Source organism: Schistocerca americana, chromosome 4 (genome assembly GCF_021461395.2).
Source record: "Schistocerca americana isolate TAMUIC-IGC-003095 chromosome 4, iqSchAmer2.1, whole genome shotgun sequence".
In the NCBI taxonomy this organism is placed as follows: Eukaryota; Metazoa; Arthropoda; class Insecta; order Orthoptera; family Acrididae; genus Schistocerca; species Schistocerca americana.
The window spans coordinates 78,544,323-78,688,501 of NC_060122.1; positions in this window are offsets into that span (position 1 = coordinate 78,544,323).

Below are 144,179 nucleotides of genomic sequence, written 5' to 3' on the forward strand. Positions count from 1 at the left end.
AGTCTTCAAGAAGGGTCGTCGAGCAGATCTACTGTAGAATTTTAGAACTAGTTTTTGCTCGCGTATCATGTCGTTTCTTGAAACCCAGAATCTACTCAGTAGGAATCAACATGGATTCCGGAAACAGCGATCGTGTGAGACCCGACTCGCTTTATTTGTTCATGAGAACCATAAAATATTAGATACAGGCTCCCAGGTAGATGCCCTTTTCCTTGACTTCCGGAAGGCGTTCGATACAGTTCCGCACTGTCGCCTGATAAACAAAGTAAGAGCCTACAGAATATCAGACCAGCTGTGTGGCTGAATTGAAGAATTTTTAGCAAACAGAACGCAGCATGTTGTTCTCAATGGAGGGACGTCTACAGGCGTTAAAGTTACCTCTGGCGTGCCACAGGTGAGTGTTATGGGACCATTGATTTTCACAATTATATATATATATATATATATATATATATATATATATATATATATATATATGACCTAGTAGATAGTGTCGGAAATTCTATGCGTCTTTTCGCGGATGATGCTGTAGAATACAGAGAAGTTGCAGCATTAGAAAATTGCAGCGAAATGCACGAAGATCTGCAGCGGATAGGCACTTTGTGCAGGGAGTGGCAACTGACCCTTAACATAGACAAATGTAATCTATTGCGAATTCATAGAAAGAAGGATCCTTTATTGTGTGATTATATGATAGCGGAACAAACACTGGTAGCAGTTACTTCTGTAAAATATCTGGCAGTGTGCATGCGGAACGATGTGAAGTGGAATGATCATATAAAATTAATTGTTGGTACGGCGGGTACCAGGTTGAGATTCATTGGGAGAGTCCTTAGAAAATGTAGTCCATCAACAATGGAAGTGGTTTACAAAACACTGGTTCGACCTATACTTGAGTATTGCTCATCAGTGTGGGATCCGTACCAGGTCGGGTTGACGGAGGAGATAGAGAAGATCCAAAGAAGAGCGGCGCGTTTCGTCACAGGGTAATTTGGTAAGCGTGATAACGTTACGGAGATGTTTCGCAAACTCAAGTGCAGACTCTGCAAGAGAGGCGCTCTGCATCGCGGTGTAGCTTGCTGTCCAGGTTTCGAGAGGGTGCGTTTCTGAATGAGGTATCGAATATATTCCTTCCCACTACTTATACCTACCGTGGAGATCACGGATATAAATTTAGAGAGATTCGAGCGCGACGGAGGCATTCCGGCAGTCGTTCTTTCCACGAACTATACACCACTGGAACAGGAATGGGAGGTAATGATAGTGGCACATAAAGTGCCCTCCGCCACACACCATTGGGTGGCTTGCGGAGTATAATAGTAGATGTAGATGTAACGCCAAATTTCGCCACACTCTCCTATAGGATACGTTTGATGTACATTCCACATTGAGTATGCGGTTATTTTACGCAGTTTTGATTGTCTGAAAGCAATGAAAACCCTACGCAAACGCCGCTGTTCTCTGTCGTTACGTGAAGGCCGGCAGCCATTGAGTTGTCTGTGGTTAGAGGTAATGCCTGAAATCTGGTGTTACCGGCTCACTTTGTACACTGTGGATCTCGTAATACTCCATTTCCCGAAGATTTCTGAAACAGAACGTACTCCAACTACTAGCCCTGTTTGAAGTCTGCTAATTTCCATCGTGAGGTCATAATAACGTCGGATGCCTTTTCACATTAATCACCTGAGTACGTATGACAACTCTGCCAATGCACTGCCCTTTTATTTCTTATTTACTGCAGCTATTTGTGTATCGCTCTCCCATAACTTTTGTCACCTCATCGCACATTTACACACAGGAAACAACTAATTCTTCATGTTTTATCTCTGCAGTTTTACTAACATTCAGCTTAAAATTAAACTTGTAATTTAAACCTAAGTCTGAATGATCCAGATCTTTCTCCAGCTAGTAATTTTCCCAATACGAATTTCATCACATATATATCTTCGTATAAACTTTGTCATTTGTTACTATAAGAATTACTTTTGCTCCTTCTTGAATTTCTTCTCGCCTAGAGCACTCATTGATGTTAATTCTTACTTCTTGCGTTAGACTACTTACAAAACATTCCACATATTCCATTGTGTTTGGTGACAATTTATCTTTTTTCACATTCTTGGGGAATTTCAGTATAAATCCTTAACTTTACAACATTTGCAAGTGAGAGCCCAGAAAATATACTTACTCCATAAGTCTTAGATTACACAAACGATTGTTCTGTTGCTAGGTGCATCACACCCTGTCCATCACATTTAGACACAATGCAACCATCCTTTTCACGCAGTCCTGAAGATGATTCATGTTTTATAACCACATTAAACGTACTCAAATCCATTATTTTCGACTAGTACTCCAATGTACAGACATTTACAATTGGTACTGATAGTGAATGTTGATATTTTATATTCCTCACTTATATCCAGATTCTTCCATACATTGCGTTCAATTGAAAATGCAGACTTTGCCTATAGAGCTGCAGTGGCTTCTTCGCTTTTCAATAACAGTACACATTCCTCCATTACGGCAGTTATTGTCACTACATACTCCAGACATCTTCCAGTTCAAATTTTCATTTTAATCTACGTGAATAACAATAGAGTAATTTCTTTAATAGGGTGTTATTTAAATCTGTTTGATACATTGTTCCCTTTTTTAAGACGTGTGAAATAATATTCATGGGAATCAGTCCTCTTTCACCAGTGTCTATATTTGATGGTAATGCCGGGAACGATACTCTAGACTAAGAAAAACATGCTTCTGCCCCTTAGAAATAACCCTTATGTATGAGACATATATCGCCCTTTTTGGCGTCTGTGTTAACAACCACCACACAATTTACAGCTAGATAACTAAAGCTGAAGACAGACGTAATGTAGTTTATGTTAACAGTTACGACTTCCTTGAACAACAGTCCACATTTTTATATTTTTACTGGCCCAGTAGAAAAACTAAAAAACGCTGTAGCACACCACACAGCTAATGTTCTGTAAGCTATTCATTAGCAGACGCCACTTGGAAGTCTCTCGCGCAAAATATAATAATACAGTTTTTTGGTGTTTAGTGCCTGCAGACAAGCTTCCACAGGGTGGAACACACAGTCCATTCTGTAGCTTCCTATCATGGCCTCGAGTCTGGTTATTCGATGTTCTGTAACCAAGAAAGATGTCATAGTTTCTCGTTAAAATATATTAGAGCACTGCAGAAAAGTCAATACAGTGGTTGCCAATAACTTTGTAGACATTGGGGCTTGTGATTTTACGTAAAACTTTACTTGTGCAGATTTTCTCTACAAGTGGATCCAATCCACGGTAAACAGCCAATCCCACCTGCCTTATCGTTGTTCACAATCAAATCGCTGTTTTACTGGTAGTTACCTTGCAGACAGAAGTCATGGTTTGATCTTAAGTAGTCGCATATCTTCAATTAGTGAAAAATCTTACATTGTATCTAAATCCATAAGATAACAGTCATGTCACTGACGGGATTGTAACATCCCAGGCAGCTCTTATTTTAGTACTACCATTTCAACACCAGCAACTTATAATTGACGAGGAATGTTCAATAAGTTGCGTAACACATTTTTTCTTGGCCAATTTCGGTTATAAAACTGCGGAATTTGTTGTTGGACATCGTGGAATATTACCACTTAAGCCGCTATAGTTTCAAAAAGCTTCGTTATGTGGCGGCGCTGTATGTGGCCTTCAAAATGGTATCTTTGACGAAGGTATGTCCAAGCAGAGAGCTGCCATTTAGTTTCTTTCGCTGGAAAGCAAATGCAAGCAAGCAAGCTTGGTGAAGGGAGACCTAGCACTGAACAAAAGCGCGGTGAGTCTTTGGGCGACGTGTCTGTCATCATCGCAACACGGTACCGCAAACTTAACCGACCTCGCGCGTGCCGACAGGCCGCACACAGCTGTGACTGCATCAGTACTGAAACTTGGTGACACTCTCATTTAAGGAGATGCAAACGAAGTTCTCCTTCCCCACGAAAATTCCAAGCCTCATACAAGTATGCGTACCAGAGAGAAGCTCACAAAACTTCATTGCACTGTTCGTATTTACCCTATGGCCAGGATCTCGCACCTTCCAATTTCCATCTTTGTGGCTCAATGAAGGAAGCTTACTGTGGGATGCAGTACGTGGATGATTGGAAGGTTACTGATGCTCAAGACTTGTGCCCCGACGTCTACCAATAGACTGGTACCTTGTGGACCTACAGACCCTCCCCATAAGGTATGGGAAGTTCGTCGCATGTTGAAAAATAAAGTTTTGTAGCCAAAAGAGGGGTAATAATAATATTGTGTACAGGAATCCTGCGTGGAACCAACCTGTTTCAAGAAAAAAATATATATTGCATTACTTATTAAACTCCCCTCGTGTATGGTGTTCCCATGGGATTTTATGTTTTCACGAAATATTTCCCAGCGATTCATTTGGATTTTTTCCAATATGCCTTTTGCTATCACATCCTCGTTTCCATGTAATTCCATGTAAGAGGAATAGTAGCGTCGCTTTGTCGCCATGTTTCACCGAGGTGAGCTAGAAGAATTAACTGTGTAGGTAATTGTTAAATGACCAACTGAGCTACTTTTTCTTTTCTTTTTTTTTTCTTTAACATTACTGTAAGTTTTCCAGCTCTTCTCGACAGTCTACTTGATCACAGCTTTTAACCACAACGTGGTCACAAAACGGCTATTTATAAGAGGTAAGTGCATTTAATTTTTTTTGTAACTAGCGTATTATTTTTGAAGTTATTTATGTCTTCAACATTAGTAACGAAATTATACAGGTTCTGTACTGATAACGACGAAACAAAGCGTTCGTCAGTTGGCTTTTTGCTCCTCACTAACAGCCGAGGAATGTTTAGAACGTCAGAAGAAATCATGTTGACACTTTCTGCTACACAGACGACTTAAAATTACTGGTATGAAACCTATTCATATAGTCTGAAGATGTTAGATGATGGCACTACCTGTCATGTGATTGTGTCCTAATTTCCGGACAGAGCTTCTAAATTTAATAGTACTTACTATCCAGCAGTAAATTCCTTTCCCAATTATACATTTATATACAGTGAGCAGTAGTGGCGCACTACTCCCTCATTGCAATCACTTGTTAGTATATGATACAGAACTATGGCTGCACAAACTTTTCCACAGAGTGCTAACATAGTCTGTATGACAAATCAGATGCCGCTGTGTGAAACATGGTGAAAAGTACTTGCATCATTTACCTCTGATACATGATTGTCAATACATCCCTTTCCTCAGCATTTCAAATATGGGAGGGTCTCGGTTTTCGATCCCACGTCAGTCTGTCATAGATTATGTACCTATCACGTCTTTCAACTATAAAATTGTTTCTTTGTGCATAGGAGAAAACACTGAAGTTATAAACCGTATATTAATGTGATATTCTTTTGTAGTCAAGACACTTTATAAAATACCGCAAGTTGGCTACCAAATCGTAAAACAATCCAAAGTCTTCCACAGATGTAGCACAGCTGGATCCGACATTGAACTCTATCACTTACCTGTCCAGCACCCAGGAAGCCCACTGCGGCAAGCCACACATTCACAAAATGGGGCAGTTGGATTAGTAGTTTACAACTGGATAGCGTCAATTGCTGGAAAATTACATCCATCTTCTACATACACCTTCGGTGTTTAGAGTGTATATGGAGCTCTGCAGCTACAGTTCATCTGTATTCTTTGTTAACATACTGTGTTGTGAGAATGGTTGTCACCTTTGTTAGGTGGTCATGGAGCGCGAATTTTATGAAATATGAAAGTAAGCACAGCCAACGATACTTCGTGGTCCAAAAATCTCGTACCAACAAGTGGAAGGCGGCTGAGGCCGGTTGATCGCCATCAGGCTGGTGCCCCTACCAGCCGCCGTCACACTTGTGAACGATCTACCTGCTAGTGACTCCTGTTTGACTTGCAACGAAGAATGTAACCTGGCTTACAACCAACAAATCTTGCCCGCTACTCACGACGCCTAATGAGGGTACCTCTGAACAATACCAATATGGAGCCGTAGATTCAGCGGTATGTGAAGCACTTACTCTGACCCATAGTCGGGATCTCTGAGCTCAGTTGTAACAGCATTGCTATTGGTTGATACATCCCTTCGCTGCAACAATTAACTCCTAATAATTCTGACAAAAATGAACAGATTCCATTCAACCAACGCTAACACATTTTTATGTATAACCCTGCTCGTGTGATGCTCTCTCATGTTAGTTTGAATATGAGCAACGAATTATACTCGAAAACAAAATAAAGGCTGTCCTCAAAAGAAATATTGCGATGAGATGGAAATCGGTAGATGGCGTGTGGATGTATGCACCAAAAACTCATTACCGTTTCATAAAATTGAAAAATATATCCAAGAGAAACATCTTCACATTGTGAGCAAGTCAGTAACGCTTCGGTCCACCTGTAGTCTTTATGCAAGCAGTTATTCGCCTTGGCATTTATTGATCGGATTGTTGGATGTCCTCCTGAGGGATCGGGACAAATTCTGTGCAGTTGGTGCGTTAGATAGTCAAACATCGAGATGATTGGTAGTCCTCTCCCATAATGCTCTAAAAGTTCTCAACTGGGGAGAAATCCGGCGTCCATACTGGCGAAGATAGAGTTTGACAAGCACGAAGACAAGAAGTAGAAATTTTCTACATGTGGAGGCGGTCATTATCTTGCTAAAATGAAGGCCCATGATGGCTTGCCATGAAGGGCTACAAAAAGAGGAGTAGAATAACGTCAACGTACCACTTTGCTGCTTCTAGAGACACGCCTTCGGCCTTGAGGCTCTTTCATTGGAGTAGGATTGGCTTCAGTCGAGCCTCGAAATGAGGTAGGTGATCAGCGAAGACATGCCTGGTGACGTCCCTGTGAGCAGTGGGATATCACCCTCACTGTCGACAGCCACATGGCCCAAAGGCCAGATGGTCTGAGGTGCCATTTTGTTTCACAGTAGGCTCACTTTGGTTGTCATCCAAGGCACACTTACAGCAAAACGTTACGCCGAGGATATTGTAGGCCACATTTTGTTGACCTTCATGGAAAGGCATCCTGGGCCCGTCCGCACATGGCGAGAGTTTCGACTGCTTACGTTCTTGCTTGCCAAACTGTACCATAGCCAGCAAGGACTCCGAATGTCTTCCCATCTGAGAACGTTTCAGATATTATGGGGAGGGCTGCCAATCAGCTCAGGGTTATAACGATGTAACGCGTTAATCGGAGAAAATTTGACATGACATCCTCCAAGGCAGCATACAACAACGCTGTCAATCAATGCCAGGCCGAATCACTGCTTCCATATGGCCCTGGGCTGGACCAACGCATTACTTCTTTTTTTTTTTTTTTTTTTTTTTTTTTTTTTTTTTTTTTTTTTTTTTTTTACTGACTGGTTTGATGCAGCCCGCCACGAATTCCTTTCCTGTGCTAACCTCTTCATCTCAGAGTAGCACTTGCTACTTACGTCCTCAATTATTTGCTTGACGTATTCCCATCTCTGTCTTCCTCTACAGTTCTTGTCCTCTACAGCTTCCTCTAATACCATGGAGGTCATTCCCTCATGTCTTAGCAGATGTCCTATCATCCTGTCCCTTCTCCTTATCAGTGTTTTCCACATATTCCTTTCCTCTCCGATTCTGCGTAGAACCTCCTCATTACTTACCTTATCAGTCCACCTAATTTTCAACATTTGTCTGTAGCACCACATCTCAAAAGCTTCGATCCTCTTCTGTTCCGGTTTTCGCACAGTCAATGTTTCACTACCATGCAATGCTGTACTCCAGACGTACATCCTCAGAAATTTCTTCCTCAAATTATGGCCGATATTTGATATTAGTAGACTTCTCTTGGCCAGGAATGCCTTTTTTGCCATAGCCAGTCTGCTTTTGATGTCCTCCTTGCTCCGTCCGTCATTGGTTATTTTACTGCCTAGGTAGCAGAATTCCTTAACTTCATTGACTTCGTAACCATCAATCCTGATGTCAAGTGTCTCCCTGTTCTCATTTCTACTACTTCTCATTACCTTCGTCTTTCTCCGATTTACTCTCAAACCATACTGTGTACTCATTTGACTGTTCATTCCGTTCAGCAGATCATTTAATTCTTCTTCACTTTCACTCAGGATAGCCATGTCATCAGCGAATCGTATCATTGTATCCTTTCACCTTGTATTTTAATTCCACTCCTGAACCTTTCTTTTATTTCCATCATTGCTTCCTCGATTTACAGATTGAAGAGTAGGGGCGAAAGGCTACAGCCTTGTCTTACACCCTTCATAATACGTTGATCGTCCACTCTTATTATTCCCTCTTGGTTGTTGTACATATTGTATATGACCCGTCTCTGCCTATAGCTTACCATACTTTTTTCAGAATCTCGAACAGCTTGCACCATTTTATATTGTCGAACTCGTTTTCCAGGTCGACAAATCCTATGAAAGTGTCTTGATTTTTCTTTAGCCTTGCTTACATTATTAGCCGTAACGTCAGAATTGCCTCTCTCGTCCCTTTGCTTTTCCTAAACCCAAACTGATCGTCACCTAGCGCATTCTCAACTTTCTTTTCCATTCTTCTGTATATTATTCTTGTAAGCAGCTTCGATGCATGAGCTGTTAAGCAGATTGTGCGATAATTCTCGCACTTATCTGCTCTTGCCGTCTTCGGAATTGTGTGGATGATGCTTTTCCGAAAGTCAGATGGTTTATCGCCAGGCTCATATATTCTACACACCAACGTGAATAGTCGTTTTGTTGCCACTTCCCCCAATGATTTTAGAAATTCTGATGGAATGTTATCTATCCCTTCTGCCTTATTTGACCGTAAGTCCTCCAAAGCTGTTTTAAATTCCGATTCTAATACTGGATACCCTATCTCTTCTAAATCGACTCCTGTTTCTTCTTCTATCACATCAGACAAATCTTCGCCCCCATAGAGGCTTTCAATGCATTCTTTTCACCTATCTGCTCTCTCCTCTGCATTTAACAATGGAATTCCCGTTGCACTCTTAATGTTACCACCGTTGCTTTTAATGTCACCTAAGGTTGTTTTGACTTTCCTGTATGCTGAGTCTGTCCTTCCGACAAACATATCTTTTTCGATGTCTTCACATTTTTCCTGCAGCCATTTCGTCTTAGCTTCCCTGCACTTCCTATTTATTCCATTCCTCAGCGGCTTGTATTTCTGTATTCCTGATTTTCCCGGAACATGTTTGTACTTCCTCCTTTCATCAATCAACTGAAGTATTTCTTCTGTTACCCATGGTTTCTTCGCAGCTACCTTCTTTGTACCTATGCTTTCCTTCCCAACTTCTGTGATGGCCCTTTTTAGAGATGTCCATTCCTCTTCAACTGTACTGCCTACTGCGCTATTCCTTATTGCTGTATCTATAGCGTTAGAGAACTTCAAACGTATCTCGTCATTCCTTAGTACTTCCGTATCCCACTTCTTTGCGTATTGATTCTTCCTGACTAATGCCTTGAACTTCAGCCTACTCTTCATCACTACTATATTGTGGTCTAAGTCTGTATCTGCTCCTGGGTACGACTTACAATCCAGTATCTGATTTCGGAATCTCTGTCTGACCATGATGTAATCTAATTGAAATCTTCCCGTATCTCCCGGCTTTTTCCAAATATATCTCCTCCTCTTGTGATTCTTGAACAGGGTATTCGCTATTACTAGCTGAAACTTGTTACAGAACTCAATTAGTCTTTCTCCTCTTTCATTTCTTGTCCCAAGCCCATATTCTCCTGTAACCTTTCCTTCTACTCCTTCCCCTACAACTGCATTCCAGTTGCCCATGATTATTAGATTTTCGTCCCCATTTACATACTGCATCACCCTTTCAATATCCTCATACACTTTCTCTATCTGTTCATCTTCAGCTTGCGACGTCGGCATGTATACCTGAACTATCGTTGTCGGTCTGCTGTCGATTCTGATTAGAACAACCCGGTCACTGAACTGTTCACAGTAACACACCCTCTGCCCTACCTTCCTATTCATAACGAGTCCTACACCTGTTATACCATTTTCTTCTGCTGTTGATATTACCCGATACTCATCTGACCAGAAATCCTTGTCTTCCTTTCACTTCACTTGACTGACCCCAACTACATCTAGATTGAGCCTTTGCATTTCCCCTTTCAGATATTCTAGTTTCCCTACCACGTTCAAGCTTCTGACATTCCACGCCCAGACTCGTAGAACGTTATCCTTTCGTTGATTATTCAATCTTTTTCTCATGGTAACGTCCCCCTTGGCAGTCCCTTCCCGGAGATCCGAATGGGGGACTATTCCGGAATCTTTTGTCAATGGAGAGATCATCATGACACTTCTTCAGTTACAGGCCACATGTCCTGTGGATACACGTTACGTGTCTTCAATACAGTGGTTTCCATTGCCTTCTCCATCCTCATGTCGTTGATCATTGCTGATTCTTCCGCCTTTAGGGGCAATTTCCCACCCCTAGGACAAGAGAGTGCCCTGAACCTCTATCCGCCCTCTTTGACAAGGCTGTTGGCAGAATGAGGGTGACTTCTTATGCCTGAAGTATTCGGCCGCCAATGCCTATTATTTATCAAAATTTAGACGGTGGTGGGGATCGAACCCGGGACGGAAGACGTTTTAATAATGAATCAAAGACGCTACCCCAAGAACACGGGTACGCATTACTTACATGTCCAATTTGTGAAGCTTTTCCTTCTCAATGAATCATCCAAGTTTTAAAAAAATTGGAATAATTTCTTTGTCTAGTCATGTGCATCACATCTACCGGTTTCCATCACATTCGGATAATTCCATTGTGGTGCGAATCTTTGTTTCCTTTGTTTAGAGTTTATGTACATAACTTCAATAAATGTGTATAACATTTAAAATATGTATGTTGAAGAGATATAATACGGTATTTAAACATACAAAATTGAAGTACCCAAATTTCCGGTTTGGGTAACGAAGTCATACCACAGTTTCTCAGGTTGTGGCAATCATGTAAAAGAACTTTGACCTTTACTTTCTTGTCAGGGATCCTCTTGTTCGTAGTTTCCTTCGGCACGATTAGACTGATAATTGTACTAAACTCAAGGCGATTTAAGACGCAAAATACAGTTCCTCCACAATATAGTGATGTCTCGTGGGATTGTTGAAATTCAGTTACGTAAAATGTAGTTATAATGAAAAACACGCTATAGTAACGAACTGTATTACTTTCAGTCCTTCAGAATAAAAAAGAAATCTATTGTAAAGAGCCAAAAACTAGATAAGTACTTCGCATCCAATAAAAAGATGGCGCTGCGCGGGATTAGCTTAGCGGTCTATGGCGCAGCAGTCACGTACTGTGTGGCTGGTCTCGGTGGAGATTCGAGTCCTCCCTCGGGCGTGAGTATGTGTGTTTGTCCTTAGGATAATTTAGGTTAAGTAGTGTGTAAGCTTAGGGACTGATGACCTTAGCAGTTAAGTCCAATAAGATTTCACACACATTGGAACATTTTGGAAAAAGATGGCTTCAGTAGGGCATGTGATAAGATCCGTAGAAATTCTTAAATACGTTACATACGTTTTAGGAATCTTGCTGGCTACGTGAAATGAAAGGAGACAAGCGCAATTTTCTAGATATCTCGCAGCTTGCCAGCGATGTTTCTCTCCAAATGTTGTGCGTGGGCAGAATAACTCAGGAAACTGGCTCTAAGATATTAAACAGGAAGATCACAACAGAGGCATTATCCGAATGAGACTGAACTCGCTAGATGTGATGTGCATGTACAAAGAAACAAATAATAACAATTTTGCTGAAATTGTACCTTTTATCAAGGGAAAGACCTTCACAAACACATAGGTTCCCCTCTGGATCTTGTGCAAGCAGTTATTCGGCTTGAAATTGATTGATAGATTTGTTGGAAGGAGCTGGTTGGACGGCTCTAAACGTAATGCTCCAGACGTCCTCAGTTGGGAAGAGATCAGGCGACGTTGCTGGCGAAGGTAGGGTTTGACAAGCACGAAGATAGGCAGTAGAAACTCTCGCCATGTGCGGCCGCGCTCAGGATGCCTTTCCATGAAGGCCAACAAAATGGGGCCTAGAATGACGTCGACGTACCGCGTACCTCAGACCATAATTTCTGGTTCGTCGGCCACATGGCTGTCGAAAGTCAGGCTAGTATCCTACCACCCCCCCCCCCCCCCCCCCCTAGGCATGTCTTCGCTGGTCACCACGGCTCTGTTTGCACCAGTGAAACAGGACAGATGGTGGACTATGGCAGAACTAACATCAGAATTTAGTGATGGACAGAGTACAAGTATGTCTGAACATACCGTGCGCCGAACGCTCCTAAAGATGTGCGTCCGCTGCCGGTGACCCATGCGTGTGTCAATGTTGACACAGTGACATCGGCAACTACGACTGAAATGGGCTCGTGACCATCGGTACTGGACATTGGCACAGTGGCGGAACGCTGCATGGCCTAATGAATCTCGATACTTTCCTCATCATGTCGATGCGAGCACGTGAATCCATCTTCTTCCAGAGGAATAGCACCTTGACACCTATGCTCTGGGACAGGAGAGCTCGTGGCGGCTCCATTATACTCTGGAGAACATTCATATGGATATACAACGGTCCACTGCAGATCATGCAAGGCACCATGAAAACCAAGGAGTATCATACACTGGTTGCAGACCATGCACACCCGTTCAAGACGATCATGTTTCCGAATGGCAGTGGCATTTTTCAACAAGATAATTCGCCATGTCACATGGCCAGGAGTGTGATGGAGTTGTTCGAGGAAGACATTGGCGAGTTCCAATTGATTTGCTGCCCCCCCCTCCCCTCACCAGATCTGAACCCGATCAAACACATCTAGGATGTGCCTGAACGTGCTGTCATAGCTCATCTCCCCATAATTTACGAGAATCAGGTGACTTGTGTGCGCCGAGTGGTGCCCACTTCCTCCAGCAACCTACCAAGGCCGCATTGTCACCATACCACGAGGCATCACCACTGTTACCTGTGACAGAGGTGAATGTACCATCTGTCAGCCAGGTGGTCATGATGTTATGGCTGAACAGTTCAGGTATCGCCGAATCACGACAGGTGCCTACAAACAATATTATCCTGCAGGTCCTAAGAAGAAGAGTATATGTAAACTTTAAACACCAGAATATGGCGAAATCTAACTGCGAATGGGGTTTGGAAATCCGCATTACTAAGCAGTATTTATATCGCTTGCGTTATATTATTATTATATGAAACAGTAGGATTACTAAAGAGCTATGTGGGCAGATTGGATGTATTTTGCGTAGAACGACAAGTATTTAAATCGCTTGCGTTATATTATTATTATATGAAACAGTAGGATTACTAAAGAGCTATGTGGGCAGATTGGATGTATTTTGCGTAGAACGACATGGTTTGAGAGCACTATGTCAGCAGTGTCGGTTTGTTGTTGATCACTAATTTCATTATCTTTTGGCTTTCGGGATTTGTCCATCCAGCCAGCTAATCACAGGAAATGTCATATTACAATTTTTTTTTGACAACTCAAGAGGTCGACTGTATTTAGGTCGTATCCCAGTATGATGTAAGATAGAATTTACAAAGGACGGGTTCCATATAAGAGCTCCATCTTCCTGCCGCATATGAGAACTGGACGATAGACGACAATTTGCTACCACTCAATTATAGAAGGTTCCACCGATTATATTCGAGCACACCACCGAGTAATGTCGCTTCTACACTTGTATGCTGTGACTCTGTTAGTTCTACCAGCATTTGGTGAATAGTTCCTACGCTGTTTGTCTACTTGTGCGTTGTTAGACCTTTAACTACTATATTCTACCTTCATACAGCTGCAATAAGCTACTCTAACTGCAAAAGAAAAACTGTATTAAAACGCGGGAAGCGTTTTTCTCTACCATATCGTCAGCAGAACAGTGTGTCTGTAGATATTTGGTAGTCTTCATCCTATATTTTGCCAAAGTGCAGTGGGGGTTGGCAAAGCCCTCCCTCCTGGACCTTCGCAAGCGGCAGGATCTCGTGATTCCTGGAATGTCCTTGTAAACAGGGAAGTGCTGTTGCTTACATCAGCACAATATGACATTCACGGTTGTATCAGATATAATATGAAACCACTGATAAAAAAGTGCTGAGAAATAATGAATCAGTATTTTCCACCCTGCCTGCTACTACCAGCGGCATATTCCGATGAGGCAGGGATGACTGACACCACCGAAAAATTCTGAACCATTATCCCTCAAACGAAACACTGTTATCTCAGAGCAGATTTCGCTACCGTGGTGGACGTACATTCTGGACGACCAGGCATCAAAGTTACGTATAGCAGTAGACTTTGTCTGCCTTTGTTTTTCGGTGGAAAGTAATCATATCAGTTGGTTCAAAAATGGTTCAAATGGCTCTTAGAACTATGGGACTCAACATCTATGGTCATCAGTCCCCTAGAACTTAGAACTACTTAAACCTAACTAACCTAAGGACATCACACAACACCCAGTCATCACGAGGCAGAGAAAATCCCTGACCCGTGGGGAATCGAACCCGGGAACCCGGGCGTGGGAAGCGAGAAATCTACCACACGACCACGAGCTGCCATTTCAGTTGCAAGAATTCTGTGTCTACATATGAAATACTGAAGTACTTCTACATAGAACAAAGCTACACTCCGCCGTGTCATCCTCTGCCCACTGGAGCCACTGGATGCGGATATGGAGGGGCGTGTGGTCAGCACACCGCTCTCCCGGCCGTATGTTAATTTACAAGACCGGAGCCGCTTCTTCTCAATCAAGAAGCTCCTCAGTTATCTTCACAATGATTGAGTGCACCCCCATTGCCAACAGGGCTTGGCAGACGGAATGGTGATCTACCTACGTGCTAGCCCACGCCGACAGCCCTTAACTTCGGAGATCTGAAGGTAATCGGTCTTACCACTGCGGCAAGGCCGTTAGCGCACCTTCGTTAAAGACTTCAATAATGCTGATAATAAGTAATGCACTGTAGCAGCAAGAATTTACCTGCGGATCGGGCCAATTTGCTAGTTTTCCGAAAGAACGGATCTTGACAATTGTTCATGCAATAGAACGACAAATTTAGTGGAAGAAAGGTATTTATTACAACGACGTTATGCGAGTAATGTAGAATATTTATTATCACTAACAATGATCTTCATTAAGATAAGTCTAAAGCGGTTATGTGAACAGTAACTCTAAGCTCAAAGGCTGTAAGCAATAAAGCTTCTGTAAAGTAGATTTATTTGCGTCTAATGTACAAGCAATTCACAACCGTTGTGAAAACGTATGATATCAAACTGAAATGTCCACCTGACTGCAGTACAGTATTTCTCTCGATATTTCCTGTACCCATTAATCGCTGCGCTACGGCTTTGGCTAGTAGGTCACTAGGTGAAACGAAATACGTCGCTGTTGCGAGCCAACTTGGAGCGAGTAATTGCGTGTTAATCGAGCGAGCCTCTAATTACATTAGATGGGACGTCACAGCGCTGACATGGCACTGACGTTAGCTATATCGGGTTCCATTAATTTAGACCTCATCTGCTCGCAGACAGCCTGACGCGTATAAAAAATAGCGGAGCCTATCACTCATCGTAAAGTCTTATCATCGCTGGAACATTTTTAAAGATCATGAAGTGTGTTGCATCATATAGTAATTAAATGGTAGTAATAACAAGATTGATTGAGACGGGAGTAGCTCTATCAATCGACAACGTTCCGGTGTGAGTTCAGTACTATTGCTTGCAGCTGTCCCTTTACTTTACACTGAATTTGAGACGCATAACGTTTCAATGTATGATCCTTTCCTCTCCTCCTGGATTAAATATAAACTGCTTGATTTGTGACGGCATACACTGGTACTCAGTTCCTATGTCTCGACCACAAAAAAAGTCATCGGTGCTGATGGGACGATAGAACTTTTCTTGCGGTTGATGCAAAGTAACACCTTACCTATTTAGTGCGATAGTAGGCTACACTTAGATAATTAATTTAGAGAGCACCACTTCAGACAGACTATTGTTTCTTCAGAGCACGACCGGTTTCCTTGTGACTGACGTTTCTACCGTGCTGATGACCGCCAGTGGACACTTTTCATACAGCTGAAGATGAGATTTAAAAATTCCGAAACCTGTCACGGCTTCAATAAATATTATTACAACTCAAGTGGATGTCTCTAAATCATTTATCATGCCCACCGAGCGAGGTGATGCAGTGGTTAGCACACTGGACTCGCATTCAGGAGGATGACGGTTCAATCCCGCGTCCAGCCATCCTGATTTAGGTTTTCCGTGATTTCCCTAAATCGCTCCAGGCAAATGCCGGGATGGTTCCTTTGAAAGGGCACGGGCGACTTCCTTCCCCGTCCTCCCTAATCCTATGAGACCGATGACCTAGCTGTTTGGTCTCTTCCCTCAAAACAGTTCAATCCAATCTAATCATGGCACTTATCTGCGGATGACCTACCTACCAAACCTTGTACTTTATCTGGAAGTACACAGTGGCGAGCAGTGTGACGTGGCTGAGGCCAGGTGACCCATCTTCGGGGACATGTTTCTGACAGTTGTGAGAACTTGGGTGGTAACTGTGAAAACAATTTGCTTGCGTTATAAACTACCATCATGAGAATGCCATTGTCATCTAGGGAACGTGACAGTGGGTTTTCCCAACTAAATTTGGCCGCTGCTGACCGTGGAGATCCTCTGTATCAAAAACTATCTCTTCAGCAGTTTTATGAAGCTGAATGGCCGGCAAATAAATCGTTTTAACCTTTCGAAGTACATGCAATATTGGTTGCTTCGTGGACGGCAATCTCCCACAGATACCAATAGCAAAGAGAGGCAGAGATGGGAGGGACGTACAACGAAAAGCTTTCAAAGTTTTGGATGGTTTAAAAAACTGTAATTTAAAACACTTAAGTTTCATTCCATTTTTCAGTACCTTACAGAGAGACGTACGTGCGTTCTCCTTATTGCGATTTTTTTTTGTAACAAACCGTAAAGTAAGAAATAAAATCTACCTTAATTAATAACATAAGTAATCAAACATGGTTGCTGCACAAGAGAGTTTAATTTTTTACTGGTAAAAATGTTGTATTTATGCATTTAAAATGCAAAGGAAAGTGTAGAAATAACTCTTAAGAGGAGCCCCTTTTTACGCAAATCAAGCTATGTATACAGGGTGGTTCATTGATAGAGACCGGGCCCAATACCTCACGAAATAAGCATCAAACGAAAAAACTACAAAGAACGAAACTCGTCTTGCTTGAAGGGAAAAACCAGATGGCGCTATGGTGGACCCGTTAGATGGCACTGCCATATGTCAAATGGATATAAACTGCCTTTTTAAAATAGGAACCCCCGTTTTTTATTACATATTCGTGTAGTACGTAAAGAAATATGAATGTTTTTGTTTGAGCACTTTTTTCACTTTGTGATAGATGGCGCTGTAACAGTCACAAACGCATAAGTACGTGGTATTACGTAACATTGCGCCAGTCCGGACGATATTTGCTTCGTGATACGTGTTAAAATGGACCGTTTATCAATAGCGGTAAAGGTCGATATCGTGTTGATGTACGGCTATTGTGATCAAAATACCCAACGGGTATGTGCTATGTATGCTGCTCGGTATCCTGGACGACATCATCGAAGTGTCCGGACCGTTCGCCGGATAGTTACGTTATACAGGAATTGTTGAGCCACATGTGAAGCGTCAACCACGACCTGCAACGTACGTGCCCAAGTAGGTGTTTTAGCTGCTGTCACGGCTAATCCGCGCATCAGTAACAGACAAACTGCGCGAGAATCGGGAAGCTCAGAAACGTCGGTGTTGAGAATGCTACATCAACATCGATTGCAACCGTACCATATTTCTACGCACCAGGAATTGCATGGCGACGATTTTGAACGTCGTGTACAGTTCTACCACTGAGCACAAGAGAAATTATGGGACGATGACAGATTTTTTGCACGCGATCTATTTAGCGACGAAGCGTCATTTACCAACAGCGGCAACGTAAACCGGCATAATATGCACTATTGGGCAACGGAAAATCCACGAGGACTGCGACAAGTGGAACATCAGCGACCTTGCCGGGTTAATGTATCGTGCGGCATTATGGGAGGTAGGATAATTGGGCCTCATTTTATCGATGGAAATCTAAATGGTGCAATATATGCTGATTTCTTACGTAATGTTACTACAAGATGTTTCACTGCACGGCAGAATGGCGAAGTACTTCCAACATGATGGATGTCCGGCACATAGCTCGCGTGCGGTTGAAGCAGTATTGAAAAGCATATTTCATGTCAGGTGGATTGGTCGTCGAAGCATCATACCATGGCCCGCACGTTCACCGGATCTGACGTCCCGGATTTCTTTCTGTGAACAAAGTTGAAGGATATTTGCTATCGTGATCCACTGACAACACCTGACAACATGCGGAAGCGCATTGTCAAAGCATGTGCGAACGTTTCGGATGGCGAATTACTCGCTGTTGAGAGGAATGTCATTACACGTGTTGCCAAATGCATTGAGGTTGACGGATATCATTTTCAGCATTTATTGCATTAATGTGGTATTTACAGGTTATCACGCTGTAACAGTATGGTTTCTCAGAAATGATAAGTTCACAAAGGTACATGTATCACATTGGAACACCCGAAATTAAATGTTGAAACGTACCTACATTATGTATTTTGTTTTAAAATCCTACTTGTTACCAAATGTTCATCTGAAATTGTGAGGCATATGTTTGTGACTATTACAGCGCCATCTATCACAAAGCGATAAAAGTAGTTCAACTAAAACGTCATGTTTCCTTACGTACTACACGAATATGTAATAAAAATGGGAGTTCCTATTTTTAAAATACGCACTTGATATAAGTTTGACCTATGGCAGCGCCATCTAGTGGGCTAACTATAGCGCCTTCTGGTTTCCCCCTTCACGCTAGACAAGTTTCGTTCTTTGTAGTTTTTTCGTTTGACCCTTATTTCGTGAGATATTTGGCCCGGTCAAGATCAATAGACCACCCTGTATATAAGATAGATAGCTAGATAGATAGGGAGAGAGAGAGAGAGAGAGAGAGACAGAGAGACAGAGAGAGAAACAATATCATATATCATAACACCAAGAAAGAGTTGTGTGGCATAAATGAAAGTTGGTAATCTAATTTAAACGTCCGAAAGATGACATCTATTCAAATTTCGTACCAGTCGCATAAGACAGGAGTGGCCCTGGTAGCGTTACTAAGAGAATGCCTGTTAGGTTTGCTTTAAATACATGCTGTAACGGTAGTGAGCTTTAATTACCTTTGAGATTGTTGAGATTGGATATGGTAAGTTGATAACAGTCAAGAACACCTTTAAAGCTATAAAGGCGCCCTTATCAGCACCTCACTGAGTTTGAACGAGGTCGTGTAATAGGGCTTCAAGAAACTGGCGTAATTGGCCACTACAATTGACGGTCGCAAGATGACCGGGCACTCGACTGACGTGTGGCATTACCAAGAGGGAAGACCATCGTGTTCGGCGTATGGCCCTGGCTCATCGTACTGCATTTGCAGCAGCAATTTGAGCAGCAAGGACGCAACGAACAGTTACAAATCGGATACTTTGAGGACAGCTCACAGTCAGACTCCCTATAGTGTGCATTCCGCTGACCCCAAACCATCGCCATTTGCGACTTCAGAGATGTCAAGCGAGAGCTCATTTTAGGCACGGTGGAGGTCTGATCATAGAATGAAGGCTTTCACGGTAGGTGTTGTCACCACTTAACACTTCCGGGCTGAAATGCCGTTGTCCATACATAAGAATCTCTCCTGACGTTTCGCCTTCGACTGCGGAAGATATCCTCCGAGGACAATCGGCTAATTGCCACGAGAGCACTAGTGAGCGCCGTATATATAAGCCATCCAGAGGGCGCCGCTGTCAGTCACGTGGCGTTGGGTGTGCTATAATTTCTGATATAGCCAACTTTCTCAATTGAAATTAATCGGTCGTCACGTTGTTGCTGAAATGTTGAACTCGATATCTTATACAACTTAATGCCTTCATCTTTTCTATTAAAATTGTTGCAGTGTTTCGCAATCTCAATGGCCTCTCTGTACATCCGCACATGATAAAGCGACGTCTTTGCAATGACGGTCGTCTCACTAAACTTTGTTTCGTGATCACCTTCCTGAAACACATGTTCCGCTACATCCGATTTATCATGTCCGAGGCGGCAGTCCCTCTTATGTTCACCCACACGGGAGTCTACGCTTCTTTTTTTGTGCCTATATACACCTTTCCACAACTGCACGCAATTTTATAGACGCCTGGTGTAGCTACAGGATGTAGTTTATCCTTTGCGCACCTTAAACATTCTTTTATTTTCGTGGTGGGTCTGAAAACAGATCCACATCGTACTTGCTACGAAAATTTCCAATGCGATTATGACCTTACTGATGAATAGTAAGAACACCTTCCCCTTGGGTTGGTGTCGATCTCCGTCCGTCCTTGTTGTCAGTCTAGGGTGTACTGCACGATCTATCTCTCTGTTGCAATACCCATTCTCCTCGAAGGTCGCTCGAAGATGTTCATCTAAGTGAGCTGGTTCACATATTTTATGCGCCTTTCTATTAATGTTTTAATCACCCCCCTTTTATGTCTTGGGTGGTGGCTAGAATCTTTCTGCAGATAACGATCAGTATGTGTGTGTGTGTGTGTGTGTGTGTGTGTGTGTGTGTGTGTGTCTTTTGTGAAAACGTTATGACCCAATATCCGTCGTCTAGTTTGATTACAGTCACGTCTAAGAAGTTCAGGTGATCATTGATTTTCTTTTCCATAGTCAATTGAATTCTTAGATTATTGCTATTGAGATGTAAGATAAAGGCATCCATTTCCTTTTCCCCATGGGTCCATATAACAAATGTATCGTCTACAAAGCGATACCATCTGGCTGGTCTTTTTGTAGCTGTTTGCAGCTCCCGTTGTTCAAAGTTCTCCATGAACAAGTTAGCCACAGCTGGACTAAGAGGACTACCCAAAGCCACCCCTTCACTCTGTTCATAAGAAACATTATTATATTGAAAATAAGTTGTTGTAAGGCAATGTCTGAGTAATGCCAAAATATCACTAGGAACAATGTCCGCTATACATGTGATCGCATCATTCACCGGAATCATGGTAAAGAACGACACCACACAAAATTGATCAGGAGATCATTAGGGCCCACACTAATTTCCATAATAATATCGATGAAGTGATATGAATTTTTAACATGACTGTCAGTTCCACCAGTATGATGTTTCAGCAGCGAGGCAAGGTGTCCAGCGAATTCATGGGTGGGAGACCCTATTGCCAACCCCAGGGGAAAGTGTTCTTACGATTCATCAGTAATGTCACTGATCGGACTGGAAAAAATTTAAGCAAGTACGATGTGGAAACTGTTTTCAGACCCTCCACGAAAATAAAAGAATATTTAAGATCCGCAAAAGATAAACGACATCCTCTAGCTACACCAGGTGTCTATAAAATTCCGTGCAGTTGTGGAAAGGTCCATATAGGCACAACAAACAGAAGCGTCGACAGCCGTCTGGGTGAACATAAAAGGAACTGCCGCCTCGGACATATTGATAACTTGTAGCAGAACATGTGTTTCAGGAAGGTGATCACGAAATAAAGTTTAGTGAGACGACCGTCATAGCTAAGACATCGCATTATTATGCGCGAATGTACAGAGAGGCCACTGAGATTGCCAAACACTGCAATAATTTTAGTAGAAAAGATGAAGGCATTAAGCTCAATAAGATATGGCCGACCGCTGGTGCCCGAGCGGTTCTAGGCTCTTCAGTCTGGAACCGCACGACCGCTACGGTCGCAGGTTCGAATTCTGCATCGGGCATGGATGTGTGTGATGTCCTTAGGTTAGTTAGGTATAAGTAGTTCTAAGTTATAGGGTACTGATGACCTGAGATGTTAAGTCCCACTGTGCTCAGAGCCATTTGAGCAATTTTTTTCGATAAGATATGGATGCCAGCATTGCAGTAACAGCTTGACAGTCGACTAATTTCAATTCAGCAAGTTCACAATATCAGAGACCATAGCACAGCCGTCGTCACGTGATTGACGGCGGCGCCCTCTGGATGGCCTATGTATACAGCGCTCACTCGTGCTCTCGTTGCAGTTCGCCGATTGTCCTCGGAGGATGCCTTCCGCAGTTGCAGGCGAAACGTCAGGGGAGAGTCTTGTGTATGGACCATTGCATCTCTACCCGGAAGTGTTAAGTGATGAGGGTGGAGGTCTGTTGTATTTTCTGATGAAAGTTGATTCTGACACAGTGCAGTTGACAGCCGTGTATTGATTAGAACGAGGCCAGTTGATGGCCTGCAACCTATCTCTCTGCGTGCTAGACACATTGGACCTACACCTGGATTTAGAGTCAGGGTGCTATTTCGCATGACAGCAGGAGCTCTCCCGCGGTTTTCCCACTCAGCCTGACCGCAAATTTGTACGTCATTCTGATGATTCCACCTGCTGTGTTGCCATTCATAAACAACATACCAGTGGGTCTCTTCCAACAGGATAACACTTGCCAACGTACTGCTGTTGTACCCCAACATGCCCTACGAAGTGCCTTGGCCTGCTCGATTACTACATCTCTCCCCAATCGAGCCCATACGGGACATCATTGGACGATAACTCCAGCGTCATCCACATACAGCGTTAACCCTTACTGTATTGACCTAACAAGTGCAGTAGGCATGGAATTCTGTCCCATAAAATAACATCCGGCACCTGTACAACACGATGCATCCACGTTTGCATCCTTGCATTCAGCATTCTGGCCGTTACATTGGGTCCTAATGTACTAACATTTCACATTTAGAATGGTTCATCTCGTACTTCTATTAACTTGTGATACTGCAATGTTAATCAGTTAAATAAGTTACCTAGGCAAATGTATTTCCGAAATTTCAGTACTGCACATAATTTAATTTTTGTGTTGCGATATATTCACTACTGGCTATTAAAATTGCTACACCAGGAAGAAATGGAGATGATAAACGGGTATTCATTGGACAAATATATTATAGTAGAACTGACGTGTGAATACATTTTTACGCAATTTGCGTGTATAGATCCTGAGATATCAGTACCCAGAACAACCACCTCTAGCCGTAATAACGGCGTTAATACGCCTGAGCATTGAGTCAAACACAGCTTGGATGGCGTGTACAGGTACAGCTGCCCATTCAGCTTCAACACGATACCACAGTTCATCAAGAGTAGTTACTGGCGTATAGTGCGAGCCAGTTGCTCGGCCACCATTGACCAGACATTTTCAATTGGTGAGAGATCTGGAGAATGTGCTGGCCAGGGCAGGAGTCGAACATTTTCTCTATCCAGAAAGGCCCGTACAGGACCTGCAACATGCGGTCGTGCATTATCCTGCTGAAGTGTAGGGTTTCGCTGGAATCGAATGAAGGGTAGAGCCACGGGTCGTAACAGATCTTAAATGTAACGTCCACTGTTCAAAGTGCGGTCAATGTGAACGAGAAGTGAGCGAGATGTGTAACCAATGGCACCCCATACCATCACGCCAGGTAATACGCCAGTATGGCGATGACGAATACACGCTTCCAATGGGGGTTGACCGCGATGTCGCCAAACAAGGATGCGACCATCATGATGCTGTAAACAGAACCTGGATTCATCCGAAAAAATGACGGTTTGCCATTCGTGCACCCAGGTTCGTCGTTGAGAATACCATCGCAGGCGCTCCTGTCTTTGACGCAGCGTCAAGGGTAACCGCAGCCACGGTCTCCGAGCTGATAGTCCATGCTGCTGCAAACGTCGTCGAACTGTTCGTGCAGGTGGTTGTTGTCTTGCAAACGTCCCCATCTGTTGACTCAGGGATCAAGACGTGGCTGCACGATCCGTTACAGCCATGTGGATAAGATGCCTGTCATCTCGACTGCTAGTGATATGAGGCCGTTGCGATCCAGCACTTCGTTGCGTATTACCCACCTGAACCCAGCGATTCCATATTCTGCTAACCGCCATTGGATCTCGAACAACGCGAGCAGCAATGTCGCGATACGATAAACCGCAATCGCGACTGGCTGCAATCCGACCTTTATCAAAGTCGGAAACGTGATGGTACGCATTTCTCCTCCTTACACGACGCATCACAACAACGTTTCATCAGGCAATGCCGGTCAAGTGCTGTTTGTGTATGAGAAGTCGGCTCGAAACATTCCTCATGTGAACACGTTGTAGGTGAATGCTCTGAAAAGCTAATCATTTGCATATCACAGTATCTTCTTCCTGTCGATGAAATTACGTGTCTGTAGCACGACATCTTCGTGGTGTAGCAATTTTAATGGCCAGTAGTGTAAATAACCCTGGTGCTAAAACGAAAATTTAATGAAACTTCTACACTTCTGACTGTGACAGTTTTCACTCATGTCCTCCTTCCAGAGTGAACTACATTTTACTGTAATATTCCCTTGTGGTCCACTAACTGATTCATAATGAACTCGATGAACTGATTCGTGTCGTCTATGATTCGCCTTGTTTGTGTTCACTGGATTAGAATCCATGTACTAGGCAGTTGCAAGCAAGACAGATATCGCAGTGTGGGACCTAATACACACCAGGATGATTGCAGCAGAAGGGCGTTTCTCCATTAACAAAAACATTAGCACAGTTGTGAAACGCAATTATATTAATCAGGATTTGTCCTGGAATGAATGTTCTGCAATAAGGAGCAGGAACTAATGTATTTTTCATCACCTGTTTCTCTTACTTTTCTCCTTACTGCATACTTTACGCAAAGCCAGAATGTGTTCTTTTAATTGCTCTACTTAATAGTTGCATACTTGTACAGTGAGTTTTGCTGCTACTATGAGAAGAAAGAACTGAAGTCTGCGTTTTTATCTGCAGTCAGTAACCTGTACCAAAAATATGAGACAGAGTGCACAAGTTCAACATCTACATCGACGCACACACATGTTGAAACCACTTGTAGAGCTTCATAGGGGTTGCGTAGCGTTGGACTACATGTTACGGTCTCTTACCATATCAACAGCGTATGAATATGAGATGAATGGTAGTTTAATTGTCTTAAGCGTGCTGTAATTAGATCAGTTTTGTCCTCATGTCCCCGTGTATGCCATTATTGTGAAGCTAATGTACATTTCTGCAACAGTTCTTGTGTATCTCAAACGCCTGCTAGATCACATTATTTGGCATTTCCATGGCCACAGAAGAATGGGAAACAAAACTGAGAAAGTGTTACATGACGATCAGTTTGGCTTTAGAAAAGGTAAAGGCAGCACAGGAGCAATTCCGACGTTGCGGTTGATAATGGAAGCAAGACTAAAGAAAAATATGACACGTTAATAGGATTTGCGACCTGGGAAGAGCGTTCGAGAATGTAAAATGGTGCAAGATGTTCGAAATATTGAGAAAAATAGGGATAAGCTATATGGAGCAAGAGCCAAGAGGGAATAATAAGAGTGGACAACCAATAACGAATTGCTCGGATTGAAAAGGATGTAACACAGGGATGTATTCTTTCGCCTCTACTGTTCAATCTGTATATCGAAGACGCAGTGTCTGAAGTGGAATTAAAATTCAAGGTGAATGAATCTCAGTGATATGATTTGCTGATGACATTGCTAGCCTGAGTGAAAGTGCATAAGAATTAGATCATCTTCAGATTGGAATGAACAGTCTAATGGGAGCGCAGAATTAGGCTTGAGAGCAAATCGAAGAAAGAAGAAATTAATGAGAGGTAGCAGAAATGAGAACAGCGAGAAACTTAACATCAGGACTGATAGTCAAAGGGTAGATGAATTTAAGGAATTCTACTGGCTAGGCAGCAAAATATCCGGTGATGGACGGAGCAAGAAGGATATCAGAAGCAGAGCAGCACTAGCGAAAAAGGCATTCCTGGTCGAGAGACGCCTACTAATGCCTTAGTTTGAGGATGAAATTTCTGAGGATGTACTTACATAAATAGCTTATATGCCGGAAAACACATTCTTTACCTTTCCCTCGTCACCGCATCTCCTACCAATATGCCTGTCTCCATAACTGTGGCTTCAGTTTCTGTTGTGAAACATTCGTTTCCATTTACTCATACTAGATGTGAGTGTTTATTCCTACTAGTCCTAGGGACTATTTTACTATGCCCTAAACCAGAGTAGTGTCATATGTGTATAAAGTCCCTCTGGCAAACGTGTAGCGGTGATAGATCACGTCATATTCCCGACAATGTCCATTGCTCCTTCGTTAGGCGTCGTTTTATTAGATTTGCTGGTCGTGGAACGACGAAATTTCCCTGAACCAGCAGGGTTTATTAACCAGGTGTGTTACAGAGACGCTACGGTCGCAGGTTCGAATCCTGCCTCGGGCATGGATGTTTGTGACGTCCTTAGGTTAGTTAGGTTTAACTAGTTCTAAATTCTAGGGGACTAAAGACCTCAGCAGTTGAGTCCCATAGTGCTCAGAGCCATTTTTTTGTTACAGAGAGATGCTAAGCCACGTTTAGACATAGTCGCATCTCCACACAGCTGTATTTCAGAATAATAAGAATACAACTATACAAGGAGATGATGTGACTTGTGGTGCTAGAAGTGTGGTGTAGTGTCTAGCATCGTTGGGTGGTGGGCTGCGGGTCTCCCATTTAAACCTGGCCACCATCACTTCTTTGTTACTAGCCTATTCCCTGAAGCTTCTTTCGCATATACATTCGACACATATATTGCAAACGCCTCCTCCTTCTCCCTCTCTGTTTTCACCTGTTTCTCTTTCCCAACTATCTGCCCACCTCATTCTGACAACTCCTTTGTCCCTCTCTGTGCCTCCATTTCCTCCCCTTTCTCTGTCCATCTCCTTTCCCGCTCTCTCTCCATCTCCTTCCCTCCCATCTCTCTGTCCAGCTCATTCTCTCCCTCTTCCACTATCCAACTCCTTCCTCGTCTCTCAGTTCAGCCATGCCCATCAACAGGTGTAGTCCCTGCTAGGCATGTTGATACACCCACAAAGTCTGGCTCCTCCCCCCCCCCCCCCCTTCAAACCTTCTGTCCATCTCACTCTAATCGTCTCTTTCCATTCCCTCAGCCCAATTTATCTCCACTTACTCTTTTCTCTGTCAACTTAATGGTACCCCTCACTCACTATCCATCTCCTTCCCATCTCTCTGCTCATCTGCACAAATAGCCCCTGTGAAGGACGTCGATAAAGCAGGCCAGTACTACTACCACACAAAATGCCACTCATGCAGCTCCGACTACACACTGGGGGCTGGAGAGCCCTTTCTTGTCCTTGACATGTAGGCTGCACAGCAAAGCCGAGTGGTAAGACAGGCTGATACTAACCTCACACAATCCAACTGTAGTGTAAAGCAGTCTATACTTCACTACAGCATGGACTGGAAGGCACACATTTTCCTTGTGTCTCCACTCCTATTGAAGCTAGGTGGGTATGAAACCGACAACGCTGATACTCAGGATGTCCACTATTTCCGTGCCAAATTTCGTTGTATTGGTCCAGGGGTGTGGGAGGACATCCCAGACATACAAACATAAACACATTCTGCTTTATGTTTGTATATATTTAGTATTTCACACTTCTGGAAGGTTTGTGGAATTCTGAGATACCTTACGTTTATGTAGTCGATGTTTGTATACATAGCTACAACCAGGATGTCAGTTTTGTTCTGGCTGCACGGTCGTGTCTGTTATAAACGTCCCAAATGTTAGTTCTTTATTAATGACCCTACCTTCAGATTTGTACTTGATTCGGGCCTCGACGTGACACACTTGTCAGTTATAGTAATTACATATTGTAATACCCCTTTGTCTTCATGAATCTGCCCTGTCACCTTTGACATTCAAGCGCTTGCTCCTGTTGGCTTCTAACTGTACAGTAACAGAAGTGTTGGTTTTTGTAGCAACACACTCAAAAGCGAGGTCTGGACGTGGATCGCAAGGGAGACTTCTAAATCGCACGAAGTACATCTATTCCAGGACGCTACTTGTTTGACAGTAACTATGCAAAAGTCTATACATTGCAAAACTTATGCACTTTTGCGTTGGGTGTACAGACAAAAAATTCTTATCAGTCATCGAACTAACATCATCAGTACACTCAGTCTGTGAACATGTTTACTCTCCTTCGAATGAGTATTCCGTGTATGGGAAGGTGAATATCTGTTCTACGGCGTTGGTCGACAGTAAAGACATGCTAATACAATTTACCCAATATCCAAATATCTTTAATATTTTGCTTTAACGTGCATTACAAATTATAAGATTTAAAGTCGGCAACAAATAAAAATCGTATACCGACAGATTGTTCCGCTTTTCCTGTTTCTTTTCTGTTCGTGGATGATATACCAATGTGTCACGTTCCGGTGATACAAAGCCCATTTAATAGATACAGCGTGTCCAATAAATACAGTCCATGACTGTACGACATTTTAACTAGGGACGGAATAGGGCACTAAATCAACGAAATCGGAGTATAACCTCTCCCTGTGCTTTACATCTGACTGGTCTCGGAGTTGATGGGCGGTACAGAAAATTTATAGTCTATTTGTATGCGTTCGTTGATGGTACTTGTTAGAACGTGACGTTAACATAGTGTTGAGTATTTATGGAATGTATACCGACATCACGGAGTGTTTCATTACGGACAGTGCGTTGCAGCATCAGAAAACAGTACTCCTGATTGACAGAGAATCATCAATGGTTCGTGAGAAAAACCTGGAAATACAGCCGTGGCATAAATCGAACTGTTCAGTCGTTAAGGCGTAATTAGCCAGGTATGTTGATTCATTAAAGGATATTGTGGGTCATCCTAAACGTCAGTGTTCATTTGTCCTTGAAGCAAACAATAGAAGAAAATACTAATTCACCTGTAACAGAGGATGGGCAAATAAAAGTGGCCTGTAGAACAGAGTTCCAGGGTACAAAGAAACACAGCAGACGAAAGGAAATACAGTATTAAACTTACTGTAGAGAAAGTGACCACCATTCATCTGTTACCACTTTTGGATCCAGGTTGGTAAGTTTCTGAAGGCGGATTAAATCTGGACTGTTGTAATTGCTGCAGTCTCATCCGAAATGTTCTGTTGCATTTCTTGAAGACTTTGGGGGTGTAGCGATATTGCACTACACCTTAGCACTACACCTTAGACTTGATGACTCCCCACACAAAGTAATCGCACGCAAAGTAATCAGGTGGCCTGGGTGGACAGCTGGGTCGTGATCAGACCCACCTCTGCTAACAACTCTTTCAGCCGCGAAGATCGTATAAATGTGATCCAATGTTCATCCGGCTGTATCAGCAGTTGCTCCATCCTGTTGAAAGTAACTTTAGGTCTTTTCTTCCTTCGTCAATGGTGCCACAAATTTACGTACAATTATATCCGCTCGTCTAGGCCACTTTTATTTGCACCACACTGTACATTAAATGCATCTGACAACGCTCGGATGGAGATCAACAAAAACAAAAATTGGTAGAAGTTATAGGCGCAAAGTAAACATGGACCGTCAGGAAAAGATAAGTGGAAACTGTGGTGAATTCTCGTGTTGCCACTGACTTCATACCACCGGCAACAGGGACCTAATGCTGTGTGGTCGCAGTGAGCCGGGAGACTGACTGACACTCCGTTGTGTTCAAAGATGAGCCACGATTCTGTTAGTGGCAGTCAAAACTACAGTTCTTGGACCATGATGTTTTTGTGTGGATCAATTGGATATTACAACAAGACAAATTTGGTAGTTACTGAAGGGAGGTTGAGCACTATCCAGTATAGGGCGGGAACGGTAAATCTTTTCGTGACAGTTGTCACTACCAGGATACCTAAATAGTATTTCAGCAGCCTAATGGAAGATCCGATAAGTAGTTTAAGAATATTTGTCTGGGCTGCCTGATCCCTTAGTCTTATCATCCGTAGAACAATGTCTGGGATGCGAGTGGAAGACGCCTGAAACCTTGAACTGACACGTATGTTTCTGGCATGGCAAGACAGTTCTCAAGACGATATTCCATGTCATCAGTAATACAGCAGAATATTCGTGGTTATGGCGGTCACACCTGGTAAGATGTACATATAATTAAATATATATGGTGAGAAATGTCAGTTTGTGTGGCATACGTGACAGTTTATTTGGAATGTTTACCATTTTTAATATCATGACATGCTGATAACATGAATGATACATATTCCTTGGCTATCAGAGGTTCTGTTATTATTGAGTAGGTTTCGAGCAGTTGTCTGCCAGAGAGAGAGAGAGAGAGAGAGAGAGAGATAGTGTTTTGCAATGGCAGAGTGAGGACCTTGAGGTGCCAGATATACCGCATAGTGATTTCCATTTGAGATGGTGTATGGTGCGTAACTGAAGACTTAGGATGATTTGATATAACTGTTTAGAGACATAGGCTCGTCAGGAAAAACGAAATTGTATCAGTTTATTTTACTGCAAGGGCTCCACGAGTAATTACTGTAATGTAAGAGATTATTGTGTCTTATAACATCTACGAGTTATCCAGGACGAATCATCAGTCACGTGTTCAGTATTCTAATTACCTTTCCTGCACCAAGATCAGTTAAAAGGTACACTCAAGAGCCAAAGAAACTGGTACACCTGCCTATTATCGCGTAGGGACCCAGAGAGGACGCAGAACTGCCGCAACATGACGTGTCATGGACTCGACCAATGACTGAAGTACTGCTGGAGGGAACTAACACCTTGAACTCTGCAGGGTTGTCCATAATTCCGTAAGAGAACGAGGGGGTGGAGATCTCTTCTGAACAACACATTGGAATGCATCGTAGATATGCTCAATAATGTTCATGTCAGATAGGCTGGTGGCCAGCGGAAGTGTTTGAACTCAAAAGAGTGTCTGGAGCCACTCTGTAGCAATTGTGGACGTATGGGGCGCCGCATTTCCCTGCTGGAATCGCCAAAGTCCGTAGTGATGCACAATGGGCATGAATGGATACAGGTGATAAGACAGGATGTTTACTTACGTATCACCTGTCAGAGTCAAATCTAGACGTATCGGGGTCCCATATCACTCAAACTCCACAGGCTCCACACCATTACAGAGCCTCAACAAACAGTCTCCTGCTGACATGCAGGGTCCACGGATTCATGAGGTCGTCTCTGTACCCGTACACTTCCATCCGCTCCATACAACTTGAAAAGAGACTCTTCCGACCAGGCAACATGTTTCCAGTCATCAACCACCCAGTGTGAGTCTTGAAGGGCCCAGGAGAGGAGTAAAGCTTTATGTCGTGCTGTCACCAAGGGTAAAAGAGTGGTCCTTCGGCTCCGAAAGATCTTATCGATGATGTTTCCTTGAATGGTTCGCACGCTGACAGTTGTTGTTGGCCCAACATTGATATCCGGAGCAATTTGCGGAAGGATTGAATCATTCTCTTTTGTCGTCGTTGGTCCCGTTCTTGAAGAATTTTTTTCCGGCCGAAGCGCTATCGGAGATTCGATGAATTACTGGTTTCCCGATGTTCACGGTACGCTCGTGAAATGGTCGTACGGGAAAATCCCCACATCATCTCTACCTCGAAGATGCTGTGTCCCGTCGGCCGTGCACCGGCTATAACACCACTTTCAAACTCACTTAAATCTAGATAATCTGCCATCGTTGCAGCAGTAAGCGATCTAACAACTGCACAAGACACTTGTTGTCTTACAAACGCATTACCGACCATGCCGCGGTATGTATTTGAATACGTATTCCTGTACCACTTCCTTTGGAGCTTCAATGTATTTCATTAGGAACGTAGAGAGAAAATCTTACGTAGTGTAAATGTCGTGCTGAATTAAAATTTGTGTGACAATGTTGATAAGGACAATGCCGAGAAAGAATAGTTATTCATGTTAGTTCGAATTTTCTTTGTGTCATTTAAAGGATTGAATACCACTTCAGAATACTTTCCTAATTTTTCAGAAATATTTCACTGAAGTTCATCCTCACTGGTAAATGAAAAACGTGTTTGGTAACAAGTTGCGTTCTCATCTCTTGCACCACTGCGTGAACAGTGATTAGTATTTTTGAAGGAGGACAAAAGTGCTATTTCCTACTGAAGGTCAATTAATAAGGTAAGAATGCAAACTGTTGCTCAATGATTTCCTTCAAATCATCAGTCTTGCAGTGCAGACACAGCAGAGCCAAGCTGCAAGGTAAGAATATTAGAAACAGTTTTGAGTGCCAAAATTTCATGTAAATTGAAGGGATGTGTTTTCTTATAAGGGCACAGTTTTTGCTATTCAGCAGATAGCCACTGTGTGTAACTGTTTCATAAGAGAGTCATTCTGAGTGTTACTGATAAACATTCTTTAATTCATTTACATACATGCAGAAGAAATCGAGATTAATTAGTACTACATACATCCACAGTAATTTGCACAGTCATATTCGTTTCCAAAAGTAGAGTAGCAAGCGTGAATCTAGATAACACACTGTAATCGGAATTTAAAAGTAGAGTAAACTCTCGATTATCCACTGTCATTAGAGACTTGATAACCGCGAATAACCGAATTCCGTGAATAATCCGTAGTTAATCAACACAACAACCTTGTAGGGTAGTTGAAAAACAAAACATTAATGACATCGTCATAATAAAAATCACTTAAGTAATGTTTATACTTCACTCATCATGGGATATCTGAAAACCGGTATTTAACAAAGAGTACAGTACAACCTAAATACACGTTACCTAACATAACACTACAAAATGGCTCTGAGCACTATGGGACTCAACTGATGAGGTCATTAGTCCCCTAGAACTTAGAACTAGTTAAACCTAACTAACCTAAGGACATGACAAACATCCATGCCCGAGGCAGGATTCGAACCTGCGACCGTAGCGGTCTTGCGGTTCCAGACTGCAGCGCCTTTAACCGCACAGCCACTTCGGCCGGCTAACACTACACTGAAGCAAAATACAGTTCAGCGCTTTGAAAGTTTGTGAAGCACATTGCTTAGCACTCTTATGGTTTATTGTGAGATTATTGTTCAACCGCGACCATTCTCGGATCAAAGAAAAATTTTCTGCACCACAAAGAACTGGAATAAAAAAGCTGCGGATAATCAGCATAGAGGATAATCGGCAGTTCACAGTACTTGCTTTCACATTTCAAACATAGAGATGTTTGGGCACACTTGCACTTTCCAACTAAAAGTGAAAGCGTTTTAATTTCACTATCATACTGATGTTGATGATGGACATCAATTCGGAATGAATGAAAATATAATCATTTAATACTCGCTAGGTTATGAGCACCTTCAAAGATTTTCATACGTGTTGGGCAAGTGCTTCCAGTCTACTCTGTAATGTTTGTTAAACTCGTTTGCGGTGGTTCAGTCCATTTATTTCAATACACGTTTCGTTGCCAGTACCACGTATTACCATGTCCCTTTCCCAACTCTCCGCTTTCACGATATTATCTTCATAGTAGCATGTTAATTATCTTGTAAGAAGCAGCCTGGCGCGAAACATCAACATCTACATCTACATCTACATGTACCTGTGGCGTGCACATGGAGGTTTTTTAGAATAGGCAGTAGTGCGAGGTGTCCTGATGAACACTCACCAGTCGACGTGCAGGCAGGGAAATCAGGACGTCCTCAATGTAAGGACTCTTCAGCTATGAAGATATTTTCTTAGTGTTTGGAATAAGGTTCCTGAATTTACTGCCCTCCAGGAAGCATGTAGCGTGCAAATTATTTTCGGGACTAAGACCTGGCTGAAACCTGAGATAGGAAGTTCTGAAATATTTAGTGAGGGTAGCAACGTGTATCAGAAAGACAGATTAGACACCAAAGGAGGTGGTGTCTTCATTGCAGTTGACAAAAGTATTGTGGCTACTGAGGTCAAAGTAGAGTGTGATTGTGAAGTTATCTGGACACGGCTAGGGGAAATAAAGTTAATTGTGGGTTGTTATTACTGGCCACCAGGTTCCACCGTAACAGTTGTAGAATCATTCAAAGCGAGTCTTCATTCTATATCGCAGAAGTACCCGCATCATGCTATATTAGTCGGAGGCGACTTCAACCTACCTAGTATAGACTGGGATGTCCATGGATAGATTACAGGTCGTACAGACAAGCCTTTGTGTGAATTACTTTTGAACACATCATCCGAAAACTGTCTTGAGCAGCTAAATCGAAAGCCAACGCGTAATGGAAATATTGTAGATCTGGTAGCCACGAACAGACCAGACCTCGTCGACGGTGTCAGTGTTGAGACAGGGATTACTGATCATGATGTTCTCAGTACTACCATGGTTACGAAAGTTAAAAAGTCGGCCAAGAAGGCTAGGAGAGTATTCTTACTAGAAAGAGCAGATAAGCAGTTGTTAGCATCCCACTTAGTAAATGAATCGACGTCATTTACTTCCGGTACGACGGAGAATTATGGGCAAAATTTAAGCACATTGTAAATCACGCATTGGACAAGTATGTGCCGAAAAAATGGGTTACGGACGGAATAGACCCACCCTGGTTTAACAGCGCAATTGGGAGAATGCTCAGGAAGCAAAGGCAGTTGCACTCGCGGTACAAGAAAGATCGGGAGAATGTGGACAGGCAAAAGTTAGTAGAGATTCGTGCTGCTGTAAAAAGAGCGATGCACGAAGCATTCAACCACTACCATACCTCAGCAAAAAAACTTGCAGAAAACCCAAGGAAATTCTGGTCTTACGTAAAATCGGTAAGCGGGTCGTAAGCTTCCATCCAGTCACTCACTGATCAGTCCGGCCTGGCAACGGAAGACAGCAAAATGAAAGCTGAAATTTTAAATTTAGCATTTGAGAAATCTTTCACGCAGGAGGATCGTACAAACATACCGCCGTTTGAGTCTCGTACAGATTCCCGTATGGAGGACATAGTGATAGACATCCCAGGGGTTGTGAAGCAGCTGAATAGTTTGAAAATAAATAAATCGCCAGGCCCTGATGGGATTCCAGTTCGGTTTTACAGAGAGTAGTCTACTGCATTGGCTCCTTACTTAGCTTGCATTTATCGCGAATCTCTTGCCCAACCTAAAGTCCCGAGCCACTGGAAAAAAGCGCAAGTGACACCTGTATATAAGAAGCGTAGAAGGAGGGATCCTCAAAATTACAGAGCAATATCCTTAACATCGGTTTGTTGCAGGATTCTCGAACATATTCTCAGTTCGAAAATAAGGAATTTCCTTGAGACAGAGATATTGCTGTCCATGCATCAGCACGACTTTAGAAAGCATCGCTCCTGCGAAACGCCACTCGCCCTTTTTTCACATTATATCTTGCGAACCATGGATGAAGGATATCAGACGGATGCCATATTCCTTGACTTCGGGAAAGCGTTTGACTCGGTGCCCCACTGCAGACTCCTAACTAAGGTACGAGCATATGAGATTGGTTCCGAAGTATGTGAGTGGCTCGAAGACTTCTTAAGTAATAGAACCCAGTACGTTGTACTCGAAGTTGAGTGTTCATCGGAGGTGAGGGTATCATCTGGAGTGCCCCAGGGAAGTGTGGTAGGTCCGCTGTGGTTTTCTATGTATATAAATGATCTTTTGGATAGGGTGGATAGCAACGTGCGGCTGTTCGCTGATGATGCTGTGGTGTACGGGAAGTTGTCGTCGTTGAGTGACTGTAAGAGGATACAAGATGACTTGGACAGGATTTGTGAATGGTGTAAAGAATGGCAGCTAACTCTAAATATAGATAAATGTAAATTAAGGCAGATGAATAGGAAAAAGAATCCTGCAATGTTTGAATACTGCATTAGTAGTGTGGCGCTTGACACAGTCACGTCGATTAAATATTTGGGCGTAACATAGCAGAGCGATATGAAGTGGGACAAGCATGTAATGGCAGTTGTGGGGAAGGTGTATAGTCGTCTTCGGTTCATTGGTAGAATTTTGGGCAGATGTGGTTCATCTGTAAAGGACACCACTTATAAAACACTAATACGACCTATTCTTGAGTACTGCTCGAGCGTTTGGGATCCCTATCAGGTCGGACTGAGTGAGGACATAGAAGCAATTCAGAGGCGGGCTGCTAAATTTGTTATTGGTAGGTTTGATCATCACGCGAGTGTTACGGAAATGCTTCAGGAGCTCGGGTGGGAGTCTCTGGAGGAAAGGAGGCGTTCTTTTCGTGAATCGCTGCTGAGGAAATTTAGAGAACCAGCATTTGAGGCTGACTGCAGTACAATTTCACTGCCGCCAACTTATATTTCGCGGGAAGACCACAAAGATAAGAGAGATTAGGGCTCGTACAGAGGCACATAGGCAGTCATTTTTCCCTCGTTCTGTTTGGGAGTGGAACAGGGAGAGAAGATGCTAGTTCTGGTACGAGGTACCCTCCGCCACGCACCGTATGGTGGATTGCGGAGTATGTATGTAGATGTAGATGTAGAATTTCATTTCCCGATTAAATGTACCTGTGTCCAGGAAACAGCAACAGTGTTGAAACAAGCTGTACCTTAGCGCAGCCTCTTAAAGGATGGTGAAGTGCATGGTGAACGCTTTCACGAAGACATTGTTACCATGGAACACCGTTACCAAGGCCACTGTAACCCTACGATGATGCCTGACTACTGCTGGGGTCTTGTTAGGGAGAGCGATAAAACGGCGAACAAAAGAAGAGCACTGTCATCGCATTTTTCAAATCCCAGAGACGGTTAAGGGTGAAAATATCTTCTGAACTAATATGGACTTTTTATTGACATCATGCCCATACATACATACAGAATAGTATTGAATTGAGACTTTCTGAATGTGTAATTTTGTTTGACATAATTGTGGCAATTTTCTCTCTTACCATTTCCTATTCTGCTGTGTATTTAGGGAATGTGACGTCATAGAGAAAAAATGATTTTACCAGTGCATTCAGCACCCCAAAATTAGGTAAATCCACCCATTTAAAAACCAGACGCAGAAAAAAGATTAAATTCGTTAACAAGTGCAAGTGTCATAGAGCTGTCATTTCACCGTACGCTTCGTCTGTTTTCAGTATATCGCCATGTCGCTTTCTTCAGTTATTTGGAGCCCACAAGCTTGTGCGCCTTACCGGGCCATATCCTATTCCACTTAATTTGGTGGGTTATGCTTCAAAACCTAGCTCTTTCCTGACACCTACTTTATCCGTCATGCCGTGATTTGAAGCTGAATCATGGTTCGCAGCTGAACTTCTTTACCATCAGGTGTAAGTGGCACTGGTTGTCTTGTCCAGTTACCTTATTGTTTTTAGCGACTTTTCACGAATGTTTTGTCTGGGCCGTCGGCATGTAGTCTGACGACATAAGTTTTTTTTCATTATACTTAAAAATTTCGTCTGTTCATCAGGCTATCGTTGTATGTTTGTGCCTTGGGGCGTGCTCCTACTGGTTACTTAGGAAATTGGGTAGTGTGGTGGGCACCGTATCGGGCCTGCCCCGTGTGATGTTGGGTCCGTTCGCTTTAATTGTTTTCGTTTCCTTTTAATGAACTCTCTTAGGTAAACCTGATTTATCCGTTGTATTTTAAACACAGTCTAATGGTCGTTGTGTCGTGGCTATTTTGAACACTATTTCTTAGGATCTTTGAAAAGACAGTAATGTAGCTTCAATTGGTTAAATGTTGTCTTGCTTCTCTCTTTGAAACTGGCTGTGGATGTTTAACAGTAGTAGCATGTGGCACACAAAATTCGTACAGTTTTGGAAACAGGATCACTTTTGTTGTAAATTTAAACTTTCGTACCTCTTGTTCCTATGAATGACTGTTGGAGAGTTGAGGGCAAGTATTAGAATCAAAAGTTTAACTTTTGGTTAACTGATCTCACCGAAATATTTGATAACGTTGCTGATCGATTATTGGTAATTGTCCTTAAATTGTTCTAAAGTGGTTCTTCCTAGGGATGTTAACAAGAATCTTGGTGGGAGAGATGCTCGATCCTTCTTCTGCCAGGTCCTTCCACTCCCAGGCAACCTCACGCCAACAGTGTGTTATTATGTATATTTTGTGACCCTCAAAAGTAGCAAAATATTTAAGTGATCCAGCCAGTGGCAAATCGTTGAAGTCAATTGAGACAGGTGAACAGACCGTCCCGCGAACCGCAATGAGACTCCCATGTGCATATGCACGTCAGAGCGTGGTCGCCATGGAAACAAATACCGTGGGGGGACGCTCTCTGCAACCATAGCCCTGAATTCTTAATAAGACGTATTCTGTGTAAGATGTGCACGTCGTTTTGCTTTTTGTATATTACGGATCTTCACGTCACACACACACACACACACACACACAGAGAGAGAGCGAGAGAGAGAGAGAGAGAGAGAGAGAGATAGAGAGATAGCACGTTACTGTTAAACAGTCTTTGGTCTTGTCGTGCACAGTCTTCACCTCTGCATAGTCTATTACATGTTTCGCTTGGATTAGATTAGATCAGATTTACTTTCATTCCAATTGTTCCGCAGTGAGGAGGTCTTCCAGGATGTAGAACATGTCAGAAAAACAACAATACACGACAAATATTTACAACTCAAACAAATAAGCTAATGTCCCAAGGGGAATGATCGTCATTTTTTAATGAACACTATATGAAAGAATCAATTTACAAATACTAATGCACTGAATATAAAATAACAAACGTTTTCTTCATTTATTTATAATGTAATAAACGTGTAATACAACTACTAAAATATTTACAGTGAATATATTACTGCACTGAAATGGTGCAGAAACTAAATTGCACTTACACACACACACACACACACACATATACACACTTATTTACGATGAACATATTACTGCACTGAAATTGTGCAGAAGTTATTTTGTACTTTTATATATATATATATATATTGCTGCTGGCAAGTTATTGAAAATGTGTGTTCCTGAATAATGCACACCTTTTTCTACAAGACTAAGTGACTTTAAATCCTTGGGAAGATTATTCTTATTTCTAGTATTGATTCCATGAATTGAGCTGTTGGTTTGAAAGAGTGATATTTTTTAATGACAAATTTCATTTAAGAATAAATATATTGAGAAGCAGTAGTTAGTATCCCTAGTTCCCTAATCAGGCTTCTGCAGGATGTTCTTGAGTTCACATCACATATAACTCTTGCTACACGTTTTTATGCCCAGAAAAATTTAGCTTGGCTTGATGAATTACCCAAAAAAAAAAAATCCCGTATGACACTATGGAATGAAAGTAAGCATAATGTGGTAGCTTTCTCATTCTTATATCCTGTATGTCAGACACAATTCGCATTGCAAATAGAGATTTGTTAAGACACTTCAGCAGTTCTGTGGAGTGCTTTTCCCAGTTGAATTTATTGTCAAGCTGTATTCAAAAAATTTAACACTTTACACTTCTTCTATCTGCTTGTCATCATATGTTAGGCATATACACGTAGGACACCCCTTACAAAGTCTGACCTGCATGTTGTGTGGTTTTTCTAAGTTTAGTGACAAGGAATTGGCTGGGAAGCAGTGATTAATGTCCACAAATATTTTATTAGCTGATCTTTCTAAGACTACACTTGATTTGCTATTTATTGCAATGTTTGCATAATTGGAAAACAAAACGAACGTGGCATATGGTAATGTTACTGATGAAAGGTCATTGACATACACAAGAAAAAGTAAGGTCCCTAAAATGGAACTTTGTGGGACCTGACATGTAATTAGTTCCTAGTTGGATAATGCCTGATAGCTTAATACATGTCTCCTTCCTAAAAATAGCCTTTGTTTCCTGCCAGAGATTTAAGATTTGAACCAATTTGCAGCATTTCCTGTTACACTATAATATTCTAATTTACTTAAAAGTATATTGTGATTTACGCAGTCAAATGCCTTTGACAGATCACAAAATATACCAGTTGCCTGCAATTTTTTATCTAATGAATTAAGCACATTTTTACTGTAAGTGTAGATAGCCTTCTCAATATCGGAACCCTTTACAAATCCGAACTGTGACGTTGACAGTATGTTATTTGAGGTAAGATGGTTATAAAGCCGATTGTACATTACCTCTTCTAAAATATTTGAGAATGCAGTCAAAAGCGAAATTGGATGGAAATTTGATGCTACTTCTTTATCTCCCTTCATAAACATTGGCTTAACTTCAGGATATTTTAATTATTCAGGAAATATTCCGCTGATAAACGACTGATTACACAGATAGCTTAATATGTTACTTAACTCAGAAACACATTCTTTAATTAGCTTTTTTGATATTTCATTATACCCACTAGATGTTTTTGATTTTAATGATTTTATTATGGACATTATTTCTGCTGGGGTAGTGAGGGTCAAATTCATACTATGGAATTTACTTGAAATGTCTGGTCTGAGGTATTCCATAGCAGCATCTGCAGAACCTGACAACTCCATCTTTTCAGTAACAGTTATGAAATGTTTGTTAAAAAGTTCTCCAACACTAGACACATCTGTCACCAATGTATGATTTACTCTTAATGCTATTTGTCCCTCTTCATGTTTGGTTCTACCGGTATCCTCCTTCACTATGTCCCATATTGCCTTTATTTTGTTATCTGAAATGACTATCTTTTCCTTGTAATATATTTGCTTTGATGTCCGTATTACACTCTTTAATATTTTGCAGTATTTCTTGTAATGTGCTATAGTATTAGCATCAGAACTGTTTCGGATTGACAGATAGTTTTCTTTTTGTTTTACTAGATACCCCTATTCCTTGAGTAATCCATGGCTGCTTTTAGACTTAGCTCTAACCTTGGTAAGCTTTTGGGGAAAACAGTGTTCGAATAAGGTAAGCACTTTCTTAGCAGACGTTTTATATTTTTCATTCATACCCTGAGCACTGTAAACATCAGTCCAGTGGATGTCTCTGAGGAATGTCCTAAAATAATCAATTTTTCGGTTACTGATTACCCTCTTGAGCTCAGATGTAACAGATTTTATACCCTGTTCAGTGTTAACATTTAACAGAAGGAACTGCATGTCAAGATCTGAGAGGCCATTGACTATTGGTTTTATAATATAATTTTGTTCATTGGATATTTCTATAAAGGTATTATCAATCGATGTTAGTGAGCAATTGGCTACCCTAGTGGGAAACTTCACAGTGGGAATTAAGTTGAATGATAGTGTTACCTAACTAATATAAGTTCATGTAGGGAGAGTCTCTATGGAAATCTACATTGAAATCACCAGCAACCACTATTTCTTTGTTTCTGGTTCTTAAATGGGCTAGTACATCTTCTAGGTGGTTTACGAAGAGATTAAAGTTACCTGCAGGTGCTCGATATACACTTAATGATATGAAGGAAGTGTGCTAGTTGGTGGACGTATCCATTAATGCTGTGTTGACTAGTATACATACCTGTTAGGTGAAGAAAGATGGATTGTAAAGGACACCAACGATGGATACGATGTATGTATTAAAGGCGAAATATATTTTGAATAGTGTTAATTTCTTAAGAAAAGAAGATTGAGGTAAGACTGCAGCACTGCGCAGCTTGTTTGTCGCAAAGTTTATTGTCAGACAGTTAGCTTTCTCGCAGCCCTGAGCAAGTGAACAAAGCTCAGACATGCATTAATGTATCAGCTATTTGGTTATTATAGAAAATCTCTACTAACGTTATATGCTTTTTAAATAATTCTACACTTTGTTAAGTATAATATGGTTCTGACCAATCTTGTGTGAAGACCACGCGAAGTTTTACTATACCTTTTTGAATACATATGAGACGCCCTCTAAACCCGCTGGGCAGAACAGATAATAGGATTGTAGAAAGGGCCAAAGGTTGAGGTCAGTTTCTTCTTCTAATTGTCATTTATTGTAATTTAATAACCATTACAATCAAAGCAGTACATAGCCGGATCTGTACTGAACGCAATTTTTTCACGGCTGAAGGCCTCCAAACAAGATACCTTAACAATCAACAAGATAAAAATCCAATTAAGATAGAAAAAAATAATTTAAAAAAAGCGAACATATGCAAGGTGCAGTATAAATGCCTGAATGTTTAACAACCGGAAATCTTAAAACTCAACACGATGAAAATGCGATTAAACAAGCAAATCAAATAAATTAAAAAAAGTATCACTGCTATGTGGTAAGCCTTACGGCTAAGCAGATAGAACATACATATGCAAGGTGCAACACTGATGGCTGAAAGCCCCAATTAAGTTTAAAAAATGTAAATTTATCGCCTTATTTTTTTAATGGCAGAAGGCCGCAATGTTTAAGCTTGAAAGAAAAATTTAAAAATTAATTTTGCAGAATTTTTAAGAAAATCAAAAGAAATAACCGTAAGCCTTATATTTCCAGTAGCTGACAACAGATAATTAAACACCGGTGTCACTCAGAAGCCTCTAGGGAGGTCGATCTACCCTCATTCTCTTAGGTGAGACAGGTGGTGAGGCCAACTGTACTTGATCCGTCGGAACCCAACCAGGCGACAGCCACGGGCCTACCGACACAACGACTTGCTTCCCGTTGATCAGTATATGAGAACTCAAACTGGAAATGTTACAAACGGGATAATCCACAACAGAGTATGTATTAGCTGTCAGAATTACACACCATGTTGGACAGCGACAACAGGTGAGGAAAGGAGGCTGCCTGAAATTACGTTAGTGGCCAGGGCAGGTAACCGGAACACTAACTGCCACTAGGCAGAAAATTCCGCTGGTACACTTGAATTTGAAACACGGTAATGAAGTTAACTTCACTCAAAAGAACACTGCCTGAATTTGCGTCAGTTCCCAGGGCAGGGAACCAGAACACTAAGAGCCACAAGACAGAAAATTACACTGGTACACTCAAATGTAGTCGACCAAAATAGTTAATTGCACCTCATGGCGGCTAAATTTCAACAGTAGAAACAACCGGTGTTGCTCACAGGAAAACATCCCCACCAGCAAACCACCGAAATGAACCACCACAAGATGAATGGACGTGGCTTGGGTAGTTGAAACCACTACACAACTTTGACGTCCTGGGTCGGTGACCCACGAAGCTCGTAGCGATCGGACAGCTCCACACACGCTCCGACACTACGCAGGGGCTGCCAGCGGACCCCGATGACTGCACCGCGCGGAGATAACTTCACTCGTCCGCAACAACCGACCGACTCCTCTCAGAATGCCGGCAACTTCAAGAAATAGTCGTCGAACTACACACAAAACCTGACACACACTTGCACGAATGCCTGAACGATACCCAGCGGTAACTAAAGCACACACGAAGACAAATGGGGAATCGATGCACACACATACACACACTCACACACACACACACACACATACACACACACACACACACACACTCACACACACACAGACGACTCATAAACGATCGGCGAGCTAAAACGCGTCGTCCAGTAGGATGACCGATCGGCGATGCACCAAGACCGCGGGCCGGCTCAAGTGATGCGTGGCGGGAATGGTGGGGCGATCCACGTCGACGCAGGCCTCGCTGCTGCTCCAACCCGACTACGCTAGTACCACATTGCAACTCCCCGACTGGCAGGTCTGGACTACGCTCAGGACGCGTTCCCACTGACTGGCAGACCCGAACTCGCAACTCGAACTGCGACCAGCTATCTTTTAACAGACAAGGAGCGGAAAGTAATAGCAGTCGAGCAAAGATACTAGGAGAGCGGATATATTGATACGCGCTGCTAACGCCGCTCACGGTCAGGCAAAGCAGCAACTCACTGACAGTGCCGGCCGCTGGTGGCCGTGCGGTTCTAGGCGCTTCAGTCCGGAACCGCGCGACTGTTACGGCCGCAGGTTCGAATCCTGCCTCCGGCATTGATGTATGTGATGCCCGTAGGTTAGTTAGTTCTAAGTTCTAGGGGACTGATGACCTCAGATGTTAAGTCCCATAGTGCTCAGAGCCATTTTCAGTGACAGTAGTAATTTAAATTAATGTAGTGACATGGAAATACGTTAAAAACAGGGTGTATAATACGTGACGGCGGGATCACGGGCCACGCACAGCTCAATATATTTGATTCTAAAATCGTTGTCTTGGAATATCATTTCATAGGAATATTTACTCTCTCCATCCCACTGTTTAAAGAAGGTTTATCACTACGCATTACGACATGGCACCGAACGGCATGCAAAAGTTTCAATATTATTCGAAATCTAGCTCAGCCGCTGCTTGTTTGCTATTGTGCTTTCGACAAATATGCTAAATGTTGTCATGACGCCAGGTAAGTGAAAATTTTGATAAGTGTTTTAATTCAGTTGTGCATTGAATGTAAAGACGTGTTGTATTCGGAACAGCTACACTTACATCCAAATTAGGTTGCGTTTACTCAAAAGTTAGCATACAAGTTTTTTGGATAACAGTTTCTGGGTATATAGTTTGGTAATACGCAGACCTTTTGTTAGAGTGGGGGGGTGGGGGGAATTTGGGCTAAATTTCATACAAAAACACACAGTAGGGAACTCACATCTGTATACTAAGAAAATCCTCCAGTATTATGTTTAATTTATGTAATAATAATTTGGCCCATTTCATACTTTATGCTTTGGTTTTATGAATTTTTATTTTGTACTATCGTTTTACTAATTTTATTTCCCGACAGTTTCATTATACCTTTGTATTATTTTTCTTCCTTGACAGCTGCTCTATACATTGCATGTCTTGCTTTCATACTTTGTTCTGTATTAGCTAATGCCATGCCTAAGAGAGGTGGTTTTAGCGCTATTGGTAGCGGGTGGCTTTGGGAGGATATGCAGTGGTGTGGTCGTGTTGTTAGATAAGATTTCTTTATTGGCCCTTCCGCCCTCGGTATTATATCCATTGGTGGCTACTTTCTGTCGTCTGTTTACCCAGGAGTCTCACTGCGGTTCGCGTGACAGTCTGTTGAGCTATTTTGCTGGCGGGCTGGTCACTGATATGGAAAGCAGCTCTTGAGTTTCATCAAAGTTTACATTCTGATGGTTTCATGTCTTCATTTTAATTAAGCCCATGTCATATGTCTTGCTAATTCGCTTTTACATTTCTTGTTTTTTCGGTTAGGCCGTATGTACCCTATGTGGTGTTGGTTTACTCAAAGAACATTTTGAGCCTCGCCCGCAAGGGATCTCGCACGCTACTTGATAAATTTAATGAATTTCGTACGCAGCCAACGTATAACCTAATGTTCGCATCCCTATGTGCACTTGTAATGTTAATTAATTTAAAGAAGTTTCGCTCTTACAGTTCCACCTAGTACCATGGAAATTATTTCCTGATGTCCTAACAGTTGTGCTGTCATCTTGTCCCTGTTTTCCACATATTCTTCTCCTCGCCTATTCTCTGCAGAACCTCTTCACTCCTTTCCTTATTGTGTGTTTATTCTGGGACCTAGAAACGACGGAGAGGCTTCGTCCCGATGTAGCCCTCAATGGTTCACAACCCCACAACAGGCCACAGCAGTCTACCCACTGCAAGGCCACCCCACACGGAAGCCAGGGTTATTGTGCGGTTCGGCCCCCAGTCACTTCTCCCACCACCCCCTCCCCCTTCCAGGAACGTCTCATATCAGAAGAGTGTAGTCCCATATGTTTGCGTGCTCGAGTAATTATGGCGTACACGTTCGTGGAGATAGTGTTTTCACTGAATCACCGACATAGTATAACTGAGGCGGAATAAGGGGAACCAGCCAGCAGTCGCCAACGTAGAAGGAAAGCCGCCTTAAGAACCATCCACAGGCTGCCTAGCACACCGGACATCGACGAGCGGATTCGTGGCAGGGACGGGCACACCTTCCCGCTCGGGAAGCAGCGCGTTAGACCGTGCGCCTAACTGGGCGGGCCTTGCCTTATTAGTCCACCTAATTTTCAACATACTTCTGTAGCACCACATTTAAAATGCTTATATTCTCTCTGTTTCGGTCTTCACAAAGTCCACGTGTCATTGTCATACAATGCTGTACTCCAAACGTACTTTCTCAGAAATTAAGACCTATGTTTGACACTGTGAGAGTTGTCTTGCACAGGAATGACCTTTTTGACATTGCTAGTCTGATGTCCTTCTTGTTCCGTTCATCATGGGTTATTTTGCAGCCTACGTAGCAGCATTCCTTCACCTCATCCACTTCATTACCCTCAATCCTGATGTTAAGTGTCTCGCTGTTCTCATTTGTGCTACTTCTTATTAGTTATGTCTTTCTTTGATTCACTCTCACTCATTAGACTGTTCATTTCATTCTACATGTCCTGTAATCCTTTTCGCTTTCACTGAGCACAGCACTGTCATCAACGAATGTTAACATTGATATGCCCTCACACTGAATTTTAATCCCACTCTTGAACATTTCTTCTATATCGTTCTTTGCTTCTTTGACCTTTAGGTTGAACAACAGGGGCGACAGACTATATCTGTCTTATACAGATTAAAAATCAGCTTAAAAACGGATTAAAAGGGGAGTAAATTTATACACCATGAAAAATTCTTAAATACACAATTTTAATTCCAAAGCTATTCAATCTGTAAATTTCGCTATAAATGTAAATGTGTATACTACGAATGTTGTTATTTAAGCCTATATCTTTCGTTAAATTAAACGCGTCGACTTTCGTAACCATCAGAGTTTCGCTTTACATCGCTTTCAGTAGACGTTGTACTATGTGAAATAGGCCGCAGTCAGTATTATTGATAGTGGCTTGACAATTACAAAGGAAATGATGTACACTGTATTCCATTTTTACAGGACTAATATGTTAACATTTGCAGATTATTGTCCATAGTTTCTAAATGCGGTAACGATTGACAGCATAAGTACAGTCTCTAATTTTACTGCTACAATTAACAGTCGTCATCTTATACTACCTTATGGAGCAAATTACGTCACAGTCACCTAGTTTATTATTTCTAACGTATAATAACAGATCTCATTGCACCGGGCTATTTTAGGACGTGTAGCAACCCTAAAGCAGTACTTCGACTAGGATTACATAAGCGTAAAAAATTATGATCAACAAATTAATATTGCCTCTTCCGCATCGAACGATATTTTTAACATGTTTGTTCTTAAATAAACGTGTAATACACGCAGTAAAGCAATGTACTGTCACGAGAAATGCGGCAGACTTAATTCTGATAGTCAGCACGCAACCTCACCCTTTTGACAGAATGTACTAACACATCAGCTGAAGCTTTTGTAAAAAGTTGTAAAATACTATAGCACATTTCACCGAAATTTTTTTAGTACAGGCAGACAATACGGCGGAAAGAAAATTAGACTGTCTAAATCAGGACTGTCAGTTTCATACTGGCAACTGCGTAAGTAGTGCGAGTGGAAAGGATGCGCTGTCAGTAACATTTGTGTTGCGCCGAAGAACGGAGATAGCGGAACACCCTCTGCTCTATTGTCCACACAGCGAACGAAGAGAGGTTGTCAGATATTTTTTAGCAGCGGATGTACCTGCGGAGGGCACACGGTTTGTCGGTGATGCGCTGACACGCTTCATTAGATATGAATTGCACTGTACTGTAGGCGACCAGGAGCAGGGACCCGATAAACTCCCACCTGATGTTAGCTTGAGTGCTCGTTTAATAAACATTAAGTCTACACACATTAACTCTGGAAAGCATGAGAAGTTCTATTCGTCTGCCAATGTATGTAAATATGCAGTGATAGTCCAGAAAGTAACGCCCCAAATGTTTGCTTCGACAACTATTGATTCCATGAAACAGAAACTAAATGGTGGTTTATCTGTACACGCAATTTTTTCGTGTGATCTCCTTCTGGTTCGATGATATTTCTCCTAGAAATGCTAGGGCGCGTTTGCCCTGTCGATAAGAGCCCTTGTTCTGGTCAGGAAGCCGTTTCTTTATGGCCAGAATCGCCACCTCGTCGTCCACGAATGGTTCAAATGGCTCTGAGCACTATGCGACTGAACTTCTGAGGTCATCAGTCGCCTAGAACTAAGAACTAATTAAACCTAACTAACCTAAGGACATCACACACATCCATTCCCGAGGCATGATTCGAACCTGCGACCGTAGAGGTCGCCCATCTCCAGTCTGCAGCGCCTAGAACCGCACGGCCACTCCGGCCGGCCGTCGTCCACAGAAATGTCCACGAATGTCATCGTTTAATGGCCCAAACAACTGAAAGTCTGTGGGAGGTAAGTCAGGACTGTTTGGTGGATGGAGCAACACTGTGCAACGCTGTTTCGTGATACATTCAGAAGTCCTCAAAGTTGTGTGAGGCCGGGCGTTGTCGTTTTGAATCAAAACAATGTCTGTGTCGTTTGGCGCCAAAGCCGCTGCTCACGCTAAATGAGTGGTTAATGTGTTCACGTATGCTTCGGACTTAATGGTAGAGGAAATTGCCCTGAACTGACCCCGCCCCCCCTCCATATTCAAACCCCTGGTCTCTTGTCTCTGGGTTCCGCTAGTGGGACCAAGTTTAAATTGTTAGTTTCTGCTTCTACTTCCCTGTAGCGAGCAAGTCGCCTATTTCACCAATTGCTTATCATTTCATAATTACGTACAAACAATTGTGAGAGTGTGCTACATTTGCCATAATTTATCGTAAAAATTGGCAGGTAAGCCTTTAAACCTACATGTGTTTTCGGAAAGTAGGTTTATTGTTAGTGTTTACGATTAGACGGTTTCATTTACACGTTTGGTTTAAAATTTATTGGGATGAAGTAAGGTAGACTATAGTTGCGTAAATTGGGCTCCCTTCGGTACCTTAAAAAGGACCAGTTATTTTATATTTCAGGTCTGAATGTACTATTGCACACTCTTTTTCTCTTGCATATTCCAAGAGGACAATGGGGAACGTCGAATTCACAGATAACGAAATGTTCCAGGCTATTATGTCGTGGTCGAATGGATTTCGTCTTAAAACCCTACGTTTGGTTCCCTTCTTCGGAGGACATTTTCAAGGGCGATCACTGCTTTTTTGAATTTCCGATTCACACCATGGCCTGCTATGACTACTGAGTTTCATATATGGCACAAACCAGACTGTAGTCAGTAGCGAGCTAGGGTGTGAATCAGACATTCAAAAAGCTGCGATCCCCCGTGAGAATGTGCTCAAGAGTTGGGGACGGAACGTGGGGTTTTAAGGTGAAATCCATTGGACCACGACATAACAGCTTGGAACATTTTATTAATTGTGACATTTTCGGCTGTGAAACTTTACATGTTACATAGTCGAAGATTACATGTTACACAGACGAATTCGTCTAAAATGTGTAAAGGCATTGGAGTTCAAAAAAAGGTGTTGGCAGAAGGCCAATAAAGAGTTTAATCTTCTGAACACCTATGAGGTTGTCTACATGAAGTATGATACATCTGAGGAAGCAGCACAAACATGAAGTGGCAAACACAATTTTGGACAAAAAGTTGAAGAACAGCTGATTTAGTATTGTCTTGCTATGGAATGTTCTTTCTCTGGGCTTACTCGTAATGACTTGACTATTGGTCAAGGAACTGACAGAGATAAATAACTTTGGACTCTTACTAAAGAGGAAATTCCTGGGAAAAGTGTACTTTTTTCCTTAAATGGCCCCAACCAGACTGTCAGAAGAGCGACAACATGCTACGGCAAAGCTATAGGATCCAACAAAGAAAACACAGGCAAAATCTATAACTGTGGTATACACCACTTCTAACAAACACCGAACAACGCGCTCCAGTACGCGGCCGCCAAATTCATCGCTGGCCGCACTTCTCTGGGCGGCCCGCTGCTTCCATCGCTGGCCGTCTTCACACGCACGCTCCCTTACGTGGCCGAGAAATACATCGCTGGCCGCACTTCTCCGGGCGGCTCGCGGCTACCATCGCTGGCCGCGTTGTCAGCACACAGCAATTGGCTACGCCAGGAAACATTGCGACTGGTTTTCCCTGGAAAACAGCGACCCCAGCCGACGGCTCCATTAACTAGCAAGCCTTATATAAACCCGGTCGCCGCCGCAACCGACAGTTCTCATCGGGAAGAGCAGTACGCCCTGTTCCAGCTGCTTGTGGATGACTCGCCGCACCACTCGAGGTTACCTGGCTGCTCGGCGGAAAATCTAGCGACTTCACTTGGAGGGACTGAACTTCACTGGACTTGGGAATAATTACGGAACGTGCACCCCACCATGCACATTCGGACATTGGTATAACCAAATTTTAATTCTGCATTACTTCTGAGTGCGAGCTTGGGTAGACGCTTGGATAACATAATTGTTTAAAATTGATTTGTGATTTAATAAACCAGACTGAAGAGGTTATTGTGTTATTCCTGGTTATAACAATAACCTTCTGGAAAGTGTTACATTTCGCCCACTTTGCCAACTGCCTTGCCGAGTGGTTACCCCGGTTCGCGTCTGATCACCGGAGTTAGAGCACTGCCAGCTATCACTGACACTTTGATGGGTGACCGTCCAGGTCTGCCGAGTGCTGTTGGCAAGCGGGGTGCACACAGTCCTTATGAGGCCCATTGAGCATCTACTTGACTCAGAAGTAGCACCTTCGTTCACGAAAACTGACAATGGGTGGGAGAGCGTTGAGCTGATCACATGCCCTGATATCTGCATCCAGTGACGCCAGTCGAAAGACGTTGTCACGGCAGTCAGTCGGAACGATTGCGCTTCGAGGCCTTTTCGGACGGAGTACGCACACTTTGACTCTATATTATTTTTTCTATGATGCAACACCTTCTTCTGATTTTCTTTTGTGTTTTCTGTTTATTTTTACGAAGGGTCGAATATGGGAACGGAAATTTCGTGCAGGTACGCAGAAAACTTCAGTTAGTTCATACGTAACGTTGGCTTTTCGCTGTATTGTTGTCGACTGAGAGAAGGGAATGAGAGAAATAATTTTTTGGGTGACCCTAGTACATTTAGAAGTACATCTATGGCCATATTCTGCAAACCACTGTTAAGTGCATATCAGAGTGTACGTACCATTAGGGTCTTTTCCCACTCGTGGAAGATGTGCAGAAAAAAACCGATGCTTAAATATCACAGTGTTCACATTATGTAATTCAGTCTTGTTATCGCAATCCTTAGGGAAGCAATACGTAGTGCGGCGACAATACACTCTTTAATTTATCACCTAGCTTTTGAAATTTTCTGACTAGGCTCATTTGATGTCTCACACATTTCACCGGTATTTTAAGAGATATTGCACGAGTGTTTAATAGGCAGGCTCGTTTCTGTACTAGTTAAATTTACCTAGTGTCCTGTCAGCTAATCCAAGCCAACTTCAGCTACGGCTGGCCTAGGTGTTCGTTCCATTTCGTATCCCCACAAACAGTTACACAAACGTTTCACTGTGTTATGGCGTAAAGTCTAGCGGCGCCACGCCAGTCGGAAACAACAGGGAAAAGAAGGCTGTGAGAAGAAGTCAGCCAATTGCACGCTGACCAGACCTCCCTCCAAGACGACAACACGACAGAAGCGGCCCCTGTGTGAAGAGGACTAAACCTCTGCAATGGACTGATGACGCCCGGTTCTATAGCAGCTTCAAGATTAGCCACGTCGATTGCATCGTCAACGTTAGACTCTTCGCTTCTACTCTGTACGTAGCACAGATTTGGGATTGTCTATACAGAAGGAGATTGATTATTTTGTAGGTCGCCCTTTGCTTGCGACACATCTGTGTAAATGCCATTGTTAAGAATTGTAACTGTTCTTATTGTAATAAATCACATTAATACGACTTGTTTGATTGCTTGTCTAGCGAACCGTGTATTCAGGCTGAATCCATTTGTAACTAAGCAACTCTGCAGTCATAGGATTTTATGTCCTTTCGTTTTATGAGACAGACACCTACACACATCTCAACATTGAAAGCAAGTTCCCACACTTGGCACCGCGTTCAAATCTTATAAAGAACTCACTAAATATTTGTGTAGCTTTTTGAGACAGTCCGATATTACAGACAAATGCATAATCTAAAAAAAGTCTGCGTTTTCTATTATAATGTATTCCAGTTCACGAGTATGAAACATGAGTAACAAGAATTCTATCATACTTTCCTGGGCACACGTCAACTTACTTCTACACCAGTGTAAGATTTTCCACCCAAGACATGCTATTTCTTTCCTGCCAAAAAGCATTCAGTTCAGCCACAAATTTCGCTTCAAGCTTACTATACGATAAGTGTAGCTGTATTATTGAGTCAAAAAGGTTTTTGGAGGTCAAGATTTAGAACACTACCTTATCGATTAACTTGATTCATGGCTATTCAGGGTGTCATTCAACAATAGTAGAAGTCTATTTTACCGTTGTTTCCTGAATGCATGCTGGCTGGCATGGAGGAAGTCATACATTAGAGCAATGTTTGAGCTTAGAATTGGTTCTTCGATTCTACAATACATGGATTCCGAGAACGTGTGTGGTAGTTTTGTTGAGTACGTCTGTTACCCTTCTTGTAGAACAGTGTGGCCGCTATTTCCTCCAACTCCTGGCCACAGTTTTTTGCTCGAAAGATCTACGGTATGTTACGGTGAAGACAGTGGCTAACAAAGCGGCGAATTCCGTGACGAATCCGTTACATATTCCACCTGGTCTTGGAGCGTTGACCAATCACAGCAATTTAACCAACTTCTCAACCCACTGAGACCAACATGAAATATTTGAAAACCCTTTTCAGTGTTTCTCATTTGTTTCATCAGCCCCAGTTTCAGTTCCTGTGTCATCCGTCTGAGTCTTTACACTGATTATGGTATTAACAAGCCTTAGATACGACCAGAATCACTACTAGGTAATTATTATTCCAGTGAATAGTGAACCACACTTTTAGGATTGGCCGGCCGGAGAGATCGTGCGGTTTTAGGCGCTACAGTCTGGAGTCGAGCGACCGCTACGGTCGCAGGTTCGAATCCTGCCTTGGGCATGGATGTGTGTGATGTCCTTTGGTTAGTTAGGTTTAATTTGTTCTAAGTTCTAGGCGACTGATGACCTCATAAGTTAAGTCGCATAGTGCTCAGAGCCATTTGAACCATTTTTTTTCGGCTTGGGTGACACTTCTCCTCAATGCTCCTGTTAGCAGCTAAGTGCTTCATGTTCCTCACTGAGACATGACACTACAGCCTTTTTGATCTAGATCACTGAGTATGTAAGTCTATTTACGCGGTTCAGTTTCCGTTTACATTTTAGCGGTCACTATTGTAAAAATGTGACCATTCCATTTCGTATCCTCATAAAATTTTACATGAAGGTATTTACATACACCGATTCCAGCTGTGTGATTCATTAAAACGATAATCGCAGGTCATACGTTATTGCGATTTCTAAGTGCACTATTCTATATTTGTGAGTCTTTTAGAGCAAGTTGCCAATCTATGGATGGCGCTGAAATCTTACGAATATCTCATTGGATATGTGTCCAGCTTTTTCCTGATAGCACTGCATTTCAGATAACCCCTACATCTGCATTTTATCTGAAATTACCAACGGTATTACCTTCCAGGACATTAAGACCCATAATAAGGAGTGATAGTCCCAAAAAACTTCTCTGGGGCACTCCTGAAGTTAAGTAAAAGCCTTGTATTCACATGCTGTGACCTCCCAACCAATAAAGCGTACTACCAGTCACAAAATTGGTATGCTACCCCATCTGATTACATTTTCTTTAGTAAGCGTTGATAAACTACTGTGTCAAGTACAATTCATATATCAAGGAAAACTGTATCCAAGGGTTACACTGTTATATGAAAAGAGCGATAGTTGGGTTTCGCATTGCCGATGCTTTCAGTAATCATGCTGGTTGGCGTATAGGTCATATTATCGAATATCTCATAACATTTCAGGTGGGAATCTGTTTGAAAATTCTACAGCAGATGAATGTGAATTACTGTGGACGGAAGTTTTTGGACTGACGACTTCTGTTCATCTCTGGAGTAAGCTGAGATTTATTGAAATCACTGAGCATACGTATTTGCTCAATGGACATACAATATGTTTCGGTTATGGTGTAAGGGAACTCCTCAACTGGAAATTCTATGTAGTATATGACAGGAATTTCATCGGGCCCTTTATAAATTTTAGCCATTTCTTCCGTTGTTTAATGCCACTTACAGACACTTTCACTACTTGCAATTAAATGTAATTAATATGATGAAATGACTCCTCCTGAAATTGGTTATGACATACACGAAGGCAGGGAAACGCGTGGTTATTTTGTGTTTATTTACTTTTCCTTACCATGTGGGTCGTTGTAGAACTCTGGTTTCTGTCTTCAACCTGTATCTGCTGCATATAGAGATGTTAAGGCCATTTATTGCTGTATGTATGTGTGTGTGTGTGTGTGTGTGTACGTGTGTGTGTGTGTGTGTGTGTGTGTGTAAGGGGGGAGGGTGATGGTGGGTGTGTATTTTCTGGTGAAACCTTGCACAATTCACCGTACCACATTTTAAATAATGTTGAACAGCTATTATCTCAGTAGATAAATACGAAAACATGGACACCAAGCTTATATGCACCATTCTATAAACTAGTATCAGCACAGGTCGGTTGATGTACCTACAGCTCTGAAATAACGGAAGCTATGGCAAAACACCAGATTGCTCACAATGGACATGTCTCTTTGGACAATGTATGGCACAATTACGCAAGTTATAACGTAACAATATAACATTTATAAATTGTTGTGCGTCGTACGATACAGTTGAACTAACTCAATGAACCCAGTATTTTTAGTATGTAATAACAAAAACCTCAACCTAACATTATTCTACGAATTACAGGTAGCGATGCTGTTTGTTATTTATGTCATATGCTCCAGTTAAAATATTTTTCCAGAGTTTCATAGGGTATTTCAGCGTTGATATTTTCTTTTCATTTGCTCTCTGTAACGTTCCTTACCTTTGTTTCTAATTAACTGCCGACTCAATTGACTATAATGAAGGAAAACCGACACATTTATTTTAACATGTCTCATTAAACTTCGGCGGTGATAGAAGTCATTCAAAGAAACTAATTATATTCGGATCTACAATAATATTATTTTAGATAACGAGAAAAAGACATTCTAATGATTCTGCTGATTGCTACATGTCGATTCAGTTTTGTCTTCTAATTATTACAGCAAACATGTGTGGTTAATAAGCCCTGTCTTGTGACGATTTCCTGTACTTTTGAGCTCGACCAACTTGTGGTCTCTCGGGATTTATTCGAGAGGTGGTTAAGCAGCAAAGGCACACCAGGATGTGGTGTCTGGGCGAAGAGTTTTCGAAACAGTAGCTGCTGAGTTCTACAATGAAAAATTTATTGTGCGTTCACGTGGGTTGGAGATATAACGTAAAACATTGACTGCAATTACTGTTTACAATATACCAGTGTCTGTTTACCATACACCAGAGTGCGCGATCACCATGTTCACCACACGTTAGTCGTTTGCATCGTAGAAGAGCAGAGAATACACTCTTAAAAAAAGTTTTGCATTACTCCGGTTCCCAGACCCTCTGAAGATAGTCGTTGACTGTGGATATTGTATCAGAGACACAGTCCCTTTCACTGTTCAGAGGCGTCACTAAACCTGCCCAGAGATGTAAACAACCAATCTTGAGCGGCACCTAAAAGACGGAGAGGGTCCGACAGCCGATCACTTCCAGTCATTCCATCAGAAGGATGCACACGACTCGTGTTGTCTGTAATTCAACTATGCGTAGACCGTAAATATCGAGGTTCGATCCCGCCCGCATTGTTACTTTGTGCCAGGAAGGGCTCCCAACAAAGGAAGTGCCCAGGCGTCTCGGAGTGAACCAAAGCGATATTTACCGGACATAGGGGAGATACAGAGGCACAGAAATTCTCGATGACATATCTCTCTCAGGCTGCGCAAGGGCTACTACTACAGTGGATGACCGCTATCTACGGATTATGGCTCGGAGAAACCCTGACAGCAACGCCGCGATGTTGATTAATGCTTTTCGTGCAGGCAGAGGACATCGTGTTACGACTCAGACTACCGACGTCCATGGCCAGGTCCACCTCTGCAACCACGACACGATGCAGCGCGGTACAAATGGGCCCAACAACATGACGATGAGTGTCGCATATGCCTTCACGATCGCCGGAGATGCCACACTCTGCAGCGAGTGCAGCAAGGGAACCCCCTGCTGTTTTCAGGTGGCATTATGTGGGGCCGACGTACGCCTCTGGTGGTCGTGGAAGACGCCGTATCAGCTGTACGATACGTGAATGCCATCCTCTGACAGATAGTGAAAATAAATCGGCAGCATATTCGCAAGGCATTCGTATTCATGAACAACGATTTGCGTCCCCATCGTGCACATCTTGTGAATGTCTTCCTTCAGGATATTGATATAGCTCGACACAAGTAGCCAGCACGTTCTCCCGACATGAACAGTAACGAACACGCCTGGGATAGATTGAAAAGGGGTGTTTATGGACGACGTGACCCACCAACCACTCTTAGGCATCTACGCCGAATCGCCGTTGAGGAGTGTGAGAATCACGACCAACAGTGCCTCGCTGAACTTGTGGATAGTATGCCATGACGAAAACCGGCATGCATCAATACAAGAGGATGTGCTACTGGGTATTAGAGGTACCGGTGTGTTCAGCAATCTGGACCACCACCTCTGAAGGTCTCTCTGCATGGTGGTACAACATGCGATGTGTGGTTGTGATGAGCAATAAAATGGGCGGAGATGATGATTGTGTTGATCTCTATTCCACTTTACTGTACAGGTTCCGGAACTCTCGGAACCGAGGTAATGCAAAACTTTTTTTGATGTGTGTGTATGGTTACAACGTGAATCACCTAAAACTTGAGCAGTAAACAGTACGGATTTCACAGAATAGAATGGTAGTAAGGGCCCATATTGTTAGCCAATCAGCAGACTATAATTAAACTTAGAAAGTTTATTTTTCATGCAAACACGCAATTTTTAAATGAGCAACGCCTGCTGACATTAACAAACTAAAAGTGGGGTAAATCAAAATGTCACTGGTGCTTCTTGCTGGATTCTAGTGCGATTCGCTTTCGTGATAAGGTACGTTGAAAGGTTGGTACATCAACACTTGTTTGCGCCATTTAACCTGTGTAGTTGCAAGGTACGATGTTGCCATGATTACTTACAGTGCGATTGTGTGGTCCATGAGGGCGTTGCGACTTGCAAGTCAGTGTGTGAAAGTCCAAGCAGTAGGCCGTGAGTGGACGATGGGATCTAAAAGTGCAGAATAAGCCCACATGCTCATCGTGTATGCAGAGTGTTGGAAGACTACAAATGGTTCAAATGGTTCTGAGCACTATGGGACTCAACTGCTGAGGTCATTAGTCCCCTAGAACTTAGAACTAGTTAAACCTAACTAACCTAATGACATCACAAACATCCATGCCCGAGGCAGGATTCGAACCTGCGACCGTAGCGGTCTCGCGGTTCCAGGCTGCAGCGCCTTTAACCGCACGGCCACTTCGGCCGGCTGGAAGACTACAGTCCGTTTCTATGTGGTGTATGTGGCAAGATATCCCAATAGATGTGAATCATCTCTGCAGGTATTTATCAACCTTTTCAGCCAGATTCGTGAATGTGGTAGTGAAACACTGTTAGTTACGTGAGCCAATACCCCACAACAAGGTCATCTCACATCGGATGGGAAATATCGATTTTTAATTGTCCTGAGACCATAAACAGCGTAAAAAGCATCAATAAAAATCAAATCGGATTATTTATTTCCGTGTGACTGGCGCAAAACATGTTCAACATTCTGTCGACCGTTTGCCGCAACAAGTTGAAATCGAGAAGCAGCATGTTCCACAACTGATCGAAGTGTTTCCGTGGTCACGTTCAAAATGCGTTGCGCAATGAGTGCCTTCAATGCAGCTAAGTTTACAACCGGAACGCTGAACACAACGTCTTTCAGAATGCCCCACAACCAGACGTCACATAGATTAAGATCAGGTGATCGGGACGACCTGGGTCTAGGGAAATGGCGGCTGATAATTGGCTCTGAGTATTATGGGACCTAACATCTGAGTTCATCAGTTCCCTATAACTTAGAACTTCTTAAACCTAACTAACCTAAGGACATAACACATATCCATGCCTGAGGCAGGATTCGAACCTGAGACCGTAGTGGTCACGCGGTTGAAGACTGAAACGCCTAGAAACGCTTGGTCGCAGCGGCCGACGGCTGATAATTCTAACATTTCCGCAGTGGCGCCTTAGGAGCTGCTTAACTGGATTTCCAATGTGCAGAGGTGCACCATCTTCCATAAAAATGATCCTATCCACACATCCAAGCTGTTGGAGAGCTGAAATGACGTGGTTTCGGAAAATAAAGACTCTCATAGTGTTTACCAGGGAAAGTACAGGACCGGGAGCACCTCTCTCTTCGAAAAAGGATGGTCTTATGATAAATTATAGCGTAAACCCGCACCACACAGTGAGCTTTTCAGGATGAAGTGGTACTGGTTGATTTGCGTGTAGATTTTTCCGTTGCTCATGTTCAGCAATTCTGTGCATTGACACATCCTGTGAGATGGAAATGGGCTTCGTCTGTCCTTAAAATCTTCCATGGTCTATCATTGTCAACTTCCATGCGAGCAAGATATTCTAAACCAAAGGTCTCTCTTGCTGACAGGTCAACTGGAGGCAACTCGAGCTCATGGGTAATTTTGAATGGTTATTACGCACCGTGCTGCCGGGTATGTCCAATGTTAGGGCAGTTCTTCGTGCACTGCACGTTTGCATACCACCATTCGTCTCCTCCTATACTGTTGTGGCCACTGCTTCCACTGACGTCGAAATAATTCTTTTCCTCCCTCTACCAGGTTGCACACCAAAAGAACCAGTCTTCTCGAATTTCCGAATCATTTTCTCCAGACCCACGACTGTCGGACCAGCGCTTTTTTTAAACCGTTTAGTGTCCGGAACTTCTGCAGAGCGACGTGTGCACAGTCATTATTCTTGTAATACAGCTCTACAAGCAGAGCACGATCCTGCATTGAGAGAGTTATAGCGAAAAGAGGAAAAGCCGTGTACGCGGATTGTTTATACCAACTTCAGTAGGTCGTGCGCAAGACAGGTAATTACGTGTTATGACACGTACAGCGCCATCCATTGATCAATTTTAACACTAATTTTTTCTTCTGTCTTCTCCGATAATATTCTCTTGCAAATTGACGTCATTCTGACCAGTGATGTTATTTCTACATCGTTTTGAAAGATTAACTTTAATTATAATCACTGTGGCAATCAGATAATAATATCAGATCAGGAAATTTTTTCTTCGTAGCAAAACCATTAAAGCAGCCTCAGAGACACTCGCATGATATTCGAAACTTATTAGTACACACATTAGGTCATAGCACTTCCGAGAAAACAAATTCGCCCTGGAACAGACTAAAATTTATCAGAGCCACTTCAGTAGTACACAAACCCAGAGTATAATTTCATTGACAACACTAACGTTTGGTATTAGCTTCAAAGAAACCAGAACACAAAAGCAAATTATAAATAGGCCAATATAACAGCAAAACACACAGACATTTTGTCACGAATAATTAATCATCCGTGATAACTGATAATACTAAACATTTCACTGAACTTCCAATTGAAAATTACATGATCAATCAAATACTTTAAAAATAAGAAGAGTTAAGGGACGAAACACGTATACTAATGCACAACCCCAAAATTCAAAATAAGCTTTTTTCTGCATCACCGCACTTAACACTGGCTGAAGATTCACAAGCACCTTTGGTACATATTGTTAACACATAAAATAAATTATAATCAAATATCAGCCAATGAATCACTTTAAAATTTGTACCAGGTTTTTCAATCACAAAATTCCATTCGAATACCTCGGAATGTATACCCAATAAACAGAAGGAAGACACACCAAACTGACAGTGAACAGAGCCCCGAAATCTCGCCGGCCGAGGTGGCCGTGCGTTTAAAGGCGCTGCAGTCTGGAACCGCAAGACTGCTACGGTCGCAGGTTCGAATCCTGCCTCGGGCATGGATGTTTGTGATGTCCTTAGGTTAGTTAGGTTTAACTAGTTCTAAGTTCTAGGGGACTAATGACCTCAGAAGCTGAGTCCAATAGTGCTCAGAGCCATTTGAACAACCCGAAATCTCGGCACCCTTCTGATAAATCACAGCACAAACCACGTCAGAATTCAGTAACTTGTACGTGGTAACATCACCCCAAAATTAGTCGCCAGCAAAAGGGCTAACACCGTGGCGAAGGGACCCCACGGAAAGCTCGGTACAGCTTCGTTTCTCAGCTCATACATGCACCAAACCGGCCACCACGCCCAGAACCGCCAAACCCAAGGGCAGTCCTATCCAACGGCAACATGTTAGTCAAAGCTCATATGAATATTGATATCGATAAAGTACGTGAAAAACCTTGCCAATAAAAGGAAACGTGATTGGAGGAGTATCCTCCTGGAAGTACTTGGGGCTTCAAATGAATGGGCATTGGCACAGCAAGAAAAATGCAGAATACAACAGGCCACGAGACAATTTACTAGCACGAATAAACTTTTTATAAGAACGGTAGCTGAGAATGCGAATGCTTGGTTGCTACGCGTTCTGCATATTTCTCTGTGGCCGCGAAAGCTGAACCCTACAACAGTTCATGAGAAAAGAATTTATTCATTTGAAATATGAACGTAATGTCGTCTCTCACGCATACCGTGAGTGCTGGAAGTTTCAAACGAAGGAGTTATTTTTTGCATTCAATAAATTTTTGTTTCTTTGTGACCGTATGCTCAATATACACAAAACTACCGACGTTTCGGTCCCTGTGGCAAGCGACCTTCTTCAGAGTGTTTTTGTTTACTTATGTCATTTCCAGAGCTGGTTATGTTTACCGCCATTCTCCGTCAGGATAGGGTACCTTAAGAAGAGGAAGCACACAAACGAAGTGTTTCTGAACATACGTTTATTAGCACAATATTCTCACGTGGCAAACATCTGCCAGCTACAACGACTGATGCCTGTTATATATCCTGTGTGTGACTTAAACGTACACGGGCGAGGCTACAGGTAAACTCTAGTTTATAGTAAGAATAATCTGTATGCCACTGGTAGAAAGGGAGTGACATAGGATGTGGACATAGAGAGGGAGTAGGAGGAGATGGACAGAGAGAGGGGGCAGGGAGAGAGGGACAATGAGATGAGTAGGAGGGGAGCACAGATTAGGAGGAGGATTGGCAGGTGCTGGAGGTATCTGGAAGATGGAAACGGAACACGGATGGTGGGCAGCTGGTAAAGGAGAAGGGAAACAGGAGGCACGTGTAAGAGCGAGAGCGTGTGGGGTGGAACTTGAAGAGGTTGTGGGAAGCCAAGTGAATGGGTATATTAAGAAACCTCTAACGTCGAAGAAACTAAACTTTTCAGCAGATTCGAAACACATTCTCAAATTAGGTTTTCTTCTTATTTTTGTTAAAATGAATGTAGAGGAAAGAATGCCGATATACTGTAAACAATCTTGATACATTTTCTCGACATTAAGTTACAATTTATGCATGAATATGTTGGCTTTCTCAATATTTTGTAATAAAGACGGGTCAATCTTAAAATAACTTAAACTTTATTGCTGATATGGACAATAATCAAACTAATTATGTCAATTTTCCATTCTCCTGGCCTTAGACGTCATACGTGGTTACTTTTTCACACATATTGGGCAACTGTATATGTCAGAGTAGCCGTTCTGGACGATTTCTAGTTTTTGTGGCTATGGTAGAAAACGCCTTCTGCCGTACATCTCCTTCTCAGTTATAGGCAGACGACCTTGATAAACCTGACTTAGAGGGCTTGGTGGAACTACAGATGGATCAGCCAGTTGAAATGTGCGAGCTTCTGCTCCATCAATGAATGGCCTAACTTTAATAACACAAAGACGTTCTTATGAACAGCAGGATTGCATGTATTGTGTTACTTGAAAGAGCCATTTGTTACTCCATTCTGTGGCACTTACTTGACTTTCAACGGAAGAAGCACTGTTTTGGTAGTAATTTGGCCACTATTCCTTAAAATTTAGCAGATATTCTTATTTTGTATTTTTACTCAAAATCAACAATTTAGTATTGGAGGGCAGCGTGGAGGGTAAAAATTGTAGATGGAGACCAAGAGATGAATATACTAAGCAGATTCAGAAGGATGTAGGTTGCAGTGTGTACTGGGAGATGAAGCTTGTACAGGATACAGTAGCATGGAGTTGCATCAAACCAGTCTCTGGACTGAAGACCACAACAACAACTAAAAATTGTTCTTTCGCCGGACTCTATTATTAATTATGCATATTTCTTAGAAAATATATCCTATCTACCTTTCTCACATTCCCTTATAGAATGCTCAAATCTCTATCACACACGAGATATGAATGGTCTGTTTTTGGAATCTAATGAGTGATGGACTGAAATCTTCCATGTGCCACAAGCAATAAAACATCTCGCGATAGCATGGTTCCTATCTTGCTCTTGACCAGAATAAAAGAACAAAAGAAACTTTTTAACTTGTTGTGCAACAATTTCATTTATGAAACGAAAAAGATATGAACAGACTTCATTACGGCTTTTTCATGCTGTTCGTTCATGATAGAGGTAAGTCGTGCGCATTAACGACAATAACCACAAGGTGACGCAAGCGAAATGTTTCTTCTATTCGTATCTGGGGCAAATACAGCTTCTGCATAAAGTCAAATGGCTGGGATGATATGGTAAAATCTGTTTCAGTTTTCTCTTTAACTGCATCTAACTTCCTGAAGAATTTATCAGCACCGTTCTTATGCACTCTTGACTCAGTTGTTGCTGTCGTATTAGTGGACTCTTGAATTTTACGCCTAGCTCTTCACATTGCAACAAGTGTCAATTTGTGAGTGCCCAAATTTTAAATTAATGCGTTCACGGAAAATTTTCAAACAAAACTGATAGTCAACAATGCTGGCAACTTAAATGTTTGATAAAGCCTCTATCTTTTGTACATATGGGGTTTCTCTTGACTTTAAGTGATACAATAGTTACACAACTACACAGAGAATGCCAAAACCAATGCGGTTTCTCTAAATCATGATCGGCCTATTTATTTCAAGTACAAAATCATAGCTCACTTAATTTTGTTAAAAAAAACAGATATATGGGGTTACTGAATATTCCCATTGAAGAGGAAGATGTACATGGTATGGGCAGCCAAATGGAAGAGGGACAGAGGTGATGAGGTAGGTGGAGGGGACGAGCGAGAAGTAGAAGTGGGAACATAGATCATGGGCGACTTTAAAATTTTTCTCATTATTCGGTAACAACAGAAATTAGTACCGAACCCTTAGTTGTTTGGGTCGCTTTTTAAATTTGTGAAGGTCAAGATGATGTTTTGCCCGTGGGTGTGTGCGTCCGTTTTCTTGTGTTGGGAGGAGGTAGTCTGCGCAGGCAGTGACATGTCATCCGATGTCTGTGAAGCCTGAAGTAATATCTACCGAATGTGGTAGCCGTATGACTTACAACATAAAACAAATTAATGTCTCTGTAATACTCCAATAGCTCGCCTACGGCCTAGAATGGGGGCGAAAATGGGTGATGTAGTAGCATAACTCACTGACACCTGGAGCAATTGCAACAAAATGTGGTATATTGTAAGAGGTCCATGATTAAGAAATTTTTTGGATTGCTCACGCGCTGCCCGCGATATGTAAGAATCTCAGACCAGAGAGTAGTGTTGTCAGCAGTAGCAGTAAGTAGTTGCTAGCGAGCTGTCGTGTGTGTGGAGTTGGCTGGGCCGGTCGTGGGAGCGATGGCGGAGCGTGAGCGATATAATGTAAGGTAAAAGCAGCCTCGCGCATATGTAGCATTGTTAAATCAAGTCCCATGTAAATGTTTAAAAAAAATCTCTTAATAATAATTCTTCTCATTAAAAGTAACTTTTGACGATCATTCATTTCAATTTAAAGAATTTACTAATTTCTTCAATCCATGGTCATCCTGATTATTGAAAGGAAAAATCAGTTGTTTCTTTTTATACATGACAAATCCATCGGGCAGCATTGCACAGAGCTGCGCCAAAAAAAAAAAAAAATTCTATAGGATCAGATATATACGCGTTATCCGGCGACCTAACTGAGGTAAGATTTTTCAATTTATTCAGAATGAATTTTCAGGTCCGTGACGCAGCACTGCTGACGTTCTAAATTTACCAGTTTAAATTCACAGTCATTATTGAAAGGTTATAAGTGAGCGACAATTTTATTGAGAGGTTAATCACATTGTATTATTGGTAGGTTTCAGAACTGTTACTGTTGAGAGGCTACACTAAATGTGAATATTATTCATATTTTTAATTTTTTGTGGGGAGGTTACACTAATTGACAACCGGCCAGGATCGTATTTCTTTGTGAATTTCTGAGTAGAAGTCAGTTATATACCTGCTCTTATTTACTTAATATTAAATGTAGTTAGCATCTGGCGCAACGCATTTACTAATTTGTCACTCTTTCTTTCACAGATCATCGGCAATTTATTGCTCTTTGTTGTTATTGTATTTGTTCCATTTTTGCGTTGACTTTGATTGATTTTGTGCTTAATTTTGATTTGTGGAAATGCCGCGAAAAACTGTTAACAGTACATCGCGATGTGCAATGAGTGAAATAGCCGACTTGACCGATAATACTAGGGACACTCAGTGCAATAGTGATAAGCCTCTAATTACAGGTAATCAGTGCATACCGACCACTAGTAATGATTTTAATCCTAATGATCAGCAAACAAATTCAGTTGTGTCCACTGTTAATTTACTGACAATTGATGACGTTTCACGTTCCGTTACAATGAACGCTGCCCAGTTTGACACACCCGATTTGCAAAATTTGCTTAGTGAACAGATAAATATTTCTCACTAAGATGAACAATGTAGTGAAAATACGTCAGATTCATTTGATTCCGAGGTAGTGACCCACAGTGCACATCCAATTGGCAAACCTTTTCAAGAATCAGAGAATGACCAAGGTTACACAAAACGTGACAAATGCAGATACACCATCACACAGCACAGAAAATAGAGTCGCTAATTTAGGCTTGGATCAAGTTATGGCATTATTACTACAACTCAATAAAAAATACGACAACCACAACAAAAAACTTAAAGAAAATATCAAACAACAACTTAATGAATCGAACAAACAACTTAATGAAAAACAAGACAACAATTTCAAACAGCTTAGTGAACAGATTACAGCCTTTGCCGTGCAATGACATGATACTAAAGAACAATTACGTGAGGAAATTAAGGCTTGTATGACGAACAGTAGTGAAGAAATTAGATCTGTTGCACAATAATTAAGTAATACACATGCAGCCAAAACGAAATTACTTAGAGATGAAATTGGTGCAGTCGCTAAACAATGTTCTGAAAACGCAACACAGTTATGCGACGAGTTTAAATTAATGTCATCAGAGCTTTCACGCACACAGGATGCGAAAGTAGAAGTTTGAACAACAAAACAGCCAAATTGACGAACGTTTTAATCACCACCACAAAACAGTGAAACGCGTTACCGTAAATTTGTACAGGAACAGAACAAAGTAAAGAAATAAGTTATGGAAACAATTACTGCACAGAGACAGGAAGATAAGCGAAAGTTGTTCACGAAAGCAAAAACATACGTAGACAACAATGTTGCTACAGTAGCAGACGAAATTAATACTATCAAACAGTTGAACACCGAATAGCATGATGAAATCTCCGATCTTAAAACAAAAACAGACACACACACATTAGACTTTCAGACAAAGACCAACAGACTTGAAAAGTTGGAACTAATACAGGATCCCGATGCCATCAAAGCAGACGTTAAGAAATTGAACAAAATCACATGTAAAATACAAAAACAAATTAATGCTTGTGATACTAAAAACGATGATCAGATAAAAGCACTGACTGAAAAATATGATGAATTGGCCAGTCGTATTGATGTTATCGAAAATAATGATGACACCAAATCAGACGATACGTCACCAGTTTCGCTTAATCAAACACCCGAATTCCAAAATTAACAGCAGACGATCAGTGAGATATGTTCGTCCAATAATACATTACGTAGAAAATTGTCATCTTTACAGCAAGAAATATATTTCAGCCTTTAACACATCACAGCATACGCCGCTTTCCGAACATTTGTCAGACTCACACAGCCAGTGTATTTTCGGTAATTTACGGAGTGTACATGACTTAGAGACCGAACAGTCACAGATAAACAGATTCTCATGCAATCCTGAACCTGTTCACACATTCAGAGACGATATCGTTGATTATTAGCAATTTTTATCCGTAAAAAATGTAAGGTATTTAAAAGTGACAGAACACAAATAAATCCTTTGGACTGGATACTACAATTTGCTTTTGTATTTTCATCAGCTTGGCCTGTGATGCAGAAACTAGAATTGACCTGGATACAACAATTTGTTTTTTAATTTTCACCAGCATTACCTGTAACCGAAACTAAATTTAATTTGCAGCGCGTAAGTGACCTCAGGGGATTCATTACGATGGAATATGTGCCATAGCGTGCACAGGGCCCCGAGCCACAGTAGTGCTGTTTCATCTTTAGTTTTCTGCACTGCTGCCTTCTCTTTTACTATCCTTTATATCTATCAAAACAGCTCTACAACTATCGATCTGTCTAGTTAAGAATGAGTAAAGGAAATCTGATATTACAAGTTTTACCGAAAGCGACAGTTTTCATTAGACACTCGCGAAATGACAACCACCAGAACTTTAATAACTGACAAAATTTTAATTATCAGTATCATCAAAATTATCAGCAACAGCAAACACGTTTTGGCAACAATAGAGGCTTTTCTATGCAACAGCATCAAAACCAGCTGATTAGCATACTTAACCAACAATGTAGTCTGCAAGGTCAACCAAGCTTTAAAGTTTAGCCGCCTACACGTATAGCGTCGGCTCCACCAAATAGTAACTCACAGCAACAAGGAAATCAGTACGTACAGAAAACCCATAATTTCAATTCCTATCGCAATGCGCCGTATAGCAATGACTATCATGACAGAAGTAAAAGTAATGAGCACAATTTTCAGCGTACATTTAATAACAGTAGGTCTTTTCAGCAGCAGAATCATCTGCTACAACAAATTATCATGAACGAACCAGACAGTCGATATCATCCTGAATCTAATACGTCAGGAAGAAATAACAAAACAGTACAAATAGTTGAAATGCCACAGCATCCTCCCGCAAATAACAGCACGTCAGAAAGAATTTGACTAGATACAGTACAGACTGAATCTTTCAGCAACGTAAGCAATACTTTTGACAAATAGACTCTCGCTCACGAAAATGTTATTAGTTTTGACGACGTCCGATACACACTTTTGCATGAATGACAGAATCAATACGTACGTAGACGACATTCCTATTGCAGAAGCTAACTGGTCTGAACATAATCTGATTCTGGAACAACTGTTGCAAACTCTTCGTGCACAAGGACTCACAATAAATCTTAGCCGATCACACTTTGGCAAAACTTCTATAAAATTTCTTCGACATGTAATTTCAGCAGAAGGCACTGCGCCTGACCCGGAAAAATTTCAAGCTTTACGTGACATTACTGTTCCTACGACGAAGAAACAACTACGCAGCTTCCTGGGATTAATTAATTTTTTTCGCAAATTTATTAATTACTCTGCTTTAGATACACCGAGATTATGCCAGCTGACGGGCAAAAACGCTATTTGGTCCTGGGATAGCCAACCACAGTCTGAATTTGCTGATCTGAAACATGCTTTGTTGAACGCACCACTTTTATCACACCCAGATCCTACCAGAAATTTTTCCATTGCCACCGACAGTTGTAACACGGCTTTAGGCGTACACATTTTTCAGGAAATTGAAGAAGACGGTACTACAGTAATTAAAAACATCGCCTTTGCAAGTCGCATTCTGCCACCTGCTGAACGCAATTATTCTGTTACAGAACTTGAAACATTATGTGTTGTATGGGCATTTACGAGATTTAGGCATTTTCTTTATGGAAGACATACGACCGTTTACACAGATCATAGAGCTATACAGTTTTTATTTTCAGCTAAATTTACACATGACAGGTTAAGCAGATGGAAACTTTATTTACAGGAATTTAATTTTACAATTGTTCACATTCCCGGTACACAAAATGTTGTAGCAGACGCACTATCCCGTTCTCTCATCAACAATCAGCAAGACATCGCAACCAATTTCTGCCAAGCAAATTTTAGTGTCATGTATATTCAACAAGTTGCATTCGAAAATTTCATTTCGTCGTCATTACGAGACATAGCACAGGAGCAGAGCAAAGACAACGTATGGAAAGAAATTAAACACCTTTGGCAAGATAGGAATAATGTTACCCTCAGAAACCATTACACTGTACGCAATAACATTCTGTTTCGCCGCTCTCACACTGACAGCAACAATTGGTTACTATGTAATCCTGACGAGCTTGTTAACAAATTAATTTGGTATACTCATTTAAGTTACGCACATTGTGGAGCCAGAAAATGTTTTCTTATACTGAGACAGAACTGTTATTTTGCGATCATGGAGAGACGTATTCGACGAGTTTTAACGTCCTGTAAAACTTGCCAGAAAGCTAAATCAGACACGACTTCACATATTCCTCCGTTACATCCCAGTGTACCCGTTAAATTGAGACACATGGCAGCTGTAGACATTTTTGGTCCAATTCCTAGAACTGATAGAGGTTTTTGTTACATCTTTGCCGCTGTTGAACTTACTTCGAAATTTGTAACCTTCACTCCATTACGCAAAGCTACTGCTAAAACTATTTCGAATGCATTTGTAAAAGATTTTTTATTTCATGTAGGGCATGTATTGAAAGTAATTTCCGACAATGGACCGCAATTTCGATCTCCTATGTGGACACGTACGTTACGAGCAAGAAACATTTCTCCGATCTATATATCCAGGTACCACACTTCTTCGAACCCCTGTGAACTGCTAATGAAAGAAATTGGTAAACTATGTAGAATATACTGCCATAAAAAACATATTGATTGAGATACACACATACTCTCATTCCAGGATACAATTAACTCCATACCAAATGAATCTGCTATGCTATCTCCGACTGTTATATTGAAAAATGTTGAATCACCTAACAAAATTAAAGAATTAGTATCCTTTCCTACATCTCATCGACAACGCCACCATGAAATAATTGACATTGCACTCAACATCATCAAACGAGCCGCAGAGCGCCGGAGAAGACAGCAAAAACAGGTTTGTACACGCCGTAACTTTCACGTTGGACAGAAGATATTAGTACGTACACACTATTTATCCAACAGAGGAAAGAGTAGATGCGGTAAATTTGAGCTTCTATACGCAGGTCCATACAGAATTCGCAGCATTCCTCACTCCAATGTAGTACACGTCGAAACTTTGAGAACCATAAAAAGCAAAGGCAATCACCATGTCTCCCATATTAAACCCTTTACTGAATGAACATACTTCACGATTTATCACACTGTAATGACATTTCCTGATATTTTTATGAGCACTTAAGCAATTATATCTATGTGACTACTTACTGATAATGATCGTATTTTTTTCTTGGCAAGTGCCCGGCAAAGTATGGTTAGCAGGTCGCTTTTCTTGTCGTTATACATCAGACCGTGTACATTTTCGATTTTTTTGTGTATGTATGATTGTTTTCCTATCTAAAGTAGAATTTTTGTCTGTATGTACTATGAAATCTTTAAGATATAACGAACACCAGTTGACTTTGACGTTTTTGCTTATAATATCTCGATATGTTGACTATTCTACATATTTTGCTACTACATTATGATTCTGTGTGTACATTTTTTCACTTGAAAACTGTCTATGTTTTTGACCTAATACGTTTCCTGTCATACTATGCTGTATGCTTAATTATATCACTAGAAACAAGTTTTTATTTAATGAGTATATGATTTAAATGCAAGATGTTAATCGCTATTCATAATTTTCAGAAAGCAATACCGTGTAAAAGAGATAAATTCAACAACCACAGTGGTTTACTATGAAACAGAAATTTCACCATCGGAATGAACGAAACAAAATGCAATATCCTATCATGAAGAGCAAATGGATCAGAATTAACAAGCATTAACCAGAATATACTATATGGATTGTATGATAGCAGTCTTGACTAATTATTTTTCTTTCAGAATACGAGGCGATTGAGCAAGATGCCAGACAGAACTACACATGTTAGTTTTAATCATGAAATATGCTAGACGTAAGAAACTCTATACTATGAATAGTTGTGTGAAGTAAATGGTAATTTGAATAATGATTAATGGAGTGTCTATTTTTTGCATATGATAATAAATGATGATGAATAGTTATATGAAGAATATGGTAATATGAATAATGAAGTCTTTCTTTGCAGGTGATTATAATGATGAAGTTATGATAATGTGAATAATGAAGTTTTTCTTTGCAGATGAGAATAATGATGAGGTTTATAGATTTTGTATTAGTTAAGAGATGCTATGTAGTTATTCAAGTATTTGTTGCAGTTCTTTTTGACAGTATGTCTTATGTCGCATAGTATAATGAATGAATGTTTTTGGGAAAGATAACTAGAGTACATACATATTGAGTACACGTTTCATTACCTGTTAATTCGAAGTTCACTGCTTTTCAGCATAATATGCATTTCTTCTTTCAGCTCAATAATCAATTTTGTATTTTTTCCAGGAGAAGCTATTCATGAAATTAATGTGCTATAAGCATTTAATTATTAAATCTGTTCCAGTACTTACATTTTTTACCCAGTTGTGTTTATCATTTATGAATGTGATCACATATACTGTCTTTGTTTCATAGCCTTGCTACAACTGACTCATGACGAATGACTTTATTAATCCTTATTTCCAGCAATAAGTCCAAAGCCAATGTTTTCATGCTCCAGCAATTAATTATCGATCCCAACGCAATGCACTGCTACGAGTCCCAGCTATTACCAGTATACAACCAAATAATGCTACCAGTTTAAGATATATTTCTATTCCTAAATATAAATTTTTCTGATGTATTGATTCCATTATGCCTATGTATTAGTGGACTACAGACTTTGAGTAATAGTTCCAATGTCTTATATTTTAAATATGTCTTATGTCACTTACATAATATCATATATGAACACCAGTAGCTTGATGCTACACTCAATAGCTCCTGTTTTGAATGATGAGTTGTGAATAATACTGAATAATGTTTCGTAAAACTATATGAATACTTTGTAACTGGCGAATGAGTGCCAATAATTACCGCAATCAGATGAGTTATGAACAGTGTTTTGTAATATTCAATACTTGCTACATGTTAAGTAACTGGCCAATGAATGCCAATGATTACTATAATTAGATGAATTATGTATAAATGCTATGCCAATAATTTACTCATTTTGAATGATGACTTCTGAAAAATGCAGAAAACAATGCTTTGTAACTGGCCAAAGAGTGCCAATAATTACTATATTGAGATGACTTACGAATAATGTTCAGTAATACTCCATACATACTACTTAAATGGTGTGTAAATAGCCAATGAATGCCAATAATTACTCAAATCGGTTGATAGACTAGAGTAATTCTCAATGATGAGTAGCATAAGACTTAATGTCCTTCACCTTCTGACTTAATTACCAGAAATAACTGCAATATCCGTTTGTCCTGCCCATCCTCATGATCACGGAGCACTATATTTGGTTTTTCCACTAATTATAAGTTGATGTGAGAGTATGGATTCTACAAGAATGTGGTGTTGAGATATCAAGCTGTCCACCATCTTGAACGATTGAGATGTCATTATGGTCCTACTGTTTGGTGTACCTAATGTACTACCAAAATGATAACATACAATATTAATACAACATTTCAGTGTCCTGCCTACACTGATAAATACTTCAGGGAAGAGAACTTCAGATTCTCTCACTTGGTGTTGTGCTTCTGTAGAAAGATATGGACTTTCAGTGCAACTACATGCAACCTACTGTGCTACAACCATGATGCAATCCTTCCCATTCCTTTCCTAGTTCCTAAATATGCTAAATGCTTTTACAGTGCGTGTGCACTTCATTTCTATTGTTAAAATGATCAGTCGTTCTAAATATGCTAAAGAATTCTACAGTGCGTGTGCACTTTATTTATTTAGTTCTTGTAAAAAAATATGCTAAAGACTTCTACAGTGCGTGAGCACTTTATTTCACTCCTTGATATGTTTAAGTGTTGTAAAAATGCTAAAGAGTTTTACACTGCGTGTGCACTTTATGTCATTTGTTAATATATTTTCTACTCAGTGCGTGGGCACTTTATTTCACTCCTCCATATGTCTAATTTATGTAAAATTGCTAAAGACTTTTACAGTATGTATGCACTTTATTTATTTAGTTCTCGTAAAAAAGATTGCTAAAGAGTTGTACAGTGCGTGTGCACTTTGTCTTTTGTATTTTGTACTCACTGCATATACATTTTGTCATGTTCTGAACTCAGTGCTTGTGCACTCTATTTCATTTTTTATTATGTTCCGCACTTATCAATAATGTATACACCCTGTGCTGTAGCCTTAGTAAACTAAATAGATTATAGAAAAATTTGTTGCTAATGGCAAGTCCAATTGACTCACCATAGTTTTGCCCCCCCCCCCCCTCCCCCAGTGGAGGTATGTAAGAGGTCCATGATTAAGAAATTTGTTGCTAGAGCACTCGAGCAGATGTAATTTCGATGTATTGCTCATGCGCTGCCTGCGATATGTATGGTATAAGAGAATCTCAGACCAGAGAGCAGTGTTGTCAGCTGTAGCAGTAAGTAGTTGCTAGCGAGCAGTCGTGTGTGTGGAGTTGGCTGGGCCGGTCGTGGGAGCGATGGCGGGGCCTGAGCGATATAATGTAAGGTAAAAGCAGCCTCGCGCATATGTAGTATTGTTAAATCAAGTCCCATGTAAATGTTTTAAAAAACATCTCTTAATAATAATCTTTCTCATTAAAAGTAACTTTTGACGATCATTCATTTCAATTTAAAGAATTTACTAATTTCTCCAATCCATGGTCATCCCGATTATTGAAAGGAAAAATCAGTTGTTTCTTTTTATACATGACAAATCTATCGGGCAGCACTGCACAGAGCTGCGCCAAAAAAAAAAAAAAAATTCTTATAGGATCAGATATATACGCGTTATCCGGCGATCTAATTGAGGTAAGATTTTTCAATTTATTCAGAATTAATTTTCAGGTCCATGACGCAGCACTGCTGACGTTCTAAATTTACCAGTTTAAATTCACAGCCATTATTGAAAGGTTATAAGTGAGCGACAATTTTACTGAGAGGTTAATCACATTGTATTATTGGTAGGTTTCGGAACTTTTACTGTTGAGAGGTTACACTAAATGTGAATATCATTTATATTATTTTATTTTTTGGGGAGGTTGCTATATGCATGCCTCATTCCCATTATTCACAACATTTATGAAAGTAAAATAGTAGAAATCATCGAAAGTGTAAAACCGACCTCAAGTACGACGGATATATTGGAAACAATATTGACATTATTAATCCGGAAAACACGTATAACAATTATACATGAGATACTAAGTAACAGACATCCATAGTAGCGGCATATAAACCGTACAAGACTAATACAACAGCATGAAAACACAAACCATTAACCAAAATGATTACGTAAATATAAAACACAATAATCTCTACAGAAACCAGACGAAATTTCGTTTAAAACATAATCATAAACAAATATAAGAAATTATTCAAAACACAACCGAATTCACACACATCTCCCGCATCTAGAGGTATGTATGTAATCCTGTAACATAGCTAATACCTCTCATCCAAGCTATCAAGGGGGTAGATTACGCACAAAAAACTGACTAAACTACATCTAAAAGTCAAGTACGTCTACAGCGAATGTCAAAGCAACGTCTAAAAACCAGTCCCAACAAAGACACCATGTGGCAGCATACATCTTTCACGTAAAATAAAAACAGCAATCGAACATGTAATACCTTTACAGTCATAGTTACGTTTTATAGTATAAAGATCATCACTTGTTAATGTATTTATAGGATGTCTGGTGGTGGAAATATGCCGACATGAGGTCATTGTGATTTACGGAATAAAACTCATCTAAAGAGCAGTGCAACTGATATGCAATTATCGTAATCCCACAATTGATTGAGCTCAGAGAAAGGAGACTGTTATACCTTTGCATTTATTTAGCAAGAATACGAGGAACATTTAAATTGCTGCAGTCATGCTGAAATACGCATATGTGGCTAATGCTACACATCATTACAACCAAACAGAAACAAATATCTCTTGGGGTATGTTTTTATTGTAAATTGTAGTCAGTGACATTCCTGTAATTTGATATCAAAATCAACAAAGAAAATCACTAAAAGTTCAAAGACATTATTCCCTGCACTTTTCACCCATTTTGTGATGTATTTCAACGAACGTGCAACTCGCTGCGGCATAGAGCAGAACGAAAAGACATGCACGTAATGGGCGACCACTGGGTTAATGTAGCCTCTTTATATAATTTAATACCGTCTAAAGCCGCTGAGAGTGCAGAAAGGCTGAATGTACTTTTCGTGTTAGCGAATCCAGCTTTGTGTTGCTTTAAGCTGAAAGTACGTAAAATATCCTCTGTAATACTCTGTGCCGTTCCATTAGCCGGCCAAAGCAAAGGAAGTTCCTACTACCTTCCTTCGAAAAAAGTAATTTCAGTAGGCTAAACTAAGACCAAAAGGTGATGGCGAACCTTGAAAAGTGTCGCTGTACTTAAGCTTTTACGAATAGCTTATATGTGTTAGGTTTTTTTTGTCTAGAACGTGTGTACGCATGTTTAGAATGTGTCCTTATGTAAATTGATGGAACGATAAAACGTGAGTAGCTATTGTTTGCTATTCCGTTAACATACATTGCTTCTTCATCTTGCTATCTGAATCAACTGAAAACGCTACTAAGGAAGGTTTCAGTCATATAAACGGTCATCTGAATCTGTCCTCAATTTCGCACTACCCAGTTTACGTCTGATGGACCCTGTAGCTTTGAAATCTGTTTTCTTGAATATAATAACGGAGTATCGTAATGTAACTCAATATTTTGTTGAAACTGCATCAAGGTCATTCACAAAATATGAGAAGCCCGGAGAAATGTCCAACACTTACCTAGACCAACTACCAATACTTCGTTTTCGACGGGTATATTCTGCCATATTCACAACTAGAACTTTCTAGTACCTGTAAATAATTAAAATCCGAATTCTTGGATTGGTGGTTTCGGTGAATATCTTGTACATCGCGAAGTATCACTGGAATACAGTTTTTGAACGTATAATCTATTTCAGTTTATGTGGGGTGTGACAAATAGGGCCACATTCATATACTGGAAATTTGTATTCCTTATAAAATACAAGATTAACAGTTTTGTCAGTTCGTTCCACTAACTTCCTTCAAGCATTAAGTTTCAAATGAAATACAATCATCCCCATACGTCTTTTCCGTGTTTGTTCCTCGAAATGCTTCACAAGCTCATAGGCGTTATATTTAAATGCCACTTAATTGTTAGATATCTATGACTAACATTAATATCTCGATCTGCAGTAGGGGTGTTCAGTAAGTATTTCAAAACTTTTCTACGTGGATTTCCCATAGAATTTCAGCGCTCTACGTAGATTTCAAAATTAAAAGTGGGGGTTTGTTTTGGCGGAAAACCAGAACATCGCAGATACTCATAGACGCTAGCGAATGTCTACGGAGACCTGGCAGTGAACAAAAGCACGGTGAGTCGTCATCATCGCAACAAGGTCGTATAAACATGTCCGATCTTCCGCGTGTTGGCCGGCCGCACACAGCTATGAAATTCAAGACTCGATTTCGGAGTGTTCATCGCCACAAAAATGCAAACTGGCTTCTGCTAGTCCATAACAACGCAAGGCCTCACACAAGCTCACAACACTTCATCGGGCTATTCTTCCTCACCCAAACTATGGTACGGATCTCACATCTTCCGACGTTCATCTGTTTGCCCAATGAAGGTCCGTGAGAAGCAGTACGTGGACAATGGGGAGTTCATTTTTGCAGCAGGACATTGGCACCGACATCGACCAGTAGTGTGCTACCATGTAGACGTACAGGCACTCCGTGTAAGGTGGCGTAAGGCCGTCGCATTGAACAGAGATTACGTTGTAAAATAGGGTTTTGTAACCAAAATGGCGTGGAAAAAATGGTGTCGAAAAAATGCTGTGTTTGAATCCCGCAAGAAACCAACCTGCTTTCAGAAAAGAAAAATTGTTGCATTACATATTGAACGCCCCTCGTATATGTCTTATAATGAATCATGAAACTGATCCACAAATTTCTGTGATTTCAGTAATTCTAATACCAGCCTCTAAAATAACAAAAGTCTCTTATGTTTTCTTCTAACACATATTGCTGGCCGTCCGCTGTGGACGATTTGTTCTAGGCGCCTCAGTCCGGAACCGCGCTGCTACTACGGTCTCAGGTTCGAATCCTGTCTCGGGCATGGATGTGTGTGATATCTATAGGTTAGTTAGGTTTAAGTAGTTCTAAGTCTAGGGGACTGATGACCTCAGACGTTAAAGCCCCGCAGTGCTTAGAGCCATTGAACCATTTGAACCTATTGCTCTGATGTTTTTGCGTTGCTCAGTGTTCATTAAACTTTTGCGTTGTGTCGAAGACATTTCAGAATTTTTCCTTTACTTTCAACATATATTATACTTTTGCTGTTTATTTGAACAAATAACGTAACCTCTTATCTTGCAAATTTTCCATTGGGAATTTTCTTTTGCGTTGCAGTCGTCATACCGATAAGACATTTTGCTGTTTGTTAATCCCATTCGCATTAGTTTTTGCAATAGAAATTACGAAATTTTTTAGAAGAGCAAAAGAGTTTAATTTTAAGTCAGTTAATTCAAATGTAAGAACAGATATTTTATTATCCTAGTATTAGATTTAAACTCATGTATACACTCGCGATATTAGTATACGCAGAGTTTAAATAAAGTAAGTGCACTAAACTGTTACACAATTTAGCAAGTTGCTTTATTTCGCGAGAAGATACACGTTCAGCTTATAAATGCTTGTCATATATGAGCATCACACGATCTTTGTTACGAACTATTTTGGAAGATATGAAAGGTTTGGAAAAGGTGAATTCCCGACTGTATACTGTAAACCGACAATTTATTACAGTCACAGCTTCCCTATCCCAGAGATTATTAATTCTGTACATATATCATATGACTTTTTATTCGCACTGCATGTGTTGTTAGGACAAATTCTAGTATCCCAGTACTGTCTTACACTCTCTTCTGTCGTAGCCGTCTTAGCGAACGGGTGGAATAAAAGTTGTGTCTCATGATGTTCATTTAACTCATCTGCATTAAATCATTCTGAACTTTTGCTTTATTCATTTGTATTATTTCACTTGCTCCTTGTCATCATGTGATAATTACTAATGTTTTTCAGTAAATATTCGTATTTGGCCGTCCTAATACGATTGTGCAATGGATCGGCCACCATTATTGCAGCTACAAGTGCTCATCGTGCTTTCCAGAAATCGTATATGCCTTCATTTAACTGCATCTTACCGTAGTTCGATGGCGATTTGTGAGCGTCATTTTAATGCAAAGTTGATTCTGAATCACAAAACAATTAGCTCATCTTCCCACGCTCACGCATCATCGTGTTCAAGACAGGCCCACAACACAAGCATCACCGATTTTGTGCTATCATCTTCACTCTTTTGCCTTTTATGTTCGCTGCAACTAATATTTCGATTTTTAAATGAGGCGTTGCTTTCACACTTCTATACTACAACACCGCATTAGGCGTGTAACAACCACATACTTCTGCTGATATATTTAAAAAACAACTAGCGGTATTTTTAGTTGATGTAATGTCAGCGTATCTAATGTGAAATGTTCATTCAGTTATGTCTTTTCAAAACCACGGACTTTACAGAGCGGTGTACGACAATATGTCACAGAGATTCTAAAAGTCAGAGGTGATAACGCTTACATAGAATCGTCGAAACATACAATAGACATTTGAAAATACCTGTCAGGTTCCTTTGAGCTTTTATTCAGAGGATATGTCGAGGATTATGGTGAATCGGCAATTCGTAATTCACGTATATAATAGACGTTGAGAAGTCAACCTAAGCTTTCAATATCTCTGCTGTAAAAATGAGTCTAATAAATCATTTTTCTTTTGAACACCAATACCTAGCTGTCGGCGGAAGACAGTGCTACTCCTCAAATTAGTGAAAGTAAGCCTGGTAATACCATCTCCTTTGGTTCCAGTTGCATTACTTGCTGGCTACAGGTAGTTACATTTGAACTGCTAGAAAGTATTTGTGTGCTACAGATGTTGTTTTTCCTTACTGTACTTGGGCTCTTGTGTTTGGAAGAAAACAGCGCATCGTCACCGTATCAATATGACAAAGACGTCGAAATCTTGTAACCGATTACAAAGTGGATGCTTGGCGAGTATGTTGGTTAATATGGAAACACGTAAATCCCATGTCAATGAACGATAATGATCAAATAAATGAAGACTGTTTTAAATGCCTTTGTTACAAAAACGAGGCAGAGAGGGACTTTCTACTGCCTTTGACTAAACAAGAAAATACGATGGACCACAGCCTGTCAAGAGAAAATTGGATGTTCAAATGGGTACCACCAACACAATATTATGGTTCTAGAACCTATAATGTGAACAATGAAGATAATGATTACACAGAATTGATTTATTAGTGTTGTGTATGCTTTTAAATTAGCCCAAATTTTTGCCGGTCGCTGTGGCCGAGTGGTTCTAGGCGCTTCAGTCCAGATCCGCGATGCTGCTACGGTCGCAGGTTTGAATTCTGCCTCGGGCGTGGATGTGTGTGATGTCTTTAGGTTCATTAGGTTTAAGTAGTTCTACGTTTAGGGGACTGATTACCTCAAATGTTAAATCCCATACTGCTTTAAGCCATTTGAACCTAACTCCTTCCCTGAGTGTTTGACGAATTTCGAATTACAGTTTATTTATGGGAGAAGTTTCGGTTACTCCGTCCTTTTTTCTAATGCAAAAGAAGATGAACATGGAATTTCGGAATCCCGTTATGCATTAATTGACACAATACACAATACTAATATTGTTGCTTCGTGAATATTTTAACACAATTAAGGTAATTACTTTTCTCTTGTGTATTACTGTACAAGTCTGATGTGATTTAAGATAGGTCCAATATATGTTCTGAAAACTTTTCGAAATATTTTCTGATTGACAGCGTAGACTCAGAGTAGCTGGACCAGTGTTATAAGAGAACAAATTGTAGAGTTTATTATCAAGTTTTTCACCCAGTTGAAAAATTACGTACCTAAAATCTGCAAAATTCAAAAAAAAGTTTAAATAAATGTAATATGATATAGGATACACCGACATAACGAAACGTTAAACATGCAGTATACTCTCATGGATTACCACTCTTTTCCGCTGACCACTTGAACTTGTACTATAGCACTTCAGTCGTTAGTCAAACTGATTTTCCAATCAAGCCACTCACTTCGAGCAAATAGGAAAAAAGGTTATTCGTGAGCTTTAAAATACTTGATGTATCTTCGAGAGCGTCCTAGAACGAAACTGAAATTTTTTTTCTAGTGCAATGCTCCTTCTGCTTTTTCGTTTTTGTAACAATTTCGGCTGACATCAGTTTCCTCGCGATGGCAAGCTGTCGGGTAACAACCAGTACTGCTAGTTCCTGGATGGACGTCTTACACGGGGTAATGAAACATGAAAAAAAAACCACCAGAAATCAGTTGTTACTGTAACCAAACGACAGAAATGTTTCCTTCTGATATAGTCTGTGGCCGAAGCGGATAAGTGTAAGTTTTAAATTTTACTTTGTGCGACACTGCACATTACACCAATTTAATACCATGTAAGATATATCAATTACAGAATGAAATTTTCACTCAGCAGCGGAGTGTGCGCTGATATGAAACTTCCTGGCAGATTGAAACTGTGTGCCGGACCGAGACTCGAACTCGGGACCTTTGCCCTCCACGGGCAGGTGCTCTACCAACCGAGTTACCCAAGCACGACTCACGACAACGCGTGAGTCGTGCTTGGGTAGCTCAGTTGGTAGAGCACCTGCCCGCGGAAGGCAAAGGTCCCGAGTTCGAGTCTCGGTCCGGCACACAGTTTTAATTTGCCAGGAAGTTTTATATTAATTACAGTTCTCGGAACACTCCAGTTGCTTTGCAAATCAAGTATAACTCAACCAATCCCAAATCTGTGCTAACACTTTGAGGTCATCCTTCAAATTCTTCGCTGGTGGCATACATGTTGAATTAATTTCTCTTATGGCACACTTACTTATTCGTGCATTTGTATCTTTTGTGTGCAGTGATAAAGTGGTAATCAAGTGAGATACTCCATAAGAAGCACCAGATTCCAGGTGGCAAATGTTATTTGAAGATCGGCTTTTGCTCGATGCCGTAAGTTTAAATATATTTCATTTTAGATCACGTTAAGGCTATTCATCTGCCCTCTCTGCCCTAGATTCAAACGTACAGATTGATAACAGTGCAAACCTTTTCACTCTTCGCTCCGTAATAGCATCTATTTTTAGCATATCCTCATCACATGATACTTAATATACTGTCATGTAAAGAAATCAGCAACAGTTGAATTTTATAAACGTGTTTTGTTGACGGTTAATGTTTTGCTGTCGTTACACTGATTTTCTTCCCCGTTATGAAATGTAAGCAATGCTAGCGCGTCAGAAAAGCGTCATGCGGTTCTATATTTTTTTCCCCTTTGTCGCTGCTCAATACACTGTTTACCTAATCGCTATCGAATCAGCTCTGCTTTAAAGCGCTTACCCGGGGAATTAAATTCACCTGATTTCCTATATACAACGACAAAACCGATGACAGCCGCATTCAGTATGACTAATGAGATGATTATCATAATGACGATTCGTATATTTATGTCGGTATCGGTCAGACTCGTTGAACACATTGCGGATTAATGTGTGCGCTATTGCGAATACTAACAAACCGCTCTCTCTGCTTTTTAACCCTTCAAAATATCAGCGGATTTTGTACAGTCGTGGTGAAATCAAATGTAAGCGGTATTCAGATTTCTGTTCTAGTCTTTCAGGGTGTAGGTCTACATAAAGTTTTCGCACGTTGATAATTTTATGAGGGCTTGCTGAAAAACAATTTTTTCATGCGAAAACACTTGAAGGGTTTAAAATGAGGGATGCGAACTGTAGCGTATAAAACAGCGGTGCGTAACGCAACTGTGTCGCTGCGTGTCAAACAGCGTTTTGTAATCGAATTTCAAATTCGAAAAGTTTGTCGACATATCGAGTACCCACTCCATCACTATCACGATGACAGAGCACACACAAGCGCTACGACATCTGCATGGCACTCTGCAATTCACACTCAAGTGCCTGGCAGAGGGTTCTTCGCACAACTTTCGACGATTTCTCCAAAGTTCTACTATGTAACAGCGCGTGAGATAAATGAGTACTGAAACCTTTCTGTACGAGCTCTGATTTCTCTTATTTTGTTACACTGACCATTTCTCCAAATGTAGGAAGGCGGCAGTTAAGTATTTTCTGATTTAGAGGTGAAAGTTGTTTTGACGATCCCAATGCGTTTATCATATCAGTGACACTTTCTCCAGCATATCGTGATAATACTACACTTCTCTCAACTTTCTTGATGCCCTCCTTCAATCCTATCTGATAAGTATCCAATACAGCACAGCAGTACTCTAGCAGAGAGCGAACAAGCGTAGTGTAGGTAGTTTCTTTAGTACTCCTGTTGCTTCTTTTAAGTGTCTTGCCAATAAAATGTAATCTTTGGTCTACCCTCTCCACAACATTATCTGTGTGATCGTTCTAACTTTAGTTGTTAATAGCAATTCTTAGGTACTTGGTCGAAGTGACAACCTTTCAATTTTGGGTATTTACCGCGTAATCGAAATTTGTCGTATTTATTTTTGGGTTGATTTCCACGACCTCACACTTCTCCCTATTGACAGACAATTGTTATTTTTCGCACCATTCACACATCGTGCCTAAGTCATTTTGCAATTGTAAATCATCATCCCTTAGTGCCATCTTATTTTCATCTGTTTCCAGAACTTATGGAACAACTTCGAGGACTTCACTTTGATAGTGATTGAAACGGCAAAGCAGCGGCGATATTGTGGCTTTGTCGTGAAACATTATACAGTGACCGTGTCAACAATCTGGTCACCCTATGGGTTTGTCCCCAGGGTGACTGTATTAAGAGGTAAATACGTAGAAATGAAGAATAACGATGAAGAAAGTTAACAACGTTCGTTGTATTTAAAAAGGTCTCCACGTAGAAATTTCGGAGGCAACACTTTTCAGCATACCCTCGTGTAAGTCACGCTGTGTAGTAATCTATCTCCTGCTGACAAATACATCAAACTACATCTGGACAGTGACTTTCTTTCTACGGATGTTGAAACTAGCTCCTCAGCTAGCACAATTTTGCACTCTATCGTGAAACTGCTCCAGGGGTGACAGAGGTGGTATCTTCTTTTCTCTTTTATATAACACTTATTTCGGATCCGCGTAGCTGATGAGCTATGGGATGAGAAGTTCGATATATTCCCTCATCAGTTTTTTTGATATGGAGTCGGTTTCAGCGTTTTGTTGTAACTATCTTTTTTGAACTCAAACGTACTGATGATACATGCCAAACAGTTTTTGCGAACATCCATGTAACATTATATAGAGTGTTAGAAGACGCTGGCACACAGGCAATCTGCTATTCTGCAGTGATCACTGGCGCCTCTCTCGTCACCGCTTCAGCTATCTGCACATAGAGAAACGGCCTGGCGCCAGGTTACATGTTAATATTGGTGATGATACTGATCTTCGGTGGCTAATTCTGTAGAATGTGCCAACTAATTTGTTCATTGAGCCATCGTCAAACAGCGCATATGAAACCCAAGAAGGAGAGGCTCCCTGCCACTATTTGCAAAATATTTAACGCAGAAACGGAAAATCATTTCTGACTTAAGTGTACCGTGCCGAACATACCTCCCAACTAGATAGCCACATACTATACAGCTGAAAATATAAACTGTTGACATGAGTTGAATGTTTCTCATATCAGTGGCTCGAGCTCCATTTATAGTTAATGTTGCCGGAGAGAGCATCTTCCTGTGAGGAAATGGTAGTGGTGCTTATGTTTCTTCTATGTTACGACGTCGAAGTATTTGTAAAAGTTTGATGATCACAGTTTTTCGGATTTGTTGTATTTGAGAGTTTTGTATGTTTTACCTCCCCCACCCCCTCCACAAACATCTCTCTCCATCCCTCCGTTCTCCCCCCCCCCCCCCCGTATCACATTTCTCTCACCTTTCTCTCTTCTCCCTTCCCTCCTTTCTCCACCCCGATTCTTTTTGCTATTGTTTCTATTTGCACTATTAACATATTTTTGTAATTTGTTTTTAACACAATCACATTTTTAGTTGTTAACTTACGATTTATAGACAATTTATTAATTTTCAATATGCACGCAGGTAAATGGGGTATGGTTTATGAGTTATAATTTTAGTTTTGACGTTTTAAGCAAGTTAAGCATGACAAAGTTTCGTTGACAATCGTGCACTCTCCTGGAGCATTGTACTAGTACACTCGCTAAGCAGGTTTGCTTATCCCAAGTGTTGTGTACGTGACGCTAATGCACTACGGGTAGCTGCACAATGACGTGGAAATACCAAACAAAAACATCCATGTTGTTCACGTTTTAATTATTACTAAGATGAAATTTTATGTATGACTGACGTCATTCGACTCTGACTCTGCCACAACATACAATCCAGTAAGTCTGAATAATTTTTACTATTCGTAACGAGATGTCATTGATAAATATGTTTTCACTGTTAAATTATATAGATAGACAATACATTCATTTGAAGAAGACGTTTTTATAAACAGTGAAACCATGGTAAAGAGGTTTTAATAAACCTTTAATTTAGCAACGTACTGGTCGTTTACTACTTCTACAAGAAGGACCCACGAAGTTTTGACAAATAAGGTGGGGAACTCAAAAGTACTTCAGTTTTGCCATACCAACTACTGGCGCGAATCAACCTGACCTAGTAAGTTTGGAACATATAACGGGTGCTAATCTATCCTGTTGTAAACGGTTACTTCGCAAGGTAAACCGAACTGAAAATGAGACCTTCGCCGTAGCGTCGTTGTATACACACATCAAAAAAATTTCGCATCACCTCGGTTCGGGAGTTCTGGAATCTGTACAGAAAATTAGAATAGAGATCAACATGAACGTCATGTCCGCTCTTTTTATTGTTCATGAAAACCACACATTGCATGTTGCACCACCATACAACGAGAGCTTTACAGATGGTGGTCCACATTGCTGTTCACACGGGTACCTCGTATACCCAGTAACATGTCCTCTTTCATTGATGCATGACTGCATTGGTCGTAGCGTTGATCGAAATTGTCCCACTCCTGAACGGCGATTCAGTATAGATCCCTCAGAGTGTCTGGTGCGTCACGTCGTCCATAAACACCCCTTTTCAATGCCAGGCATGTTCAATAATGTTCATGTCTCGAGAACATGCTGGCCACTCTAGTCGAGCAATGTCGTTATCCTGAAGGAAGTCATTCACAAGATGTGCTCAATGGAGGCGCTAATTGTCCATAAAGACGAATGCCTCGGTAGTATGCTGCGGATTGGTTGCACTGTCGGTCGAGCATTCCCGTATCGTACAGCGGTTCCGGCGCCTTCCATGACCACCAGCGGCGTACGTCGACCCCACATAATGCCGCCGCAAAACAGCAGGGAACCTCCACCTTGCACCACTCTCTAAACAGTTCGCCTACGTCGTTCAGTCTTGCCGGGTTGCCTCCAAACACGTCTCCGATGATTGTTTGGTTGAAGGCATATGCGACACTCGTCTTTGAAGAAAACGTGATGCCAATCCCGAGCGGTCCATTTGTCATGTTGTTGGGCACATTTGTACCACGCTGCGTGGCGTCATGGTTGCAAAGATAGACCTCGCCATGAGCGTCAGGATTGAAGTTGGGCATCATGCAGTCTGTTGTGCACAGTTTGAGTCATAACACGACGTCCTGTGGCTGCATGAAAAGCATTATTCTACATGGTGGCGTTGCTGTCAGGTTTGATCCAAGCCATAATCCGTAGGTAGTGGTCATCCACTGCAGTAGTAGGCCTTGGGCGGCCTGAGCGAGGCATTTCATGATTGTTGCTGTCTCTCTGTATCTCCTTCATGTCCGAACAACATAGCTTCGGTTAACTCCAAGACGCCCGGATACTTCCCTTCTTGAGACGCGATCGAACCGCGGTATTGGCCGTCTATACATGGTTGAACTACAGGCAACACAAGCCGTGCACCTCTTCCCTGGTGAAAAGACCCTTGAGCTCCTTCCAAAATTTTCATGGGAGCTTCTGGAACATTCATCTTACAGCCCCGATTTCTCCCAATTTGGATCACATATCTACGATCCCTTAAAAAAAGCTTTTAAGGGTCAAAGCTTCATCTGTGACAAAGGAGTGATGGACTCTATAGAAAACTCTATGCATTAGTACATCGGAGTTTCTACTCGGAAGCCATATCCTCCCATTCTACGTGCTGGGATCGGGTTATGAACGTCAATAATAATGATGTATGCTTGTACTGCTCCACATGAACTGTAATTATAACTTTGTTATTATCATTTCTTTACAAATAACTGCATCGGTTTTCTCTTTTGGGTGCATCTTGTGGACTGCTATTGGGATGTATTTACACGGAAGCTATGTAGCTTCCAGTTACTATGAAACATTTTTTTTAAACAGGACAGCTTCTCACACGAGGAGGGTTACACGATGTACGTCACAAATGTCGCTTAGTTGCTGCTTCTAGAAGATCGAAATTTTCGATTAATGTATATAGTTTTCACAAAATTAATTGGAAGTCTGTAATTTACTGTCAATGAAACCGTTACGGCCGAGATATCCGAGAAAATTCTGTGTCACTTATCAAATGTGGACGCCAACAAGAACGGTGGACATGTGGGGCGCGGATGTACCACACTCCATCACTTCCCATCCACAGTGATGAATGTTGATGCTAGCTAAGCCTGCTGCATGCGCTGCTGTTCTAACCACGAATGGCTCCTGTGTAGTGTAGTCAATACGCTGTAACTGCCAGTTGTGCCCAGAACACACTTCGTGCAATTGTGTGTGCGTTATGTCGGAGCTAGGTGAATTCAGATTTGGGCAAATTGTTGCTATTCGTATGATGCGTGCTTCCGTTACTAAGGTATCTAACGTGTTCGGAGCTGTCAGAGGCGTCGTATCGAAGATTTATACCACAAACAGAGAAACGGGGAAAATTGTCACCGGAAAATCACAAGGCGGCACGTAATTGTGTGTGCTGAGTGACAGTGAGATTCGTTACGAAAGGTCTTCTAAGTTGTAAGTAGACTGTTTAGGTTTTTATATTGGTAACGCCACGTAGCGCTCTGTATGAAAATCACTGGCTGTGCTGTGTGCAGGCTGTGGCTAGTTTGCATTGTTGTCTGCCATTGTAGTGTTGGACAGCGGCAGCTGGATGTGAACAGCACGTAGCGTTGCGCTGTTGGAGGTGAGCCGCCAGCAGTGGTGGATGTGGGGAGAGAAATGGCGGAGTTTTGAAATTTGTATGACTGGATGTCATGAACAGCTATGTATATTACGACTTTTCAACACTATTAAGGTAAAAACATTGTTTGTTCTCTACAAAAATCTTTCATTTCCTAACTATGCCTATCAGTAATTTTGTGGCGGTGTTCGTAGCGACAAGCAATTCGCTGTAGAAACGGCTTACGAAGTCACCGCCACACTTTTAATAGCGGGCCGACCGGTCCGCTGGAACAGTGAACAGAAAGATGAAAACCCAAACACTCTGATTAAATGAAAGTCGGTACTTATCCTTATTAACGAAGATACAGTAACACAGTAGTGAACTCCGTGTCTACAGAAATCTGTCTAGTTCGAGTCGGAGCGGCTAGGTCAGCGTCGGCTGACGACAAACAACAACTTGGCTGTGATGAACACACAACTGACTAGCCAGTACACAATTCGGTAGCGAGTATACAACTGAGCGGCGAATACAGAACTGTCCTAGCGCTCGCGACTCCAGCGCTTAAGAAGCCAGAAGCCAGCGGTGGCGCGCGCAGACTTGCGGCGATTTCCTGTCTCGCTGGCGCTGCTTATGCGGACGGCGTCCGGACTTTGATGCTGCCAACCTTTTGGCAGCGGGCTCGGGTGGAATTACTGGTTAGGATATAACAAGTAGTTAGTGCCTTCAGTAGTTTGAATCTTTTATTTAGCTGGCAGTAGTGGCGCTCGCTGTATTTCAGTAGTTCGAGTAACGAAGATTTTTGGTGAGGTAAGTGATTTGTGAAAGGTATAGGTTAATGTTAGTCACGGCCATTCTTTTGTAGGGATTTTTGAAAGTCAGATTGCGTTGCGCCAAAAATATTGTGTGTCAGTTTAAGCACAGTCATGTATAATTTTTCAAAATGGGACGTTTCATATGTCGACCCTTAGCCGAAGATACCTCACTGGAATCTTCTGATTTTTTTCTTGTAGTTTGTGTAATTAGTGTAGCCTTTGTTTATTGCTAGCGCGTAATGATAGAGAGAATTTCCTTTGTAATTGTAGTTTTTCATTGTTGTACAGTAAAACAGTTGTGACATGCTTGTAGATTTGCACCAAGTATTTCGCAGCTGCGCTTGCAATTAAGTAGACATTATTTCCATTGCTATGTTATCTTATTTTGCTCTTCCAATTGTGCTTTTCTGTGTTATCGTGTGAAATATTGTGACAATTACGGCGTGTGAAAAACGTAAACTAGGCTCCAAAGTAAACTGAGCAATGACAGTGAAGACGAAAGCAGTGTGTTAGCGCCACTGTGTAATGAATTATCTAATGTTCAAAGTAGTAATTTGGTAATTGTGCATAGGGAAATAGAGCGGGCTACAAATAATGGTGTAGGCAGTGAAACAATTAGTGAACAGGGAAGCATTATCGATCGATCGGTCGGCCACAGCTTGCCTCAGGAATCTGAAATGACAGGACACAATCCTGCAAATACTGTAGATTCAGATTTTGCGTCCTCGCCGTTTTCTCAAATAAGTCAAGACACATTTCCTGGTTTTCCAAATGCGAATATTGCCGGTTCAAAAGCATTGCCGAATAGCACTGAGGAACATGTTTCAGACACCAGTGCATTGTTATTACAATTAATGCAACAAATGGGACAAAAGCTTCAAAAGTTAGACACAATGGAACAAAATCTTCACAAGTTAGACAGAATGGAAAAACACCAGGGAGTAACAAAGCAACAGTTACGCACAATGGAACAAAATCTTCAACAGTTAGACACAATGGAACAAAATCTTCGGAAGTTAGGGACCACGCTTGAACAAACACGTGAAGATTTAACTACTAAGTTTCATAACGTTGAATCGAAATGTCAAAAAGTCTGTAATGACGTAAAAACACAAATTTGTGAGCATTTTCAACCTATTTTTTCGCGGCATGAAAATGCATTACAGAATCGCGAAGCAGCCATAAAAGAACTTCAAACTATTGTTCTTGAAAATCATGAGACCTTGCAAGCTAAAACTGACTCAGTTGCATCTACCGATTCGGTTACGCAACTTGCAAAAACACAGGAAAACTTAAAGGACACAGTAGATACTCTGAAAATTGGTTCAGAAAGACACATGGAGGAAATTAGTTCATTATCAGGGAAAGTAGCTGAACTTTCGGATCAGCTAAATAATTTATCTACGAAAGTAGATGATAACCTGAATGACACAAAACCGGTAGTCTTGAATGACACAGAAGAGTGCGAACAAACTAGGATATTCAAACAAAATCAGAATCAAACTAATACGCAACACCAAAAAGAAATCCGGGAAGTAGAAGATCAGCTGACACAGGTAATACAAGAATTATGTATTTCAGAGGACTCTCGCGCCCCAATACGGGAAGAGGGACATAGAAACACGGAACAGCCACAAAATAATAACACAGCACATTTCGGAAATTATGAAAGAAATTGGCAAGGTGCACCGAATTTTGAAGTGGAACCGCCGAAACGACGTAACAATGACCGATATGCGACTCGCCGACATGATGATTTTGACTATAACCTGTTCATTACTACACGTAAATTTAAAACATTTAAGAATTCTGGCAACGACATTCATCCACAAGCGTGGCTCCATCAATTCTTTCATTGTTTTCCTCCCAACTGGTCATTAGAGCACAGATTAGAGTTTATGTGTGGCTATTTAGAGAATGAACCAGCTGTAAGAATGCGATCGGTCATTCACGATTGTCACAGTGAAGGAGAATTTTACCATGCCTTCCTCTCAGCATATTGGTCTTCAAGCTACACAAGACCTAGTAAAACATAGCATCATTATGATGAAACATTTCGAACAATCTGAATTTTCCAGTCTTGTGAAATATTTTGAAGACATGTTACACAAGAATCACTACCTGTCAAACCCATACAACCCCTCAGAACTCATCCGCATTTGCTTAATCAAATTACCTGAACATTTACGACTTATTATTTTGGCAGGACGTTGCAAAGATGACATTGAAGCTGTTCAGGGACTGTTACAAGAACTGGAAATTGACACTGACAATCGTGGAACGCGAAAACGGGAGCACAACAATTACAGGTCACATCTGTCACAATTCCGCGATGACAGAAATAATACACGACGAGGCTCTTCTTACAACGTAAATCGTGACCAAAACAGACACCACCTGTATGACAACCGTTGGCAGAGTAGTAATAATTACAGGGAAAGTTCACCTATCCGCGGTAATGACTATCATAGAGACAATCAGAGAAACAGACAATATGGGAACCATAATAATTATTATCAAGGGAGACAGAATAACTTTAGACGGAACGGTCCAGCGCGCAGTTACGATTCCGGGAGAAATTCTCCACCACGTGACCGACAAGAAAGAAACTATGGAAACTACCGACATGACGACAGACGATATGATCGTAACGACAGACCTGAATTGTATCAGAACTGGCGGGATTCAAACAGAGCAGGGCCCTCTCGACAAGGTAGAAGTTAGGTCTCCAAATCCCAATAAGGACGCGCGCCGACAAAGAGACAATAGGCAATAACTCACACCGCTAGCAGCCACAAAATGTACTTATGAAACTGACGACGCAGCTGCCGTAGCTAGTAATTACGTAAAAATGGAAGACATTAGGGACATCTTACTCCAGGAACACGACGTAAAACATAACAACATTGCATATCCTGTGATTCACATTACAGTAAATGACGTAAAATTTACGGGAGTACTTGACTCTGGCAGTCCCATTTCAGTAATTAGTGAAACCGCCTTTAGCAAATGCAACAAATCGAACGATTGCCCCACACTTCAGTTACGTAGGATTAAATTACAAGGTGCAATCTTTGGAAAAAGTGTAGATGTACGCCAGCAAACCAACATAGAATTCTTTTGTCAAAGCCACAGCTTCTCTATGAACTTTCTTATTGTTCCATTATTGTCGACGGAAATTATACTGGGAGTAGACTTTATGAATGAATACAAAGCAATCTTAAACTTTCACGATGCTGAAATAAGTTTAGAGAAAGAAGGTAAGTCAATAGCTTTGAAATTTGAAGATTGGCTCTCAAACCAAGACGAGGAAATTAATCGGCTTTACCTTCTGTTAGACAACAGTTCGGAATTTTCTACGGAACTAGACACTAACAGTCACTCTGCAAGTACTGACAAGGATGATATCGACGGCATATTTGAAACTAATGAGTTAATTCAGAATAAAATTCAAACAATTGAGAATTGTAATGACACTGATAGGCAGGACCTTTTTGAGATTTTACAAGCACATTCAACAGTTTTTACTCACAAAACAGGAACAATCAAGGGATTTCAATGCCAATTTCGTGTTCGTGAGCATACTAAATTTTGTGTATGACCGTACGTAGTTCCAGCACATTATAGAGACCGTGTTAGAACAGAAATACAATCAATGCTTGACGAGGGCATTATTGAGCCTGCAGTAAGCTCATGCAACAATCCATTACATGTTGTTGAGAAAAAAAATGGATCGATCAGGCTTGTCTTAGATTCGGGACAAATCAATACTATCATTATTCCTGAAACAGACAGGCCGCTAACGTTGGAAGAACTTCTTCAAAATTTTAATGATGTAAAAGTGTTGTCTTCCATTGATCTTAGATCCAGCTTTTATCAGATCGAACTTCATCCAGAATGTAGAAAATACACAGCTTTCCTTTGTTTCGGCGTTTGTTATCAGTTTCAGACACTTCCTTTCGGTTTGAACATTTCTTCGGCAGCATTCATTCGCAGGCTAAATTCCATATTACCTGAGTTCTTAAAACGTCACATCACCTTATATGTGGACGATATTCTAATAGCAGAAGCTTCATGGGAACAACACAGTCGCATCCTCAAGAGTTTGTTACGTATTTTTGCGGAATCTGGAATTACAGTTAACTTGGAAAAGTCTGAATTCCGTAGGTCAAAGGTGAGGTTTTTAGGACATATTATTTCTTCTGAAGGCATTCAGCCAGATCCTGAAAAGTTAGAAGCAATCAGAGCCATTCCAGTTCCATCCCCAAAAAAACAAGTCCGCAGTTTTCTAGGTCTCGTAAATTTTTACCGTCGTTTTCTGAATATGCAAATTCTAGTTACACCAAAACTTTGTTCTCTCACTGGAAAAAAATACTATTTGGACCTGGGAAGAACAAGCACAGTTGGAATTCAATTTTTTGAAAGAATCGATACTTAACGCGCCAATACTAGCTCATCCAGATCTGTCACAAGATTTCTGCCTTAGCACGGATTCTTCTGAAGTTGGTCTTGGTGCCCATTTATTTCAAGAAGCCAGAGAAAATGACACAACCGTTCCGAAAACCATTGCTTTTGCTAACCGAGTGCTAAAAAAATCTGAAAAAAATTATTCCGTTACTGAATTAGAAGCTTTAGCTATCGTTTGGGCATTTAACACATTCCGTTTCTTTCTTTCTGGTAAGCACGTAAAAGTATACAGTGATCATCGTGCATTAAAATTTCTTATGTCTTCAAAATTAAATCATGACAGGTTGAAACGTTGGGCATTGTTTCTGCAAGAATTCCTCTTCACAATAGTCTACATTCCCGGCAAGGAGAACATTGTTGCGGACGCACTGTCACGCGCACCGGCTGGGCTTGAGAAAAGTAACACAGAAGGCAACCTCGAGAAAAATGTCAGTATTCTTTACATTCAGAAAGTCGCCTTTGAAAACTACATCACCACATCTTTAAAGGACATTGCTCATGAAGAAGATAAAGATCCGATTTGGAAAGACATCAAAAGTAAATGGCATGAAAAGACACACACTCAGATTCGGCATTATTATCTGGTTAGAAACAACATACTCTTCAAACGCTGCACTGTTGATGACAAGCTATGGGTACTTTGCATTCCAGACGATTTTGTTAATATGCTCATTTGGTACATTCACTTCAGCTACGCACATTTTGGTCCACGAAAATGTTATCATATTCTTCGAACGACTTGTTATTTTAACAATATGGAAAGGAGAATTCGAAGAGTCTTGTCTACTTGTAAGCTTTGTCAAAAGGCGAAACCATCTACTATCTCACGTCGTGCTCCGTTGTTTCTTATTATTCCTTCTAAATTAAAAAAATTTGGTGCTGTTGATCTCTTGGGACCCCTTGTCAGAACATCGAATGGGTTTTCGTACGTTCTAGTCGCTGTTGAATTTACTTCAAATTTTGTTTCTTTCACTCCGTTACGTAAAGCCACTGGACGGTCTGTATCCAACGCCTTTGTTAAAAATTTCTTACGTGAAGTTGGCCACGTTGCTACAGTCATTTCAGATAACCGACCGCAATTCAGATCTGCTGTTTGGTACGCATGCTTCGGAATCATAAAATCAAACCTGTTTTTATTTCATTGTACTCACCACATTGTAACCTGTCTGAACGGATTATGTAAGAAATCAATAAGCTTTGCAGACTTTATTGTCACAGAAAGCATCAGCATTGGGACAAATGTTTACACTTATATCAAAATGTGCTGAATGAAATGCCTCATGACTCCACTGCTTAACAACCTACTCTTGTACTGAAGAATGAAGAACCGCCGAACAGAATCAGAGAGCTTGTACCTTTCCCGAATATACGTAAACTTCGACACAAAGACATAATTGGCTTGGCTCTTAAAAATATAAAATCTGCAGCAGAGAAAAGGAGATAACTACACGGTAAAGCAAATGCAAAGAAATTATATATTGATCAGAAAGTTCTCATTAAAGCTCAGTCATTGTCACATAAGAAGAAACACTTGAGTCACAAATTCTTTCTAGTTTACAATGGACCTTACCGAATCCGACGTATACCACATGATAATTGCGTTGAAGTTGAAACTCTGTGTACTAGGAAGAGTAAAGGTTTACACCACATTTCACATGTAAAACTGTTTATAGAAAGATAATCTGCTTTTTAACTTTGTCTTTGTCATATAACTTTTCACTTTACATTACTAGTATGCTTTGTCAGACTTAGAATCTGTTAACATGCAACAATGTTTGAAGTTAAATATCCTATTAAGAACCAAGAGGACTTATTTACACAGAAATTACGAATACATTGTTATAGGGAACAGACGTCACAGTGTTATTGTGTGTGTACATTCTTGCTTCTTAGTTGCTCGATTACGTAACGACTATAAGGCTTACATACTTAGAACATTTACCAGTATTGCTAATGAGATTTTAATGCAACATTTTGGTTTACTTGAAAATACATTCTGGATTTAAAGTACATTCTGTGAGACACCAGATGACAAAGTGGTTAGTTAATGTGACAACTACACGATTTTATCACGACGCTACTAATGAGTGACAATTTACAATGTTGCTTTTGCGGTGTTTTTGTTTTTCATCTGCACAGTGTTTCTGAATTATTCTGGAAAGTAAAACATGTTTTAGTAGTAACTTTTGTGGTATAGCTACAATGAGACAGCCTTTTCCGTAGCACAACAATACGTTACAGCACAGTACTTTCTTCATCATGGCAATAAGCGTAATAACTAAGATATCTATACGCAAAGCATTTCACTTTTGTTTATCATGAGGTAAGTACATTGACTTCTGCAGAACTTAGATTTCGGAGGACGATAACTACGACACTTCCACAGAGATTATCTTACAGCAAGACGCACAGTTTAAAGCTACAGCACACGTATTTGAGTGATTTATTTTGTACTTAAAACATTTATTTTTAAAGATATTTGAAGTACAATGATACAAAGGTTTTCCGTGACACATTTCACTCCATTGCTGTGAGCTGTAACACCTGAGGGTATAATTACATTCATCCTCAGGGGGGTACACGCTTACTTTGTGTACCATGTGTCTGGCAAGCACAAGGAGCCCTAGCTAATATGGTCTTTGCTTTTACAACTTGACACATCGGTACCATATTTCTCTAACACATAAATTACACAGCCATCTGATCATTTAACTGAGAGACAAACATTTTTTTTACTACATCAGTGACACATGTTTGCGCAATAACACAGTTGGGTAACTTCACACTTATGAAATTGTATTTTGTCTGTACTTTGTGAAATGTTCTTATTTTTTCGGAACAATTGTGATACTATAAGAGCTTTGAATGATGTATTTGGAATGGGATCGTGATTTTTAAAGTACGTTTGAGGCAGATGACACTTTTGACATGAGGAGAGATTTTTTTTTAGGTTTTGAAATTATTGCAGGATGCTACGACGATTTTGAGAGTTGACTGAGGTGTTATGGTGTTATTATTACGATGACTATGTGTATTATGCGGTTGCGGTATGTTTATGATCAATATGCTGATGCTATATGAGTTATTTGATTATGCTACGTATCTGTTATGATGATATATTGAAGAAGTGTCGACAAATAAGGTAAGGAATAATGAGTAGTGGTTAGGGACTCTGGTTTGTGAAAAAGGTTGTTGGGAACCAAGAATCGTACTTTAAGAGTTATGAAATGTATGTAAATGCATGAATGTATCACAATGCCGACGAAAATTTTTTGGACACTGTTATATCAATAGGATTTTGTTTCTACAGATTTGTAACGCAAATTCCTGACCTGTGAAATATTTTTATATGAGACTGTCACTGCAGCGGAAACCGCTGACGTAAATATTTCGGTAAGAAGTGACCACCTTCACGTAATGCGTCCTGGGCAACCAGCTGCGCGATAGACGCCTGGAAAAAAAGCCATTAGTGTGTGCCTTTCAGAGGCACAGGTGGAGAAGAAAAAAAAAAAGAGGCCATTACCCTCGCTATTGACATTACTTTGTAGAAAGCATCGTAAATACGACACTCTCAAACATGAAAACATGATTACACTGTAGAGTTCTTAATTTGTGATGTTTACTGAAATGAAATGATGAGAAACATTTCATGTCTATTGTCTTGCTAGTTAGAAGATTGTTTACTGCATTATGAAATGCCTTATGGCTAGCGAATGACGTTTCACGCCTTGCTTTGCCTATTTTGTTTAATATCTAGTTCCTAGCTGAACTGCAGCATTGGTTTAAATAAAATTTTATAGATGTACTAATATAAATATTCTATGCCTACAGATCCAGTAAAAAATAACTTTATAATGGATGTACTCCAAAAAAATGAGGGAGCTCAAAAAGACATTTCCACTTCACAGGAATTGCATACATAATTTTTGTCAGTGACTTGGTAACTTGTCTGCTACAGCAAGTTACAGTGATGCATCACTCTAGTGTTAAGATGTGACATAGGTATTAAACATGGCCATTTTTACTGTAATATCTTTTCTGCTTGAGCTTTCTCATGTTTAGATATAAGTTATTGCATTTGCTGCTGCTGTTTGCCAGGCATAGTGCTATTAAATTTCACTTTGTACTACTCTGTTAAGCTAATTTTACTACTGATTTATTTTTCTTGTTGCTGCACATTGGCTCATATTAGTTGTAACGTTGCATTGCTTGGTAATTTAGATTTACTGTAGCTTGCTTTGCAAATTTCCATTTTTTGGTCATTGCTGTTTGTGTTAATTGTTTTGTGCTGCTGCATTGCCTCATCCCTTAGTTTAGCATTTGAGCTCAGTAGATTTAAGTTAGCTTAATAGTGGGGTAGACTATAAAGAGAATGAGTTGCGATGAATTGGAAGAAATGCATTGAGAAGTTATATGAAAAATATTTGGGTCAAAATGAGTATTGTACAATGAGAAATAATTATTTTGAAAGAAATGTGAATAGAATACAGAAAGGAGGGATAGATAGGACTTTTTGGGAATAATGATGAATGAAGGGAGATCTCCCAGAAAAAAAAAGTTTTGTTTGCAAAATACTGCAGTACGAAATGTTACACTGAAAACGAACCCTGTCCATTCCTTTAGTGTTATCCCCCTATGTGTTTGTCTACCCTTGGGTATTTGTGTTCTTCCTGTCTTTATGTGTTTATCTAATCAGAGTTAAGTTGTAGAATTTTTCTAATACTATGTTATTTACTTTGTAGCGATGTTTAGACATTATTTACTCTGTTTTGTTTTAATGCTCATGTGTGAAGTTGATGTTTCAAAAGTTATTCTGACCTTTCATGTATGTACTTTATTTCTATTCTTTTGTAAAGCCTGTTTTACTACAAATGTTATCTGAATTGTTATGTTCTTTAATGGTGTATTTTGTACTTTTGTTATTGTATTCTTATGTTATAAAATTGTAATTGAAACCAGTTCATCAAATTAAGTAACTTGTAAGTTACATTTCACTGCACACGTTTCTGTTGGTCATAGTATATGGACAATATGTGAGAAGTAGGGACTGTTAGTGTTTGCACGTGTGTTAATAATTCAGCAAGGGACTGGATAACAGCATTGCTGGTTCTAAGGACAATTTCAAAAACTTTGTGAGTGTACAAGTGGTGGTTTATGGACTTGCTATATTGTCTGCAAGACTCTTCGATGGTGATTGTGCACCTGCACAGTTGCTACAGATGGCTGCTGGCCGTCTCTACAAGGACTACAGTGGGTCTGCATCTTTGATGGCCCACCATTATTTCTACAAGTACTGCAGTGGGTCTGCACCTCTGGCGGCCCACCAATACCGTAATTTCTACCAGGACTACAGTGGGTCTACTCTGTGATGACCTACGTACCAATATTCTTCAAAACTTCGACTGACTCTGCGGTGGGTTTGCTCTATTGTGGCCCATTACCTGTCTGCGTGTCAAGAGTCGGCACTGTCTTTTCGTAGGAAGGACAACACTACTTCTTCAAGACTGCATGGAAATCCACTACTTCCGTGTGCATTTTCTTTTACTGCCCAGACATTGAGAAAAACACTGCTATTCTACTGTGATGAACGATCGGGACTGTCTTTATGGACTGTGAGAAAGTTTTAGCTTTTGACCAACATTGTATCAATAAGTGTGTGCATTTGATATCTTTGTTATTGTAATCATGAAAAATTTTATCAAATCATTATTGACCACTGGCCAAAACAATTAGTAAATTTTTTTGTGGGGAGCATGGGGGCTATGTAAGTAGACTGTTTAGGTTTTTATATTGGTAACGCCACGTAGCGCTCTGTATGAAAATCACTGGCTGTGCTGTGTGCTGGCTGTGGCTAGTTTGCATTGTTGTCTGCCGTTGTAGTGTTGGGCAGTGGCAGCTGGATGTGAACAGCGCGTAGCGTTGCGCAGTTGGAGGTGAGCCGCCAGCAGCGGTGGATGTGGGAGAGAAATGGCGGAGTTTTGAAATTTGTAAGACTGGATGTCATGAACTGCTATGTATATTACGACTTTTCAACACTATTAAGGTAAAAACATTGTATGTTCTCTATAAAAATCTTTCATTTCCTAACTATGCCTATCAGTAGTTAGTGCCTTCAGTAGTTTGAATCTTTTATTTAGCTGGCAGTAGTGGCGCTCGCTGTATTGCAGTAGTTCGAGTAACGAAGACTTTTGGTGAGGTAAGTGATTTGTGAAAGGTATAGGTTAATGTTAGTCAGGGCCATTCTTTTGTAGGGATTTTTGAAAGTCAGATTGCGTTGCGCTAAAAATATTGTGTGTCAGTTTAAGCACAGTCATGTGTAATTTTTCAAAAGGGGACGTTTCAAAGTGAACTGTGAAGAAAAATGAGAGGATGAAAGGTGCAAAAGTTACTGCAGAAGTGAATGTGGCACTCGCGAACCGTGTCAGTAACAAAATAATACGAAGGGAACTCGAGAAACTGGAAATTGTAGGGCGGACTAGAATTCGAAAACCACTCACCTGCGAAGCAAATGCCTGTCATGCCGACGTATTAAAACCTTGACTACTGAGCAGTGGAAGATTGTCATTTGGTAGAATAAATCTTCACTATAGCAAACATAGTCGTCTTGCATTATAAAGCAGCAGCTAAGATAATTAAGATAATTCTGGTTGTTCCGTCTCAGCTGCACACTGAGTGATACACTATGTCACCAAAAGTATCCGGACACCTGGCTGAAAATGACTTAGAAGTTCCTGGCATGTTGAATCAGGTGATGGAAAAGTTTCTTGGGGAATTGTAGCCCATTCTTCACGGAATGCTACACTGAGTAGAGGTATCAATGTCGGTTGGTGAGGTTTGGCACGAAGTCGGTGTTCCAAAAGATCGCAAAGGTGTTCTATAGGATTCAGGTCAGGACTCCTTGCAGGCCAGACGATTACAAGGATGATATTGTCATGTAACCACTCCTCCACAGGCCATGCATTAAGAATAGGTGCTCGATCGTGTTCAAAGACGCAGTCGCCCTCTCCGAATTGCTCTTTAACAGTGGGAGCAAGAAGGTGCTTAAAACGTCACTGAATGCCTGTGCTGTGATAGTGACATGCAAAACTACAAAGGGTGCCATCCCCCTCCATGAAAAATATGGCCACGCCGTAACACCACCGCCTCCGAATTCTGCTGTTGACACTACACAGGCTGACAGACGACGTTTACCGGTCATTCTCCATACCCCCACCCTGCCTTCGGATCACCACATTGTGTACCGTGATTTGTCACTCCACACATCGTTTTTCCACTGTTCAATCGTCCAATGTTTACGCTCCTTACATCAAGCAAGGCGTCGTTTAGCATTTACCGGCGTGATGTGTGGCTTATGAGCTGTCGCTCGACCATGAAACCCAAGTTTTCTCACCTCCCGTCAAACTGCCGTAGTACTGCAGTTTAGAATTCCTGTGTGAAGGTCTGGATAGATGTCTGCCTATTACACATTACGACCCTCTTCAACTGTTGGCGGTCTCTGTCAGTCAACAGACGAGGTCGGACTGTACGTTTTTGTACTGTACGTATCCCTTCACGTTTCCACTTCACTATCACATCGAAAACAGTGGACCTAGGGATGTTCAGGAGTGTGAAAATCTCGTGTACAGACGTATGACACAAGTGACCCCTAATCACCTGACCACGTTCGAAGTCCGTGAGCTCCACAGAGCGCCCCATTCTGCTCTCTCACGATGTCTAATGATTACTGAGGTCGCTGATATGGAGTACCTGGCAGTAGGCAGCAGCACAATGCACCTAATGTGAAAAACGTGTACTTTTGGGGGTGTCCAGATACTTTGATCAGATAGTGTATGTAGTTCTTTCAAGGAAAACTCCACACTCTCCTCAGATTTAGTGGTATGTTGGCCCATTGGATAGCCCGTCAGCAAATCAAGCATGGGAACAAGAACGATGTGCAATGAACTATGGAAAAAAGAAGAAAAATAGAAACAGTGAACAGTCCAAACTTAATGTGTGTAGTATCGAGCACTGTTACAGACTTTTGCGTGATAGTTGTATGGTCACGGTGTTGGACTGTGGCAGAGGAAATCAGGATTTCAATCTCACTCGCTCCCTTTTTTTCACAAAGTTACGAACTTTCCGTCTGGTCGTCGACGTACCTGTGCGCTGTATTCAAATTTGTGGATGTGCGGTGGTGTAATGTCAGTTTGCCACAGCGACATGTAATGAAGGGCCTCCAGATGTACGTACCTCCTATTTGACCTACAGAGATACCACATAAAGCAGGTGAGATGCCGCATGGACCTCTCACAGAAATGAAAACAACAAAGAAACAGTTTGTGAACTATGTTACAGCGAAGGAATTCAAGAGTCAAAACTTCCAAACCGTAACGTAAAGGCGTAACATGTGGTACCTATGTAAATCAAATAGGACGTACTTGTGGAGGTCCCTTCATTGTACTTCGCTGTTGCAAACTGATATAGTTACACCACTACGAATACACGAATTTGAAATATAGTGAACAGACACGTCAATGACGGGAAGGGATGTTCGTAATTTTAAAAAAAAAGGAACTCTGAACCGAGGGAGAGTTAAACCCTCATCCCCCCTGTCGTAGTCCAGCACCGTGACCATACAGCCACCACACGACAGTCAGCAACGGTGCTCGATAATGCCAATATTTCATTTAGCCTGTCCACTGTTTCTAGTTCTTTTTCCCACAGTTCAGTACACGTTCTTACTGTTGTCATGCTTGATCTGTATTCAGTTTTAGACTGGCTGTCCAATGGGCCAACGTACTACCAAATCAGAGGAGGGTGCCATTGGGAGATCATTTGTCAGTGGACACGATGGGTTGCTGACGCCAATACTTAGATCTAAAGAGCATCCAGAGCGATCGAAAAATGTGATATGATTTTAAAAATATGCAAATGAGACGGAACAAACAAATGAGACTTATCTTAACGAATGAGTCTTGTTTCACTCTGTTTTCAATTTCTGGCTGAATTTACGTCCCAAGAATAAAAACTGTGATGTGGGCAGCCATATCTGAGTTTACAATGGGGGCCATAGATACTCTGCTAGTTCTCATTACCGCCAAAGATTTTGTGACCTTTTAGGCTGGTCAGTTCCATCCTACGGTAGAATGTTGTGCTGCTCCAGTATTAGTCTCAGTTGTAGGAAAGGGGAATTTTGTTAAAAAATTCAGTAAAGGCGCCGTTGGGCAATGAAGTCTGGTGCCGCTGGCAGTGTGTGGTAATAGTCGGCAGCCAGTAGACCAGGCACAGTAAACATGGAGCGGAGCTGTAGCAGCGTATTGCACGTTCGATTAGTTTCGAGTGGAGCAACAGCGAGGCAGGGAACTGCAGTGTTGCTTTACGTTACTGCGATGTGTGATGTGAGGCAGTAAGCCAGAGCCAGAGTTGCTGACGTATGGGAGTTTACCCATGCCATACTTTCTGCCTCTCTCTAACACTACGTCAGAAGTGAGGGGAAAAGCAGTATCAATAGTCAGGCACTTTTAGCTTCAGCGGGTTTGTACCAGGTCAGTTGAGAGTCGGGTCGGACCTGTGCCGGTCTACGCTTATAGGGGCCAGTCTGGCAGTAAATATTCTGTGTAAACCTGTACTTTGTTTCTTTGTACTTGTTCGGGCTATATTCCGCCTCTGGGGACACAACACCGGTGTGGGACGGAATGGGAGCCGGGTACTGGGAGATTGCACGGTCTGCCTGAAGGGGAGCAGTGACAGTGGTCTGCAGCGGGTCCAGAATAGGCCACATTCGCTTCCCAACTGGCGTACTGTTGTCCGGGAGAGGCATACACCGCGAGAGGCGCGGTAGTAGAGTGCTGCAACGCTCAGTGTTTGACCGGTCACGGCTCGCCTGTTGACGGGGGGACGGAGCCGCTCGTGTCCGGCCCCACACGACTCGGCTCCGTCACGTACTCGCCCCATGCCTGATGTCCGGATTCCGGACACGCGGATAACCGAGCATGACCGGTCACCGCTGACGTCTCACCTCGCCTCGCCCCGGCTCGCTGTACTGTACTGTACTGTACAAATCCAACGCCTCTCTCTCTCTCTCTCTCTCTCTCTCTCTCTCTCACACACACACACACACACACACACACACACACACAGTTTATTTATCTCTTTCTCTTTTAATACAAAAGTAACATTTCCAAGAACGGGTACGTGACGCAGCTAAATTCATAAAGCACCTGGAAAGTAAAATGATATTTCAATACAATCGCGGATAGAGACGAGTCTCATTTCCAAACAAAAGATATATTTTTCCTTTCATTTATAGGAAACATTAAATAAGTGCTTTCCCCGTAATCTAGAAGACAACCGTCTTCATAAAGCACACAAAGAACATTAAACATTTACAGACGTAACTTGTCACAATTCTCAATTGTTTACAACATAAACAAAATTATAGTTATTGTTGATCAGCAGTAAATCACTAACGCGTTCCGGATTTAATTGTCTGTGGCAATTTGTTAGTAACATGTCGGCTTTACTAAAGCACCTTTCACTAGGTGCGCTTGTTGCTGGGATACATAAAATACGTCTTGCAACTGCAGCCAAATCTGGCAGATCTGTTTCATGTCTGCTCCACCACTTTAAGATGTCATCATCATCTCCGGGGGGCATTAAAATGTACAGATCTACTTCATCTGCTGCAGATGATCTGTTATTCCTCCATTCCTTGAAACTATCTCTCTTTCTTGGTGGTGATGACACAGTATTTGAAGGATCTATGATAATAAACAAAAGAGACAAGTAATACAGAACTGATATCGAAATAATCGAAACGTTCCCATAAGAGACCGATGACCTCGCTGTTTGATCTCTCCCCCCAAACAACCCGACCCCCGTTCCCATAAAAACGAGATGTTTTACATTAATGAAATATTATACGAGTCACAACATTCCCGTTTCTCTATAATACACTTCCCGCTAACTATGCAAAAACGATTATGTTAATGATTGCATGTTGTACCTGCGTACGTAGCACACATTTGTCGCACATTGCTAAGAATTTCCCGCTTTTCACTTATTTCAAGCATATTAAAATCACGGAAGGACGGCCAAAGAAACGACCTTTGTGAGGTTTTTTGCAACTGTGTTTCTTTAAATGAGTGGTTCCCGACTGGAAAAACAATAAAGTGGAGCTTTTTATGCACGATACGTACCCAGTAGACGCACTGTTTTCATCTAAAACCAACAGAAATGTACTCCATACTTGGCTTTTTAGACCTTCCCGTTTCTTCAATGTGTAAACATTGATTTCAATCTTACGTCTTACTACACTGGCTTCCTCGCGCTGCATGATTACAGAGAGAGAGAGACACCACAAATGAGAAGCCCGTACTGGCTGCAGTGTCACACGGATAGTAACAAGTGTAAGCGTGTTTGAAGTTACGTGCCACGTACTCGGTCACGGTTTCTATGCTCAATCACAAGAACTAGTGCGGGTAGCCTATCCAGTTAGGGTGTGCTCGCCCCACCTCGTATTTTGTGCTCGCTTACTCGGTCATGCAGGACTCTACGCGGCAGCGCTGCAGCAGCGCCAGAGACGGCGGCGGGTGTTTCCAACTGGCAAGCACCACTATCGGCTAGTTGCGGCACAGCATCCAGGAGGGCACGGGTTCGAGTCCGGTCCTGTCCGGGAAGCAGCAGCGGCTGAGGACCACGGGTGACCAGTACAACCACCTTCGTCGCACGGTTGCGCAAAGCAAGCCAAACGGCGCGGGGGGCGGCGGGGACCAGGGACTGTAAGTCTCCGTAATCACGGGCAATGGAGCGGCACCAGTTGCTACGCCTCGGCGGGTGGCGACTGGGTGAGCGCGGCTCACTTCCACCATTGGGCAGCCTTGATAATCACAGCAGCGGTGTCGGCTGTCCAGGAATACTGAGATAGCCAGACTCGCGGAACTGTGCGCGGGCAGCGCGCGCACATTACACTTCTGTAAACTAGCTGAATAATGAAGTCCTTCCGAATACTGCTGTATCACTCAGCACTGCCACTTGCTCGGTCTCCTGACGAAATACGGTGTGGTGGATCCCGGCTTCATCTCGTCCATATGGAGTCCCAGGTTCGACCACCGACTGACCACAAAAGTCTGTTCCCTAATGGTGGTGTTCCAAGACGACAGGGTCCCTGTTCACACAGCTCGAATAGCCCAGACCTATCTTTCTGAGCACAAGGATGAATTGTCGGATCTCCCCTGGCCGCCACAATCATCAGATCTCAATATAATTCAGGTTTTGTGGGCTATTGTGTAGAGAAAGACGCATGATAGCTGTCCACCTCCACTATCGTTACTTGAAATTGCAGCCATTTTGTAGCAGACAGGTATAAGATTCCCTTACCTAAAGCCATACAGGACCTGTATTTAACATTTCCTAGATGAGTGGAAACTGTTAACGCATATACGGCATATGGTGCATTAGTAGTATCTCCGTATTCTTGTCCACACTCCACGTACATGTCGAAGCCTTGAGCCTGCTGGGTCACTTTTGTTGACAATTCTCGCTAACTTGAGGCGTGTCCAACCATCTACCGCTACCACTACAGGCCGTCGACCACTATAGCCACCTTGTCTGTCTGGCACGAACTACACTACTGGCCATTAAAACTGCTACACCAAGAAGAAATGCAGATGATAAACGTGCATTCATTGGACAAATATATTATACTGGAACTGACATGCGATTACATTTTCAAGCAATTTTGGTGCATAGGTCCTGAGAAATCAGTAGCCAGAACGACCACCTCTGCCCGTAATAACGGCCTTGATACGCCTGGGCATGGAGTCAAACAGAGCTTGGTTGGCGTCTACAGGTACACCTGCCCATGCAGCTTCGACACGATACCACAGTTCATCAAGAGTAGTGACTGGCGTATTGTGACGAGCCAGTTGCTCAGCCACTATTGACCAGACGTTTTCAATTGGTGAGAGATCTGGAGACTGAGCTCGGCAGGGCAGCAGTCGAACATTTCGTGTATCCACAAAGGCCAGTACAGGACCTGCAATATGCGGTCGTGCATTATCCTGCTGAAATGTAAGGTTTCTCAGGGATCGAATGAAGGGTAGAGCCACAGGTCGTAAAACATCTGAAATGTAACAGAACTACTAAATATGTCCATTACCTACCACAGCCTAACTAAGAATTTATCAATCTGCACACAGGCAAAGATTATACCACAAGAAACTAAAAAATGCTTTAACAGTAATGTAACTTGCTGTGGCTCTCAAGTGCCCATCGATAACTTACAAAATCAAAATGACATGCCCACCTTACATGTTTAAAGAATCTTTTTGCCCCTTTTCAGCCTGTATGTATTCATAAATAATTAATTTTATGAGTTTTGTGGTGAACGAACGCGGCTCCGTACACTTCTTAGAAATTGGACCATCAGTGCTCCGATCACAGTATCTTATTTTTTCTATGGTTAGCAAATGCAAGAAGGTACCAATCTTTTGTCCTCGAATCGTGTGATCACTATTTAGACCATGTGTAGCTGTAAAAAATGATAATATTTTTTTTTTAATTGCTTGCACTGAAAACGTTGTAGCAAACTGCTGCCTTTGTATCTCCTACAAAGACATTGTTTTGATGTGAAACCATGTCACGCTGACAGCAAACAGAAATCTTTTGGAACTCCAAATTTATAATACCGTAAAAATGAAAATACATATATTTTTCAGACATATTATAAGTAAACTTTGTTTTTCAAGAACTTATTAGTCATTTTCAGAAGTGTGAAACGGCAAAAAGTGGAAAAAATCATATTTATATCATGCTCTGAGCAAAACTAAACCAAACGGTATATGTTAGAGCCTGTCGTCTGCATGTTATGGAAATATCTGGAGAATTCACTAGTGACAGTTATGCAAATACTATAAATACTATTAAAATAAAGAAGATACATAACAGCGCGGAATATACTATGCATTACTAAAATGATTTTAATAAATTTGAGGTAGTTCATCAATACCACAAAAGCTGAATATAACACACAGCACTCCCGTATGTTACCGTGCTAATTATTACATTCTATGAATACTTACCAAGAAATTTTGTTCCTACATGAATCTTTAATAGAAGAATAATACATAAAATATGACGTTTGTGTTAATGCACATGTACTGTCATGAGAGCAGCATGGTGAATCACAACTCGCGTTTCATACAATGCAGGTGGTGCATGGACAGCATTGAAGCTGAGGTGTGCGATATGTCTGTCTATTTTCTGCTGCTGTCGTTTTTTGTGTATTTTATTTGTTCTGTTGTTGAGTATCGTTGAGTGTTTCAAGAACCCTGGTTAGTTTATGCTGACTGTTGGTAATTGGTTGCATTCGTTGTTCGATTCCTTATCTGCTTAATTCAGAGGTCAAACGGAATACACAAAATGTAATTTGTGTGTTGAATCGTGAGTATATAGGCCGAAAACAACGGTAATTCCATGATTCAAATGAAGAGACTGCAAGCATGTGTGTGTGTGGCAGTCAAATGGCAGGAAATGCTACACAATTTGTGTAAAATTAGCTACAAAGTATGTGACACACTCAGGTCAGACTGTTTTATACATAGAATTAAGATGACAATCCCTGTACGATTAAATAATGAATATTAAGTTCTTAACATGTTACATACAATGTAACTAATTTCGAAAGGACAATAATAAATCGCCTGCTAAAGTTTTCACAACTGACATTTCAGTAGTGTGTCCAAAAGGAAATAAAGTAACATTTAAGTAGCGAAACGATAACTACATCTCCTAATAAGAAGAAAATCATCAGTTTCATGATAGCGGCTTGATTATAGAAAGTCTTCAATTAATATGTGTAATGTAAAGACTACTTCTCTTCTGTCTTTAATTTCTGTCATAGTAGTAGTACTTTCATTCATCTGTAGATCTCTTTTTAGAAGGATATAGAACATTTCTGGTGAGGTCTGAAGAGATCCTCTCCTGGAACTGCAGGTTATGTAGCAAGAGTAAATTGATAGAGGAGCAGGAGCGTAAGATCTGTGCCCTTCAGGCGCAGTTGAAAAACGCACAGGAGGAGCTAGTTAGGATGAGGAGGGAGAAGGGGGTTGGGGAATGGGACATGGCTGTTAGCAAGAGATCTGCTAGGAGAAGGAGATTTTCAGATAGTTTTACTATTGGTGTTTGCAATAGATATGAACAACTGTCTGAGACTAGTGGAGAGTAATCTGTAGCAGCTGTAGATGTAGTAAGTATGCAGCAGACCTCAGCAGTTACGGTGGCTAGGACAGTTGCAAGCTCTAAGAGAAAGAAGAACGTTCTGCTGTTAGGTAGTTCTCATGTTAGAGGTGTAAGGCAGCAGTTGCAGGAAGTATTAGGGAGTGAGTACCAGGTCACCAGCATTGTGAAGCCTAATGCAGGATTGGCTCAGGTGACTGTTAACATAGGGGGGTTATGTAGGGATTTTACTAAAGAGGATTAGATAGTGATTGTGGGTGGGGCTGGTAATAGTATTGATAGGGATGGGGAGTATGGCACAGATGGTGACCTGGAAAAGATAGCCACTCAGACTGCCTACACGAATGTGCATTTCGTGGAACTGTTTCAGCGTCACGATCGGCCTCATCTTAATACAGCCGTCAGGAGTAATAACATGAGTCTTAGGGGTGTGCTGATGACAGAAGGCATTAGTCACAATTCAGTGGTGTCGGTGGATTCTATCAGCAGGACAGGTTTCACTAGACATGGCCTGCACCTCAACAGGTATGGAAAGGGGAGGTTGGCAAAGCTTATAGGTGACAGCATAGGTAAGGGTGATGGGATCACTCATGGGAAAGTTACTGTACTAGCGGGTGTTAGAGATGCACCTTTTTTAGAATGAAGCCAGCTGATAGGTATCCCTGATTAAGGGAAATCTCTCTAACAAAGAAACCACTTTCGACAAAGCTTAGGTATCCGAGTAATAAGGGAATTAGTATATTTCATCGAAATATACAAGGTATTAGAGATAAAGTTAGTGAACTGCTTATAGATGTTGACTCTGAAATTATTGGTATATATTATTCTTTTTTTCTTAAATAAGGAGATAAGTCAGAGGCTCCCTTTACCAGGATACAGGTTGGCTGGCAGCTTTTCTAGGAGCTCTTTGTGGTGTGCAGGAGCAGCTGTGTATGTGAAAAACGGTATCCAATTTAAGTCAATTGATGTTCCAAAGTACTGCACTGTAAAAGTGTTTGAATGTTGTGCAGGTGTGGTTAAATTTAGTGGAGCTAAACTTCTAATTGTTGTCATTTATAGATCCCCAGACTCCGATTTCACAACATTTTTGCTAAAGCTAGAGTAGGTTCTTGGTTCACTTTATAATAAATACAAAAAGTTAGTTACATGTGGTGACTTCAATATTAATTACATAAGTGACTGTGCAACGAAAAGGATGCTGGTAGACCTCCTTAATTCATATAATCTTATGCAAACCGTATTGTTTCCAACGAGAGTGCAAGGGAACTGTAGAACAACTATAGACAACATTTTTGTTCATTCCTCATTACTAGAAGCGCATTCTGTTAGTAAAAAAGTGAATGGCCTTTCAGATCGTGATGCACATATTTTAACTGTAAAAGATTTTTGTGCTGCAACACATGTTAAATATAGTTATCAACTTTTTAGAAAAGCTGATCCAGTTACTGTAGAGACCTTTGTAAACCTTATCAAGGAACAAGAGTGGCAAGATATTTATAGTGCTGATACAGTAGACGATAAATATAATGCTTTCCTCAAAACTTTTCTCGTACTGTTTGAAAATTGCTTTCTGTTAGAACGTTCAAAACAGGGTACTAGCACAAACAGGCAGCCTGGGTGGCTGACTAGAGGCATAAGAATAGCCTGTTGAACAAAGTGGCAATTATATCAAAACATTATAAACAGTCAAAATCTAAATGCAGCAGCCCATTACAAACAGTAATGTAAGGTGCTTAAAAAGTTATTAGGGAGGCAAAAAGTATGTGGCATGCACATAGAATAGCTAAGTCTCAGTATAAAATTAAAACCATATGGTCAGTCGTAAAGGAAGTGACTGGTCTGCAGAGACAGGACGAGGATATAGAATCAGTGTGTAGTGGGAATATCCGTGTTACTGATCAGTCGCATATATGTACATATTTAATAATCACTTTCTGAATATAGCAGGTGAACTAAAGAGAAACCTAGTCCCAACAGGGAATCATATAGCGCTCATAGAAAAAAGTGCTCTGAGACTGTTAACTGAAATGCTCCTCCATGATACTGAAAAGAGGGAGATTGAGTTAATAATTAAATCACTAAAGACCAAGAACTCTCATGGATATGATGGGGTATCTAGCAGAATACTGAAGTATTGTCCTATGTATGTTAGCCCAGTACTTAGCCATATCTGTAACTTTTCCTTTACGAGTGGTCGGTTTCCTTATCAATTAAAGTACTCGGTAGTGAGGCCACTTTATAAAAAGTGAGACAAGGATAATGCTGACAATTATAGACGTATTTCTATGCCATCGGTGTTTGCTAAAGTTATCGAGAAGGTTGTGTATACAAGGTTACTGGAGCATTTAAATTCACATAATTTTCTGTCAAATGTACAGTTTGGTTTTAGAAATGGTTTAACAGCTGAAAATGCTATATTCTCATTTCTCTGTGAGGTTTAGGATGGATTAAATAAAAGGCTGCAAACGCTAGGTGTTTTCTTTGATTTAATGAAGGCTTATGACTGTGTTGACCACAAAATATTACTGCAGATGTTGGGCCATTATGGAGTATGGGGAGTAGCTTACAATTGGTTCGCCTCTTACTTTAAGAACAGAAAGCAGAAGGTAATTCTCCACAATTTTGAGAGTGGTAGTGATGTTCAGTCCCAATGGGGTACTGTTAAGTGGGGCGTTCCCCAGGGTTCGGTGCTGGGGCCACTGCTGTTTCTTATTTATATAAATGATATGCCTTCTAGTATAACAGGTGATTCAAAAATATTTCTGTTTGCTGATGACACCAGCTTGGTAGTTAAGGATCTTGTGTGTAATACTCAAACGTTATCATATAATGTAGTTCATGAAATAAGTTCGTGGCTTGTGGAAAATAATTTGATGCTAAATCACAGTAAGACTCAGATTTTACAGTTTCTAACTCACAATTCAGCAAGAAATTATATTTTGATCAGACATAATGGGCATATTATAAGCAAGACGGAACAGTTCAAATTCCTAGGCGTTTGGATAGATAGTAAGCTGTTTTGGAAAGCCCATGTTCAGGATCTTGTTCAGAAACTAAATGCTGCTTTATTAACCATTAGAACAGTATCTGAAATAAGTGATATTTCCCATATATTCATACGCTTATGTCATATGGTATTATGTTTTGTGGTTATTCTTCTGATTTAAAAAGGGTATTTTTGGCTCAAAAACGGGCTGTTCGAGCCATATGTGGTGTAAGTTCAAGAACCTCTTCTCGACCTCTATTCAATAGTCTGGGAATTCAGACATTGCCCTCACAGTATATATTTTCCTTTATGTCGTTTATTGTTAGCAATATTAGCTTATTCCCAAGAGTTAGCAGCTTTCACTCAGTTAATACTAGACAGAAATCAAATCTGCATGTGGAATGCCCTTCCTTGACTCTTGTGCAGAAAGGAGTGCACTATTCTGCTGCATCCATTTGCAATAAGCTACCACAAGAACTCAAAAATCTTAGCAGTAGCCCACACGCTTTTAAGTCTTAACTGAAAAGTTTCCTCATGGCTCACTCCTTCTATTCTGTCGAGGAGCTCCTGGAAGAGCAGAAAAATTAAGCACATTCCAGTGTTACGTTGTTGATTTTCTTTATTTCAACTTATGAATTGTCGCCTGAATGCGTTTCTTGTATTTCATTTCATATGTTTCTACTATCGTGTTATAATTTCATGTATTCACTCGTTCCACGACCATGGAGACTTCTCCTTAATTTGGTCCCATCAAACAATAAAAAATAAATAAAATATCAAAGTATTTACAAGTTAACACCAATTTACAATAATCTAATTCCTATACACATACATTTCAGACCTCTAGTTAGATTCAGTCATTAGATTTACTCCTAGTATACAATACTTTAAGAAAACTTATTAAAGAATGCAATTCCGCACTGTTAACTCATATCTGACTATTAGCCACTGCACACATTATTCAAACCTTGTTACATAACACTTCACTCACTACACACACAATGCATACACACACTGTTGATCTCTGGACCATTTTCTGTACTGTAATTTCCCATTTGCAATCCTGAAAAACTGACTCACGTCCCTCTATAATGAGTGAGACGTTAAGCTACGACAGAGGAAGAGGTGTTAGAATTTTGTTATGTGTAGCTTGGGGGTAAATATTTCTAGAAAAGGAAAAAAGAAGGAAAAAACACAGTGTGGAGATCGTTTGTGGAATGTTGGATGTTTTATAATCATTATTGTATAGTTATTGGTATAATTTTTTTTTCCAAACCCCTACTCTGTTTTATCTAAGTAGTCCTTCAATGTATAAACGCATTGCATGAGAGGTACGTTTTAGCTGCCTTTTTAAATAAGTGTATTTTTGCAATTTCCTTAATATCTTTTGGTAATTTATTGTACAGTTTCATTCCTTGGTTGAAAAAGCTGCTTTGAGTTTTATGTTTATTTTTTCTCAGTAAATGTAAGTTGAGTTTAGCTCTTGTTCCATTGACATGGACAAAGGTGTTTGTGCAGTAATTATGAATGCTATTTTTGATGTGTGCAACTGACTGGTAAATATATTCACATGGAGCAGTTAAAATACCCAGTATTTTGAACAGATCCTTACAATGAGATCGACTGTTATTTTGGGTTATTATTCTTAAGGCTCTTTTCTGGAGTTTGGAAATTTGTGTTCGTATTTTGTGTATTTGATACCCAAAAAAGTATACCATAGCCTAGAACTGAGTGTACATATGAATAGTATGTAACTAATAGGCACTGCATGTTACACAATAATGATAGAATTCTAAGGGCATAACATGCTGATGATATTCTGTTTGCAAGTACCTTTGTGTGTTCACACACTTCAATTGAGAATCAATATTCATTCCAAGAAATTTTTCATCTGTAGACACAGTATGCAGAGGTGCCATCTACATTTATCTTAAGATTGTAATTTTTTCTGTTCAATCTGAAATTTATGGCGTCAGTTTTCTTTACGTTCAATGTCATTTTATTGCTTATCGACCAATCATAAACTTCCTTGAGAGTTTCATTTGCTTTTTCTGTAAGGAGTTATCTTGTTTCCTCAGTGACTATAATGTTGCTGTCATCAGTGAAGACAGTTTTTTTCACCATGAGTATTACTACTGGGAAAGTCATTGATGTATGTCAGGAATAGTATAGGTCCTAATATGCTACCTTGCAGAACCCCTATGTTAATGTATTTTGGTTCTGATAGGTGTTTTACTAATGTTTATTTGAAGTATGTGTTATCTTTACTCTTTGTACCTTATCTGCTAAGTATGATCGAAACCAGTAATTAGCTACCCTCTTATTCCTAATGCTTTCAATTTATTTAATAGAATGTTTTGGTTGACTGAATCAAAGGCCTTAGAAAGATCAAAAATATGCCTGTGACACAGTCATCTTTATCAACAGGATCAAGTACAACTTTTTTGAATTGTACTATCTGACTCCGTATTTTTGCCACTTTGCAAACTAAACTGTGACTCGCTTAAAGGATTCTATTTATTCAGGTAATTCATTAATCTGTCTTTCATGATTGGTTCTATTATTTTTTAGAATGGTGATAGCAGGGAAATGGCCCGGTAATTTTCTGTGTTTTCTGCATTACTTTTCTTAAGCAAAGGTACAACTATTGTCCGTTTTAACTGCTCTGGAAATGTCCCTGATATGAAGGATTCATTTATTATATTTTTTAAGGGTCGCTGTATAATCCCTATGCATTGTTTCACTACACAAGTTGGTACTTCATCTAAACATACTATAATAATCTTCGGCGACTTGCTCGTCGATGGGGATGAAATGGTGATGATTAGGACAACACAACACCCAGTCCCTGTGCGGAGAAAATCTCCGACCCAGCCAGGAATCGAACCCAGGCCCTTAGGATTGACATTCTGTCGCAGGCTGACTACTCAGCTACCGGAGGCGGACATCTAAACCTACAGACTTTTTATTATTTAGTATTTGAACAGTTTTATATTTCATTCTCTGTGGTTGGAAATAACATCATTGTATTTAGTGCAACATTATTTACGGGAGTTATATTTGTTTTGTGGAATTTCTGCTGTATCTTCTCTGCAGTACTTGAAAAATGCTCGTTTAAATAGTTTGCTAAGTGTTGTGGATCCTTTATTACTTTATCTCCTTCCCTTAGCAGTACGTTGCTCTGCATTTCTTTGCCTCTCGCCGTTTCCTCTTGTATAACATCCCGGACTGCTTTGCTTTTATTCTCTACATTATACATTATTCTGTAATTAAATGACTTTTTTGCAGCGATCAGCACCTTCCTATAGATCTTTTGTGTCTACGAAATTTCTTCATCTGTGCTATATTTTCATCTGTGTGATCCTCGATTTTCTTTTCCGTTTAGCTATGCACAATTCTACTCAACAGCTTGGATGCATTGGCTGTTGTTATTATTGTACAATAGTTACCGCACGCATGTGCCATAGTTGCCCATTGCTTTGTGTGGATAATATTCTTCCACGAGTCCGATGGAATGTCGACAGTCTGATGTTTTGTGAAATTTAATTTGGGTAATAGTTTCGAAGCCTCTTTCCCCAATATTTGTAAAAGTCCGTGTGAGCAATATACACTGGTGTCCAAAATTAACGCAACAAACGGAAACTGTGCAAGGTTGCGTTTATTTTGCCACGAAACAATATACCTGTATGCGTAACGGTAGACAAAAATGTTCTTAGTTTTTCCCAACTGAACGGATTAGCACACACATTCTGACAGCTGGTTAATGCGCTCAGTATGGGGTGTGACCACCTCTGACAGCAGTACAGACCTGACGATGACAGGACATTCTGTGCATGGAGTCATAATTCTCATTCATGTTGAGGCAATGTCGTCCATCTTCCTGCAGAGCAGCTCGAAAGTCTTAGAGAGTGGTCGGTGGATGCTTACGTGATGCATCCTGTCTCCCTAGTGTACCCCAGATATGCTATGTGGGATTCAAAACGGAAAAGCGACCAGGCCGTGCCATGAGTACAATATTTTCCGTTTCTAAGAAAACATCAACTACCCGTTCTCTATGAGGTGGAGCATTATCGTCCATCAGTACGAAATCTGTGTCCACAGCACCTCGCAACAACCGCACATGAGGTCTCAAAATCTCATCACGATTCACCTGTAAAATGTGATGAAGAGGTGTTCGAGTGGTGAATATAAACCATGACCCGCGCGACTGCCACGGTCGCAGGTTCGAATCCTGCCTCGGGCATGGATGTGTGTGATGTCCTTAGGTTAGTTAGATTTAATCTACACAATGCTTGGGACCATAAACCGTGTTCCACGTTCCTTCTAAATCCGAATCCTTGAAGAATCAGTTTCCTGGCGAAATCGGGACACGTCTGTGAAAAGAACATTGGACCACTGTTCGACGTCTAGGTGGTAAGTTGACGACTCAATTCTAAACGTTCCCTTCTGTGAAGACGCATCAGAGCTACACACCTAGCAGGTCTCCGACGTTCAAGATCACTCTACCGATGCCTTGTCTTGATACAACACGTCCAGTCGGTGTTGCAATGTCAGATGCCAGGTGCCGAGCAGTGCAAAGGCGGTACCGTCGAGCCCTTACAGCCAAATAACACTCCGCTCTTTCTGATATCACACATGGTCGCTCCTGCCCTTGTCCGAGAAACAACTGAACGATCCACATTAAGCCTTCTCGCCACATCAGTTTGCGACCATCGTCCTTCCGTTCTTCTTATGATCCTCCACCGCATAAAGCCTGGTAAGCGTCGTGTATGTGACATACCGCCCCGTCCTAGATTGTATACACAGCGATTGCGGATGTGGGAGTACCTGTCACACACTACTCCGTTTGATATGTGCTCTGACGCCATCTTTGGCGTTGTAGGCCGTTGACTGGGATTCCACCTTTCGTGCAGAACACGACTGTACACGCATGTGTTGACAGGTTGTGTGATTATACCGTGAATTAGAAACAAGACGGGGAAATAGCTGTTAGTTGCTTTAATTTTTCGATAAGAGTGTACATTGAGTCTTCTTTGTTTTAAGGCATCCAAAGCTGTGTCATACTGGATCAAATCCGTCCTCCCAACCGACACATATTTCTTCTGTAATCAGGTTGACCGCAAATTCACTCCCCAGTTTGGGGTCCTCGTCTTCCTACCTGACTGCTCTCTTCTCCGGGAGTAACACTTGAAGTCTTTTTGTACACTTAATATCGGTGTATTTGAATTGAAAAGTCTGTAAGCTAAATTTATCCTTCTCGTTTTTAATTTTTTCATATTTTTCCTGCTTCCTTTAGCTTCTTTGCAGTTTCTGTTAATTTTATTTATAATTGATTTATATTGCTGTATGTCCGTCATTTCAACTGCATTGTTGTATCTACTTATTTCGTTGACCTATCTGAACATTTTTTTCTGTTACCCACTATTTCTTCGCAGTTGCTTGTCTTATAAGTGTATTTTTCTGGCCAATATCGTTTCACCTTACTTTTCTGAGTGCCGTCCCTGAGTGTGTTTTCGAATTTTCTTGAGCATGTTCCGGAAATTAGTTTTTCACTGGCAGTGCTCTTACTGGCATTTAAATACACACGAGTAACAGCCAAACCCTGATAGTTTTACTGCTACCGGTAACTCACATCTGCCTTTCGCCTTCCCAACTTCACATACATTCTCTTGCATGCCTTACAGCTATAGAAATCCTCGAGGAAGGAATATTTCGGAGAACAGGTTTAACCATAGCCGAGGGGCTTGTTTCAATAAAGAATTTTCACTCTGTAGCGCAGCATTTCAATTATAGCTACAGATTTGCACAACTGGAAAGAGAGGTAGCGTTGAAATTGACGCTGTCGAAGTGGGTCATACGATATGCCTAAGTAGTTAAGTCGGTAAAGGCATTCGGCACGAAAGCTTACAGTTCCGATCCGACACACAACAATTTGTTCTTCTCTGCCCTTTGTGATCCTTTTAGACGTTTGCCCTTTTGATCATCATTTTGTGCGATAAATTAGTGATGGATAGGGAAACCGTGTGTTCCTTTGTGTCAGTATTACCCAGTTGACAAGAGTAAGTCCTTTATAATATGTAGAATAGTACGTCATAGTCAGTTAGAAAATACCTGTTTCACTTTTTCGTTTTTGTAGTGAGAACTGTTAGCTTTTACTTGTTGGCCTGAGAAGGACTTACTTTTCCTGGACATATATGAATTTTCATTCTTCTGTTAAATAACGTCGTTAAAAGAAATTTTTCTAGTAAGTAGTGTATAATTACACCTATTGGTAAATAATGAATACTAAATTTGGAGATACAGAAAATGTCTATTCTGAAGAATATTTCTGTACGTAGAGAGAAGTCAGACATAGATATACACCACGCTGGGAACGATAGGTTGAACGGATTACGATAAATCCATCAGAGCTCAAATATAGATATCAGTGTTACCTATTCCGGACAAGTTTATTATAAAATATACTGCAGCAAGGATTATGAAGAAAATGAGAAGCAGAATCCTTTTGCCACAAAATGACCTGAAAGGAAATAATTGGGCGCAGTCTGTAAATCAAGTTCATGATACGATCGCAAATGTGTGTGGCCTCAGTGATGACAGTATCGGCGCGTTTCCATCAACTGGCTACATTACAGATACAGAACACAACCTCCGCGTGTGTCAGCCTCAAACCGCTGTGCGTGCCACCGCCTGTTGACGTCACGGACACTACACTGGCCAGCTAATGGGCTTTCAGACTTGCTGTTCGTTAGCAGTGCGAACCGGGCTGCCAGCAGTTGATGGATGGTTTTGGCTTCGTAGCGCGTTCACGTGGGAGATAGCGAGTACTAACTTAAATACCTGACACACGCGAATATGCCTCTGACGGACTGTCATCGATAGACATTAGGCACTGCCAAGTATGAGAGAGAAAGTTAAACATAATAATTGTCTGTTTTCATTAATTTCAGCTGTAACCCAATTTAGTCGAATAATGGATTCACGCAGACGCCGCAGACCAAATTTTTTTTTCGTTAAAATGTTAGCTGGTACAGTGTTCAAAATTTCTCGTCATGGACTGGCGTTTTATATGTAGGGAGTTTGTTTTAACTTAAGACATATCCGTACACTTGGCAGCGTACAAAAAAATGTCCTAGAGGAAAATTTAATATTAGTAAATGGTACACATATCTGTGCTACAACTGGCTCTCTCCTAACGGCCCCGCAACTTTGTATTTCCAAATGGTAATCCCTCCCCATCCCCCTCCACCCATTATATTTGCTTTTTCGGATACTACGGCGAAAAAATTGTTTCACATTCGTGGTAGATGGCACTGTAACCGACAAAGGGTGCCTGTTTCTGTTGTTACGAAACGACGCATTTGTTTCTACATTTCATGTACTATGTAAATATAGACCATTGTGTTCCAACAGTCGATATTGACGTTCAAACGTTACTTGAGCGTTAAAAATTTGATTATACAGCACAAATAATATGGCTAGACGTTGTCGTTTTAGGCAATTAGCTACAAGTGTGGTAAAGAGGACTTCTGGTCCCCACGAGGATTGATGTGGTGAGTCCCCATACCATGGGCATGGTTGATTTTGGTCGTCACCGTCAAACTCTGTCATGAGGGTTACTTATTTCTGTGATTGTTTCCACCTAGCCGCCGTAACGCTCACATTGGCAGCTGTTCGGCTACCGGCGGACTACACACCAGAATTGTTGTAATGGGGCAAAATATCAATGATGTGGTGGTGACAGGCGCACCTGCAATTGATATTCACCCAAATCAAGCACCCCAGTGATGAGAGGCATGGAGCCTCGCCGAAATCAAACACACCGGTGGGAACAGGAAACAATTACGCCCAAGTCGTTCCTGGTTGACGTTAAACGTAGTTTCTAGCCCGACATTGAAACAGCTCACCTTATTGCAACTGTACAGTCAGATTTGCGGCACTAAGGTAATTTTCAAACGGAAATATAAACCGTATGTATGAATTAAACAAAGCCTTCAGTCACCAATTTTCGTGTTTTGTTGAATACACGATGCCCTTAGGACCCTGTGGGCCCATCATCATGTGTATATTGTGTTAATACGTGATTTAATTTTGCTCTTGAATGAGGTGAAATGGATGTTCGTGTCATGGAAAGGTTTGATGTTAGGTTTGTATTTCGTAAGTCAAATGTAGAAAATACGCGCGAGACAGTAGAAAAAATTAACAGTGTAAAATTACCACACACTCCAAGATAACTGTTTTTAAGTTTTTAACGCCATCATACATTGATTTCACCATTCTGTTCGTGCATATCACTTCACACAAGACACACAAATGTTTTTCGTGTAATGCATCGTTTCGATGCATTTAGTTGTCTGAAGTTAAAACAAACACTGCGTATGTTATAGTTTCTATTTTTATTTAACGTATAAGAATTTGGAATACAATTAAACATTTAATTACGGAAGATAGACTGTGAGTATTGTTCTGACGATTGTTAATACACTCATGCTCATAAATTAAAGATAATGCTGATATAACGCTCTGGTAGGCTCTTTGCCGTTTTAAATCACCTCGGGGTATGATCACGCGGTGCATTTGACCTGCGGTCGTCGCACGGTGGGGCTGGCAGCAGTCCACATACGCAGAGGTGTGTTGGTGCATATCAGAGTACGGCGCAGCGAGTAAGCGTGCAGACGTTTTCAGACATGCTAATAGTAGTGACTGTGTGTTGAAAATGGCTCAAAGACCATATATTCTTGATGTTATGAGGATTATGATACTAGGGCGACTGGAGGCTTCTCTAACACAGCAGGTCGTAGCACGGGCCCCCCGTGTGCCACAAAATGTGATCTCAAGACTATGGCAACGATTCCATCAGACAGAAAACGTTTCCAGGCGCTACAGTACGGGACGTCCACAGTGTAAAACACCACAAGAAGGCCGATATCTCACCATCGGCGTGCGCGGACGGCCACGGAGTACTGCAGGTAGCCTTGCTCGGGACCTTACCGCAGCCACTGAACACTTGTCTTCAGACACACAGTCTACAGACGACTGAACAGACGTGGTTAACTCGCCCGGAGACCTGCAAGGTGCATTCCACTGATCCATGGTCACAGGAGAGCCTGTAAAGCCAGGTGTGAAGAACACAGTACATGGTCATTGCAACTGTGATCCCAGGCTATGTTCACGGACGAGTCCACGTATAGTCTGAACCGTGATACTCACCGGGTTTTCATCTGGCGTGAACCAGGAACCAGATACCAACCCATTAATGTCCTTGAAAGGGACCTGCATGGAGGTCATGGTTTGATGGTGTGGGGTGGGATTATGACTGGTGCATGTACATCCCTCCATGACCTTTACAGAGGAACTGTAACAGGCCAGGAGTATTGGGACATCATTTTGCACCAGTATGTCCACCTTTTCAGGGGTGCAGTGGGTCGCACCTTCCTCCTGATGGATGGCAACGCACGGCCCCACCGAGCTGGTGGAGGAGTTTCTTGAAACAGAAGATATCAGGCGAAGGGAGTGACCTACTTGTTCGCCAGACCTAAACCACATCGAGCACATCTGAGATGCTCTCGGTCGACGTATCGCTGCACGTCTTCAAACTCCTACGACACTTCAGGAGCTCCGATAGGCACCAGTGCAAGAATGGGAGGCTATACCCCAGCAGCTGCTCGCCCACCTGATCCAGAGTATGCCAACCCGTTGTGCGGCCTGTGTACGTGTCCCATATTGATGTAGGGGTATGTGCGCAGGAAACAGTGGCGTTTTGTAGCATATGTGTTTCGGGATGGTTTTCTCAACTTAAGACCAATACCGCGGGCTTACAGATCTGTGTCGTGTGTGTTCCCTATGTGCCTATGCTACTAGCACCAGTTTTGTGTAGTGCCACGTCGTGTGGCACCACATTCTTCAATTATCCTTAATGTATGAGCATGAGCGTAATTACCTGTATCGCTGTGATAAAACGGTCATGGGCCTCTTGCTGGAAGAGTTCTCTACCTAAGTGTTACGTTTCGCGGAAGTTATACTCTCTCTCTCTCTCTCTCTCTCTCTCTCTCTCTCTCTCTCTCTCTCAACCTTCCGGCGACGTACCAGTGTATCACAATCGGTCTTCTTATGTAGATACAGTCGGAGGATGTTTTTAAACTCGCAACAGCTTCTCCACAACAGTCTAACAGAGACCCGTCCGATCTGGTGTCCGGCGACAATCGCTGAACTAAGCGATGCAGACATCTGACTCACCCGTCTCACCGCTTCTAAGATTTGTTGCTAAGCTGCAGCAAGGGCAAATCCCTTATCTCGACCGACGATATTGGTCGAAACTCGTACTTCTTCTTAAGAATTTTGTCCCAGAATCCATTAGATTGAGCAAGTGGCAGGTATTTTCTCGAAATCCAAGATATCATTTTTAGTTAACCTGAGCTCTGCCAGTGCAGATTTATTTCCCTGTCTGTTACTTACATATGTTTTCGTTACAACGTAGGGAGACACATTACTGCATTTGTCCACTTTCGCTCGAAATGTGATAGAGATTAGGTGTATGAAATATGAAGTTATTTTTCACACTGTCCCCGACGTTCCTTATCTTGAAGGTACTCGAAATATGGGACTGGCGTCTTTGTGAGTCAGAGCGCTGTAGAATGATGCGGAAGCTGCACTGACGTGTCTTCGGTTTTCATTGCTCTTTTCGTGGCTCTTGTGTGCCCCCACCTTCTCAGGCAGAGTCTATAATGAAGCGATAAGACATGCGATACGAAACACGATGTGACTCGCAATATGGTGCAGAAACGACCCGCACTGGAGGAGCGTATGAAAAAATACTTTAAGCGACGTAACTGGTTCATATCGGGAAGACAGTGATACGACACCAATACGTAAAGGGTGTGCCATAAGTTGGCACATCTTTCCATGTCTCGGGGGACTCGGAACATCTTCGCAGTGTGCTGGCTGGTCCGAAAAGAGCGCCATCGAGAGCCGGTGGTGTGAGGAGAGAAGAACGGGCTCGGACAGTTGGAGCGAGCCTCCGGAAACACAAGGCGTCCAACAGCAGCAGTGATTGCTACGACATGATGTATGGCTCTTAAAAGTATACTGTATGGAGTCGGCTGATGGACGTTACGGCTTGTGTGTTGAAATCATTTTCTGTAGAGGAAATTCGATAATAGTTTGGCTGATGGATATACCGATGCTAATTCGTTAATGCTCCAACACTGCACAGTTAAGCAACTGGACATGCAGTGGAACCCGTACAGGAGAGAAGGTTGGTGAAACTTATTGCTTGGTATCGTTCCTTTCTTTGATTTGTTAGGCGATATGTATATGCTAACCGATGCGGAGCCACCACAATTTCTGTTGAGAAGTGGGTGGTCACTAATAAAGTGCATTTGTGTTTTTTGTAAGTGCTTTCAGACAGCAGCCTTGAACTCTGTTTTTGTAATATGCCAGCTTGTTGGAGCTGGTGCGTGCTGCTACTGTGGCACCTGGGGCTTTGGTGTAAGTCAGCTGGGTGTGCCAGATAAGCCCGTTCCAAGCCTGTATCATTATTAGTAGTAAAACTGAGTGAGATCACCTGATCTTCTATTGGTATTTTTCTCAGGCTATTTGTTACAGTGCTGCAAATGTTGAGCCGTGGCGACGTTGCTGGCTTTCCAATTCCTGGCGCCACTAGCTCGATCTGTCGTGTGATATCCCTTTGCTTCAAGACCACTAAGATCTGTGCTCGAGGTTGTTGACAGAGGGCGGGCGTCTTGTGGTGTGACAAGTTGGGGAGTGGTAACGGAGCTACGGCGGCGGTGTGAGAGGTCCGCCCGGTGACTAATGCCGTCGGCACACGGACCGTGCTATGGGTCGTCAACGTTGAGCGTGCTAAGTTCAACGGGCTGCTGAACGCTCAGAAACGATGCGACTTGTGCATACGGTACGTGGTCCCCAACGTGGTACATGCGATCGCAACGCACTCCAGCAGCAGTTGCAGGAAGTTTCTAGTTCGTAAATCACACTGTTTACTAAATGGGCACGCGTAGAATTCCCACGTTAGTTTTATTAAAAAGCACATTTCCTCCATTGTCCACAAAAAGGAAAGTACTACGTCCAATCAATAAGGATACAGGCTTACAAAAGTTCCATTACAAACAGTGCGATAAAAATTTGCAATACTTCTTCACATAAGGTAAGCATTGTTTCATCATTCCCAAGTTCAGTCTTACTTGATCACTGTTCCCACCCCGTAGCAGAATCTTTGCAACACGTGAATTACGAAACGTAAAAGAAAAAGGAGCAAAATAGCTTTACACAAGTAGCGCAAGATGTCCTGTAGATCAAACCAATCGAACACCCAAAGCAAAAAAAAAAAAAGAAAAGCACTCCGTCTTCAGGCCACAAACGAGCCATTGGGACCATCCGACAGCCGTGTCATCCTCGGCTGAGGATGCGGACAGGAGGGGCGTGTGGTCAGCACACCGCTCTCCCAGTAGTTATGGAACACCCAAAGAAAGGTGAACTTCCATTTACATACCATCAAAAACTGCAGCATATACTTATTCTAAACAAATAATAAAGTAACAGAACCTAATAAAAACGCAAATACACTGCTGGCCATCGTAAATGCAACACCAAGAAAGACAAGAGGTAGCACAACAAAATTTATTTTGTAGATAACATGTTGACCAAGTATCAAATGATTACGTTTACAGACGTCTGTGACATGTGGTTCCTGCCAGAATCAGTAGCCAGAGTAGCCGCCATTGTTGGAGATCACCGCTGCCACACGTCTCGGCATTGAGTCAAAGAGACGTTGAATGTGTTCCTGGGGTACAGCAGCGCAAGCAGCTTCCACGGGTTGCCAAAGATCATCTGGTGTGGCAGCTGGGGATGTAATCTGGGTCACTCGTTGAGCAACCATGGACCACATGTTTTCTATCGGTGAAAGATCCGGAGAGCGAGCCGGCCAGGGAAGCAATTCAATCTGGTTATTGACGAAGAACCTTTGGACAATGCGTGCCACGTGTGGTCGCGCATTATCCTGTTGAAATATGGCTGTGGCCGAGCCCTGAAGGTATGGAAGGACAACTGGCTCCAGCACCTCGGATATGTAGCACCGGCTATTTAAAGTACCGGCAATGCGTACTAGAGGCGTGCGAGAGTAATATCCAATACCGCCCCATACCATAATACCCGGTGCAAGACCAATGTGGCGGTGCATAATTCAGCTGTCCAGCATCCTCTCTCCACGGTGTCTCCACACTCGAATCCGACCATCGTGGTGCTGCAGACAGAAGCGTAGAGGCGCGCGTGATGTGCGTCTGCGCTGAAATTCTAATCAGTTGCATATCTCATCGCTGCAAACTCATGGTGTAAATTTCACTTGATTCGGATGCTTCCTTCAGAATGTTGCATTTACGGTGGCCAGCAATGTATTAGGAAGAAATTTCATGTACTGGCGTGTCGCGATCCACCGCCCAAACATATATTTTTCACAATTCAGTAAAGCTACTCACCACGCTAAACAAACAGTATGAAGTTGATTGCCATTCCTAGGATCTTAGCACTTGCTGAAAACTTTAATCGTAGCTATGTAACTAACTGAAATTTAATTATAACAAGTTGTACCAAGAATAAGGCGCTTAGGGGGCATCTTCAGTGTATTGCTGTCTTCAAATAGCATACTCTCATAACATGGAAGTTAAAATAATTCTTTTGCCTCGAATATGATGTTTCTCATTATTTTATTGCAACGGATCACACAGTTAACGACGCGTCTTCCAGTAATTCTCAATTTTCTGTTGCTCAGAAGTGGCATATATACGTATAGGCTTGAAACGAATACCAATATGGCGCTTCACAACTTTGTCCTGAAGGGAGATAGCGCGCATGTGACTTAGGTGGCGTTGTGCCATCTCATTGGTCAACGTTCAGACGCAAGCTCAGAATATCTGACACATTAGATATTGCTCTGCACGTTCGGAAAGACTCCCGAACGTGCTATTCCACGCTATGACGTCAGAAACTTGGCACGCTCCACGCTCACCGTTCGGATGCACGGCCCGTGTGCCGACGGCCTAAGGCGAGCGAGCACTCGTGCGAGCGCCTTGGGAGCGGAGTCCGGCGAGTGGGTTGCTGGGCATGTTTGTGGGCCAGTTTGAATCCGCGGTTGACTTCGTGTGCCGTCTTCGTGAGAAGCCAGGCCAGCCAGCTCTGGGACGTGGCACACCGATGAGAGAGTTGAAGCCGGTTTCACTGTGCTGAATTCTCAGCCCTATTTGGGACCGGCAAGCTTCAGCTTCGATTCGTGGAATTCATTTAAGTTTTGGATTCTATAGTGTTAACTGCTATTTTCAGCTATAGGTGTATTGCGATCATTGCGATTTCGTAGCTGATCTGTTGCATCAACAGTTGATTCCATGCAATGTGGCTATTGTTTCCTTTACCTGAGTCGATGCTAGTCTTGGTTGTTTTGTTAACAGCATATCTTCACGGTGTGCGCCGATGGCGTTCCCTGAGTTAGACCGACACTGTGTTTCATCTCTGCTGTGTCCGGACCCCCCATCCCTAGTCCCCGTCGTCACACGGTTCCTAGATAGTACTGCCAATCGTCTTCCAACACTAGGTAAGTATCTTTCGCTAGTAATACGGTAGGGTGCCAGTTTGAGGTACCTTCGGGCTTTGCAGACGTAAGTGCTCTGTTAATTACATAGGTTAGATTCGCCCGTGGTCTAGGGGTAGCGTCTTCGATTCATAATCAAAACGTCTTCGGTCCCGGGTTCGATCCCCGCCACTGCCTAAATTTTGATAAATAATCAGCATTGGCGGCCGAAGCCTTCCGGCATAAGAAGTCAGCCTCATTCTGCCAACGGCCTTGTCAAAGAGGGCGGAGGAACGGATAGAGGTTCAGGGCACTCGCTTGTCCTAGGGGTGGGAAATTGCCCCTCAAGGCGGAAGAATCAGCAATGATCAACGACATGAGGATGTAGAAGGCAATAGAAACCACTGCAATAAAGACACGTAACGTGTATCCACAGGACATGTGGCCTGTAATTTAAGAAGTGTCATGATAATCTCTCCATTGGCAAAAGATTCCGGAATAATCCCCCATTCGGATCTCTGGGAGGGGTCTGCCAAGGGGGAGGTTACCATGAGAAAAAGATTGAATAATCAACGAAAGGATAACGTCCTACGAGTCGGGGCGTGGAATGTCAGAAACTTGAACGTGGTAGGAAAACTAGAAAATCTGAAAAGGGAAATGCAAAGGCTCAATCTAGATATATTAGGGGTCAGTGAAGTGAAGTGGAAGGAAGACAAGGATTTCTGTTCAGATGAGTATCGGGTAATATCAACAGCAGCAGAGTCCGCCCCAGTAGCTGAGTGGTCAGCGTGACGGATTGCCGTCCTCTGGGCCCGGGTTCGATTCCCGGCTGGGTCGGAGATTTTCTCCGCTCATGGACTGGGTGTTGTGTTGTGTTCATCATCATTTCATCCCCATCCGGCGTGCAGGTCGCCCAATGTGGCGCCGAATGTAATAAGACCTGCGACATGGCGGCCGGACCTGCCCCGCGAGGGGCCTCCCGGCCAATGACGCCAAACGCTCATTTCCAACAGCAGCAGAAAATGGTATAACTGGTGTAGGATTTGTTATGAATAGGAAGGTAGGGCAGAGGGTGTGTTTCTGCGAACAGTTCAGTGACCGGGTTGTTCTAAACAGAATCGACAGCAGACCAACACCGACAACGATAGCACAGGTATACATGCCGACGTCGCAAGCTGAAGATGAACAGGTAGAGAAAGTGTATGAGGATATTGAAAGGGTAATGCAGTATGTAAAGCGGGACGAAAATCTAATAGTCATGGGTGACTGGAATGAAGTTGTAGGGGAAAGAGTAGAAGAAAAGGTTACAGGAGAATATGGGCTTGGGACAAGGAGTGAAAGAGGAGAAAGACTAATTGAGTTCTGTAACAAGTTTCAGCTAGTAATAGCGAATACCCTGTTCAAGAATCACAAGAGGAGGAGGTATACTTGGAAAAGGCCGGGAGATACGGGAAGATTTCAATTAGATTACATCATGGTCAGACAGAGATTCCGAAATCAGATACGGGATTGTAAAGCGTACCCAGGAGCAGATATAGACTCAGATCACAAAATAGTAGTGATGAAGAGTAGGCTGAATTTCAAGACATTAGTCAGGAAGAATCAATACGCAAAGAAGTGGGATACCGAAGTACTAAGGAATGACGAGATACGTTTGAAGTTCTCTAACGCTATAAATACAGCAATAAGGAATAGCGCAGTAGGCAGTAATGTTGAAGAGGAATGGATATCTCTAAAAAGGGCCATCACAGAAGTTGGGAAGGAAAACATAGGTACAAAGAAGGTATCTGCGAAGAAACCATTGGTAACAAAAGAAATACTTCAGTTGATTGACAAAAGGGGGAAGTACAAACATGATCCGGAAAAATCAGGAATACAGAAATACAAGTCGCTGAGGAATGAAATAAATAGGAAGTGCAGGGAAGCTAAGACGAAATGGCTGCAGGAAAAAGGTGAAGACATCGAAAAAGATATGATTGTCGGAAGGACAGACTCAGCATACAGGAAAGTCAAAACAACCTTTGGTGATATTAAAAGCAACGGTGGTAACATTAAGAGTGCAACGGGCATTCCACTGTTAAATGCAGAGGAGAGTGCAGATAGGTGGAAAGAATACATTGAAAGCCTCTATGAGGGTGAAGATTTGTCTCATGTAATGGAAGAAGAAACAGAAGTCGATTTAGAAGGGATAGGGGATCCAGTATTAGAATCGAAATTTAAAATAGCTTTGGAGGACTTATGGTCAAATAAGGCAGAATGGATACATAACATTCCATCAGAATTTCTAAAATCACTGGGGGAAGTGGCAACAAAACGACTATTCACGTTGGTGTGTAGGATATATGAGTCTGGCGATATACCATCAGACTTTCGGAAAAGCATCATCCACACAATTCCGAAGACGCCAAGAGCTGACAAGTGCGAGAACTATCGCATAATCAGCTTAACAGCTCATGCATCGAAGCTGCTTACAAGAATAATATACAGAAGAATGGAAAAGAAAATTGAGAATGCGCTAGGTGACGATCAGTTTGGCTTTAGGAAAAGTAAAGGGACGAGAAAGGCAATTCTGACGTTACGGCTAATAATGAAAGCAAGGCTAATGAAAACTCAAGATACTTTCATAGGATTTCTCGACCTGGAAAAAGCGTTCCACAATATAAAATCGTGCAAGCTGTTCGAGATTCTGAAAATAGTAGGGGTAAGCTATAGGGAGAGACGGGTCATATACAATATGTACAAAAACCAAGAGTCATTAATAAGAGTGGACAATCAAGAACGTAGTGCTCGTATTAAGAAGGGTGTAAGACAAGGCCGGCGCCTTTCGCCCCTACTCTTCAATCTGTAGATCGAGGAAGCAATGATGGAAACAAAAGAAAGGTACAGGAGTGGAATTAAAATACAAGGTGAAAGGATATCAATGATACGATTCGCTGATGACATTGCTATCCTGAGTGAAAGTGAAGAAGAATTAAATGATCTGCTGAACGGAATGAACAGTCTAATGAGTACACAGTATGGTTTGAGAGTAAATCGGAGAAAGACGAAGGTAATGAGAAGTAGTAGAAATGAGAACAGCGAGAAACTTAACATCAGGATTGATGGTCACGAAGTCAATGAAGTTAGGGAATTCTGCTACCTAGGCAGTAAAATAACCAATGACGGACGGAGCAAGGAGGACATCAAAAGCAGCTCGCTATGGCAAAAAAGGCATTTCTGGCCAAGAGAAGTCTACTAATATCAACTACCGGCCTTAATTTGAGGAAGAAATTTCTGTGGATGTACGTCTGGAGTACAGCATTGTATGATAGTGAAACATGGACTGTGGGAAAACCGGAACAGAAGATAATCGAAGCATTTGAGATGTGGTGCCATAGACGAATGTTTTAATTAGGTTGACTGATAAGGTAAGGAATGAGGAGGTTGTACGCAGAATCGGAGAGGAAAGGAATTTGTGGGAAACACTGATAAGGAGAAGGGACAGGGTGATAGGACATCTGCTAAGACATGAGGGAATGACTTCCATGGTACTAGAGGGAACTGTAGAGGGCAAAAACTGTAGAGGAAGACAGAGATTGGAATACGTCTAACAAATACTTGGGGACGTAGGTTGCAAGTGCTACTCTGAGATGAAGAGGATAGCACAGGAAAGGAATTCTTGGCGGGCCGCATCAAACCAGTCAGTAGACTGATGACCAAAAGAAGAAAAAAAAAAGTGCACCTTTGTGAGGAGTGAATTCAAACACATTCTCACTTAACTGAAGCTGTTATTACTGAAGGCCTGCTTTTTCCTTTTTAATGTAATTAAGGGCTGTTTAATAATTTTGTTTCGATGAAACTCTTATTAATCAAGGCCTACCTGTTTTTATTATCCTGTTATTGAGATCTGATATCTTACTCAATCTGTATTGTAATTAACTGCAATTGTGATTGCCAAAAGCCTACCCCTTTCAGAGGTGTTTATGTATATAAGGTAGCAACAGGAAATGACACATTAAGGTACACCTTACACCCCATTACCCATGATGGTAGGTTTCAACTGGCATTCAAAGAGAGTGGTTGTGCTCTGTTGGCAGGGGGGGAGAGGGTTTAGAATTGTCTACCATTTCTCTGGTCATTGGTCATTTCCTGTGATCACTTCCTTAGTGCGTAAGAGTCACTTACTGTTTGTCGAACATTGTGTTTATTTATTCCATTGTTCCTAGGGGCGTACAACTAAAGAAGAAGCAAGTGCAGTACGAACTCAGAATTCGGAAGATTAGTACCAAGGGCAGTGTTCCAGAGCAGGCGGCCAGGTTGCACGCGGTGTTGGGCACACCGCTTAACGATTCGGCGAGCAACATTGGGTAGGTAGGTGTTTTTCTCGATAATATTTCCGTGGCGTTGGATGAGATGCAGTGGAACCTGTCCTTTCTGCAGGTTAGTCAGCCTAGTATTAGGAAAATGGGCAAAATTCAGGTCCATCTAGCACATTTGGGGAATCGTTCGAGACATATTACCTTCTTGCAACTTAGCCAGCCTTAAGTTACCAGGGTGGGGAAGATTGATCGAGCATGGGATCTGCTGGTTCAAGCAGCGTCCTTAAACTTGGAAAGTCAGGAAGCGAAAGCAAGTCCAGCAGCTACAGCCACGAATCAGTCCATTGGTCAAGTGTCTGGGGCCCAAGGCTTAGGTAACCCTCTGGCTAATCGTTTTGATAGACTGTTCAACCGAATTATATGCTTACTAAACGGTATTTCAGAATTTCCACTCGATACTTTGGCCTTGTCAAGGCATTTTTGGGAGTGTTGCTGCGATTTGAACTCCATGTGGATGTTTTGAGGACCCATGTGATGTCAACATTACTTTACCCCTTGGCGAAAGGTACTCTCAATGATTTAATATCTAAATTCCTCAAGCGGGAGGGCAAATTGGGCAACTAAGAGGACTGATTGTTAATAGGATGCCTCATTTGAACCGCTGAGCCAGTATATCAAGCGAGTGTGCCTAGCCACCTTGGTTCTTGGTATCAACAGGGCAGTAGCACCAGCAGCAGAGTTTGTTGTTGTGGGGTGTCTATTTCAGGGAAAATATGCACTCAGGGGCAAGCCTATCATTCTCTTTTTTTTTAGACGTTCTTAACCTATTGTTCTGCTAAGAGGATTAAGACCCCCTGGGGATACTCCGTCCTTTCGATTGACAGGTCATGATCCCCTGATGATAGTCTTTCCTTTCAACTGACAGGACCTTAACCTTATGTTTCCCTAAATGCTCTCCTGCCATCCCTCTGGGAACTCCCTCGTCGATACAAGCACACTTTTGATATAAATTTGATTGACTAATGAATTAAATCGATCAATTAATTAAAATCACTCTCTGGGAAACCCCCAGGCATCCCACTCCCCATCCTCTCCAGGAAATTGGCGTGAAAAAGAATGTTGATCGGCCATTTGAAGGGAAATAGATTGCAGTGTATGGAATTTTATTTAATTAATTTAGATGATGTATTTATTTTGATGAATTTGGTGGACAATCGATTACAGTGTATGGAATATTGTTTAAAGTGTTTAGACAATGCGTGTAATGTTGTTTATTTATTAGTTGCAGTGGATGGAATATAGTTCAATTATATAAAGAATTTGGCATGAAACCGATTGCAGTGTATGGAATATTGTTTGAACTATTAAGAGTATGTGCAATACTGTTTATTCATACAATTTCTGGGATACAAGACCGAGTCAGCAATATAGTTTATTTATTCGGTTAAAGGAATTGTCTGGAAATTGACAGCACTCTATGGATTACTGTTTAAATAAACAGTTAGTGAGTGACAAGGCAGTGTGTAATATTGAAACATTTGCGGCGCTTTTCTATTCTGAACATGCATTCATGAAAACGCTGAGTGGGCTTGGTTTATATCTGCTGCCAGAGTAAGCGATGTTAAGGCTCTTATATTATGGATTTGTTAGTTAGGTTTAAGTAGTACTAAGTTCTAGGGGACTGATGAACTTAGAAGTTAGGTCCCGTAGTGGGGCCATTTGAACCATTTTTTTTCTTATACTATCTTTTCCGCACTTTTCAAAGCACACTTGTGTCTAAGCACAGACGAGAAAATCGGAAGAATTAATATCTAAAAGTTCATGACGTATTTCGAAACCGGCAGCCACTTTCCGCAGACAAAGAAATTACGAGAATTTCAGTGGCAAACTATTATGTACAGCTCGAGGAACATACATTCATACGTATTTCACTGACAGTTAAACTTTGCAAAAGATGTCTGCAGGTTATGAATGGGTATGAAGTGCCGTATAGCAGCCACCATTTGAGATCTCCCGTGTGTGTGTCCATCGTCAGGGGTCCGCCACGAAGGTCAAAATAGCCCGATGTTGTAATTGCAGATAACGTTAGTAAATATCATCGACCGCGGACCCGATATCAACCTCCTTTGATCTTGCACCACCCAAACAAGGCAACAAGTTGTAGCATACTGTTGACCGCCAAATTCCAGACTTACTTCATGTCACTCTCTCTCTCTCTCTCTTTCTCTCTCTGTCTCTCTCTCTCGCTCCCTCTCAAGAGGCTATACCCTGTTTGTCTGTGTGAACCACAGTCTCCAAATGTAAAGATGGAGGTTTTCATCTCTACTCAGAATACTGTATTCCTGTTGTCTAATGCTGGAGATGAAGAGAAGATATAGAGTGGATTAATCCATTTGCAATATCCTGTCAAATTAATTGTTTAAGAGTTTACAGGATTCAAACACATCACTTAAAACACTCGCCTCCTCCTGACGATGATCCTTCTTCGTAATATAACATATTTTAAACGGTTCAGTATCTAACATTACGCAAATCAAGTAATGGAATGTCCATCACAAATAGATCGTTGCGCCAAATATATCCAAGGTCTTGTACACACCGACATTTGAGAACACAAACACCCTCCTCCACTACAATGTTGTCACTGAACATATCTGGTAAAAAAGAAAAAAACCTCCTGCCTATACCACAAAGTCCCGATCACGGAGAGCGCCGTCCGCTGACTGCACGGTAGCCCCATCCCCGCCGGCCAGGAGAAAGATACCCACACCCGCACCTCCCATGCATGCCTGTGCCGAACGTGGGCATGCCCGCAGTTGGAAACGCGATTGCGTTTTTAAAGGTACTATATGATCCCTAAATTCGTTCTATCTACTACATTCGGAAGGAGGAAGCTCTACCCCATAACAGTTCACTGCGATGTATTTAGAAACGCTGCACACGACACACTTAAACCACGACCCAGTCCGTAGCAGTAGTTGCCATCGGTAGGTGTCTGAGATCCCGTTTAGACACCTCCTAGAAGTCAACCCACAGCGCGCGAAACACCGTCAATCGCCGCCGGCCGCAGCCGAAATAGTGGAAGCGCGTGTACTCCATAGTGCACCATCACCGATAATGGAGGTCATCAGTGGATGATTGGAGTGATAGGTGTTCGGACATCATCAATATGTCCAGCGCAAACACCCATCACTTTGAATCTTCTCTCACGCAACACACGCACGTCCACTTCTGTTGCGAACAATCAGCACACTGGCCATTTCGCCAGCACTCGCTGCCGTGGGCAAGATCACACACGTAGGCACACAGGCCGAGTGAATCCTTTATTTCTGGTAGCTAACTCCTCGTGTCCGCCGCTGCAGCCAGCCCTGGTGCACTGCGAAACAAGCAGCAGCAGCTTGGACGTATACAGCAGTTCTAAACAATTCCGCCCTGACATAGACCACTCAGTTTAAAAAATCCACTTTACCCAATCCGAGGCAGCGACATCGATGACCATACGCATAGAATTCCTCACGCGAGCTGTAGATCCCTCCCGTTTATGCGATATTTGCTGTAACTGATGATGCAGCACTTTTTTATTTTTTTTTTCATCAGTCTACTGACTGGTTTGATGCGGCCCGCTACGAATTCCTTTCCTGTGCTAACCTCTTCATCTCAGAGTAGCACTTGCAACCAACGTCCTCAATTATTTGCTTGAAATATTGCATCCTCTTTCTTCCTCTACAGTTTTTGCTCTCTACAGCTCCCTCTAGTACCATGGAAGTCATTCCCTCACGTCTTGGCAGATGTCCTATCATCCTGTCCCTTCTCGTTATCGGTGTTTTCCACATATTCATATCCTCTCCGATTCAGCGTAGAACGTCCTCATTCCTTACCTTATCAGTCCACCTAGTTTTCAACATTCGTCTATAGAAAGACATCTCAAATGCTTCGATTCTCTTCTGTTCCGGATTTCCCACAGTCCATGTTTCACTACCATACAATGCTGTACTCCAGACGTACATCCTCAGAAACTTCTTCCTCAAATTAAGGCCGGTATTTCATATTAGTAGACTTCTCTTGGCCAGAAATGCCTTTTTTGCCATAGCGAGTCTGCTTTTGATGTCCTCCTCGCTCCGTCCGTCATTGGTTGTTTTACTGCCTAGGTAGCAGAACTCGTTAACTTCACTGACTTCGTGACCATCAATCCTGATGTCAAGTTTCTCGCTTTCTCATTTCTACTACTTCTCATTACCTTCGTCTTACTCCGATTTACTCTCAAACCATACTGTGTACTCATTAGACTGTTCATTCCGTTCAGCAGATCATTTAATTCTTCTTCACTTTCCCTCAGGATAGCAATGTCATCAGCGAATCGTATCATTGATATCCTTTCACCTTGTATTTTAATTCCACTCCCGAACCTCACTTTTATTTCCATCATAGCTTCCTCGATGTACAGATTGAAGAGTAGGAGCGAAAGGCTACAGCCTTGTCTTACACCCTTCTTAATACGAGCACTTTGTTGTTGATCGTCCACTCTTATTATTCCCTCTTGGTTGCTGTACATATTGTATATGACCCGTCTCTCCCTATAGCTTACCCCTACTATTTTCAGAATCTCGAACAGCTTGCACGATTTTATATTGTGGAACGCTTTTTCCAGGTCGATAAATCCTATGAAAGTGTCTTGATTTTTCTTTAGCCCTGCTTCCATTATTAGCCGCAACGTCAGAATCGCTTCTCTCGTCCCTTTACTTTTCCTAAAGCCAAACTGGTCATCACCTAGCGCATTCTCAATTTTTTTTCTATTCTTCTGTATGTTATTCTTGTAAGCAGCTCCGATGCATGAGCTGCTAAGCTGATTATGCGATAGTTCTCGCACTTGTCAGCTCTTGCCATCTTCGGAATTGTGTGGATGATGCTTTTCCGAAAGTCAGATGGTATATCGCCAGACTCATATATTCTACACACCAACGTGAATAGTCGTTTTGTTGCCACTTCCCCCAATGATTTTAGAAATTCTGATGGAATGTTATCTATCCCTTCTGCCCTATTTGACCGTAAGTCCTCCAAAGCTCTTTTCAATTCCGATTCTAATACTTGATCCCCTATCTCTTCTAAATCGAGTGCTGTTTCTTCTTCTATCACATCAGACAAATCTTCACCCTCATAGAGGCTTTCAATGTATTCTTTTCACTTATCTGCTCTCTCCTCTGCATTTAACAGTGGAATTCCCGTTGCACTCTTTATGTTACCACCGTTGCTTTTAATGTCACCAAAGGTTGTTTTGACTTCCTGTATGCTGAGTCTGTCCTTCCGACAATCATATCTTTTTCGATGTCTTCACATTTTTCCTGCATCCATTTCGTCTTAGCTTCCCTGCACTTCCTATTTATTTCATTCCTCAGCGACTTGTATTCCTGGAACATGTTTGTACTTCCTCCTTTCATCAATCAACTTCAGTATTTCTTCTGTTACCCATGGTTCCTTCGCAGCTACCTTCTTTGTACCTATGTTTTCCTTCCCAACTTCTGTGATGGCCCTTTTTAGAGTTGTCGATTCCTCTTCAACTGTACTGCATACTGCGCTATTCCTGATTGTTGTGGCCAGCCGGAGTGGCCGAGCGGTTAAAGGCGCTACGGTCTGGAACCGCACGACCGCTACGGTCGCAAGTTCGAATCCTGCCTCGGGCATGGATGTGTGTGATGACCTTAGGTTAGTTAGGTTTAAGTAGTTCTAAGTTGTAGGGGACTTATGACCACAGAAGTTGAGTCCCATAGTGCTCAGAGCCATTTGAACCAGCCTTATTGCTGTATCTATAGCGTTAGAGAACTTCAAACGTATCTCGTCATTCCTTAGTACTTCCGTAGCCCACTTCTTTGCGAATTGATTCTTCCTGACTAATGTCTTGAACTGTTCACAGTAACGCACCCTCTGCCCTACCTTCTCATTCATAACGAATCCTACACCTGTTATACCATTTTCTGCTGCTGTTGATATTACCCGATACAGCACATGGCCCGAGTAATGCTGGTGCTTGTGCATTGTCAGGCGAATTTTGCATCCCGATCTCCAGTCCGGAAAGTTTTGCGGTGAATATCAGAAGGGTACTCGTACGAGGTCCAGACGGAGCAGCAACTAAAACTCATGATCCGCGGTAACGTTCTGATGATGGTTCTGAGCACTATCAGAGAACTTCTGCGGTCATCAGCCCCATAGAACTTAGAACTACTTAAACCTAACTAACCTAAAGACATCACACACATCCATGCCTGAGGCAGGGTTCGAACCTGCGACCATATCGGTCGCGCGGTTCCAGACTGTAACGCCTACAACCGCTCGGCCACTCCGGCCGGCGGAACGTTCTGAATTCGCTTGTCAGATTCTCGCACGGATCGAAGTTGATGTCACGTGGATGCTTATTATGCTACGGAGTGACGAGACAAAATGTTTGATACAGGGTGCCATGGATTCAGAGAACTGCTGAATTTAGGACACTGTTACACCGCCTCTTCTACATGAATAGCTGTTGCACTCGCCATAAGTGACTGTGTAGAGTGGATTCACAAGCAACTTTATTCTCGGTCCGTCCTTTATTGAAGAGAATACGCAGAGTGGAACTGTCAGCTGTACTGGACGTCAGCACGTCCTTGTAAAGCATGGGATTCATGCTTTGGAAGAGCGCAGCTGTGTGGAAACCACTGTTCCCATAGAAGATGGCTACACCTCATGTCGTTACCCCAGTGAAAGGCCAACTTGATGCAGCCTTCCACGAACGTGTTACCGTCATAGATTTTCCGGATGTAAGGCCAGTAAGATCACCTTATCTGAATCCGTGTGCCTTTTGGCTGTGGTGACACCTAAATGAACGCGTTTACCAAGGACATGTTCCGTCTCGACCTTATCTGAGGGCCAGTATATACACTCCTGGAAATGGAAAAAAGACCACATTGACACTGGTGTGTCAGACCCACCATACTTGCACCGGACACTGCGAGAGGGCTGTACAAGCTATGATCACACGCACGGCACAGCGGACACACCAGGAACCGCGGTGTTGGCCGTCGAATGGCGCTAGCTGCGCAGCATTTGTGCACCGCCGCCGTCAGTGTCAGCCAGTTTGCCGTGGCATACGGAGCTCCATCGCAGTCTTTAACACTGGTAGCATGCCGCGACAGCGTGGACGTGAACCGTATGTGCAGTTGACGGACTTTGAGCGAGGGCGTATAGTGGGCATGCGGGAGGCCGGGTGGACATACCGCCGAATTGCTCAACACGTGGGGCGTGAGGTCTCCACAGTACATCGATGTTGTCGCCAGTGGTCGGCGGAAGGTGCACGTGCCCGTCGACCTGGGACCGGACCGCAGCGACGCACGGATGCACGCCAAGACCGTAGGATCCTACGCAGTGCCGTAGGGGACCGCACCGCCACTTCCCAGCAAATTAGGGACACTGTTGCTCCTGGGGTATCGGCGACGACCATTCACAACCGTCTCCATGAAGCTGGGCTACGGTCCCGCACACCGTTAGGCCGTCTTCCGCTCACGCCCCAACATCGTGCAGCCCCCCTCCAGTGGTGTCGCGACAGGCGTGAATGGAGGGACGAATGGAGACGTGTCGTCTTCAGCGATGAGAGTCGCTTCTGCCTTGGTGCCAATGATGGTCGTATGCGTGTTTGGCGCCGTGCAGGTGAGCGCCACAATCAGGACTGCATACGACCGAGGCACACAGGGCCAACACCCGGCATCATGGTGTGGGGAGCGATCTCCTACACTGGCCGTACACCACTGGTGATCGTCGAGGGGACACTGAATAGTGCACGGTACATCCAAACCGTCATCGAACCCATCGTTCTACCATTCCTAGACCGGCAAGGGAACTTGCTGTTCCAACAGGACAATGCACGTCCGCATGTATCCCGTGCCACCCAACGTGCTCTAGAAGGCGTAAGTCAACTACCCTGGCCAGCAAGATCTCCAGATCTGTCCCCCATTGAGCATGTTTGGGACTGGATGAAGCGTCGTCTCACGCGGTCTGCACGTCCAGCACGAACGCTGGTCCAACTGAGGCGCCAGGTGGAAATGGCATGGCAAGCCGTTCCACAGGACTACATCCAGCATCTCTACGATCGTCTCCATGGGAGAATAGCAGCCTGCATTGCTGCGAAAGGTGGATATACACTGTACTAGTGCCGACATTGTGCATGCTCTGTTGCCTGTGTCTATGTGTCTGTGGTTCTGTCAGTGTGATCATGTGATGTATCTGACCCCAGGATTGTGTCAATAAAGTTTCCCCTTCCTGGGACAATGAATTCACGGTGGTCTTATTTCAATTTCCAGGAGTGTAGGAACACGCTTCCCAGATTGTACAAGAACTGCTGCGAGTGTTCCTAATCCGTTATACAAGGAGACATTTCTATATGGCTTTCTGCCATTCACAACGCCAGATAAGTACCTAGTGACGAAAACTGAAACTAATTTTTTTCCCTGTATAAATCGATTGCACATTAATGCATTGGAGTACTTACGTGGTTTCGTTGCCATTACAGCCCACACTGGACTTTTGCGAGTATCTGTTGCTTGTGCCCTACGTTCCTCATCTTGCAAGTATTTGCATAGCTATTAAAAATTCAGATTCACAGCTTTCCTGACGATATGTGTGGCATTAGGAATCTACATACAATAGCAGAAATAATTTCATACCTTCTAATACAAACCAAAAACTGGTATATTAAACATTTATTTTTAGTTAGATAATTATTTTATTTTCTCCTCACACCATTTCAGAATTTGCTTTGACATTGAAGGACATGTACTAGGCCTTCCCTTTTTTACCTATTTCAACCTCTGCACCCTTCATCGTTTCTTCTCTAAAAGCTAACAATTCGTCTTAGTTTGTATTCCTTTCTCCTATTTCAGCCGGAATGTTGCCTAATGCTTCCTCTGAAGATCTCAACAATCCCTGGATGTTTCAACTTATCCGTGTCACATCTTCTTAACATCTCAATGTATCTATTATACCGACTAAAACTGAAACACAAGAAAGACCTGTTCGCCCTCATTGTATACATCCATGGTAGCTGTAATTACATGGCTCACGTATCGTTGTTGCTTTACAGATTTTCAATCATAAATACAAACTGTTTGCCCTGTATCACGCTGTCTGGTTTCTAACAAATTGTGCATGTGGTGTCACCGCCGGACACCACACTTGCTAGGTGGTAGCCTTTAAATCGGCCGCGGTACGGTAGTATACGTCGGACCCACGTGTCGCCACTGTCAGTGATTGCAGACCGAGCGCCGCCACACGGCAGGTCTAGAGAGACTTCCTAGCACTCGCCCCAGTTGTACAGCCGACTTTGCTAGCGATGGTTCACTGACAAATTACGCTCTCATTTGCCGAGACGATAGTTAGCATAGCCTTCAGCTACGTCATTTGCTACGACCTAGCAAGACGCCATTATCAATTGCTATTTATCTTGTGATGCATGTACCGTCAGACCGATGTTCACCTATTATGGATTAAAGTTAAGTATTCCAGAAGCTACGTGCTTTTTTTACTAGACTCAACTCCTTTAACTGTTCCAGACCTCACGCCAGGCTGCGTGAGCTAAAACGCGTGCCTTTCGGCTACCTCGTAGTGACTTGGCTGTCTCGCCAAGTCACAACAGTACACACATTTTATCATTTAGCTTATCTGACAGGTACTATCACATACTGTGTACATTTCACATTCCGTCAGTAATATTTTGTTGACGTATTCCTTTTAAGTACTTTAATAAAATCCTTAAAGTATTTCACACATGACACTGCAGACTTCAGAAACCATCTGAGATATGGAAACTACCGAAGACCGAGCTAGATGGCGCAGTGGTTAGCACACCAGAGTCGCATTCGGGAGAACGACGGTTAAAACCCGCGTCCGACCATCCTGATTTAGGTTTCCTGTGATTTCCCTAAATGCTTCCTTTGATAGGGCACAGCCGACTTTCTTCCTCATCCGTCTATAATCCGATGGGATGGACGGCCTCGATTTTTGGTGTCCTCCCCCGAATCAAACAACCAACCAACTACTGAAATGTGAAACAATCACTAAAGAAAATTTCTCCGGTTGCAAGTAACCGGAATGCAAATGGTTGTTTGTTAATCGTCGATAGTTGGAACTCCTGTTTTAAATGTCCTCCTCGACTGTGATGAGAAGCATGCAAAAAGCGTCAACTTAAATGTGTAGGAAGTCTAGGAACAATGCTTAAGAAAGCTGGAACAGTAGTTAAGAGCTATGTGCACCACCTCCCCGCATTCCACGGTTGCGTGGAAATTCGGAAACCTGCAGCCTTCTTCTTCGATGACATTTTGCTTAATTCGCCAAAATCAGCGAACTCGCCATGCAAAATAACTACTCTCAGAATATGAAAAGTTTTTATCGTTGCTCAAACAACGTCGTGTTTTATCCTGAGTGGCAATTGGAGCGCTGATATCGAAAGGGGACCTGTCAGCATTTTTGGGGTACATGAGTTATTACTGCAGTTTTTCTTTTCACACGATTCCGCATATGTTGGTTCTAAAAAAGGACTTGTTGAATGATTTTTTTTCTCCTGCCGAAACCAGGGTTGATTTCGTTTCGTGCAGCAAGAGAACCCGTCACAGAGACAAGTTCGTACGTTGCACGGAAAAACTTGAGACGTGATGGCAACACTACATCTACATCTGCATCTACATTTATACCCCGCAAGCCACCCAACGGTGTGTGGCGGAGGGCACTTTACGTGCCACTGTCATTACCTCCCTTTCCTGTTCCAGTCGCGTATGGTTCGCGGGAAGAACGACTGTCTGAAAGCCTCCGTGCGCGCTCTAATCTCTCTAATTTTACATTTGTGATCTCCTCGGGAGGTATAAGTAGGGGGAAGCAATATATTCGATACCTCATCCAGAAACGCACCCTCTCGAAACCTGGCGAGCAAGCTACACCTCGATGCAGAGCGCCTTTCTTGCAGAGTCTGCCACTTGAGTTTGTTAAACATCTTCGTAATGCTATCACGGTTACCAAATAACCCTGTGACGAAACTCGCCGCTCTTCTTTGGATCTTCTCTATCTCCTCCGTCAACCCGATCTGGTACGGATCCCACACTGATGAGCAATACTCAAGTATAGGTCGAACGAGTGTTTTTTAAGCCACCTCCTTTGTTGATGGACTACATTTTCTAAGGACTCTCCCAATCAATCTCAACCTGGTACCCGCCTTACCAACAATTAATTTTATATGCTCATTCCACTTCAAATCGTTCCGCACGCACACTCCCAGATATTTTACAGAAGTAACTGCTACCAGTGTCTGTTCCGCTATCATATAATCATACAATAAAGGATCCTTCTTTCTATGTATTCGCAATACATTACATTTGTCTATGTTAAGGGTCAGTTGCCACTCCCTGCACCAAGTGCCTATCCGCTGCAGATCTTCCTGTATTTCGCTACAATTTTCTAATGCAGCAACTTCTCTGTATACTACAGCATCATCCGCGAAAAGCCGCATGGAACTTCCGACACTATCTACCAAGTCATTTATATATATTGTGAAAAGCAATGGTCCCACAACACTCCCCTGTGGCACGCCAGAGGTTACTTTAACGTCTGTAGACGTCTCTTCATTGATAACAACATGCTGTGTTCTGTTTGCTAAAAACTCTTCAATCCAGCCACACAGCTGGTCTGATATTCCGTAGGCTCTTACTTTGTTTATCAGGCGACAGTGCGGAACTGTATCGAACGCCTTCCGGAAGTCAAGAAAAATAACGGGATGTGGTAAAGAGCTGTGGGGTTTCAAAATAGCTTCGGTGACGGACCGTCAACCGTGTACGGAGACGATTTACACGAATTTAGAAGGAAGAAACGGCGCCCTGAAATGTGGAAGGAAAATGTGATAAAGCAAAAGCAGGTCACGGGCAGGGAGCTTATCAACTGGAAAGAAATTCTTATTCCTTCAACGGAAACTGATTACAGTAAACAATCATACGATGTTTATTGTTTGTATCCTCTGTACATAATGCACTGATGGAAAAAAAATTACAACACTGAAAAATAATAAACCTAGAGTAATGACGTTTCGAGAATAGATTTGGCTAGGTAACATATTTAAGTGATTAACGTTGCATTGTCACATATTAATGCAAGCGCGAGAGAAGCCTTTGAAAATGTGAAATCCTCTTACATTAACAACCGGCGTAAGCGCCAGAATGTTGAATACAAGTCATGATGGAAGGGATGATCGAAGGGATCGCTGTGTTAAAAAGAAGACTCCTCTACGCTGGCCCCTATTTCGATTGTACAAGAGGTGAGACGCTTCCTAGACATAGGTCACGGGGACCTAGAGATGGGGTAGTGTAATGCTGAAACTGGTAGCAAAAATAAAATAAAACTGAAAATATAGACCGCTGAAGGTGTTCTGATTCGACATCTTAACTCTCCCATTTTACAAGTGAATTCATAAAAAGGATTCTGACTAACATTATATGGTCTCTTTTGATGTGTATTGTTTGATTATGAATGTGTATGCGAGTAACAGGAGTGTCTATGAACATGCGGAAATGATTAAAAATAATATATACCGTTTCTTTAGTCACAAGATATTTATGATACAATTAGGGTGGTTTAAATCAAGAAGGGGATATGTTAGTACTATTCTATAGCCATTTCCTATTATTCGCACTTATTCCGCGATTGCAGATTTCCTGATGAGCGTGTGAGTGTAGCTATAAGGTTTGGGAATAATACTGTTCATGATTATACAGTATTTTCAATCTATCTCAAAACCAATGTTGAGTAACATGTCCCCTCCTTGATCGGAAATCCTCAGTTATTATCTCAGCGTTCGTACGCTACGCTCGTAATACCGTGTTCCATTCCGTTCCCTCTAGTGTAAACGCTTGGTGACAAGCATAAACGAATGTTGGTGAGCATTGACGAGTTGTGTGCGAATGCTTCTTCGCTTTTGTCCGCTTACATTCGATCCGGGGAAACCACGCCGATGGCACACAAGCTTGCGGAACGCTTGTGAAAAGAAATGTATTGTGGTAGCGTTTCGTCGTTAAGCCAAAGTGGATTTGACGTGGACGGAATGCTGTAATGGGCACATTAAGTTGCTCATTCATCTGAGGAAGAGACTGACAGTTTGCATTGTAATTTTATCACTTTAGCGTTGCGTTAACGTGTCAGCTCAGCGCTGTTTCCATGAAAGTACTTTGATACGAGTTGTTAACTCATCTAATCATTTCATTTATAACGACTTTGAATGAGGTAATGAATAATAAATCAAAGTAGTGGACCGTGTTCACGTAAATCGAGTAACTCCTTGGACAAGCAGTGCCTGTGTCCTGTATGGGATTTAGTTAAATTCCCTAGCAAAATTTCAAATTCTTTAAAAATAATTTGTAAAAAAAATATTGAAATCATTATTTTGTTTCTTAGAGTATGAATGATTGGTAGGACGATGTTTTATTGTTCCAGTTCTACTGCATAGATCAGGCGGTTTACATAAAACTGGTTTCAACAGCGTTGCTTGAATTTACTGCATTTGAACCTGTACAGTTATCTAAATGTACTGTGTCTTACATCCTTTTCCATGAACGTTTTCCTATATTGTTATACAGAATGTCCCAGGAGTATTGTTCAGAATTCAGGAATATGACAGGAGTGAACAATCTAAGCAAAAAAATCTACTAAACATGGGATCCAAAAGGCATATCTTAACAGCAATGGCCTCTCGTTCAATAGAAGAGATGTGTTTCGCGGTGGCGAAGATAAACAAGCGCTCATAGCTCTTAAGGAACGCGCTTAAGAGCCCATATTTACTGGACAGTTTGTTTCTTGTTTTGCTCCATACCACCACCTTTCAAAATACGTAAGGCAAACAGCCTAATGTAGAAGTGATTTGTTTCGTAGTATCGAACATGAAAAGGGTTGGGTTGTTTGGGGGAAAGAGACCAAACTGCGCTGTTATCGGTCTCATCGGATTAGGGAAGGAAGCCGGCCGTGCCCTTTAAAAGGAACCATCCCGGCATTTGCCTGGAGCGATTTAGGGAAATCCTGGAAAACTTAAATCAGGATGGCCGGACGCAGGATTGAACAGTCGTCCTCCCGAATGTGAGTCCAGTCCTGGGATATTATTTAGTTTCTTAACAAAGAAATTCGTCAAACTGCCGTGCAAGCTGAGAAGTTATTTTATTTTCGCTACAAGTTTCGGCAATCCAACGTGCCATCTCCAGGTACCATGTGCAACTCTATCGGAATATGGTATACTCAACTGCCGAAACCGGCAGCGAAACTAAAATAACTTCTCAATTTGCCTGGCAGTTTGATGAATAACTTTGTTAAATATTTGACCAGCCGCTGTTACACGTACACAGTGGATCAACAAAGACGTTATTTAGTTTGTCCTACCCGGAACCATTTGAATAAGTAACCAAATGGAGCCAAATATAACATTTTCGCACACACGCTGTGGTGCCGACTATCCAGAGGTGAACTTCACAACAGTTTCGCGCAAAGTTATACGAATGTTTAACACTTATTCGAATTGCGCATTTGCTATAGCTGGGATGCGATTTCAACACTTAAACCGGAAACCTATTGCCGTAGAGACTGCGAGAAACGTTATGAGACTATGTTTAACGTTTATAACGAACAAAATAGATGGCTTCCACGTACAAATGGTGCTAAACTTTGAAGCTTTCATTGTTAACGTATTATACTCATAGTAGTCTGAACAGAAACTACCAATTAATAGGTTGTTTGCATCAGTAAATGTAACGTGTGAATAATACAGTTTGATTCAGTTACTCGCACTATGTCATCAAAAGTATCCGGGCACCCCTAAAACATAACGGTTTTCATAAGAGGAGCATTGTGCTGTGACCTACTACCATATCAGCTGCCTCAGAAGTCATTACACATCATGAGAGAGCAGAATCGGGTGATCCGCGAAGCTCATGGTCTTCGATCGTGGTCAGGTGATTTGGTGTCACCTGTGTCATACGTCTGTATGCGAGATTTACACACTCCTGAAAATCCCTAGGTCCACTGTTTTCGGTGTGATAGTCAAGTGGAACCGTGAAGGCACATGTAAACCACAAAAGCGTACAGCCCGAAC